At 37.7% G+C, this 118,655-nt stretch overlaps 1 protein-coding gene across 1 annotated transcript; it reads right to left on the bottom strand.

Moving 5' to 3' along the window:
- Positions 1-17,841: 17,841 nt before the first annotated feature.
- Positions 17,842-64,674, bottom strand: TMC1 (transmembrane channel like 1). The gene is made up of 20 exons (XM_042877318.1): positions 64,578-64,674; positions 61,205-61,270; positions 60,721-61,093; positions 55,467-55,607; positions 47,298-47,388; positions 45,948-46,029; positions 42,463-42,569; positions 41,460-41,558; positions 38,201-38,343; positions 35,511-35,655; positions 34,032-34,226; positions 29,806-29,985; positions 29,484-29,636; positions 28,042-28,170; positions 27,070-27,137; positions 23,483-23,722; positions 22,074-22,199; positions 20,346-20,424; positions 20,115-20,250; positions 17,842-18,748 (listed from the first exon to the last, which is right to left on the bottom strand). The coding sequence occupies exons 1-20, from the start codon at positions 64,672-64,674 to the stop codon at positions 18,483-18,485; spliced, it is 2,916 nt and encodes a 971-aa protein (XP_042733252.1). The 3' UTR covers positions 17,842-18,482.
- Positions 64,675-118,655: the final 53,981 nt, after the last annotated feature.

The raw sequence follows: 118,655 nt of genomic DNA, 5'->3' as shown, positions 1-118,655 counted from the left end.
AAGAAAGGAATGAAACAATAGCAGAATTAGGAGTGCAAGAAAGAGTTAGAGCAAAGCTGAGGGTTACCTTGAGGTTCTGTAAGATCTCACTATAATTCTGTAAAAGTTAATGTGAAGATCTTTAACAGAATAAGAGCCCCCACTCACCCTGCTCCCACTACCACCATGTTTACTGTCTGATCATGTTTTCACTGCCTGATTCTTCTGTTCTCCTCATCCGAGTTTTCTTGGTGTTAAAATTGCCTTTCATTTATCCTTCTACTGAAAACTCATATTTAAAAAAATCCTTATTAGGAAAGGTTCCACTTAAAGAAGCAAAGAAGAGTCTCCAAAAATTTGGGAATAATAGTTCCTTGTTAACTTTGTGGGAGGCCTCCCTGAGATTTTAGACTCTTCTCAAGGGCTGAATTATAACCTCTGCTACACTGAGAGAAAAACAGTGGCTTGACAAATATACTGCTCTGGAAACAGAAGTTAAAGATCTGGAAGCAAAACATAAACTGACTCAGTCAAATAAAATGCTCTGTAGTCTTGCAGGAAGGACATAAATCAACTGTTGCATGAAAAAAATTGGATGGGTATGAGGACCCAGTAAACATAATTGTTATCAAATGATTTGACTGTTGAAACTCTGACTTGTGAAATTTGGTCCAAGGGCAGTAACGAAGATGATTAATAAACAGTATAATAAAGTGGCCACAGCCACTTCTGCATATTGCTAGTAGACAGTGAAGAAAGATTTGAGTTAGCCAAGGTGTTTGGTAAGTAAGTATTAACCAAAATACATGAAGGTTGCCCTGGATGGGAGCAGAATAGAAGTAGCAAACTCTTTCAAGAAGAAAATTATTAGAGTAAGAGGTATTGAGAACCAAATAATGGAGAAGGGAGAAGAAGGGAGAGCAAATGGAAAAGGATAGTTCTTTGCTGTTTGTTTCTGAATACATTATTTTATATACCTCACATTTCTTATTGTTCTATGTGGAGTATAACGCTATGACTAAGTAATGTCAAGCTTAATATGCTCCTTGTCAATTTGACATCTTCTGGTTAACTTTTCAATTAAACCACTGTAACAGAGCACCATACTCTCACTATCACTGCAGAAAAATTCTTTAACTATAAGTACTTCTGTCATAGAATATTAAGAAATTTTGATGACATAGTATGAACCATATAGCTGACATCTAGCTTTAGCAACCAAAATGGCATGTTGATGTTATCATACCTGCCAGACAGTGCAAAATATCAACGGTTTAAGTATTAGCTCCTTAGAAGATTGCTGGTGATTCCAGATGCTACACTCTTTCTGAATAAAGCTCGTTATTAGATATAGTGAATATGCTGAGGACTGAGCTGAACATGTGGTGACAGTACAATGAGACTGGAAAAATTTGAGCAAGATTAGAGATTTATTGCCATTGGAAATTAAGAATGTCTGACAGGCAGTGAATCAAGTGAGAACAATGTTATCCATAACCACCTCTATTAAAAAAAAAAAAAAAAAAAAAAAAAAAAAAAAAAAAAAAAAAAAAAACCAAGAAAGTCTTCAAAAGAATGTGAAAGAAGAAATGTGTTAGTGAATATTGTCTAATTAGATCTAGTGTACAGATAGATAGACAAAAACTATCAGACACTGGCTATGAACAGACAATTCACAGTACTAAAATGCATCCTTAGTAGAGAGAAGTTTGTAACACAAAGCATCATCGACACTGCTTATCTGCAGTCTCGATGCTTTTTAAAACAAATAAGATCTTATGAACTCCACTGTCTCCAGGAATCCTCAGAGAAGAGAATTAACACAAGTTATCTCACATAAATCTTCACTGGTAATCCACAGAGCACTTATTTTTTGCACAATTTTTGGGCTTTCACTTAGTACCCTGGTCAAGGCTTAACTACAAGAAAAAATTGCCAGTGTTTGCATTTGGGTATTAAAGGAACACAAGAAAATCAGAATCTGTCTACAGAGATTTCTTTACCAGATGATAATGATGAATAAACACTCAACACAAGTTACTCAATATTAATATACTCAGTATTCAACATTCTTTACCTGTTGTTTTCTCTACGTGGGGAATTTCAAGAGTAAATATTTCTTTCTATGTATTAAGTCAAAATTGTCTAAAATAAAATTAAGTACTTATTTCTGAATGTTCTGACCAATAAACATTTTGTGTTTTGGGGTTGGGATTCAGTTTGAAAGAGAAAGAAGATACAGTCACTCGCTATTAATGCTGATGTGTTTGTAGGTATCTACAGGGGGAACAAAAAAAAGAAAAAAAAAAAAAGAGTAGGAAGAGAGAAAATGTTTCACAAGACCAAGTTAAACAACTGAACAACAAAGAACTACAAGGAACTTTTGAGTGCAAAGTCTCTTCTATATGTCAGCTACTGCTGCCTGTTCTCAGATGACTACAAATCATGAGAGCCAATAAAGTTCAAACAGCAGTAGGAGGGTGGAGAGAGAAGCACTGTGAGCTCACATACCTGAATTACATCCCTTCAGAAAAACACATATAGCTTCTTCATTAGTCTCTCACCAAAAGTGCAGAGGGAAAAGCACTTAGATTTCTCCTACTTCAACCTCCTTTTCTTAATGCAACTCTTCTCCCATGCAGCATGATTACTTTCTCTGTTAACACTACTGTAAAGGAGATGTGAAATGAAATTAGCTTTCCAAATTGAATGCCGTGAGAAATAACTTTAATAAGATTGAGAAATGCAGTACTAGAGTTATTTATGTGGATAATTTGTGTGGTGTTATACAAATGAGCAAAACAACCAGTCCTCTCTATAGATATAAAAAAACATCAGAGTGTAACATACAGCACTTATATCTTGCATTTTGCTGATATATATAGATGGGAAACTTAGGGTATCTTATGCTTTTCTCTAGACGTCAGCAAACAATCATAAGCAAACAACTGGTGACATTAGCCATAAGGAGAGTTAATCAGAAGGAAGCATCCTAGAAATCTAAACCTTATGATCAACAAAGTAAGGTGTCCTCAGGTTGTGTGTCACGCTCACAGTATGTTCTCTCAGTTTGCATTGTGTCACTGTACTCCACTTCAGAGAATTCTCAATTACTTTAACAAAATGTAAAATGCCTATACATTAGTCTGTTCACTTTTGTAAAGTAGATCATAGCGTATAAGCCTTTATTTCAGGAATCGCTTTTTAGTGCTTTTTTTACCATACGTGACGTACAAAACTTCACTAAAGAAAGAGATCTTGCAAAAACTTTAGTATATTATCTGTCACTTTTATCCACCTTTACGTCTGTACAGTCTGAATTGTTAACTTCTACCGGTTTATTCGTGGCAAGTTTTATTCACTTACATATGTAAGTTCATTGAGTTCAATTTTTTAACCTTATTTAGTCAAATTACATCTTTTTATAAGGTTTATTCATTGACACTTTTAGTACCTGTTTTACTTTGTTTCCTTCTTGTTTTCCACATAAATACATGGGAAATATCCATATAATTCAGGTAAACATCTTCTGTGAATATCACTATCCTCTGAACAGAAGAATGAGTTATTCCTTGTAGTCTGTTGCTTTACTGCCCCAGGACTGTTTGCATGACACTACTGCTTTGACTTCCAAAAGTATGTTCTATCTGTAAGGTGCATTTTATCTCTTTAATTTTTAAGCAAATCAAATGGACAACTTCAATAATAATCTTTCTCTTGAATGCTGCATAGAATAAATTATTTTGAAGGTGAGAGTTTTAATAATGACATTCAGCCAGGGAAATGTATAACAAATCTGAGGACAGAAAAAAGAGCACACCAGTTGAGAGAATCCAGAAACAAGTTAAATATTTAAAACTGAAATTCTTATGGTATAAATAAGACATTAAATGATTAAACAGAAAATATCTGTTTACTTTTTAGTCATTGTGTTCTCTATGAGAAAACTTGCTTCTCTGAAGTACTGATGCACAAATCTGCAAGTGTGTATGTCAGTGCATATTTGCACATAGACTACAATTACCTAGCAAATACACATCAAGATCAAATCTTGTTCGTAGTAATCAAAGAAAGGGATTTTGTGAGTAAGTAAGGTGGTAAAGATTTTATTTCCCAAAATATTTAAGGGCCTAAGAGGTGAATTTGAAGGAAGCAATGATATAAAATATATTTCATGAAAAGGAAAATATGTTAGCAGAAAATACATGAAAGGTAATAGATTTGAGGCAGGAAAATATACTGAACTTTTTAAAGAGGTAGAAAAAAATAACCCAAATTGTGCAAAATACTGGGAAATAAATTGATTTAGAATATTATGCCCAATTCCTAAATTCTACAGCTCCTCTTTATATGTTTACTTAAGGAATATAGTACCAAAATGCTAGAGACCTGCATACACAGTAATTTAAAATTCAGAATAAAAATTGCTTAGAACAAACTCAGCAAAATGGACAGATAATTCATAGTTAAATCTTAGTTTAAGAGAAATGCAAGTACATAGTGCAGAAAAGACAGAGTATGATTCTTAAACTTCTGTAATATTTACAGCAATCTTCTCTACTAAGCAAAGAAGAATGAAGTATTTGAGAACTTCTATAGCCTGGCTAGAGAAGTTAATTTATTGTCATTTAAATTATTTTTCAGAATCTTGTATTTTCTTCCTTTTTGTTAATTAAGGAACAGTTCTGTAGAAAAGCAGTCATTCACAGATACCCTGCTTATCAGTAGTGTGCCATCTAGCTGAGTCTTTGATGTAGGTATTAATGAGGATTTCAGGAAAGCATTGAACAATTGCTTACATATGGAATATGACTCTATTGTTATGACATTTGTCATAAAGTTTTCACAGTAAATATATATATTTCCATTGCTACAATGCAATACAAACACTTCCTCAACAAATATATATGTATGCATATATGAAGAAAAATCAAAGTCAAAAGGATATCTGCAGAAGGATTTATGTAAGGGAAATGTTCATAGCCCTAAGGAGGTGTGGGCAAAATTTTGCTTTAACTTGCCTCACCTGCCAGAGAAGTAAGAAACGTATGATGGAACAATGATATCGTTATTCTAGAACTGTGAAGGATCGTTTTTTGTTTGTTTGTTTGTTTGTTTGTTTTTAATACAGGACTTTCTTTAATTTACTCATTTGCCTGACAAAAAATCATTATTTTTATGCCACAATATCATAGAAATTACGTGTAAAATTGAATTTAAAAAGTAAACAGTATATTTTTTTCATTTACTCTTCACTGTAATTTTTCCACAAACACAACCGTGAAATCCCAGGAGACTGGCAAAATAGCATAGAAGTCATCCTAATCAGAGCTGCTGCTCTTGACTGAAAGATGCAATTCTGCATGTGAACACTTTCAGAAGGTAGCCTGAGATCTGAGTATCCCATAAGGCATAAGAACACTGAAAATGAATCTAGACATGAAAAATTAATAAAAATCAAGCACCTAGTCAACAATTACAGAATAGCCAGGAGCAGTATTGCAATTAAACCTGGCACAGACTTGGGATCAGCTTCCCACAGTTACAGGGAGAAGGCCCTATAGCCACTGGGATCTGGAGTCATCCTGTCTCACACATGACATAAGGACAGTTCTATTACAGTAGAAGAACTAGAGAAATGGGAAAAGTGCCATCTACTGAGAAAACTGCTATATCAGCATTTCTTGCAGAGAGGAAAACACTGGGAAGAATCTGGTACTAAATATTTGTCACTCATCTCAATCATATCTGAGTCAGGTCTGCACATATACCAGAGTAACTTCCTAGTGAAAAGATGCTTTCACAGAAACTTCAGATACTCCTGAGGAGGCAAGAAGAAAAAGATTTTTTTTTATTCTGAGATTCTTTCTACAATCAGTGAAAGTAGAAGTGAAATTTCTGCCTCTGTGAATACAGATCCCTAACTTGCATCTCTCCTCTAGGTGTGATATAGAAGTATCACTTATTCCTTGGCTGTGCTGCAGAGAGATCTCAACTGAAGCATTTTAATTGGTCATATATTCATTTGGGTGAACCCAAAAAAGAGATACCAGACTACAATGACGATTTCACACAGCAGTCTTCTGAATTTTGGTTGGAGTATAAGTAAAGTTCACCTCATGTGCAGGGACAGTGCCATCACTTCACATGTAAAATGGAGGATTCTACTATATTTCTTTGGCATATCATAAAACACCACAGAGAAATAGCCCCACATGAATAAAATAAATATTTGCAGCAATGGATACAGTGAAGAAAATTACTCTGATAATGCTCTTTCATATTTCACTGGAGTTGGCTTTACGTTTTTTTCCCTGCTTTTGGATTACTGGATTCCCACACTATTTCAGTTTTCTGTGATTCTTAGAAGACAAGAGAACTTTTTCCACACTGTGCTGTGGTAGCTGGAATTAAGGTAATATTTGTCTTTTATAAAATCACAAAAGCACAGAAATCTTTGAGTTAGAAGGAACTGTAAAGATTGACTAGTTCAGGCAATGCAGCCCACTCTCTCCCTTGGCATGTGCCCACTGCTCAGCAATAGCTGAACCATCAGTGCACTATTAATGCTGTGTCAACTGAAAGCAGGGCACAGGGAGGGCAGTGCTGGGCAGTGCTGACTGAAGTGGCAAATATTGCATGCATTTTGATACGCTGGCTAAACACAGGGCTTTGACCAGCTAAGAATACATAGTCCTATTTTCCATTTTGAGGTAGGAATTTCAAAACAGAATCGCAGAATCTTAGAAAGAGTTGAAAGAGACCTTTAAAGAATGACTAGTCCAACTTCCTTCAATGAACAGGGACATCTATTGCTAGATCAGACTGCTCAGAGCTCAACTTTAAGTTAGAAACCAATTCTCCTTGTCCTTTCACAACAAATCCTGAATGAGAGTTTGTCCAGTTCTTTCTTATAGACCCTCTTTAGATACTGAAAGGCTATTATCAGGTCAACTCAGAATCTTTTCTTCTCCAGACTGAATAGCACCAGCTCCCTCAGTCTGTCCTCATAGAAGAGGTGTTCCATCCTTGGGATCTTTTTTATGATCTTCCTCTGCATGCACTCCAACAGGTCCATGTCTCTTTTGTACTGAGGACTCTACATCTGGACAGACATGGCCTCACCAATGCAGAGTAGATGGGCAGAATCACCTTCCTCGACCTGCCAGTTGCACTGCTTTGGATGCAGTCCTGGATACAGTTGGCTTTCTGGTCTCTTTAGGGCACATTGCTGGCTCATGTTCATCTGCCATTCACTAGTATCCACAAGTCCTTTTCACTAGGGCTGTGCTCAATCCTTTCATCCCCTGGATTGTATTGGTAGTGGGAGCTGCCTCAAGCCAGGTGCAAGACCTTGCTCTTCAGTATGTTGAACCTTGTGACATTCTCCTGAGCTCACTACTCAAGCTTGTCTAGGTCCCTCTGGGTAGCACCGTGTCTCTTGGGTTTGTCAACTGCACCCCTCAGCTTGGGATTTCAAGATTGCCCTCCCAAAAAATCAACAGTTTACATTTGTGCACTATTTTCAGTTGATATAAATACATGACCTGCACATTTTCAAATTGAATGTACAGATAAGATATTTAACTTAAAAATCTGATCATGTCCATTTGCCAAACTTTCATAATCTCTAACTTCCCAGAGAAAAATATCCTTAGCTTCCAATCACACCTTATTCATGTCATCACTTTTTGGCAGTACACAAATTTTGGATAGTTATTGTCAAGGATGAAATACAGGAAGAGTAAAATTTCATCAAAAAGTCTCTGATGAACATCTTGAGACCTCATTAAGAACTACAGTCACCGCTATCAAAACTGGTTTGTCAGTTTCACAAAAGCGAGGTCAAATATTCCACTAGTTTTATGTTTTCATTTCTGTCCCTTTTTTTTTTTTTTTTTTTTTTCTCTTTAATATTTAGAGAAAAATATTTAAAATTAAAATGTTTTGTTATATATTATTACTTATATAATAATGATATTGTGCACTTTGAAAAGGCTGTTCTGGAAGTAATTCCTTCTACTTTATTGTGCTGACCCATAGCATCAGAATCAGATGATGGCACAGCAGTAGAGGTTGAACCTTCCTGCCAATACTTTGTAACATTCTGTTGCTGTGTAACAAATGGCAGCAGAGGGGCACTCTGACAAAATGGCATCTGATACGAAGTGCTCATGAAGCAAAGGTGTGATGTTGAATTCCTCCATGTGGAAAAAGCTGCAGCCATTGACATTCACTGATGCTTTCTTAGTTGTTATTGAGATTTGTATTGTAGTGAATACAAGCACAGTGAGGTGATGGGTGGTGTGTTTCAGCAGTGATGCCAGTGGGTAAGATTGTTATGAGTGTGGCATGCATACTTTTGCTCACCACTGGTGAAAATACAAAAGTAGTGGTGGTGACTAGGTTGAAAAATAGTGTTTTGTACTTGAGAATTTGCTCTATCAAATAGTTTTGTTGTGACCTATGTAACTATTGCCATTTCCATGGGAATATATAGCAGGCATTACTTTTGGAGTGACCTACATATATGCAGAGCAGGACAATTTCTATTCACTAAGTATAGCCCAGGAAAGCCAAAAGTTGTGACATACATGATCTAGCTCAATCTATCTGCCATTGCCACTAGGTCCTGTTGCCCAGAGTCCCATCCTACCTGGCCTTGAATGCCTCCAGGAATGGGGCATCCATTGCTTCTTTGGCAGCCTATGACAGTGATTTATCATGGCAAAGAATTTCTTCCTTATATCCATTCTAACTTTACTCTCTTGCAGTTTAGAATTGTTGCCTCTTGCCCATTTAAATGTCCTAGTAAAAAGTCTTCTTCAATTTTTCTTATAAGCTGTTTTTATATATTAAAAGGCCACAGTAATGTTTCCATGGAGACTTCTCTCCTCCAAGCTTAACAACCCCAACTGACTTAATCTTTCTTTATAAATAGGGTGCTCCAGTCATCAGATCATTTCCTAGTGCAAAGATAAACGTTGTGTATGGGAAATACTATTTGTCAATGCGTTTTTTTGTGGTTAAGTTAAATACAAAGTAAGGAGTAGATATGTCACTACTCTGCATGAAACATAGCTGCACTTCTGCCTTGCTAGGTACTGGAAGTAAGACATTTCCTCTCACATTTTGTGTTTGAAGAGGGAAGGACACTGGAGAACAGCAATGTATTCCTGACTCCTGTTCACTCGTGATATAGGAAAGGAGTAGATACCTGCAACAGATTTCTCAGCCTGAGAGCTGTGTTTGACTTGCATTCACTGGGAACTTGTGTGAAGCTCAATCACCCTTTCCTCCACTGCATTCTTTTAATAGTTTAAAAAACAATGGCTTTCTCTTCTGTTACATATCTGCCTGTGATCTCACTTTATTGTGATATTTTGTCTATTACACCTGGTCCATAAGACAGAATAATGCTGAACTCTTCACATTTGCTATCTTCACTGGGGGAGTAACAACAGTTTGCAGTTTGAATCTTTGCTTTGAAAAAGTATTTTGAAAATTATTTGGGATAATAAATTGTTAACTGAAAATTGCAATTATAAAATCTGAAAAACTGAAAATTATTTACACATTATATAAGCAAAACATGAAATTGCTGGTCAGTCATTTTTCACATAACATGTAAGTCAGAGGGTATTATTTTTCTTTTCCAGTAAGAGCTTTCTGACTTGAAAGATCAGAGGAAGTTTGACTTCTATACATATCTATAAACAGTACTTGTAGCTGTCCCCCTGGCTGAGCATTACATGTTGTCAAGACAGAATATTTTGGCCTGTGAACGTATAGTTCAGAGTATATGATTCAATAGTGTTTTTTTAAAACCAGAAATTGATAAAATTATTTGAAAGCAATAATACAACCAGTATCTGCAAATAATGGATTTTTTTACCTATTTCGGATTGCCAATTAAATTATTTGTTTCAGTTTCTTTCAAACAAACTCCAGCACAGAAAAGATTATGCTACTGGCATTAGTCCAAATATTTCACCAGCAAATTTCTGGCCTTCCCGCGAATTTACAATTGACCTGAAACTCCACCAGCATCCTTATTTCTGTCAGCTCCTACAGGTACAAATAGTAGGCAAATCTTTTCCTAATACAGGAGCTCACATGGATGTAGAGCAATATGTTATACTGTTCTGACCTCTGCTGGAGAAAGATCAAGTTACATAAGATTTTGTTTCATTTTGTTTATAGGCAACTGTAAATTAAAAGGCAAGTCAAAGGATCCTACAGAAAGTTTTATAAGGAGAACGAACAAATGTCTACATACTCCCACATCTAAGATGTCTGCCTTAATAGGATTCAAATATCCCAGTATGCTTTGCAGTGTCTCTCCTGTGGGAGTTGTACAAATCGCTCAGAAGGGAACAGAGAGGCAAATACAACAGATAGTAATAAAATTGCCTTTTTTTTTTTTTTTTTTAATAAGTTCACATTAACTTCAATTCTGCAATTATTAAAGTTAGTAAAAAATGCTAAGACATCTTTCTGCAGTTATTGAAAGTATTTAATAAATTCATACCTATGGGATAGATTATGATTTATGCAGTCACATACTGTAGCAACAGAGAGAATAGTACAGAAACTAAACTTCAAGTGAGTCCACAGCTAGCAAGAAGGAACAGGAAAGAGCAAGATTTCAGGAGAGGGTTGACAGTAAGACAAGGAATCATTCCATGTTACAAATTCATTAAGTTCAGATATTGACAATAAAAATGTAGCATACTTATCTCTCTCTGGAAGTTCCCTGTCCTTCTTGAAGTAGGGAACCCAGAGCTAGACTCAGTATTCCAGATGTGGCCTGACCAGGGCAGAGTGGAGGGGGAGGATCACCTCCCTTGACCTGCTGGCCATGCTCTCTTCAACGCACTCCAGCATATCATTGTCCTTCTTGGCCACAAGACACACTGTTGGCTCATGGCCTACTTGTTGCCCACCAGGACACCCAGGTGTCTCTCTGCAGAGCTCCTTTCCAGCAGGTCAAACCCTAACCTGTAGTGATGTGAGGTTATCCCTTTCCAGAAGTAGAACTCCACAACTGATCTTGTTGAATCTTCTTTCTCTCACTCAGCTTTTCAGCCTGTCCAGTTCTTACTGAATGGCAGCACCATCCTCTGGTGTGTCAGCCACTTCTCCCAGCTTTGTATAATCAGCCAAACAGGCTGTGTGTGCATTCTATCCTTCATCCAAATCATCGATGAGGATGCTGAACAAGATTGGACCCAGTGTCAACCTCTGGGGAATACCGCTAGTTACAGGCCTCTAAACAGGCTCTGCACCAATGATCATAACCCTCTGAGCTCAGCCAGTCAGAATTCTCAGTCCAACTCACAGTCTGTTTATCTGTCACACACTGTCTAATTTTACCTATGAGGATGTTATAGTAGACAGTGTCAAAAGGCTTGCTGAGATTAGACAACAACTTATTATCCAGCCAGGTCTTTATCTGCTGAATAGCCAACTCACATCTCTTCAATTTAGAGATGAGAATGTGATGTGGGACTGTAACAAAAGTTTTGAAGATTTCAATTTTCTAAGCCATCACAGAACTCTGTAAGATTGTTAAAAGGAAGCCGGGGTGGTGAGGAAGGAATTTTATCTTTTATATTGTCTTTTGATTACAGTAACCCTATTCAAGCATTCATTTTCTCTGAAAACTGTGATTTACAAGCCCAGAGTATCTCACTTCCTAAATGATACATCACTTTCCCGTGTGTATGGAAGAGTATACTTGCTTTCCACTGTGCAGCAGATGTCCCTTGGGGACAGTAGACAGTAAGTACTAAGGAGTACTTAGAAGACAAAATTATTGAGAGCACAGCTTATGATCTGAGGATATCTATCCACATGAGATTAATCCGGCACATGAGAGCAGCAGCAGCCCAGACAAAGCTGTCAGTCTCCTTTGCTGTTTTAGCCTGGACTGAGGCTTATTTTGACAAAAGCACGCTTCTTATTTAAAAACAAAACAAAAAAAAAAACCAAAACACTTCTTTACGTAGTTTTAATCTAGTTACAGCTGAAGCTTAAGATCATTTAAGAAGCTGTATAGTTTTTTTTGTACTAGCTGTCTGCAAGGAAAAACAAGACTTACAAGGCATTTTAAAAATTTTCCTGAATGTTTTAAATATGATTCCTTTAAACAAATGTAGCATGCAGATTTTCTAAACACATCATTTACTGACTGTATCTGAATTCAGACTCTGTAGAACACTTGTTCAGTGATTTGTTTTTTAAAGAAACCAGAAATTAGTGTTTTTCACAAAAAGAGAACACCAAAAATATATTTGCTTCATCCATTGGGCAAAAGGGAAGGCAGAAAGAAAGGTAAAGGTTTTGAAATACCTCATTTACTTTTAGCTAATAGGAAAATAATCTCTTGCTGATTATTACAAAACTACTCTGCGTATTCTAAGAGAATAAGCACTGAAGTGCTAAGTTTTATAAAGCAGATGTTTGAGGCCTGTATTTAGCGGTGTTCTTTGGGGGTCAGTGCTGGCTCCGGTCTTGTTCAGTTTCATCAGTGACCTTGATGTGTCCGTCCTCAACAAGTTGATGATATGTAAGAGATTATTATTCTTTTTGTCTCTTTTTGAGAAAATTTTAATCATTGCCTCAAAGCTTGCTGGGAACACAGATGAACAAGTCCAAGCAAGCCCTGGCCAAGGGTTGAGAAATCCTTTTTCTGAGGGACACAGATGGACAAGGCCAGGCGCATCACAAAAAAGAGATAAGCCACAGATTAATGGCCAGGAAACAGTCATTCGTGTGGGCTTATCTCAAGGAAGATGGTCATCTCAGGAGGTGCTGCACACGACTTTTACCCAAGCGCCCAGGAATGCCATGATGGCAGAAGAAGAAGGATAAAAAGGGGACCTACAATCATGAGATTGGTTTTCTGGCAACAGATTCCTCATGAAGAAGACCTTGCTGCCCAAGGCCGGCCATGCTGCTGCTGCTCTCCCCCTGCTGCTTTTGCCTTGGACCTTTGAAACATCGTGCAACGGGACCGCTGCTGGATCCTGGTGGTGACTATCCCGGATTTATGCAATTCTTGCTTCTTTCCCATCTTTTCTATCGCTCTCCTTCCCTTCTCCATCTCCCTGATTAGGATTTATAATAAACTGGTTGGACCAACATCTGAGCTGTTGTTTCTTAATCTCACACCAGGTATGTTATATTAAAAGAACCTCCTCTCCCTCCTATAAATTGGAGCGAGACATGATACAAAGCTGAAAGGAATGGCCAACAAATCAGAAGGCTGTGTTGCCTTTCAGTGAGTTCTGAATAGGCTGGAGAGTTGGACAGAGAGGAACTAGATAAGGTTTAACAAGAGCAAGCATATAGTCTTGCACCTGGGGAGGAATAACTGCATGCACCAGTATGGATTGAGAGATGACCTGCTGGAGATGAGCTCTGTGGAGGTGGACCTAGGCCTCCTGGTGGACAACAGATTGGCCATGAACCAATGGTTGCCAAGGAGGTCGATGGGTGCATGAAAAGGAGTGTTGCCAACAGATCAAGGGAGGAGATCCTCCAAATCTATTCTGCCCTCACCATGCCTCACCAGTGCTGGGCTTCACAGTACAAAAAAGACAGGGATCTCCTGGAAAGAGTCCAGTGAAAATACACAAAGGTGATCAAGGGTCTGGAGCATCTCCCTTATGAGGAAAGGCTGAGCAACCTGTGTCTGTTCACCCTTGAGATAGGAAAACTGAGAAGGGATCTGATCAATGGTCGTAAATATCTAAGGTGTGGGAGGCAGAGACATGGCCAGACTCTTTTCATTGTTGTGTGGCAATAGTACAAGTGGAAATAGCCACAAACTGAAGCATAGTAAGTGTACAAATGTGATGAGATCTTCTTCACAGTGAATGTGATGGAGCACTGGAACAGGCTGTCCAGAAATGTTGTGAATTCTCCTTCTCTGAGATGTTCAAGACCCTGCCTACCTATGCAACCTGCTGTAGGGAGCCTGCTTTGCAGGGGAGTTGGACCCAATAATCTCTAGAGGTCCCTTCCAATTGCAATAGTTCCATGATTCTGTGATATTAGCTTGATAGCATCCTCACAGTGGGTTACACTGTTTTATTGAAGGTTTAGCCCCCATGCCTTGAGAATCTCTGAAAGGACTTTAAAAGTGTTTCCTTAAACTTACTAAATTTTCTCTCTTTTTTTGTTTTTTTTACATTTTTTACATTTACTTCTTTCTTCTTTTGAAGAGTTTATCTAGTCAAGATTTATCTAGATTTTTAAAAAGGCTTTATCTAGTAAACAAAAACAAACAAACAAAAAAACAAAAAAACAACCAAGAGACTCATTCCTTATTTGAGATTTAAAATATGGTTTGGTGTTTTGTTACACATCTAACTCTCTTTTGGTTAATTGATTGCATAAGAATAGCTTTATTTTTGCAGAGATGATGACTTCTAAGGAGCACAGGTGCAATTTTGTAGTGAGAAAAAAAAAATGATTAACAGCTTTAGTGAAGAGAGTTTACATTGACTGCAAACTGTTTGGTCTAAGATTTAGTAATTTAAATTTGTCCAATTAAAATATTTCTATTCCTGTTCTAGTGATATGAGATTATTGACTACAGATTACATATTGGATTATTTTTTCTAATCTAATTCCAGGCAAGAGAGGGAGAGAATGCTATGGTTACTCACAATGATTTTAAATTTTGAAGTATTGAAAGTTCTGCCTGCAGCCATGAAGAGTTGGAAAGGGGCGGACAAAAAAAAGACAAAAGATAAATGATAAATAGAATTTATTGCAAATATCATTAGTTACTGCATGATGTAAATGTACTCATGATAATGAAGACCTAAAGGTCTTTTATTTATTAAAATTAACCACAAGGTTTGGAAATTCTTGCCCGTACAACTTCCAAATAAAATAGTCAATATTTTTTTTAGTATGCGTACTTGTGATATTATCCAACCAAAGACGTGAAATATCTTCCAACAGCCAAGAACAACAAAAAAGCTTCAGATAAGCTGTTATGTTCAATGTACAATTTATTTTTTGCTGTTGTTGTTGTGGCTAACATTTCAGCAAGATGTGACTCACAGCTTTCTGTGACTCTGCATTGCAGCTGAAATACTCTTTTTTAAATCTAATGCTAAACACGATAAATTACTCAGATCATTGAACTACAAGACAGAGATGTTCAGATGCTCCCTGGGCATTTAGGGATCTGATATTTATTTTTTCCTTGAATTATTACTGCTAAAGCCAGACATCTTTTGGCTCTCTAAATGAACTTAAAATCTAATAATGTAAATACAAGTAAATACTCAACAGTGAATGCTTTTACTCAAATATGATACAAGTTGCCATTAGAATCTACGTAATCTATGATACAGTCTTATCAGTCAGCCTTTAGGTAATAAGAAAAAAACTTATTGTCATACAAAAAATATCTTTTTCATAGTTTTGTTAACCAAGATGCATGATTTTCCTGTGTATCATTGCAATTTAGGCATATGTCTCTCCTGTTTTAATTTACAATCATTATCCCCTGTTCTATTATTATTATTATCCCCTGTTCTATTATTATTAGAGCATGTAATAAGTTGATCTCCATCTTGTTTATAAGTTCCCCTTAGATGCTGAAAGGCTGCAACAAAGCCTTCCAGAAACTTTATTATCTCCAAGCTGAACATGCTCAGCTTTAAAAAAAAAAAAAAAAAAAAAAAAAAAAAAAAAAAAAGTGGAGGTGAAGTAATTGAATCAAAGACTCAAAATATAGAAGGGTTGGAGAAAGGATTTACAGAAAGGAAATGAACTTTAAAACACTTTCAGGTTACTTTTAAAAAATAACCAACATCTTTTCCTAAATGTGGATTTAATATTGAATATTGAAAGGTATAATATCAGATCTTGTCTGTTAAATCCATCTTATTTTATTAATAAGACGTCAATCAACTAAATAGAACTAAGCTAGAAAACACTGAAAGCAAAGCTTCATAAAACAGTGAGTAAAGGTCTTCACTTAGGTACATTAAGGAACAAGAATAAATATTTTATTTACAGTCACTGCATCTTGATGCTGATCACAAGACATAAGAAACATCCATCCTTGTTACTGTTATTCATGTTAGCTATTTCACGGTAATCCCTGCCTTTTCAGATGCACACTGAGAAGACATTTGTTGTTGAAAATATTGTTGAAAAATATGTATCACTGTAACAGAATAATTTTAGCATGTGGACTCTCTTTTTCCATTCATAATGCAAAACAATTCCGCAGACTTAAAGACTAAGCAAAAGACATGCAGAAATTTTTCGCTCCTGAAGGAACTAGACATCCTTATTAAGGCCTGTGTGTTTCATGGAACCAGCCTGCTTCATAACAAGTTTATTACTCTAACTTATTTCAGCAACCTTGAAAACCTCTTCTATCTTTTCTCCTTTGTATGGATCACCATGTCACAAAGAATATTTAAAATTCTCCACCTTTTCTAAAACAAGGATGTAATGTATGGCCTTGATTGCAGATAGCATCTTCTTTTTTGTAGGGAAAACTCAGTGTTTTCCTATATGAATGTCTGTGGCAGGTGTAAAATTCTCAAACTAACATCTCATGACAAACATTTCCTTGTTTTTTGAAAAAGCTTGTTTTAAACCCATGGATGAGACAAAACCCTAGAGTACTGAGGCTTATTTTTAGCTTACAATCTAATGTATTTCTGGACTGAAAGTGTGTTCAGATTTAATATTTGAATATTTCACATTTTTAAAACTTTGAATTTCTATACTTTCTGAAAATAGATTAAAAATCTTGTCTTCCAAAGATGAAATGAAATGAAATGCTGTACTTTATGTAATTTAAATTACCAGAATCACTGTAGCCCAGATGCATACCTTCCTTTGGATCCACTCTTAACCCATTTATCCACTCAGTTAGTAGCAATGCAATTCCAGTTTGTCTTCTAGGAAAGACCTTCTTATGTGCTTATTGCAATGCAGTTATCTCTTGATTCAATTAGCACTGTTTTGTGTTTGTACACAAGGCAGCCATGCTGACGCTGGCTAAAGATCTGATTGATCTAATGTCCTATCACTAGCTGATAACAGATGCTTACAAAATCAGTGCAAGAATTAAGTATAGAATGAACTTTTTTTTAGTTTATCCTTCTAGCTTCTGGCAATTGATTTATAGACTGCTTGAGCTGGAATGTGCATTTGGCTGACCATGTTTTATGGCGATATGCAGACCCTATAGTTTTATGTAAATCTTTTTTTGATAGGTTCCACAACCTGATTAAATTGACTTTTTTTTTTTTTCTTTTTCTTTTTCTTTTGGGGTGGGGGGAGATGAGGGGGGTGGATACCACAGACTTGCGGTATTCTGATAAACTTTTTTCTATGGTACAAAATGGACCCATTTTATACAGAAAATCCCCAGTAGAATTGCATTTATTTTTCAGAAGACAGTCTATTGACTGTATAGTTGTTATTTATCTTCTGAGTATTAAAATAAGTATCAAAGCCCAAAGTCTGGACAGCTTAATAAAATCAGAACATAAAAACACAACTGTCTCTTTGGAATAAGTAACAACAGTTTACAAATGAACATGCATCTATCCTGTGTTTCTACCACCCCATCACACTAAGGATCTAGATGTCAATACACATTTACACTAATAAATTCACTGATCAGATCGATAGCATATATTCTTATACAGTAATAAATGTCTCTGTGCAATAACAAAATCCTGGTAAGTATCAGGAGAAAAATATGGAGTAACAGTCTTACCTATATTCCTCAAATTCATATTTGCATATATGTGCATAGGAAATACTTCTTCACCACTTTATTATTTTAATTCATATTTAGTCTTTCAGAATATGATAAAACTCATTATTGCTGTATTAGCTAAAAGTGGTACTGCAATAGGAGTTAAATTTTATTCATAGCAAAATATTGCTTTTCTTTTACCTCTGCAATAATTTCCCAAAGTCTTTAGAGATAATAACCAAACTTCTCAAACGATCAGAGTTTCATCATGCAAAATCAGAACTCTTTGAGTAAGCATAACTCAACTGCAGAGGTCAAGCCATATGCAGTTTTTAAATATAGCTGACTCCAATACATTAAGAAGTTATGTTCTCAGCAAACATGTTTGAGGAAAAGAAAATGGTATAAGAGACGCTCTTGCAAGCTTTTAAGAAAACAACCAACAAAATACAAAATATTTTTTATTTTCCCAATAATATTTTCCAATACATACCTTAAGTTTTGCGACATTTTGACACAGCTAACACATTTTTTGCAATATCTTTAAAAGCAAGTAGACAGATGCATTTTTTTTCTGCTGGAAAGTTCCATCCCACAAAAAATGAAGCACATGAATATGCAGATGAAGATTTATAATAAACAGAACAGAGTTCTGTACTTCAAGGAGTATTTTTGCAAGTCAAGATCACTCCTATCTCCCTTGGTGTCCTGTATCTTATAACATACCAGAAAAGGACAGACAGCTTCCTTATCTGTAGTGGGGAGGTCCCCTGGGCATTCCTGGCTGTACCCCTGGAAAGCGTGGGTGCCCAGGTAGATAGCCTGGTGCTGCATACCCTCGTGGCCCTGGTGGCCGAGTCACAGCAATGGGTGGGGGAAGAAAGTTTCCTCTGCCCTGTGGTGGATTGTGGCCATTTGGGGCAGTGCCTGGATGCTGTGGTGCCTGAGAGGAACTTCCTTCCTGTTGCTGACCTGTTTTTTTTGCTTCATTGCCACTCTGTTCTTTCTTGTTATCTGAAATGTGTTAGGAGAACAGAGTTAAGGAATGAAAATATAGAGCAGAAAATCTCTCTGAGGGAAAATCTGTAGCATATTATCTATTCCAGAATATGATGGAAAGTCTAGGGCCCAAAGCTCCAACAGCTGTGTGAGCTATAAGTAGATCTGCTCTGCCTTGTGCCCAGGCTGCAAGATGAAATATATAGATTAAAAGGTGTCATGGGGGACAAACAGAAGGAACAGGGAAACCACTATTTACCCATGCAGCACAGACAGGTTATTTGAAGGAAAAAACACAAAACCCAAGGCAGCCTGTTATCACATCAGGCTGTGGAAAAAAATTGAAAGGCTGGGGGCAAGAATACAAATGGAAGGAGAGGATGGAAGCAAATCTGCTATTGAAGTTGCAAATTAAAATCATCCTTGCCTGCTCCACCCCCACTGGTGCCTCTTTACCACAGGTCTGAGATACTTGATGTGCTTGATATATAATGTTCATTTTATTTCAAGAATCTAAGGAATAGAATGTGAAGAGCTGTCTCTAAAGAATAGTCACAAGCAAGTTGAAAGCTATGGGTGACAGAGACTGATGCAACAAAGGGACCCTTGCATCAGTGTCTACTACAAGCCACCCAACCAAGCAGAGCCTGTTGATGAGGTCCTACCTCCAGCTACAGCAGGCACTGTGATCACAAGCTCTTGTCCTCCTGGGGGACTTTAACTACCCCGACATCTGGAAAAATAGCATGGTGAGCTGCAGGCAATCCAGGAGTCTCCTGGAATGCATTGAGGATAACTCCCTAAGTCAAGTAATTGAACCAAGGGTAATGCAATACTGCACCTGTGGTTTGCTCACCAGTGCAAATGAACTGACTGGTGACATCAGGATTGGAGGTTGCTTGAGCTGTAGTGAACAGGCAATGGCTGAGTTCATGCTCTGGAGGGACATGAGACAGGAAAAGAGTAGAAACAGGACAGTCTCTGTACCTCAGTCAGGAAAGGAAAATCCAGGAGTGTGTATCCCCCCTCTTGAGTGATAAAAGCAAGCTGTTAATAACAGACAAAGAGAAGGCTGGGCTTCTCTTAACAATTATTTTTTGCCTCGCTCTTCTCTGATAACTGCTTGCCTCACAGCCCTCAAACTTTTGGTTTGGCAGGAGGGGACTGAAAAAGCAGAATCCCTCCCACTGCAACTGAACTTGATATTATGATATTTCTTAAATGATCCAAAGAAAGAAAAATGGACTGGCTAACACTTGTCATGCAGTATGGTGAATATTTTTTATCGATATTATGGCAAAGGAGTAGTTAAGGTAGAGAAGAAGCCTATGATCCAGTGTGCAAGTATTCCTCATCTTGAGAAATTTAAATCTGTATTTACCTTGATTTGCAGCAGATTCATCTTGCTTGCCTTCTTTTTGCTTTGACTGTGGTGGCTCTGTCTCAAATGGATTTTCCTCTTGTTCATTTGATTTTTGCGCCTTTTGTTTATTTCTTCTTTTATTTTCTTCTGCTTGCTAATGATGGAGAGATAGAGAGGGCATCTTTCAGTAACCTGAATGTATTCTCTAACAACTGTAATAAAAAGAAATAACAATTCCCAATTCCTTACACTTTGTAGTTTCTTTTTAAGTTCCAGGTTAGCTTCCTTGTAGGACTTGGATGTAGCATTAAGATAATAAATACTCAGGCTAAATTTAAAGAAAAAGAATATATCTTGTTAGATAATAGTTTAAATAGAAAGATTCTTGCAAAATTCCTACACCAATAACTGTAGTTGTGCTAATACCAAAACTGTATTTTTCCTCATTTATTAGGCCTAATCAGAACAAGTATTTTGGCATTGAACAATGGAATATGAAGAAGGCATGCTTATCTCAAGGGAAATAATAATAATAATAATGTTTTAAAAAACAGAAATAAATATGGCAGCTAAGGTAAATTCTGCATCAGGCTATGCCTCACTATGAGGCATGTTCCAGTGACTAAAGTTAAATAAGTTATTCAATGAAATTTAATTACCTTATATGACATACTCTAAAAACGAGTAAACCATATTTAGAAGAGTCTTTAAACTAATACAACAGACAAGCTCAAGTACTGGCAGAAAAATAGCCAAAATCATAACTTTTAATTTTTGATCTAAATCACAACCTCATTCTATTAAACAATAATACCACTACATAGTGAATTTTCACTTTTTAATGAATTGTATTCCTTTCATAATGACTCTATGAGATCATTATTTTTTACTATCTTAATTAACGGATTTCTGATAGGAAATCTTTTATTGAAGTAAGAAGCAAAATAATCTTCATGTCTTATTTTCACCACTTTTCCTGATTTTGCTTAATATATTATTTATTCACTCCCCTTCTTTCCCCCAACCCCCTAAATTTTATTTTTATTTTCACCTTGTCCCATAGCAAGATAGGAATTGCACTCAGAATAATTCAATGGGAACAAACAGTATAGTTCAGAGGACAATTTAGTCCCTTTGCTTTTCTAGCTAAGAGTTAAACAGGTTGAAGCACTAAGAGAATCTTCCTAAACTTTCATCTCATAATCTCATTTGTTTCATGTAAAAGCCTTGTGCAATTTCTGTTCCATTCTGTAGTCTCATTGTGTTCCTGGCAGTTCCACAGTGTAGGGTAAGCCCCTGTCCATTTGTACCTAGAATTTGCTTTTAGTTCAGTATGCTAAAAAGATTTTTATACACGTGCATTAGTTTAAAATGCCTTTATCAAGGACTCAATACAGTCTTTGAGAAACACTATTCAGGTTCATTATTCTTTATCTGCTACAGACCTATTAAAAATCCATAACAAGAAATTGAACATAAGAGAATTTTAGAAATATACTTGTGACTGGAACATCTCTATTGTATATCTCTCTAACTCTCTCTCTCCCTTCAATTCCATCTCAAAGAGTACAATTTTTATCAAGGAAGGGCTCTGGCACTCAAGATCAGACACACAATGTTAATGAGAAATAGTTCAGCTTCTTGGTAACCAGCATTCTAATAACTTTGTACTGAACTTGTTAAGGATTTATGAGATGTAGTTCTACCTCCTGGACAAGCTGATCAAGGTCACAACACTTCAAATTCCATAGCCCTTTGCATTTTGATTAGGATTTTTCCATTTAAAAAAAAAAAAAAAAAAAAAAAAAAAAGCAAGCTGAAGCTGAAGAGATCATCGTCTGTGGAAAAGTACATTAATTATGACCAAATAGAAGACTTGAATTCTTCTGCTTAAGCAATAAAAACTCAGAGTAAAAGAAAATGAACAGACTTTTCATTAAGTATTAAGCAAGATGTCAGTTAATATTCTATACGTACACCATCAGTAATATAAAAGGTAGGATGAGTCCAGGGTTAGAGGCATAACCAAATACCTTCCCAAACCAAGAAGGGAAGTCATGCTCCAGAGTTTCTGATATGACTTCAAACATTCTTGTTTTCCCACTATTAAACAGAAAATGTGAAAATATGTGAAAAATAAAAATATTTTGGCAATGTTAATACAGGAGCACGCATATATAAATAAAACATATCACGCCAAATCTGGGCAAAAGGACAAAAAAACCCTGTATTTGGCCCTATTTAAAACTTAAAATTCTGTAAGCATCTTTCACACTAGAACCCATAATAATCTCCAAAACTTTCCCATATAATGCAGTTGAAGTAGCAGGTCCATATTTTCCTGGGTTTTCTCTCATATACTTCATGTGTATAACACTGTTCAGCTTCCAGCAGGCAGGCACCTCTCTAATCTTCCAAGATCATTGCTAAATCATTGATAAAAACATCCACTAACTGCTTCAGTACTTGGATGAATGCTGCCAGGCTCTACGCTGTGACTCAAATAATAAGAAACCTCACTTTGCACCATTTGCTTTGTTATCATCACTTCTGTAAAATTTAAGCAAGATTATGCCTCAATAAATCATCAGAATGTCACACTATTATCCCTTTAGGTCACTGTGACAAATGCAAGTGGCTAAATGAATATACCAAAATAAACCAAAATCAGAATTTCACATATTGTGTGCTCACTAAAATCATATGTCATGCTAAGTACCAATTAAAGATGCTGAAAATGGTCCTGAACTTTCCAATTGAAAGTATGGCTATATTTAAACTAGCTTGAATAGAAAGCACACGTTTGCACTCATGAAGCAGACCTAACTATTTAGAAAAGACTAGTGAATACAGAAGTCTTGAGAACTCAGAGAGCATATTCAGGACCCCAGTGGAAATAAACGAGCATGAAATATAGTGTCAGCTAGAGATGTCATAGCACTCAAATACTGTACCACCACCTTGAGCTGCAGCACCAGTATACATTCTATCATGTCACTATTACAAGGGATACATAGACATTTACTGAAAATCACCATGCTCAAGCCAGAAGACCACAGTGGCGTAACTGGCAACTGCTCTACTCCTCAAGAATAATTTCTGGCTTAATTAGAGCAAGAACCACAAATGTTTACATTACAGCTAACTAAAAGAAAAGATTTTCTGTTCTACACTCAAAAAAAAAAAAAAAAAATCTTTTAAATCATTAACCAGTTTTCTTGGATTCCAGCTTCAAGAATCATTACACTAAGAAATGCCACACAATAAATATTCAGCATATCAGGTGCTAACACTTATTAAGGAAGCTTATTTTCATTACTGCATCATTCACTGATGAGGCAGTACATCATATCATTAGCAAAAGACGTATATAAAACGCAAAAGACCTGAAAGGGCCACAGTCAAAAGATGGTGGAATGGAGACAATGGTGTACACAGCAGGCAGTGTAGAAAGAAAGAGAATGAAAAGCAACATGGCCATGTAGAAGTTGTTTGATCTGGAGGCTTTGAAGACTCTCTCCTGGGGAACATTGCAGCACATCACTGCCCAGCATTGCAGGTACATTGAAGTATGGAGTCGGAACACATTGATTGCTGGGAGACATGGAGCATAAAAAGATCCCATCCTAGAAAAAAAAAAAGCAAAAAACCCACAATCTTAGAACATTTTCTGCTAGAACTTCTGCCAGGATATACCGCCTGTTCCCTACTTCATTCTGCTTTGCATTCATGCACAATGCATTATTTCATACAACCTCGTTGACACTTTTTATTTTATTTTTTTTGTAATGGTCTTGTCTCTCCTTGCTTTAAGAAATACCGGAGGCACACGGACAGAATTCTCCATATGCAGTTTTTGTTTCAAAATTCCAAAATCATCTTTCTCTGCAAATGAGATCACTTAATGAAATGTTACTCACTTACCTTGTACGGTTAGTTTAGGTAGTATTAGGTCAGTTTAGGTTGTATTATATAAACATGCACAGCACAAAAGCTAAGTATTACCATAATAATGATCTAGTTTATTCCTTATATATTTCTTAATATACTGGCATCACTTTAGGACGGAATTATTTTTGCTACATTGACTACGTCTAGACTACAGAGATGTCATTTCAGAATACATGATATTAACATTTCCCTTTTCTTTCATGTATATTCAGTGAAAAGGAAAGATAAAGGCTTTACAGCTACGATTGAAGACACAGAGTACCTCATGGCCCGCCCTACTCCTTACCCACATGGAAATCAATTGCAATATACTCTTCAATATCAAGAAGATTCTCAGTAATCTACATTTTTAGTAATATATAGTTTTAGTTTTTAGGTATGACACTTCTTATAGGTAGACAAAAACTTGCCAGTAGCTTTTTGATATAGAGAAGACTTGCAAATGTTTTGCATCCCAATCACTTTGTGAATACACAGAGAAAGAGAATAAAGGAGCTTTTCATGGTCTATCTCATCTACAGAAATAATGCACACATACATCTCTCATCCCTTCTATCTTAGTGGCAGTTATAACTGCACCTGAGGCTTTTTTTATTATGTTTCAGATGAGCATGAATTTGTGAAAACTGAATTTGTGACACCAGGACAAAACAGAAATGAATGTTGATACTGTCCCCCACGACATCCTTATAACAAAGCTGAGGAAGTGTGGGATAGATGACTGGACAGTGAGGTGGGTTGAGAACTGGCTGACTGGCAGAGCACAGAGGGTCGTTGTTGGTGGTGCAGAGTTTGGCTGGAGACCTGTAACCAGCAGTGTCCCCCAGGGGTCTGTGCTGGGTCCGGTCTTGTTCAACATCTTCATCAATGACCTTGATGAGGGGATAATGGCCACCCTCAGCAAGTTTGCTGATGATACAAAGTTGGGAGGATTGGCTGACACGCCTGAAGGCTGTGTTGCCATTCAGCAAGACCTGGATAGGCTGGAGAGCTGGGCAGAAAAAAAACGAATGAGGTTTAACAAAAGCAAGTGTAGAGTCTTGCATCTGGAGAGGAATAATTGCATGCACCAGTACAGGCTGGGGGATGACCTGCTGGAGGGGAGCTCTGCGGAGAGGGACCTGGGTGTCCTGGTGGATGACAGGTTGGCCATGAGCCAGCAGTGTGCCCTTGTGGCCAAAAAGGCCAATGGCTTACTGGGGTGCATTAAAAAGAGCGTGGCCAGCAGGTCGAGGGAGGTGATCCTCCCCCTCTACTCTGCCCTGGTAAGACCTCATCTGGAGTACTGCGTCCAGTTCTGGGCTCCCCAGTACAAAAAGACAGGGATCTCTTGGAAAGAGTCCAGCGGAGGGCCACAAAGATGGTGAAGGGCCTGGAGCATCTCTCCTATGAGGAAAGGCTGAGTGAACTGGGTCTGTTCAGCCTTGAGAAAAGAAGACTGAGAGGGGACCTGATCCAGGTCTATAAATATCTAAGGTGTGGGGGGCAGAATGGCGAGGCCAGACTGTTTTCAGTGGTGAGTGGAGACAGGACAAGGGGAAATGGCCGGAAACTGCAGCATAGGAAGTTCCGCACAAATGTGCGCAAGAACTTCTTTACAGTGAGGTGACGGAGCACTGGAACAGGCTGCCCAGGGAGGTGGTGGAGTCTCCTTCTCTGGAGATGTTCAAGACCTGCTTGGATGCCTACCTGTGTGACCTACTGTAGGGAACCTGCTTTGGCAGGGGGTTGGACTCGATGATCTCTGGAGGTCCCTTCCAACCCCTACAATTCTGTGATTCTGTGATTCTGTGATTCTGTATCCTATGTATGTATTAATGGTAAATATCATTTTGGCAGTGAATGTTCATTACTGTTTGGTCAAATGTTTTTGCTGTTTTGATGTATTCAGTTCGTCAATCTGCAAGAATCAGTAAGCAGGAAGAAAGATTCTATATCAAAATGACATCAGAAACACACAAGTCACAGATTCTGTGAAGCCCCCATTCTACTGAAAGTAAGGACAGAGCCATTATAATGCTCCAGGTCCAGCTCAGCCCAGAGAGCTGCCTTCAGCTGCACAGCTGTACTCAGCCCTTCCTCTGCCACCACATCCATGCTGGAACCAGCCTAAATCCAGGGACCATGTGAACCACCAAGGACGTATTCAGGTTGCTCAAGAGCGATAAGCTTCTGTGGTGCTGTGGCTGGACCCTGGGATGAGGAGCCTGAGGAGAGGTGTAGTGGGAGTGCATGGTGCCAGCAAAAACTCACTTCCTCAGAAGCTGGAAACGGAGCACTCTCCTCATTTCTAGCGGTGTCCAAGGCAGGACTAAGTCTGTGCATGCACAGGAAGGAGGTATGTACAGCTCTGTTCATTCTGTACAGGCCAAAAATAAATTAATAAAACAACCCCATGGGAATTACAGAAGTGAGTTTTACTCAAGCAAAAACTGTAATCCACAGAGTACTGTTAAAGGCAAAAAGCAAGGCCCTAGCAAGAATTAAGAAGTCAGTGATGCTTGAGGAGGGCAGTTCTGAAGAAGGCACAGCATCTAATATGAGGATAGATGTTCTTTACCCCTCAGCTACATTCCAAGAATGGAATGAAATTTAGATCTTTCCTCGAGGACTACTCACTACTATTGTAGCAGGAACATTTGACACACACTCACATTCATATAGTACTATGTATATTTAAGGCACTTTTGCACATGATGCATTGAAATAAACTGGAGGATATTTCAGTTTCAAAGCATTCAAATGACTGGAAAACAATCAACAGTAAGACAGGATTTCACCCAGCCTTTTACTGCAAAACTCTACAAAAGTCTGATTCATCTAGACTCAGAATATCAGCACAGAACTACTTTAGAAATACACCCACTTACTTCCCTGTACTGGAGTACTGCATTACACTAGCATCAAATTAAATCAATGAGACAGATTGGCATTTCACACATGCTGCTAATTCCTGCAGTACTGCAGCGAGTGCTAATGCACAGAGGCACATTACAGACATAGCACACATTGCCACACTTACCAGATCATGCCTTGATTAAATATCAGTCCGAGCACATTCCCACTTATATCAAATTCTGAATATGATGGCTGAAAGAAATAACAAATGCCTTCATCAAATTTGCGCAGAAGCTTCTGAAATGGTTTATCTAGATTAAAACTGTCATTTCCAACAGCAGTGTAATACTTGCATTGTGTTGTAAAGATGTTCATTGCATATTATCAGTGAATAATGAGACAAATGAGGATGGCTGAAGGCCAACAGACAGATTTTAATACTGGTTGCAGAATTTTATTGATGTTTGTTTTTCTTTCTTTGCTTAGAAGATGCTAATGGAAAATTAGATCTCTGGGTACTGGATAAATTTTAAAACAATAATCCCTATTTTATCCACTGGAGTGAAATCAAGATTTGGTAGTACCCTATCCATCCCCTGCCCTCTCCTGCCCCCCACCCCAAAAAAGGGGCTGCTCAGATTTCATTCCTTTTCAAATGATAGAACTATATTTATATTTTAAATTTAGAAATTGCACTGTTGAAGAATTAATTAATTAATTAAATGCCTTGTGAGAATTCAACAAAATACGCTCATAGTACTATATTTTAATATGCATAGCAATTTTAGGAATAGGAGGGTACTTCACAGAAATAGTGTGAATATTCACATGCTAAAATGTATTAAATCTATGTGTTTTAGCACTGGAGTGTGCATACTAGGAGCAGTGATTCACCATGGACCCAATACAGCGAAAATGTAATGTTGGCTTCCTAACTTGTTATTCATATTAGCAAGTGTCATTCACAGATTTCAGTGACATTTCCATGTCTTCACTCACCCCATTTACCAGTCTCTTTTTAATTCATGAATATTTTCTAGCTGCAAGCACTGAGTATACTGAATATGAGCAACAAATTAAGTACACACTTATCAGTATTTATGCATGTGAGTGACGATCTGACAAGGACAGTTAAAATAGCAAATCAGATACTTACAAATCCATATTCCAAGTCCCAGCACCAGCAGTAATTGAAAAACCTAACAAAGACAGCTCTCAAGAAATCACCAATTAGAATTGTGATGTATGTTGTCATCGTGTCAGAGACTGTCAGCCGTACAAACTCCTGTTAAAGCAATATTTTCTTTTAAGAATACATGTATGCAATAATAATTACAATAATGATAAAACACTGGACCAGTGTGTGACTAAATGTGCTTCCTGTGCTACAATTTGGTAAAGACTGTCTTCTCCCAGTTCAACAACTGAGAAATCCAGGAGAAAGACTGCCCTACATTTTTTACAGATATCCTCCACTTCTTCTTATGCTCATAACAAATTACATGATTAGTCTGAAAAATGTTTCCAGACAATACTGCTGCTATAGAAAAACTCTAAAACCCCTTCTGATTACTACAACTCTGAGGAGATTCAAAAAAAGAAGAAAACTCTACAATACTTATTCCTCTTATTTCAGTAAGTTCCACTAAACTCTACTGTATCAGGGCTTACCCTAATTGCCAAAAAAAAAAACTATTATTGTTCTCTCTGATCTGAAAATACAGAGAAAATCAGCAGAGTAATGAGACCTGGGAGTTCTTAGCTAATCATTCCATATCAGTGAAAAGAGTTCAGTGTTTGTTTTCTTCCTGCCTTTCTGTTCCCTGCTGCCACTTGAGAGTATTGATAATAAGTGAGGAGACTGTCACAGTGAGGGAGCAATACCATAAGTTGTGATTCAGTGGTGAATTCAGTCTCATGGGCAGGAAAAAAAAAAAAAAAAAAAAAAAAAAAAAAAAAAAAAAAAAAAAAAAAGAGAGAGAGATGATCAATGAGAGAAAAGAAACATGTTGGGAAATTCTTTGTAAGCATCATATCATATAATACAAATAATTATGAATGCTTAACTGAATCAAACAAAATGAGTAGATTTACTAAACTGATGTTCTTTATTTTACATGGTATTACTTGGCTTCTCAAATATACACTGCTAACAAGAGCTAATCTCACATATTTCCTTGTTGAGATATTCATCAGTCTGTTCTAAGTCTGTTGTCTTCAGAATCTGATCTTGTTCGATACAAACTTTGATCAGAATTACTACATTAATTGTTACTACTGATCCAACTTTTCATAGTTGCAGGCTTTGCAAGACAGAGATGAGACAAAGAAGATGAAAAAAAAAGAAGAAGAAAAAATAGAAATCCTTTTATGCTGTTAACTATGCAGAGGGATCTCCCTACCAGATAAAATTCAAATAAATTAAAATAGCTGTTTCTGAGCTTTGCAGCTTGGGAAAAAAATAAGTCTTACATCTTCATTTCCTCATGTTTTCACAACTTAATTTAACTTGTCAGCAGGAATAAACAGAAATTTAATATGATTTCTTGTAACAGACTATGTTTTATTTTCAAATATGAACTCAAAAAGTTACATTACCTGGCCTACCATTGTTTCCCAACATGGTCCTCTAGGAACGTCTGCAGGGTCCACCTGTATTGGAGGAGCAGTTGAATTTTCTGGAATAGTGCCATTGTACAGACTGGCTTCCCATATTGTCATGTTATACTTGACTATTTTTTCTTCTTCCAACTAAATATTTAAATTAATGAGGAAAAAAAATAGATTATAAGGTTATACTACCAAAATCCTTTCTAATCCAAGACTCCCTCATCTTTCACTGATACGTCTGTGACAGTCTTAAACAGATATCTTTGACCTGGTGTATATTAAAAATAGTGAAGAGAGTTAAATAGCTTGCCTTGAGATTGATTTCATCCATTAGGGCAATAATGAAAGTGTAGAGATTGCCAAGAAAAAGAGCAAATATGCGTCCAAGCTGCCATCTTAGAGCTATTCGAGGGTGGTAGTTTTCCAGAGAACTGATTACATCAAATAAGGTTGGACAGAACATTCCCAAAAGTGACATGACCATGTTTACCTAGGGAGGTGGGAGACGAAAAGATAAAAAAGTTTACAGTGAAATGTTAGAGGCAGGATCTATTATTATTACTAATTGTAGTGGTGAGTGCATTTTCAGTGCTACTTTTCATTTGGTATTTAGTTGAAATGAGTGAAGAGCAGAATACACACTGAGAGTTACAAGATGCTTTTGCAAAGAACAAAGTGAAAACTTATGATCTACTGTAGACAGATATATGGAAGTGTGGAGTTTTTTTTTAATTTTATATTTTCCTTCAATCTCAGAAAAAAAGTCAAATACTAGATTTTTACTTACAATCTACATTTTAAGCAAAATTCTATCAGAGAATTTAGCATAAATTATTAGCTATGTGAAACATTTCTCTAAAAGTACAATGTTAAATTAAATGGCTGAGACATCACCTATATCCTCACTGAATAAGCAAACACAAATTAGTCTTGATGCTTTCTGCATATATTTTTTTTTATGCCTCTAACAAGATTAATTCATCATCACATATGTATGGGAATTGAACAAGTTCACTGAAAGCAAACTGAGAAAAATAAGCTTTCATAGGAAATTTGAAATTCAGCATAGATTGTGTATTCTACTGACAAGGGAGGCATTCCAAGCATCTAACATTCTGAAGTGATTGATAAAATGTATTGCAAATGTGCTTGAGTCTTTTGGTGAAATAACACAAAATCTAATTGACTGTGTCAGCCAAAAATGAAAATTGAAGAAGTTTAGAACTTCATTTTTAAATTTCAATTTCAAATAACATTTCCTTACCAAAATTTCTTCCTTAAGGGGCCATAAACAACCAAGTAACTGAAAACATTATCTCAAGTTAAATCACAAATCTCTATGGAATAGATAGATATCTATAGATATCAGTATAGATGACTCATATTAAAGGCATTGAGTAAAAAGGAATTTATTTAGTCACAAAAAAAAAACCCTTAAATACTTAAATGTCTTCCAGTTGCTCTGAAAATAACATCTCTTAAATATCCTGGAATCCATTTTTCTAGAACAATTGTAATTTTTAATATGTTCTTACTTTCCTGATATCAAGAGACATAAGATTGGTTTTTGTTCTCATAAAAAATACGGCAACAGAAAAGCACTATTTAACAAATAAATTTACTCTCTTTTTGTATATTCACACTCTTACAAATTCTAATCTGCTGAACTGGGCTTCTTAATTAAAATAAGTAAATGGTTTGCTGTATTTCTTTTGGTTTTTTTGTTGGTTTTTAACGTTCAAGAGGTAATTTCTGGATTTTTATATTTCTATTTCATATTCATAGGAAATCGGTAGCGTACTCCACACACTTCTTGTGGCACCACAGAAGAATTAGATTTTTTTATTACAGTAATCTAATCTTTCATGTGTATTTAGTGCTATTTCTGATACTTGGTTTGGGATGGTGGAGTTTATCTTATTTATGTTTTTAAATCTAAAATTTCACAAAGTATCTGTTTCTAACACATGCACTCTCAATCATCATTAAACAAAAGACATCATAAACTGTATGGCACGACATGGCAAAGCTGCTGGAGACAACTACATCCAACACTGCAAATCATTAATTATTAAGACACAAAATCATTATAACTGGCTGAGTATCAAAGTCGTTATTAGACACGTTACGTCCACTTGTAATGCTCTTAACTTTAAATCAGATTCCTCTTGCTGGAGAGTGGAAATGTAAGCATATGTAAGCCCTCGGCCACACTTGACCTAGCCTAGTCCTTGGGGCTAGCCCAGTTGTGAATGAGGAAGAACAAGAAAAATGTCTATGAGTCCCAGACTCCAACTATTTTCACTTAAAATACTGCTTTAGTCAGTACTTTTTTTTATCTTTAGTAGCTCCCAGAAAATCTGTCTTATCTTAGAACAGTCTTCCTTCAGACAGACATAAATTTCAATACTTATACTATTGGCATCCATCACCCATGCATTCCTTTTCTTTCGCTTTTTTGAATCTTGGTTCTACTTGACTCATTTGTTATCCCCTAGTTCCTTGATTTTGGGTGATAGAAGAAAATGTATGGTCTTCAAGTAGTTTTAAATATAGTACTTGTTAACTTAATTGAAAATTAAGAAGTTTCCTTGTTGCTGCACTGTTGGAAAGGCAGGATACAAATCACTGATTTTCTTTATCATTAAATTTGTACATTTTTATTATGTTCTGCCTTTCTTCTTATTTATAAGAAGTAAGAATATTATTTCTCATTTTCTTTTTATCTGCATTTTCCCATGCTTTGACTTCCCATCTCAAAAATATTTCAAGTTCTGGGAGAAAGATATTAAGGTAAGAGGTGAAACAATGCACAAAAACTTGTAAACCTGAGAAGTGTGAAATGAAATGATTACATGCAAGTGCTTACTGAAACAAAATATGGAATACTGAGCTTTCAAAATTAAAAAAAAAAACAAAACTATAAAAACTATAAAAACTAATGGATTCCACAATGTAAAAGTTTAAAACTTCCTAATTTAGTTTCACAGAGTGTTATTATTATATTTTGCAGTTACTTATAGAATTTTTCTGAGTAGAAGGAAACATGTCATTCATTGAATTTTATCACTTCAGTTTGATTTCAGAAGGGAATGGACTTATGTTCTGAACTTCTTGTCAACTACAAGTTGAAGTGCTGGAGCAGATTTTCTTCCACTGTTCATATCATTGACAGTTCCACTGTGAATGCTGTTTTCTGTGATCTGGAAACCACAAGCTGGATGAGTGAATGGTGAGGTGGATTGAGAACTGTGTGAACTGCAGGACTCTGAGGGCTGTGATCAGTGACCCAGTGTCAAGTATCTGGCTGTGTCCACCAGAGGTCAATACAGGATCCAGTATTGTTTAACTTACTCATTAGAGACCCAGATGTGGCGTATTTCTTTAAGGAACACAGTTTTGTACATGACTTTTCCAAAAAGAGTAAAATAAAGTAATTTTTTTGTCAACTGACTAAATCCAATTTAAGCAGGCCCATTTCTCTACATTCTAAAGGCAGATTGCTGAAGTTTGTATGTCAATTTCTGTGTGAAGTTTTGGTGCTCTAAGTTAGGGAACGACATTCTTCATAACATCATTATCCATTCCCATCTGCTTTGTGAGGATGGCATTTTTTTGCTTTGCTGTAAATCAGAATTCAACTTCACACTCTTGCTCAGAGCTTTAAATAACAAACATCTAGTTTTACAACATACAGAATAATATGTTTGTTAAGAAAGCAAAGTCTAACCAGGCTTTTATACAGCATTGCTAACTTTAGGTGCTTACTGTGTTCTGATTGCAAACACAATCATTTTCATTATTTCTCTAACAAGCAAAGCTCCATTTGCTCAAGAGGAAAGTGGATTGAACAGAAGAAAAGAAAGACAGTGGACTCCTAGACTGGCAGGTGAAGCTAGAAGGCATGTTTTGTTACACTGCATACTCGTATCTTAGAAGCCTCAGCTAACTTTGGACATGGTCACATACAAGTCACTTTCCTTGGACCAGTCTCAAGAGAAAAGCACCAGGAGAGCATGCTTCTTGAAGAGATACTGTGAGACCATAGAGTGGCAAGAAAAACAGTTTTAAGAGCCCCCCCAGAAATAAAGATTAAGCCCATAAAGGAAAACTGAACATGAAAGAGCACTTGAAAGAGCAAACCAAAGAATATTCTTTTTAATGAATTGGGAAGCAGAGAGACGCTCTTCAAGACCACTCAGAGAGTAGTCAGGCACTGGAATGGCTGCCCAGAGAGGTGGTGGAGTCCCTGGCAGTGTTCAAGAGGCGTCTGGATGACGTGCTGCGTGATATGGTTTAGTGCTTGTGGTGGCAATGGTGGTGAGGAGACGGTTGGATTGGATGATCTTACAGGTTGTTTCCATCCTTGTGATTCTATGATTCTATGACTAGAAGAGTTCTTTTGTTACACATTTAGCACCCCTGTTACAAGTACTTAAGTTATCAAGAGGGGAAAGAAAAAAAAAAAAAAAGCAACATGCAGAGTAAAGGAACAGTTTCAAACCACATCTATTTCAGAAATGTGCTAGCACGAACTTCATTTCTTTCCCACCACCCGTAGTTCTCCAGACCTTCCAGGGCAAATTTCTGGGATCTTCTCACAACAAAAAATATGAGGTAGCCACTCCCAGCAAGTGTGCACATGGCTAAGAAGTTAGCAAGCACCCTCAGGAACCGAGTCAAGTGAATATTTTCCTCCTTTCGGCTCTCCTGCTCCTCCACGATAGCTTCCTGCGCTTGTTAGAAACAAAAGATTATCAGTACTTTAATGGTCAAGACTCTACATTGCTTATCCTGTTAGAATTCAGTTAAATAAGTTGTGACAAAGCAAATGCACACCTGGGCATCATGTTTTCAGGCAAACACATATTGTATCAGAAAATCCGTTTTGGACCTTTATGGACTCTGGGGTTTGGGATCCCCAGAATTCACTTTGCTTTGATTTAGTGTATCCCCACTAATTCTCATTACACCTTCTCTCATGCTTCAGTATGAAATCAGCACTGCCTGCTTATGAGGTGCTGTGAGACTGAGTCACCAGCAATACACATACAGTTCACTGCCAGAAAAGGAACTGTCACACTAAAAAAAATGCACATTTGTGATAAAACAGCAATACATATTGAGAATCAGAAATTGAGGGGGGATGAAAAAACTGTTTACACTTAGAATTACAGGAAAACAAACAAACATTACACAGCTTCAGACTGTAATATGAAATGTTTGCCTAGTATTTACCCTTGGCCATGACTCTGCTGTAAATGAAGTCTCAAGCTTCCTGCTTTTGCCAGCAGAAAGATTTTTCTCTCTGTAATGTCTTCATGAAAAAGAAGTTTGTTTACAGCTTCTTGTTTTGATATAGACATCAGTTGTGCAGAAGGGAAGCTCGATTCCTGAATTGTAATTTTATTTATTTGTTTATTTTTTAATCTTGATTTCACTTTTCCTACTGCATGTGTTCATTATGTAAAGGAAAGGAGACTGCAGCAGCTTTTAAGCAAAACCTCGAGAACATCAGCCAAGCTAAGGCTTCACACTTTCCTTGTTGGCAAAAATTACAGTAAATGTTCATGAGTGTATTTCTCAAAAATAAGTCTCCATCTCAGCTGATTTATGTTCTTCTCCAAATGTCATTCAATAGCTGACTTTCACAGGCAGGCATGGAAGTTTCAAAGACATTCAATGCTTAGTATTTTGTGTCTGTTTTCCTAAGACCTTTTCTTTCCATTTATCTTACATGCAGATAAATTTTAGGCCTATAGTTGGAAAGGTGGGCAGTATGTAGAAACAAACTGGTTATATCACTAGTGCAGAAAGAAACAGCGTGGTGCGTGATAGGACAGTATAGCTAATGCTTGGTCCTCCAGTTCCTATTGCTGTTTAACATCATGACTGCAAATCCAGTTGGTTAAGCATCTAGGTTCCAGACAGTTTATACTTGGCTTTAGTTCCATCTGATTCACAATAATGTGAAAGATAAATCAAATTACATCTCGCTAGTGATCTTTGTTTTACCTTAAAGCTGGTAGTGATGGAAGCAAACTTATTATCTGCTGTCTCAGGATTGCCAATCAGGTAGTCCCAGCTTGTGAACATTTTCCAGCTGAAATTAAAGCTAGTATCATCCCCACCACCATCATCATTTGCATTCCTTGCCATTCTACAAAAATTGAAAAGATGCAGAAAGGCTCAATTAGAGCTAGTTTTGCTCTGAATGTTTTTAAAATTCTACTTAAAGTTCTAACTCTATTCTGAAATATATTTATTATAATCACTCATGAAAAAAATCTACTTCAAACAAGGGAAAACAATGGAGATTTTGATATTTTTAGAGAATTTATCAGATAATAATACTCATTTTCATGAGAAAAAAATCAATGTATCTCGTGAACATCTCAGAGGAATTCTGCTGAATAAGAAACTCAAACACAATGTTAGGTAGATATCTCAAAGAAGTTGCAGTAGATTTTGATTAGAGACTTCATTAAGAAGAAGAGAATAATTCTAAAATAACCAGCCAAAACAAAATAAAAAATCACTAAATAAAGCTCTCAGGCTTGCCTCCCATCACACATGTATTTTTAAGTGAGATTTGTAACGGTACCCACAAACATCAAATTCCTTCTTAATTGTTTTGATCTCATCTTGACTACTAAATTTACTTATTTAATCTTGGACATTGCATTGATTTTTTTTGGTCAGGAAAATGCAATCCTTTTTTTTTTTTTTTTTTTGAAGCTGTAGATTCATTTTATTAATATCAATACATGGTATATAACATATTTCTAACTGTCCAGTGAAATTCATACACTCAAATGGAGAAGCAGAATTATAAGTCAGGGACACAGCAAACGCTCTGGAGCTGGCATAATCTAATTATTTGTTTAGTTTGTTGTTGTTGTTACTGTTTATTTACAGAAGGGCATATTATGAAACACTCTTGATAGGATCTGCCCTGCTGCTGATTTTAGACTAAGGTAATTTTAGACTAAGGTAAGAGCCTAAAATTCTAAAATGTTCCTAACAAAATAGAGAACAATCCTGTGCTCAGAATGTCATTTATTTGAGACCAGAAATGTTTCCATATTGTTTCCATAGGATGAGGTGTAGAGTGAAGCTGTAATTCTAGTTATTTTCCCTAAATACAATAATACTACTTATACTCTTCACCAACTCTTTCATGCATGCATGCATTCTCTTTCCAGATGAAAATTAACAGGACGTGTTGCACTACTTTCTGGAAAAACAGCAATAATCAGTAGACTGCAAGAGCTGCTCTTAAGATCACCTAGTAACAGACCAGCAGTAATGTCACATGGCCAGGTGAGATGGAAGATACTACATACAGCATGATTTCCCATCTGTTTTGCACTCAGGAATTCTGTTAGAATAATTTTTAGTTTTAGTTTTTATTTGTCTGTGTGACTATCAAATATTACTCTCTTTTTAATCTTCACAAATACATAAATAACTATTATAAAGGATGTTTTCAACCTAAATTAATGACTTTTATTATTGAATGAGTGTTTTGTTCTCCAAAATACAAATGTGTAATTGAAGGTTTTTTTGTTTTGTTTTTTCCCCTTCTGGAATGCTTTTTTCCTATGCAGGAAACCATGTAACAGTTGAAAAACTGAATATGATTTAATCTAGTGCTTTTGAAAGTGGAAAATGTTGCCTACATCACAAAATACTGGAATATTTTAACTGTGATTTTCTTTAAATTCACAAATGTCTTTGCATCCTGACCTACAGTGTTCCAATTATTCCAAACTAAGAAACTTCTAAACCTGTATTTCTAGCTAAGGGCATTTGTTGAGGTAGGTGATCACTGTACTTGAATCAAGGTTATTAAACACTATGTTCACTAGCAGTATATCTCCTCTGAAACTATTAGAATCATCATTGTTTATACAAATAATATAAAATAATAGTGAATGAATATTCATCTAATTCTGCTAGTAAGACAAAATTCAAACCCAGAATTTGAGAGCCAAAAGCCTAAGACCTCACTAATTGTACTGCCTAGGCCCAGTTTCACTTACACCTATGTTTCCTACTGATTTAACTTTATGTTTACTACATTTTATTAAGCACAGTTTTCCTGGATAAAACACTGCCGGAGATAATTATTTTCGGGACATTAAATCTTCACTGTGATCAATATTATTCTTTGATACTACCATGTAAACATGACTTAACCACTATAGACTTGTGGACAGTCATTTACTGCTGGCTATGAATTACATAGAGAATTATTTGCCATATGTTTCTTTCTTTTTTGCCTTCTTTCTTCTTAATTCAATTCACATAAGGTATCACTGAAAGAAGAACAGTTGAATTTCCAGAATGTTAACTGCCATTATGCTAGATGCAGAGCATTATGAAAATATGGTCTGACGGTTCTGTTCCTTACTTCATGCATTCATTTCACAGTTTGAAGTTGCAGGAGGGAAGTACTGGTATTTCTGTAAGGATTTTTCCCAGCGACAAAACACTGAAAGACAGCTGCTGCAAAAGTAAATAAGAACAGGCCCAAGCAATTATATACAACTTTAACAGAATTCAGCTTTTCCTTGCATTTTCACTTCACTGATGTTGCATTTGTCCTGCTCTTAAGATTGCTACATTCCAAAGTGTATTTTCTGAAAGAAAATCCAAGTGACTAACATTGATATTACTTGTTTTTATAAGTGTGAACTTACGTTCGAATGACAATCATAAAGCTGTAGCCAATAGTCCCAACGCCAACAAGGAAATAGGAAAGAGGCATCCTGAACTTGAGCCATCCAATTGTCCTCTGATTATTGTAATAACCATAAAAAAGCACAGAATACTGTGCAAAGCCCTGAAAATTTAACAAGAAGATGTAACATCACAAATCTGTTAGAAATGCACAGAATCAGAATCCTACCAGTTTCGACATGATGAAGCGTTATTTTCAAGTGTGTTCAAAATGGTCATAAGCATTACGGTAATAAAGCTCACAGGAAGGAGGAAAATCATTTTTGTAATATTAAAAAAATAGAATACTTAATGTAAATTTTCAAATCTTTTTCCTTTAAAACTTTTCATGGCAACTCTATCTACAAAAAAAAAAAAAAAAAAAAAAAAATCATCTTCATATTTTGTTTTATAAATTACTTGCAACAGAAATGAAATATTTTTTGCTTCATTTCCACATTCTGGCATAACTTATTTGACATAAAATTCTCATGTAACTTTTTTGTCTAATAGCCCTTTTCTGTTCACTGGGTGATCATTTAATATGTTAGTCATTACATAACTACATTTTTTTGGATGATTATTCACTATGTAGGTGTTTTAAAAACATTTAGACTCCAAGGCTATACAGAGTGTGAGGTAGGCATATGTTTCTTTTCAGCAGTTTGGACATTTTTTTTATTTTTCTAAAAGCAACAAGAATCCCCTTCTCTTCTACAGATCAGTTTGACGATTTTTCAGGGTAATTTACTAGTACATGGTTAACTATCAACAATTGCTGGTGTCTAAAATGATCCAAATAAATGAGGCTTTCTGATAATCCCCAGGTTACAGCTAGAAGACTGTATGCAGAAACTTTCTGACAGCAGCTCACCATGGCTACAGCTCCAGTTGAATGCAATGAATTCAAGTCAAATACAGTGTTCTGTCAAAATGCAATTGGTGGATAGATCATTTTGACACTGATACAGTAATATGAGGTTTCTGTTAGTTGAAAAGAGCCATTTACTTCCCTTTTGGTGTTCAGTATCTCATATTATTTAAAAGACATTTCTCATTGCAACATGCGCTTTGTCTATAGTAGCTGTCACTACAACTGAAATGAATCATAGTATAAACTAAAAGAAAATAGATTTAGCAATTATTAGCTGAAAATGAAGTATATGCCATAAATAATTATTAAATAAATAAATTATATAAAATAAATAAATAAATACTCTTAACTTACTTTGTAGCATTCCATAACTGCTACCAAATAAAAGACTGCTTAATTGAAGATATCACTGTTTTCAGGCAATATTTTTCAATCTGACATTCCTCAAGAAAATTCTTTTTTATCCTCAATATTTTAGAGGATTCATTCCTTTCACTGCCCTCTTCTATTTTAATTTCCATTGCATCTGCTCCCTGTATTAACTGCTGCTTTTATTTACTAACCTTTCTACATAGCTGTCAAATGCTGTTTCTCTCTGTTGTTATAACTTCCTCCTCCTTCTACCTTCTGACTACATTCTTCATTTCTCAGCTCTATTTATTTTAAAAACTTTATTCCTATTTGCTGCATAAGCCTCTTTTAGTCTGTATTCTCTTTATAAAGGCTTCAATTCACTACACAATTCATATTCCTCCAATAGCTCCCTGACGCTTTAATATCTGTTTAAAATGTCATCATTATCTAAATTCCCAGCTACATGTCTAGACATATTCTTCCTGTCATTCAAGTATGTAACTCCTGATGAGCTCAACATTTTATGCAGCAGTCCTTGGAAAATATTATACAGATGTTTTCTTAGAAAAGTAATGTTCACTTCTATCCATATCTATACAAGAAGGGACCATGAATTGTGGAATTAGTAAAGCAGAAGTCATCTGACCACTTTATATATATTTGCAGTCAAAAGAGAGACAATCAATGTGTTTTCTACATATTACTACATTAGTTTAACATACAGCGTTTTGCAGTTAACAAGCCTGAAAGACTTTGCTCATAAACGAGAAAATGAATTTATGAAATTAAGTATTTTCCTGTGTTCAGTGGTCTGATTACCAGATTCTTCTTGCACTGTTGGCTGAATATTTAAAATAAAGACAAAAAGGAGCCAAAATGTGAAGGCATTTCAGGCAGTACATAAGAGTACTGAGCTACAAAGAACCCTGAGATCTAGATATTAGAAGATTAAGAATCTCTATACACCCGAACCAGAGTCAAAAATGCTAATATTAAGGAGAGGCATAATCATTCTACATTACTATATCTTTTTTAGGGAAGATCACAGATGGGTTTAATGCTGGATACATACAAAAATTTTCCTGTGCCCTGATGAAAATGCTCAAGCAGAGCTTAGCATCCAGCACTGTTCCATGCCACCAGCACAGGTGGAGCAGGATCTCAAAGACACCAAAACCACACAGAGAGGCTGTTTCTAAACATAAGTCAGTATGCTAATGATTGGATGCACTGAGCTCTAAGTTGGAGGAATTTGCACTTGAGTTTATTTCCCAAAGAAATTAGTTTGGTTGCAACAATCATATTTGTGTTTTCTACAGCTGCAAAAACTCAAGTGCTAGAAGATACATCTTTACAGTATTGGTGCTCCTTAGAGAAAAGGAGTGCAGCAGACTGAGAGGTAGATTACTCACTATTATCTCAATAGATGCTGCTTCTATCAATATGAAGGAAAATCTTAACTAGACTCACACCATTTCACAGATGAAAAATACCTTTTTTTGACCACTGTCTATAAAGAACTTCTAACTAATGTGCTGCAATACAAAATTTATCCCCAGCTGACTTTATACCAAGTTGGATCATCCTTATACAAAGAGGAGAACAGCAGAAACATGTCACATGCAAAATTAGACTAGCTGTTTTCAGGATGAAAAAGGAGAATGACACCTTTCAGAATAAACTGCTAACCTGCTAAATACAGATGATCAAATTCATCCTTAATACACCCTCAATATATAGAGATGTGGATCCAGTACAGAAAATTTTTCCAGTGAGTCTTTGTATTGCTTAAAATCCTGAAATGTATATGTGGACTCTGAGATTTGTCATAAATTTTACCTCTGTGAAAAATCTATGCTCAGAATTTGGGTAAAAATGAAATAAATTACTTCTACTTCAATTTTCTCCTGAAATATTCCACATTAAATCTTCAAATATTAAATAATGAATCCAAAGTTCTTAATAATCAAAAAGTCATGTGAAAATGCATCATTGCAAGATTATGCACTTACACTAAAATCCCAAAGGGTAGCAAAGTTCATAGCTGTAGCTTCTTCAGCTCTTGGAACAGTTTTTCTAGGTAAAGAGCCATATGGCTTTCCCATCAATGCCTAGAAACAAGAAATGATAGCAATTTACATTTTAAAGCAAAATACTAACAAAGGGAAGGGATAGTGATCTGTCAGTTCTTAGGAAGACTCTCCTTGTGCTCCTTAGCGCCTTAATGAGAATGACCTACTTCCCCACCTTCTCACATTAATATTTGAAACTATGCCTAAAGTATGCATTAATGATATTTTCTACATTTAAAGTGACATTTCACTAGCATCAGTGTGTTATCATGTCACAATCAAAGGCAATAAAGCTCAAATTCATCAGAAGAGCTTGTTTTAAAGACATAACCAAAAGATTAGTTTCTCTTGTAAAATGGGATTTCACTGGTTATTTAACTGAAATACGTGGGAAGATGGAAGGGATACCATTTTTGGATTCTCAATCCCAGTGTTCTGGCAAGATGCCATGAATATACATCCTCATGGGATACTTCCCAGGCCTTTCCCTGTGAATAGCTGGGCATATTCTCTTGTGGAAATGGATCACACAATTGAAATGTTATATTAAGAAACAATTGGAAATTCCCAATTTACAATTTCTGATTTGGTCACTAGAGAATAAAGTGAGAGATTGAGAAAGACTGAAAGAGAGTAGATGAAAGAACAATTTCAATTTCATACAAGCCCTCTTTTTTGAAAAGTTTAGCACTATTTTAGGCCATGCAAGACCATTTTGGGGACAGAATCTTAACATACATTTTTCTGTTAAGACTAATTCAAGATAACTCTCTAAAGACAGCCTTCAATGAAGAAAATATGCCTTCATGACTTTTGTACATCTTAAGAGTTTTTAATGGCACATAAAGAGATTATAAAATTTGAAGGTCAGGTCCTATGAAATGTCACAGCAAAGACAGAAATTCACACACCAATCTTCAATGAAAATTTAAAAAAATCACACCTCAGGCACCATTACAAGTCCAAACGTCAGCCCAAAGAGAATCATGTTTATTCCATACATCCAGCGTAAGAATATGAAATAAGACGCTACCGATGACCCAAAGTGACCTATGAAAACGTAAGATGTAAAAAAAAGGGAGTATCAGTTAGTCTTTATATGATCCTGTGGCCCAGACAAGCTAAAATGTTGGACTCTCGTGGTCTAGAGCTATGCCTGTTTCATGGGTTCTTTTGGATCAATCTTAATATCCTCATTCTTTTGGGAATGATTTCAGGAAGCAGAAAGCAACATGGAAAATGGTGAGAACAAGGTTTTTAGTCACTACTGTGGACAGCATAAAACTAAGCAGAGTTTAAAATGAAGTTTTATTTTCTAGGGCTTATAAACTGCAATTACCTTTTTCTTCCTCTTCCTTACTCTGTTTCCTTATTATTCATTTCTTAATACTGAATGATATTGGTGATTATCACAGAAAGGACTCTTTCAAGAATTTTTGTGTCTGAACAATGGTGGTCCACCTATTGCTGGTCCACAGAGTGAGAAGAAGAAAGGTCTCTATAACTTTTAAATGTGTAGTTAATGCCAGTCTGCATTCATTTGAGTGCTGCTCTGAAAGTAATGCCTCCTATTTTATTATGCTGGCCAACAATGTCAGAGACAAACAATGGTGGTATGGAAGTAGAGGTTGAACCAGGGGAGGTTCAAGTTGCATAGTAGGAAAAATTTCTTCTCCAGAACAGTCATCAAGTGCTGGAATGGGCTGCTCAGGAAAGTGGTTGAATCAACGTCCCTGGAGGTGTTCAAGAAATGTTTAGATGTTCCACTAAAGGACATAGTTCAGTGAGAAAATATTGGTGGTAGGTGGACAGTTGGACTGGATGATCTTGGAAGTCTTTTCCAACTTTGGTAATTCTATGACTCTATGATTCCATGATTTCCATCAATACCCTGTTACTTTTTGTTGCCATGAGACAGATGGCAGCAGAGGGACAGTGACAAAACAGTGTCTGACATGGAAGTGAATATGAAGCAAAGGTTTTTCACTGAATGATGCCCACTGACATTCACTGATGCTTGATGAACACTTATGGAGACCAAATAGCGGATGTGAGCATGGTGAGGCAGTGGGTGGTGTGTTTCAGCAGTAGTGACAGTGATGTGACAGGCAAGCCACAGTCTAGATGACCATGCACAGATGTCACACCACAAAATGAAAAGTGTCTCAATAAGTTAATCCATGCAAATCAGCAGATTAAGACCAGGGAACTGTACGGAGTTCAATATCACCTTCAGTGTACTGAAAACAATTGTGGCAATGTTGGTACATCGGGTGGGTCCTACAGATCCTCAAACAAGAACAGAAAGAATATTTTATGCAAGTTAATCAGGGCCTATATATGAGTGCAGTATGCAGACTCCTGTTCATCATGGGAGAACATGTGTAGTTAATGGTGGTGGCTATGTTGAAAAACAATGTCCTGTTATTGTGCTCCCTGTATGCCTTGTAGGAGGCTTTACTTTCAGAGCAATCATTATATTCCTGCATTAATTCTAATCTATAAGGCAAAGATTGATTTGACACAAGTCATACTTTCTTATTCAGCTGCAAGTGAAGGACTGAGGAATAAAGATGAGTGTTTCCCAGTGGTAAGAATATTCTACTTACTGCCTACTGTTAACACTTACAGCCTCACCTGCTTGGAATTCTTCTATAAACAACTCATTTTGAGACCAGAAAATGAAAATCATCTTCATGTAAGAGTACAGAAATGACTTATGCTTAAAAATAACTGGTTAGAAGCTAACAGCTAAGGAGGTTTGCTGAGTGTTAACCGCTTCCTCACACAAATGTATTCAGACAGATAAGGAAGTCTCCTATAAAGAGTATTCTGCACATAGATGACAGGCTTTTATTTCATTCATAAGCTTTCTACTTACACTTTCTATTAGTTAGGATCAACACTCAAATAGAATTTGAAGTTTCATAAATTTTAACTCTTTCAGCTGCTGCTGACATCACCTACTGCATTTGTTGGTATTTATACCTCTGTGCTTAATGGCCACTTTTGTGTTCAAAGAAAATAGCTCCTAGCATAATATTAGCATTTACCCTAGAGTATTACTAGAGTATTACTTTAAAATGTTGCCTCTGGTTTCTTTGGAATAAGAAGCTGTTTGTCTATTTATAATCCCTTGGTCCTTCTGTTGCATAGAGCAGGTGCTACTTAGAAACATTCATTTTCAGGTATGTTGATCTAGTGAATAAAATACACCAGATGGTATATTTCTTCTGATGGTAAAAAATAATCACAAAATAAATTCTAGTGTGAACTTGCACTACTGTGTAGTAATATGGAAAGCAATTGTACAGACACAGTTTTAAAGAAATGAACTGTGTCAGTGCATTTTATATTCATTTTATATAGTGCATCAGGTTTCTAAGACTGGTTCAAGCAATCTATTTTGCCTGTCACAATCTGATATTTGCTGCATATTTTACTGTACTGTCTCCTTCAGAAATGAGCAGTTGAGTAGACGGTGGTTGATTTCTTCAATGCAACTACATTTTGCCGCAAAACTACAACCCATCACAGACACAGTGGTGTCTGATGATGATATCTGTATGCTAAGTATTGATCCTGGAGTACAATCCTAGTGTTTGACAGCTTTCTTTCACCTCTCCTCATGCTTCTGTGCATTCTGAGGGATCCAGTGTTCAAGTGTGAGGTAACTTCTGCCAACAGGATTCTCTGAATTGTTCAATGTGTTTCCTTTAGCAAGACCTATTATGTGCTTAAGTCAGTAGTGTTATTGTTGTTACACAAGTAATTAAACTTAGTCTGGAAAGAGAAAGCCACTGGCATTGTGACATAGGAGTCAAAGGGCAACCAAGTCTTTGTTCGGTTTGTAGCCATCTAGAAGTCCATTTCCTCCTGCAAAGTTGCTTCTGCTGCGTCTTTAACACAACTGCACTGCTGCAGACATCAACAATTAAGAAAATTTAATTTTGTGGAGTTCACACATACCAGCTTGAAGCTGTGTGGAATATATTCTGTATTTGATTTCTAATTAAATCTGGAGGTTTTGACCAGAGTTTGATAATAAAATAAGGTTTTTTAAAAGTGATCTCATACTAGCTCTGCTAACTTTGCAACACCTCTTAAATAAGTCTAAAGATTATGAAAAAAATGTCATAGAAATAATTATGATATACAGACAAAATAAAGTGGAGGTAGACAACAACTAAATCCCAATATCTCTTTTCCAAGTTTATCTCTGATACTGTCTTATTATCTGTAAGGTGCCTAACATTGAACAGGTTACAAAATCAATTTTAATATTAATGGAAGAAGAAATATTCATGTGTTTTATACCTGTATGTATGAACAAGGAGGTACTTCTAAAGTACTGTAATTTAGAATTTTGGCATGCATTAGAGATACAATACTAGATAGTACTCTTTATTATCATTCACAAGTACTTACTTTCAATCTCTTTAATTTTCATTTCCCAGGGTATGCAGGCTGTCTTAAAATTCTCAAAATCTCTTTGGAATTTCATCCATTTCTGAAACATTCATGGAGTTTAAAAAAATCATTTCTGACACCCGATGTTCAATTTCTCTTTGAGCTAACTAATATAACCCCGTAGTCATACACACAGTTCTTTGGCAGAACACACTGCGGCAGAAGCACTAGCTTATGAAGAGTCATCTCTTTTTCGTTTGCTCTGAATATGTCTCCCACTGCCTTTATGTGAAGTTCCCATTTCTTCCACAAGAAAAGTGATCAAATAATCCCCTCCTTTCATGACATTCAGTTTTTGGAATTGTTTCTGAGAATTTAATTTGTTCTTTCCTTTGCTATACATAATTCAGATTTGGAGCTCAAGCTGCGTCATTTAATTGCAATTACTCTACTTACTATTTTATCTATTGGATAAGTGGAACTTCCATAATTGAGCTTCTTGTGCACAGCTCAGTTTTAAAGCCTAATACCTTTTTTGTGAATATTAATGTTAATAAGATGTGACTACACAGCTGCCTGCAGAAAAGCCAATTTACCTAAGGATAAACCTGGATAGAATAAGTAGTCCTGTCAAACATTTGTAGTATCATTCCACAACAGCATTTTATTTTGAGTAGGAGTGTACTTTTGAAATGAATCTCCCAAACCAGCCTATTTACCACATTCACTTTAAAGATCTACCAAAGTATAAAACTCATATGAAAAACATACTTTAGAAGTGTACTAATCCATATCCACTGCTGTGTATTTAGTTCATGGAATCACTCAGGACTTGGATCAAAGTAAAACTGACCAGAACACATATAATGTGGACATGGAGTACTCAGCAACAACTTTTCAGCCTCTCAATCACACTCTTGCAGCAGCATGTAGTTTCCTAGAATATATCTGAGATATTGCTTATGTTTTGACTCAATAGAGGTGCCTCTGGTATCTTTACAGTGGGCAAAAAGGCACTTTCTGATTCTCAGGATCAACGGAAAGACTAGGCTTAAGATCCAGACTGTAGAGAAACATCTACACCAATAGAAATTTTTTCAAGGGATGTGTTCAGATATGAGTCTTTACAACTCTAGCAAAACAGTTAATTTTTCTATTGATAGAGTCTCAATCAAACACGTGATAAGCAGATGATAAGTCCCAATCAAACTGTGAGCTTAATTAGAAATTGTTTCATGTGCAAACAGAGGAAACAAAAGCATTAATAACCAGATAAAGACAAGAAAATTTGTTCTGGAAAATGAGTACATATAGCAACCCAAGACTCCACTTTTGTGTAACATGAAGTTAGTAAAGTAATACACTTACCTTGGTCATCATCACTTTGTACGCATAGAACTTTTTTCCCTTTCCTTTTCCAAGAGCACCTTCAAATTTTTCAACAAAAAGCTGCGCTTCTCTGGAAAATAAGGGCAAAAGAAAGGCACAGATGATTACATTCTTTTGTTTCTGTGCTTCCCAAGATTATGCAAACTACTGAATTCATCTTTCCCTCTTTGAGTCCCATCTGAGCACTCTCTTTCCAAATGCTCACGCCTAAATCCAGCTGATGAGGTATCAGGACTAGTGCCAATTCTTCCGATATCCTCAGGATTACAGCAGGCTTTTTCCTAGCAATTTTCCCTTTTTTTTTTTTTTTTCCTTCAAAGATTTGGGTTGGTAGAAGGAAAAACTGTTATACATTTAGACATGAACCCCAAGACAGTAACTTTTCCTCCCTACCCCCCCCTTTTTTGTCCCTGAGGCAAAACACATTGACAGACTCAGAGAAAAATAAAATAAAATAGCCAACCACCACCTCAGATACACAGCCACACATGCCATCTCTTCACCACTTCAAAGTGTTCCTCAGGATCCTTTTAAGACTCTAGAGATCTCTTACTCTGGGCTGCTGCATCACATTTATATTCTGAATCTTGGCATCTGACTTTTTTTTTACTTTAGCTGATTTTTGACATCAAATCGAGCCCTTTGCATTTTCTAAATCACCCAAGTTCTTTTCAGGTATTCTGGCTCACATCTCATTCTTTCCTTTTGACTCTCAAAAGAGTTATGCCCTTACTACTACGACCTATCTCAAACAAATGAGAGAAAACAGGTTTCTCATCTTCAGGAAAAGTGGACAAGAGTCTCATTTAAACGCACATGTTCAGGATTTAAAATCTTACTGCACCGTCTGGAAAGATACAAGCCACTGTTAACGACAGGTGGCAGCATCCTCACAAATGCTGCACTTGCAGAATCAATTTGGGCACATAACTACCGATCCCCTAAGTCACCATACCATATTTCTCACTTAAGAGAAATACCTTTTACCATCACTTCTATCATCAAATAACCCAAACAGTGGGCTATTTCATGAAAAATTGCTGAAATTGAAGCCTACAGAAACTGTGGAAAGCCTATGCTTTTGGTCAAAAACTACATGGAGTTATGATGCAGAACTCAAAGATTTCAAAACATAGGCATTGGGGAACATTTTATTCGTTTGTTTTGTGTCGTTGTTGTAGTTTGTTTTTTTAATGAAGCATTAAATTAGAAATTTAAAGGGGAAAACAACCACTAACACTTTGAAAATCCTCCACATTGGACAGTTTGTATCTGTATCTGGAAAAGGTACTCCACAAAAAAAAAAAATCTACAATGAAATTAAGCCAGAACAAGAATGAATTTTACACAGTGTAAATCATATAAAGATTTACCTTTAATCTCAATCTATGCCTTGTGTTTGCTTGTTTTATATGTCTTATTGAAATTTTTCTTTAAGATTAAAACAAACAAACAAACAAACAAACAAAAAAAAATAAACATCAAAAAGAAGCTGTCTCTGCTTCCTGGACCTTCTATCAAGCAATTTTTCAAGAGCTTTGATATTATTTAAGCTTTTACTCAATTTCTGACTTTCTACAACAAACCAAAACTAATTTTTGACATGATGATCCAAATCTTCAGGGCTGACATTGCTGACATCTCTGAGCATATTCTTTGATTTCACTTTGCTGGTGGCTGAGATCTCTCCCTTCTCTAACACTGCCCTATGCCCATTTGAACAAAAAGAGGTCCAGCAAGGCCAAGTGGAAGGTGCTGCACTTGGGCTGGGGTAATCCCAGGTGTTTATAGAGACTGGGTGAAGAACTGCTTGAGAGCAATCCTGCAGAGAAGGACTTGGAGGTCCTGGTGGAAGAGAAACTGGACATGAGACAGTAGAGTGCCCTTGCAGCCTGGAAGGCCAAGTGTGTTCTGGCTGCATTAAAAGAGGAGTGGACAGCAGGCAGAGAGAGGTGATTGTCCCCCTCTACTCAGCTCTTGTGAGGCCCCATCAGGAATGCTGCATCCAGGCCTGGGGCCTCCAGCACAGGAAAGACACAGAGCTCTCGGAGCAGATCCAGAGGAAGGCCAATAAGATGATCAGAGGGCTGGAGCACTACTTTTATGAAAAAAGGTTGAGGGAACTGGTCTTGTTTAGCTTGGAGAAGAGAAGCCTCCATGGAGACCTTACTGTGGCCTTCCAGTACTTGAGGGGAGTGTATAAACAAGAGGGGGAGCAGCCATTTACGATGGTGGATAGTGATAGGACAAGGGGAAATGGCTTTAAACTGAGACAGGGGAGGTTTAGGTTAGGTGTCAGGAGGAAATTTTTCACACAGGGTGGTGAGGCACTGGAACAGGTTGCCCAAGGAGGTTGTGGATGCCCCATCCCTGGAGGCATTCAAGGCCAGGCTGGATGTGGCTCTGGGCAGCCTGGTCTGCTGGTTGGTGACCCTGCACATAGCAGGGGGGTTGAAACTCAATGATCTTTGAGGCGCTTTTCAACCCATGTCATTCTATGATTCTATGAAAGATGATTGGAATAACTTTTTCTGGATGTCATCTCCAAGCAATTGGAAGAGAAGATGGTTATCAGGAGTAATCAATATGGACTCACCAAGGAAAAATCATGCTTGACCAACCTAGTAGCTTCTGTGATGTCATCATTGGCTGGGTACATGGAGGGAGAGCAGTGGATAATATGTTTCTTGACGTGTTTTAAACACAAGGCATTTAACAACATGTCCCACAACATTCTACAATGAAGTTGAGATAGATGAATGGACAGTGAGGTGGGTTAATAACTAGGGTTGGCATCAGTAGTGCAGAGTCTGGTTGAAGGAACACCTGGAACCCTTCACCCTGGAGAAGACTGAGAGGGTACCTCATCACCTTTTATAAGTATCTGAAGCGCAGGAGCCAAGCGTGTGAGATCAGGCTCTTTTCAGTTGTGTGCAAAGACAGAACAAGGGGCAGTAGTAACAAACTAGTAACAAACTGAAACACAGGAGGTTTCATAAAACACAAGGAAAAATGTATTTACTGTTGAACTAGCAGAGTGCCGAAACAAGTTGCCAAGATAGGTTGCGAAGTCTCATTCTGTGGTGATACTCAAGACCCATCTGGATGCCCACCTGTGCTGCCTGCTGAAAAGAGCCTACTTTAGAACGGGGTTGGACTTGATGACCTCTGGAGATACCTTCCAAACCCTTCTGTGATTCTGTCATTATGCAATTGAAATAAATGAAATTCTTCTGTAAAAATCTTCCTAGCTTTGAAAGCTCAGCAACAACACGACAACATTCAGTCAGGGAACAGACTTTCAGTGTATTTTCCATGTCTGTGCTACATGTTTTTTTTTTGTTAAGTATAAACCAATATGTTATTTAATTCAGCTTTCTACCTTGATATTTAATCCTCCTCACTTAAAAGGCCTCCATTTAAACATCCTAGTAGACTTTCGCAACACTTTGTCCTTTTCATTTTTTCTTTTATTCTAAGAGTAGAATGTGAAGAAACATGGAATAATCAAGCAGTATAAATTAGTCTTAATCTCATAGAATTCTTTTAGAAACCTCAACAATTACCAAAAACACACACATACGCACGCACACCCCCTTGGAAGTAGTGCAACTTTACTAACATGAGGACGTGTCAAAAGCAACACAGGGCAACAAAACTGAGCTTTGTAATAGCTGGTATCATGTGTTATAGGTAAATTATCTATATCACAAGATAGGCCAAAGTGTGCCCTGTTTGCTAACTGTGAATTTAAAGAAGCTTGAGAGCAACCTTATTAATTGAATTACAGACACAAGGAACTTATAAATGTTGCATGGAGTCCAGCATTATTGTCCCGGAGAAGCCTGAGCTAATTATTAATAAGAGGTGTGGAGTTACGGCTCCCAAAGTGCTAGGTGTACAGTACTTCAAGCACTTCAGTGTTGCATAGAGAGGATAAATTACAGCACTCAGAGGTTGCTGCTAATGAACAGGATTCAAGCAGATTGCTCACATTTTTCAGTAACAGTTCAGGAAGGTCTAAAAACTCATTAAAAACAAATGTTGTATAAATATTGATCACCCAGGACTTTTCCAAGTCTAAAAAGACTGGGTTAAAACTGAATGCCAAACAGCTGTTGCCGGGTCCATCTCACTTGAAAACAGTTCAGCAGTAATAATGAGCAAATTATAGTGTTATTCAATACCCAGCTGGCCTTCAGGACAGCCAGGCTGTCCTCCAAGACTGCCAACATGTTCATAGTAAGAGACATGAAATACAGATTCATTGGACTGCAAATAGCCCATCCAAAGATACATATAGTGCAACTTTATTTATAAGTTTGTATATGTAGATACACATATATAAGGAGGTGCATGGATATACATATGTATATCCTTGGGTTTTCTATGCTTAAAAAATATTCTATTTTCACTTTATCCGTGTTGATGTGTTCTTCCAGGATAAAATAAACAATGCTTCAAAAAGAAGGAAGGAAGGAAGGAAGGAAGGAAGGAAGGAAGGAAGGAAGGAAGGAAGGAAGGAAGGAAGGAAGGAAGGAAGGAAGGAAGGAAGGAAGGAAGGAAGGAAGGAAAAATTATCATCATAGTATAACCTGTCCCCAGTATATAAAAATAAGAATGCTTTTCATTTTAAAAAACTAAGTTATCATAGTTCTCTGTATAGTCTGTATTTAACTGGAATTTCTTTGAGAGGCCAAAACCTTTCGAAAGCTGGTTGTAATTTTTCTTATTTTGTTGTTTTGTTAATTTTTTTTTGGTATAGTTCTAAACTGGTGTCACTGATCACACATTTCTGGATTCTTGTGTGCAATTCTCTGTCCATATTATAAGCATCTTAATAAACTTCTATACATAAGCTGCATAACTATTAATAATGTTTACTATTTACATCACAAACATTTGTCTACACAAAGTGCAATGTGCTTTAAGGAGGGGAGTGAGTACTCCAGTTCCTAACATAGTAGCTCAGCTTTTGAACATTCCATTTCTTCCAGGCCAAACAATACCCAACAGGGAGAATGCATAGATAGATGATTAAGTTCCCAAAATCAAAACCTCAGCTGTAAATTGGGATAGCCTTCCCTTACTCATTGCAACAGTAGAAGCTATGGCCCATTGGTTCTATCTTTCGTACCTTTTACTAATTCAAAATCTTTCTAATAGTTTAACACCCTCTGTCTAAATCTCAGCATCATAAATAACAGCTGATGGTTGTTAAAATCTAATTGCTCTTCAGCTAATTTTCTTCTGTCCTGAATAGCCAATGTTGAGAGGAATGATGTATGGATTCATGAATCTCCTATAGAAAAGGCTCAATAGCAGCGTAGTTCATAGTCAATCTAAACAAAGGAAGATGAGAAAGACTCTTTTGAAAGACAAAATCTGTCTATAAAATAAGAAAAAAGCTTGGGCTCCAGCTGCATGAAGGCTGTCAACAGCAAGGACTACTACATCATCTGCTCTCAGCCATGCCTACTGGTTTGGCAAGAGAAGCAATGCCATTTGCCACATAGCATCCTTTCATTCCTCTCCATATCTTCTCTCTTCTATTCTCATCATCAGACTTACTGAGACCTAAACATGATATTTGAAGATCCAGCTAGAGTCAGAATGTGCTGGTACAACTCAACTCCAAACCTTAGAGGGACACTTTTCTGTAGAGAGCTATCATCAGTCACATTTCTTCAGAGAACAGACAGGGGCGGTTGAAATTCGTCTTTCCAGGCTGAGTGATACAAATTAGAAATTAGAGCTGTCTAATTGTGTACTGCATCCCAATTACGAATGCCATTTCAATAGTGAGTGTAACAGTCAGGTTTTGACTGAAGGCAACAAAGCTAACAGTTTTACTTCTATGTTCTAAAATTAATTCCCCACTCACACAATTCTAGAAAAAAGAGTGAAGAAAAAAATTAATGTAGCCTTCATGTGTGTCACCCTTATGGAAAACACTGAACATTTAATTCCAGTGCTTATTTCTTTAAAAAAAAACAAAAAACTTTTTTTTTTTTTTTTTTTTTTACATTTGAAAAATAAACTGGGATTTGAATCAGAAAACTGAGCAAGTTGTTCAGTCTTCAGTCTTGGAAATACTTAAACAAAATGTTTTGACAATTTTTATTTTCTATCACTTTTTAAAAGGAGGCAAATTAATAGAAATTGAACCATTCCCCCCAAAAGTTGTTTTTTTTTTTTAAATTAACTTTTCTTAAATATATATATATTTAAAGAACAAAAATTCATATGTAACCTTCATAATTCTTTCAAAATACTTCGAAAAGTATTTTCTTGTTTTATATTCTCGTAAATATCATTCTAAGCAAGCATTGTTTTTTCATTCTTTGAAAACAATGGCTACTAAAAAAAATGCAAGCAGGAAGTATTTTTTGGCTGACAATAAGGACTTTTCCCTTAATGTTGAGAAGAAACCTGAGTTTCTTTACTGTGGAAGCTGAAAGACAAAGAATCAGGAATTCTGTTCTTCTACCATTACGTAGATAGGACATTTTTTTTTCCTGTGCATCCCATAGTACTCAAAAATCTACACAGGGAGAGAACAAGGTGACAGCCCCAAATGCTAGCTAAAAATATTTCTTTATCGAAAGTTTCTACGGATAGAATAGGAGTATACAAAACTCATTTAAGGTACTTAGAGAGTCAGTTTTTGTCTATTTTCCATACATATAAGAATAATGTCAATATATCAGGGTATTGATGATGGGACTACAGATCTGAAACAAATGTATCAATATACTAAAATATGTTATTACATGTGCTCATAATTAATAAGATAATAAGAGTAGACTGAAAGAAGCTAATCTGAACAACTGACATTTTCTCTTGCAAAACATTCTCTTCTGGGGCAAACAAAATAAAGTGCCAATAATTTCTAAGCCTACGCCAGAGAGGGCTATAGCAAAATCCAGAAGAATAAAAACATTGTTTTACAGCTCCTGTAGAAGTTTGTTGATGAATAATTTTTATTAAAATAATCCTTCTGATGGTGACAAATAAAACTGAATGCGGACCTTGTCTCCCAGTCTAGATTTCATGAATATAATAATATAAAAGTTGATTAAAATGGTTGACATTTAGGTAGAATTACTGAACATGTTGAATGTACAAAGCCAAATTCACACTGAATATTAATAAAGAAATAATTCTCAATACATGGGCAGACAACAAGATTTTGAAAACTTGCTATTGGCGTAACGGGGAAAATCCACCTCATAATACTCTTAAGCTATATCAATTTTCAGTCACAGAGGGTGACTAGAATTACTCCTCCAACTAAAAACATTTCATAGTAAGACTAAGCAAAAAATAGTAACTGTTGTCTGATTATATAATCTGGTCACCTAATTCTCCTGAAATTCCCTGACTTTCATAGTGCTTCTACTTTACATCTCCTAGGCACTCGGTTCTTTTTCTTTGTTCCATGTATCCTTTTTTCACAATATGCCTTTAATATGTTCATTTGTTAATGTCTCCCCCCAGAATAATTTTACTTTATAGAAAGAAAAAGTCACAGACCTTCCACACCCCATCTCATATGCTCTCTCATCCGATTCATGTTTTCTCACCATCTCAAAAACCGCCTGGAGAAGAATATTCTGGTATTCTGTTACTTGTGCCTAATTCAACACAACCATGCATTTTGCTGATGTTTGGAGAGTACTGCAGTGAATGAGTTATTGAAAACAGAGGAGTACAGCAGCTTTGGCAAGAGAATAAAGTTCTATTTGTTAACCCAGTTTCTTGTGTTTGGTGAAAATATAACTGATTATTTAACTGAAATTTAACTGACATTTTTGCACTGATGAAAATGTAATGATATACTTGCTGGCAAACTTATAAGTGGCAAACTTGAAAATGCATGAGAAATCAAGTTCAATTTTCATTCATGTTTCCTCTTCTGTAACTCCAAAAAACGTATTCTTCTCTAGAGAAAGTTAGAATAAAAAGGAAATTCCTCTCTCCTCACTGCAATTACCCTGTGTTATTTCTTAAGTTGCATCATTTTTCCTTGAGAAGAGCTTAAACTTATCATTTGAAGCAATTGCCAACATAAACTTAGCAAATGTAGAGAACAAAAGATAATACAAAGAAGGATGACAGATAGATATTATGAAATTCAAACCATACTTTAGAACTGACAACTTCTTTTTCATCTTCCATGGCTTGTTTCGTAATGTGGCGATTAGCTTCTTTTTTTCTTCTACCTCTTCTTTCAGTTTGGCCAATTCCTCCTCAGTAATCGGCTCCTCCTCAGAGTCAGAATCAGAGCTTCAGCCAAAAATGGGAACAAAAAACATCACAAAAAATTAGGACGGACATAAGTTTTCATGGAGCATATACATGGTATAAATTCATAGAAATTCTAAGACCTAGAACAATGCTTTCTCTGTTGCACTGAAGAGAAAATAGACTCACTGTTTAGCATCAATGCAAAGGCTGCATTGTGCTTCACCAGCATTACTCCCCAAGCAGTCACACTACACACGAAAAGCAGCAGTCACTCTGGGGATGCGTCCTGCAGGAGTAACCAGCCTTTCTGGGAGTCCAAACCAACTCTGCAAATAAGGACTGGTGCCATAAAAAATGAACTTCCTCACCACACTTCTGTGTGCCTCAGAAGAGAGAAGACAGGTTTAAACACCAGTTGACAGCCCATCCACTAATCAAAGCAGTAATTTTTCAGAGATGGGAAAAATTCAGAAATCCACATGGGTCTGCTTTTCTGTGAGCAATCTTATCACACGCGGTGGCGTACAGCACATCTCTAGCAACAAATGTGACTTCTTATGTCATCAAACAGGAAATTAATAAGTAAGAAATCACCAGAATTTGATTTCCTGCCCACTGTGATGACTACCATAAACTGAGCTCTTAGAAAAAAAATTGATGCGTTTCTATTTTCTGTTGTCTTTGCTTTTCTTTAATGTTTTGAAAATTTTGAAATATAGTACTTTAAAAAAGAAGTTTTCTGTTTTGTCTTGTTAGCAGTAATTCAAACTTTATCAAGTCTCAGAATCAATCTTCTGTGACATTCAAAATCCAGTGTCAGAGCTGACTCACTATGTAAGCCAAATAACAGAATAGTTTTAAGTCCTCTGGAAACCTGAAGATCTTTTTCTTCTGCTCACACTGATGACAAAGACATAGTCAAACTTCATGTGATTTAAAGAAAGTATCTGAATGCATTCTCTCTCGTTAGCAGTGTTTGGCAGCAAGAATATTTATGGAGTTTCAAAACAAAAGCAAAAATATTTGGTAATGTGTACACGTGAATTTCTCATTATTCATCTACCTTAGGGTATTATGAAATAGACAACATTACATCAAAATCTGCAGGGAGATAATTTAAAAACTGCAGGCATACAAAAGTAAATCAACGGAGGTGAGAGACTCTCAGAGTAATCAGATGAAGCAACATTAATGACTCAAATGTCATTTACCGAACATTAAGAAGTTGAATTAATTGGCCTTCAAATTTCAGGATTCATGGTATGAAAAACAGCTCAATGGAAAATATAAATCTGGAGATATCAAGATGCTTCTAAAGAATTTTGAGAACAGCCATATATATGGCTGTTCTAACGATGTGATGAAAAAGTGAATAGGCCAAACGGATAAAGTCAGTAAAAGTATACATACATACAATTATACAATTCTAGTGCATTTTAAAGAAAAAAAAAAGAAAAGAAAAAACAAGTGATTTGAGAAAAAATAAAGAAAAAAAGGCTCCTTTAGGAAAAGTTTTAAATCCTTATTTTTTACAATCAGCTGTTTAGCATTATACAATGCTCAGTACTGAGAACTTCTTTTGACAGAAGAAGAAAATAGTAGAATTATGCAAAACTGAAATATACAGATGTACAAGGCTGCAGTGAGAGTAGAGGGAAATACGGTGGGCAGGTGTTAATATAGTTACCTTACTGAAGAGAGAAAGCCATGCAGAACACAAGCATAGTTATTAATGGTTCTTTTGCCAATTGCTCACTACTGCTTTATTTGTTTTCCATTTTTAACGTTCCTTTAGAGCCAGAAAAACATTCAGAATTCAATTTTTTTTAACCCATCTTTAAGAAATCTAATTGGTTTTATTTACTTGGGTTTTTCAAGAGTCTTTACAAAACACAACCAAACTTTGTGCAATCGCAACTCATTCAGTGGTTGAACACTGTAAGATTCAACCGAGGAAATCAGAATTATGCCTTCAGCAAGCAAAAGTCTCAGTCTTTCAAGAAAGACAGTGTTTCATACATTTAAAGGGTAGAAGAGATCACCATGACCTTCAGGCTAACACAGAGAAGAAAGGATTGCTCAATAATTCCAAAATAATCTTTGTTTTCCTTGACTTCAATTCAATATACACAGTGCATCTTTTCTTAAGTCTTTAAAGCTCTTGAAATCAATGACACTGACTTAAATTATATACTTGATGAACCTGTCAGTAATATTCATCTGTGTTCTGGTTTTAGTCTTATCTCTTTTATACAGATTTAAATTATATTTATTATGCTGGCTGTAAACGCTATTTTATAGAAGTGAAAATATCTTCTAGGAGCTTGGGTATTTTCAGGGAAAAGAGCAGTAGGACTCTGGAGTGGTAACTGAATAAATTTGACTACTTTTTTCTTTCTGTGTGTGTGAGAAAATTCTACTGCTCAATGATAATCCCCATAACACCCCCTGGCACTTCCTAGCATAAAGAAGATGCCGTGCCAGTACTGCCTTAAAATTCTATGTACCTCTGGACTCCTGAAAAAGCTCTGTATCTTCCAATAATTCAACTAAACTCTGATTGATTTGCTCAGAGTAAAAAAAGAAATGCACAGACTAAGAAGAATATAATATTCCTTTTCTACTTGTAGCTTCAACAGATGGTTACTACCAGGTGCACTAGCTATTGTAGACAATTAAACAAGTCAGTAAGGAACAAAAATCTAGCTTTTGAACCAAGGTGTATGACAGAAATCAAGAAATATCACAGATCCTCACAAGGAGTAATCCTCATATGGAGTAATTTGTCAAAATATTTTGGGGATGATATAGAGAGGTCCTTCTCACACCCCACTAAGAGATACCAATCACTAAAGTAATCAAGAAACAGCTTCCATAGAATTGCCACAGAATTACCTTATGAAACTCACTATAGGACGATCAAAACTTCAAGCAGGTTGAAAAAAAAGAAAAAAAGATTTAGAAGATGTATGAGCACAGAGTTCATCTAGGATTTCTTTAAGCAGAATGATTAGTTTATAAAGAGTTATTTCTAGTTAAGGTGAAAAGTAGGATGTAGGAAAATAGTAAGCAAAGCAGAATCTACTGACTTCTGATATCTAGCCAAAAAGTAACTGTTAATTGTTTGTGGACAACAAAATCCACAGAAACATTAACAAATACAATATTCCCCTGTGCGATTATACCACATCTTCTCTATTCTCTATATTCATTTTACTTTTTATTTGTTTCGTTTTGTCTCTACTTTTGGCTATTAAAAAAGGTACATTAGTAAGAGTGGTGAGGCACTGAAATAGTTTGCTCAGAGAGGTGGTGGCTGCCATATACTGGAGAAATTCAAGGTCAGGCTGGACAGAGCTCTGAGCACTCTTCAGATTTTGTTCATTGAAAGGTAATTGAACTAGCTGACCTTTAAAGGTCCCTTCCAACTCAAATTTATATGAGTCTATGAGATACTTTCAAAGAATATTTAGCTTTTACTACGGTAGGTCCTCACAGACTTGTTAGATGGGCTACACTTCTGTGCTCACATCACTCTCTCCTGTTCTAAGATATGCAAATCATTCACATAAACAATAGTTGAACAGATCACCATCATTTTTCCCTTTGCTGTTTTTTTTTTCCTGTTGAAAATCCTTTTAAATATTCTTGTATTTACTATCACATAATCTTGTTGGATGGTGCTCTAAATGTCTAAGAATATAATGTTCTTCAAGTATCTTCCAGAGCATCATCAGATTTTCTTCAAATGTGCTGTCAACTTTCAGAAACAACATGCTGATCTGGATAGAAACTGAATTTCTTCAGACTAAACATGTGTATTTTAATGTTCAGAGTTTTGTAATACAATTAAAAACATTATGCCTTCATTTAAATTTATATTTTAAGTGGCTTTTTTTAAAAATTAACACTCAAATGCTTGCAAGGGATGACAACAGCAATAAGCAAAGGAACAAGGGTTGGCAGATTCAGGCCTGTTGCTTATATGAGTATAGGAAATTGCACAGTGGGGAACAATTGGCACCACAGAAATAAGCCAGCACAAAGGAAGATTTTAGATATTCTTGTAGGGAAAGGAAGTGAACTAGAAGTGTACTGAAATGGGATCATGAACAAATTAATGCAGCAGCATATCTCATTGTATTTTCTTTTCCTTCTGACTCCTGCTGTGCTGCGTAGTGCTGCCTTTGGGAACATAAACAGCTGTAGCAAGTGCTGAATGGAGGAAAGAAGATTCCTGTTCCTCTCCACCGAGATGAGCATGCTGAGCTCCATTAGCTCTTTCGTACACTGTTCTCAGGGACTGTTTCCTTAAAATATCATGAAAACGGGTATGCTGCCTGGGAAAACCAGGATGACAGAAGAAGAATAAAAAGAGTTTTCAGAAGTGTTCTATGTCAGAGCAATTTTCCAAAGACCCCAGGTTGCACTAAATGCTCTGGAAAAGGAAATTTTCAGTGGGAGTTAAGTAATAGACAAACTTTGGAGAATTTTGTCTCCGTGCTTGATTCTGAACTCTTAAAGTTTTCATCTGTTACAAAAAAAAGCTGGTTCAAGGCTGGATAGGAAATAAGAACTTGAACTTTTGGAAAGTGTCAAGAATTTGATTCTGCACTGGAAACAGAACTAGATCCTGGGATTCTGGACAGCGATTGGTTCTGGCTTTTTATTTGGTTTTGGTTGTTTGACTGCTTAGGAAAAAAGTAGGAGACCTCACTCACTGTCATTCTGTCACTTGTTCCTTCCTCTGTCACTCCAGAGAACAGCTCAAGAATGTGAGACACTTAACTACAGTAAGGGAGACCCCAGCTGAAGTTTCTGTTCAGATTTATGAGATTTGTCTCTAATGTCAGAATATTGGTGGTGTCAGAAATGTTTGTACAGTCATTTTCAAAAGTTCCATCCTGGACACATGACAGCCCTTGACCACATTTCACTGTAGTGGATTTTGCTTTATGGACAGTTTCCACTTCACTCAGAATCTCCTCATTCCAGAAGAAAATAAAAGAAAATAAAACCTCCTGTTCAGCTTTGGCAAGGAGCCATGCCAACTCTTGGCATTTCACAGCTATAAATGAAAACAGGTTTTACATAAGGCAACAATTGTTTTATATTTATATATATATATATATATATGTATATATAAAATTACCCAGATCCTGATTTCTTTTTGTCCTTTTTCTTCTTGTTGGCCTTTTCTTTCTTCCCTTTCTTATCAGCCTTTTTGTCCTGTTTCTTCTCATTTTTGCCTTTCCCACTCTTACCCCCTTTTTCATCTTCCTCTTCTTCACCATCTTCCTTTGATTTTTGATTTGCCTGGTTCTTCCTGGCTTTTGTAGGATCCCCCTCAGAATCACTGCCCTCATTTCCACCTGCTCGGCTCCGTCCTCTCCGGTTTCTTTGCCTGCGTTGCCCAGCTCTCCTTGTTCCATCTTCATCATCTCCATCCTCCTCACCACCATGCCTGGCTCTTCCTCTTCCATGTCCTCTTCTGGTTCTTGGTTTTGCTCTCTTCCTCTCTTTATCTGTGACAGAAATGAAGATATGAGAGAAGGCAGGATGTTAGAGAGAGACCTTCCTTCCTTGTTTCATTTATGTAACTGAACGTGGCCTCAAAGTTATCCACACCTACTGACCTGCACCTCTGTCATTTTCTTGATTCTCAGCTGCACTGTCTTCTTCATTGTCAACCTCACTGGCATCTGTAATTAGAAAACAAAAGCCAGTGCATGTGAAGTGTGGATTAGTCAATAGGAACGCAGGGTGTTTAAGAAATTTACCACATTGTGCTCTCTTACATCATTCCACAAATCCAGCTTTTTGAACAAGGAGAACAGCTTTCAAGAAATCAGATGAAAACAGAAATAAAAAAAGTTTTATCTTCTTTGAGCACTAAAGTAAGTAAAATTGAAAGTGATGGCACAGAGATCTTAATCTTACAGAGCAAATAAGTAGGACAGAAGGACCCTAAAAAAGGAACACTGTAAGCAGCAGCACCCTGTAACTGAAGGAATAAATAAAGGAAGATGAAGACGATTCTCAAGCAATTCTCAGATTTTCTTAGATGTGTGAAAGATAAGCACTGGCTGAGATTAAAGATTAAAAGAGTCATTAAATGATTTGACAGATGGGAGAGCATGAAATTTTATAGCTGTAGCACTGCTGAAGAACACAATCCCAGAGGAAAGAAGAAAGTTGCTCTCAGATCTTCAGTTTCAGCAACCACATCTCTAAGCACATGATAAAAGCTGACACAGCTCTGTTCTATTCTGTACAATGGTCCTCTTCTGTCCCTCAGGAGATGACAGAAACCTTGCAGACTTTGGAGGGAGAGCCCATTTACAGAAGCCAGTAGTATTTCTGCCTAGAGACATCCTTGTTTTGGAGTGGATCCATTGTTTATGTTTGTTGGTCTCAGTAAGTTTAACAAGAGAGATTGCTTCTGCTGTTTATCAGTATCCAAGACAGTATCCAGTTCATCTTTATTCTACATTCTGAGACCAGGATCATATATTTACGGAGAAAAAAAAGACTATTCTCTATCATGTCCATTATATCCATCATTATACTGCATATTCATATCATAACACTACATATTACTTATCATGTCACTACTAAAACTGGTAGTTCACTGGCAATGTACCTTCAGAAACAGTCTAACTAATACCTGAAAAAACAGGAGCTGAAAGGTTTTCTTCAGGTATCCTTGTTTGAGTTTGTAGATGTGGAACGACATGCCAGTGGAATATGTAGAGGTACATGGCAGTGACTAAGAAATAGTGCCTTGAGTTGAAGTAGACTGCTGTCATTAGGCTCCAACACAGCATGTATGTTCAGATGTATATGCTTGATATATATAAGTATGCCATCCCTCCTACAGACAGGATATGTGGCGTGTTGTGATCTCTGTGTTACAGTTTTCAGACCAGAGCAAAGTACAATTATTTTCCTTCTTCACTCACGCATAAATCTTTTGGACTCTTCTTTACATTCTGTCTTTCTCCACCCATTCTCTAGTTACTTTCATAGATTTTATTAAGCCACAGAGACTAACTGAAAAATTATGAACAAACATTTATCTAGGAATTGTTACAGCTGTCAGGATCAACTTCTTAGTTCTATCTAGTATCAAAGAAAATATTAAAATATGCAAGACTGAAAACAAGAAAGAATCCAGGGTATTGTTTTACTCTGTACAGTAACATGCAAAGTATTACCACACAGAATTTGACTGGCATTTTAAAACTAGGACTGATGAAGAGAGCTTAAGTTCCCTTCACAAAACATATTATTGTAATTACAATTGCTATCAAGTCAACAGCACCTGCACAATATTTTTTTTAAGACAATGCAAAAAATGTTATCATAATATCATCAGTGGAATGTGAAAATAAGTGCTCCTTTGTTCTCTCTGGACATATGCCTTCTGTTGCTGACAGTAACTAGATCTCCATTAGACAAAGATCATTACATTGCTATTGAAAGTCTGCAAAGATGACAACAGGCACTTCTAAAGATGTACTCTGCATGCCACAATAGGGCATGGTTTTTTATTTGCAGCTAATGCTTTCACTGATCTTCACTAGCCAAAAAGAGATTCCCAGGGAAGCACTTAAAGATACAAGACTGGCCTCACTGGAGATTCCCCAGAGTACGTACAACAAGCAGTCAGATGGAGATTTATCATGCACACTGAAATGTGCATTACTGGTGAAAGTGTGTCAGGATGCAATTAACATAATATTGAAATTAACTATGAACTATGTAATACAGGATTAAATACAGCCCAGTATAGATGTTGAACTTCAATTAATTTTTAAATCTTTAATTAATTTTCTTCAATTAATTTTATCATAAGGGTAAAAAATGTGATAGTCTGAATCAAGTATTTCAGGAAAAATTAAATGTGAAACTAATCGATTCTTGAAGAAAGTACCAAGCATGCTGTTGGAAGGGAGTGTATGTGAATAGTGAGGCCTGTGTGCTTAAATCTTTTTTTCATAAAAGTTCACAGACACACAAATAATAACAAGTTTTCACAGAATTATGAAAAAAAAAAAAAAAAAGAAAGAAAAAAGAACAAAACATGAAATCAAATGAGAGTGGCTGTTTCCACAAAATGAGTCTAGAAAAAAACAACCAATGATAATAGAGAATCATGTGGCTAAAAGAGTAGAGAGTGCTACAGGCATCCAAAGAAGCATCCAAAGTCCATTTTAAAAAATGATTTCTGCAAAAAATTATTTTATCTCCAAACTTCAGAACATTCCTGTCTCCACAGATCCATGCTCACCTACAGATACAAAACATACTCAATTTGTTTCTGAGCTTACACTGAAAACAAAACAAAACATAACAAAAGAGCCTCCTATTCCTTTTATGATAAGCAGACAACTATTGTCAGTTCTCCTGAGACTCAGTGGTATGCACATTGCTATGATTCACACAGAAAGCACTTAAATGTTCCTTGTGCTGCACTCAGCTACAAAGATTTTGGTGAAATGTTCAGATATCACTCTCTTTCTGCTGTATGTACAGAATGAGAGCTCTCTACCAGGTTGTGGGGTGTGATGCCTGAAGCATTGCACAGAATTTATTTTTAAAAGGCAGAATTCAGACAAAACTCTGTATTGCACTGTACATCATGAACTGTGACAAGAAAAGCTGAAGCTCAGAGTAGAACTAGAAGTTCAAGAGAACAGAACTCATTAAGGAAAGGGGCAAAGATTCTTTGCTATCCCTCAGGTCTGTCTTGAATAGCATGTATGCACGCATTCATATAAGCTGCATAGCTATCCAACCCTGCACTCATATTGCAGCAATCTCTGAAAACCTGCAATTCAGTATAGTATTACCATTCTGTAGGAAAAACAAAGAGCATCAAAAATGCTCTAATTAAAGTAGGAATGTAGAGTCTTAGATGCAGAAACAAAATCATCACTGTGTAGGATCCTTCTAGGTGTACAGCTTGTCTTCTACCTTTTTAAACGTATCCACATGGCATCTTACTTATCAAAAGTTCATCAAAGTGTTGACAGACAGCAAGCTGCCTACATGCTACAGCAATATCTGGAATTACACGAGGTTCCAGAAAAGTGGACCTCATTTCTTCACAGTTGTAGCTCTCATAAAGCTCATTTCAGGTAACTGCGGTTTGAGTCAGATAACTTGAATTTATAAGAAATCGCAGCAAACTATTGCTCAGCTGTCAAATCTTCTAGGATACTGCATCCAACCCTGATTAAATAGGTTTAATATCAGGCATATTTGAATTTATATTCCATAACTTCCTATGCTCAAGGAAAGCCAATTGCTTACGGATTTCTTTTACTTACTAGTCTGAGAGAAAGTTTGTCTTTATTCTAGACTAAGGGCAACAGAAGTCTGATTTGAGTAAGTTATCACATCTCTTCAAGTCTTATTTATGTTTTGAACTATAGCTGGATATGAGACAGCTAGAGAGTGTACTGAATCTCAATTCAAAATAATATACATGTCAGAGACAGAACGTTAATCTCAGAAGAGAGTTTAGGGGAGAGCATAGAGTGCTGGCTGGCAAGGAAATTAAGGGCAGAATATAATCTATAAAACCATAGGAGTCTTTGTTGTGAAGTGGCCAACTAGCATAGTGAGGAAATGTTTTATTCTTATCTTCTCAATCCTTTGCATTTCATTACCAGAGGACATCTGCCAGATTTCATGCTTTTCTATTAACCTTTTTTTTATGCCACAAGGTTGCCTTAATTTCTCATTATGGAAGTGATAATGATTCTTGGAACTACTCCATAAAACACTGCCTGCTATTGTAATATTACTGCTTAACATGGTACTGTGTAAAACCGACTGCTGCTAAGCAATTCTGGAGTATCCATGCCTTGAAAAAACATCAGTGGAGACCTGTATATGAACCTAAAAATGCTATCAGATTCTTTGCCTATTTTTTAAGTCATAAAATAGGTGTATATTTAATTATTAATTGTTAAGCCATTTAAATGGATCATATGCAGATAGTGTCTTGCAAGCAATTATTATTGTATCTTCCTCTCAGCAAAACCAAGCTGGACTTTTTCCAGTGACAGAAAGATAGACAGCTAATAAACTGGGTGACCAAAAAGCAGAAATAGAAGCCATGAGGGACAACAAACTCTTGTGAAATTTCAAACAAAAAGAATGGGCACATCTGTATAAAATTCAATTCTTAGAATTTACATAATTTCCATAATATTATTTCATGTAAATAATGCAGTTCCTCACAATACTTCTGTGAGGAAAAATATCACTAGAAGTAACAGCTCTAAAACATACCAGAAATAATAAAGAACTCAAGGAAAATCAAGAACTCAAGGAAAGTCTACAGAAGAGTGAACTGGTGCACTTATCTAAGATTTGAGGTATTCATATTAGAGAGCTCTTGCTCTCAGTGTAATTCCAAAATGCAAGAAACAGACTTTGGTTGAAGTACAAGGCACTATAAAGCCTGACATAAAGTCTTACTCCATGTCCCAGTAAAGGATGTCCCCATCAGTGAACTGTAGAATACCCCTGGCTAAACATCATAAACTTCGGCCAAAAATCCAGTTCCATTTCTAGCATTTAAAAACATAGTAAAAAGAGACTGAATGTATTTGTTTCATCCTTTTATTCCACACCTCACGTCATCACATAAGTTTTTCATACATCCCCAAGTACACCTTTCAGCAAAAGTTTAGACCCCTGGAAGCTTCATATTTTCATAAAAGTCCAGTCCCACACTTGAAACATCAGGTAGATAAAAGTTGCACAGCCAACTGGAGTTAAGGAAGACCAACAAATTTCTACTGTGATTTGGATAAAAAGTTACTGACGAGAGAGCTGAGGTTCGACAACAATGAACTGATTGCCTGGGAATACAGGGCCCAAGTCTCTCAGTATGTCCAAGGCTGATAATATGCAATTTTTTTTATTTTTTTTTTTAGCATCTGTGTATCTCTTGTGCCATATTTAAAAAAAAAAAAAAGAAAGAAAGAAAGAAAAAAAAAGTATTTGACTAATCTGATAAATGTTCTTGAAAATACTTTTTTTTTCTTTTTTTTTTTTTTAATACTACAACATCTTATCAAAGGCTAAAACAAGATTCAGATTTGATGGAGTAACAGAACTTGGAAATGATGAATTTTAACAAATTACAACAGCACCAATACTGAAAACCTAACAGTTAGCATGTGAAACTTTTCTCTGGAGCAATCTAGAAAGACTGGGAGAAACAGAGGAGTTTTGTAAGTATCAATCAATGTATTCCAAATTCAATTACATATAATTTATATCTGTCATTGTCCGCGTCACAGATACGGAAGCACAGCATGTTATTGTGTACAAAAAAAAAAAACAAACAACCCAAAACAGAACAAAACAAAAAGAAAAAAAAAAAAAAAAAAGAGTACATGTCAAAGCCCAAAAGCATACATCAGATTATTTATTTCTTGTGTAACTAATATCATGAATATCATGCTTCTTCTACTTTATTTTCGGATTTGTACCAGGCATCTGATGTACAGTTAACATCACAGTCTTATTTCCAGACTTATGGCTTCTTTGAACCTGATCGATAGTTCAGAATTGCTCTCTGCTCAGTTCTACAGCAAATAAACACACTGTAGAGACAGCCAAGTACCTTATTTGCATCTTTCCAAAATGGCTTAACCTTAGGTCTTTTTAATGACTTTCTATTTCCTGCAATTAGATTCTGACAACTAGATGAAACAATGTTTCTCTCTCCAATCTCTATCCCCAACAAGATAACTTCCATGTTTTATAACTAAAAGCATTTTTGTATTATCTAGATTCAGAATGTTATTATGAGGAATTCTCATGAGCTAAACAAATTACAAAAAGCAAACATAAAGAATCTGCTTGGAACTTGATAGGTTGCATATATTCATATTCCTCTTGTCTTCTTCATTACATTTCATTAAATAACAGAATCAACAGAGTTGCCACTAGAAGATGCAAAATTATTTAGAGATTCAAACATCTTTGCCAAAGCTCAAAGACTTCCATTTATATTTTAATTCTTGGAGGCAAATGAGATAATAAATATACGCCACATATTGGTAAGTGCTAAGTTTAAAATCTGAGAATGGATTCAGAAACACAGGAGAGAGAATCCTATTCTGAACTCCACTAATAGCAAGCCAGCTTTACATCTTGTATGAAGTGTCCTATATAAGCAGAAGCCAAAACCTATTGTTGAAATTTTTTCTGACCTTTAGTGTTTCAGAATTCATTTACCTCTTAGCTTTCCAGCAACTCTGTTTAAGAAGGAAAGATAATTTCATAGTCATAGCAATGAAAAGCAAACCTTCATAGAATACTACCTTTCAAGGTATCCCAGATTTTTTTAAAACTAAAATATGAATTGAAACACAGACCTTACAAATAAGAATTGCAATTCTAGAATTACTAGAACACTTAATACTGAGACCATGCCTGAATTTTTATGCTTTTCACATATAGAGTTATGCATTTTCTTCCTATGGATTAAAATAAAAGTTACTGTCTGAAAAAATATCCTGTCGGCAGTAGCTCTGAATTTATTAAGTAAAACAGTAATTCATATTCAGTCACACAAGCAAATATACTGTTTATTTTTCTGCATCTAAACTACCAATGATATAGATCAGAATGGCAGATATAAATATACATATAGATATATATATAGATATAAAGTAGACAGAATATTTGTAGTACCAAGTGAGTAAGACACCAGTAGTCTGGTAAAGCTGGCTACAACTAGTTTTAGCCCAGTCAACGTCTGAAAATTACAGATGGGAACTGTAGGAAACAAATCATTTTATTTTGATTTACATCCATGAATTGCTTGTTGATTTTCCACTGGTAAGGAAAAATGATGAATGTCTTCTATATGTTCTGCTAAAACAACAGAATGAGGTAGCATAGATTAAATGGGAATGGAAGGCTGGCAGTAGATAGTCCATCTGACTACGGTCTGCTTTTCCATTTTCTTTTTGAGCTGTACTTAAGTACTTCAGAGTGTTAGAATTGTTTCTCGCAGAAGGCAGGGGAAGTAGATAATTCAAAGAACTCCTCAGAAAATCACCCCCTTCATGAGAGCACAGATAAAGTTTTCCAAGCCACCATCTCTGCGGATTCACTTCCGTTTCCCTCCTTGGATTGACTCTGGGCAAGTTTTCATTATTTTCACTGAAGACTTTACTTCAAGTACTGGGATAAGAATATTAAATGTACAGTGCCTCGTACATGTGAAATGACAGTAAATGATACTGATCTGAACTCTTTAGGTTCTGAAATGTGATTTACTTAACTTATTAATTGCATTGTTATCACGAGTCTATATAAAACATGAATTTATATGAAAAATACAGCCTATGTTCAAGCAAGAAGAAAAATTTTACTTAGGCTGATAAATATTTTGCCTATATTACACTAAATTCTGTTTTTCTTCCTTGTTAAAATGAGCTCAGTTAGCAAGTACTGCTTAGAAAATGTCAGTATCAGTATTTGTGAAAAAAAAAAAGGGAAAAAAAAATGAAGATGCTCATATAGGAGGAAAAATAATATTATCACCACTAACTGTACTATGGGTTATATTCTGATAAAATTCTAAGTCCTTTCTGAATTTTTCTACAGAAGCATATCTTATTTTACTACTGTTTCATATTATGAGTGTAGATTAAAAAGAAGAAAAAAAAAAAGCACTTTTACATAGCGTCAGCCCTGGTATTTAGCAAGACCTAGCAAGAATGAATTCATTCATGTTCTGCCATTCTGAAGGTCATGCCAACCTTATATTTAAAAAAGATCAATATTCTTGATCCTTTCTTTAAATGAATGTTGTTGTCCATGAAAATTAAAACACTTCCCACATTAACAAGATGCTTTGCAATTTGTCAGAAAAAAATCACACCATTGTAATCGAACAAAAATGTTTCTTGTATCCAGATCATTCCAGTATCAGTACAGAATTATTGTTAATGTTTTATCTTACTATAAAGTATGTGCTTGATTTTAACACTAAATGTTGGAAGGAATGAACAAAAGGGCCATTACACTTACGTATCTTACAGAAGCCACACAATACCCTAATTTCCTCAATCTTTCCATCCAACTGCATATAGATGTATAACAAGTAACTGGACTGTGGTTGAATCTTCATTTACTAACTAGTGGAGAGCGACTCTGACTTCCCACAGCTAACCAACTTGCAAAACTGTCTTCAAAGGGGAAGTAAAGCACACATTTGAACAAAAGATGAAGAATTATGATAAAAGCAAATTTGCATCAAAAGAAACAAGAAGAAAACAAAATTTTCACATTGTTGAGCTACATGCAGAAAAAGAGTATACACTTAATATATATAATTATAGTTGTAATTACCATTTCCTTCATTGGTGGCTGGCTTTTCATTTTTAGGCATTGTGACTGTATTTCACAGGGCTGCTCCAGATGCCACCAGTATAGGAGATTGTCTGAAGGTTGAGCGGTCTGTTATAAAGTGTTATCCACATCAACTTTGTCCCGTCTGTCACTGCACAGTTGGTGCTGAAGTTTCACCGACTGAAATATAAGAAGATACTAATTTCCTAAGTAATTAATCTTTCATGAATGTTTAGTTTACTACTTAGGTTTTGCATGCTAGGGTCAAAAGAATGGAAGAAATTGTTCATCTTCTTATTACAGGAAAAAAAAAAATTAAAAATCCTGCAATGTACTCATCTATGACTAACAGCAAATGTTAAACTGCACTGGTAGACACAGATGTTGCGTGGTGTTCACATGGAGAAACTCTGACACTGTATGCAGGTCTACACTTTAACAGTGTTGCATATGGAAGACTGCATACGAATGGTTATTTCTTATGAAAAACAACCTTTGTCGTAGATACATATTTAGATTGCATAACTTTACAAAAAAAAAAAAAAAAAGCATCCTAAAACACATTTAAAATACAGCAAATGGAACTTGACACTGATATATCTGTTGGTTTATGTTTGCATCACTGGATGTAGAAATTCCCGTAAGATTTTTTGCTTCTCTCAGTATGCATATACCATACCAAGTATGCAGTAACAGACTTACCCTGAGTCACCATGGACTTACAACACTAGGCAGCTTTTATGATTAGACAAAGCAAACATTTTATTAATGAGACACAAGTCAGGCTTGGAAATAAAAATTAGAAATAATGTATTACAAGTATCATCTTTGGAAGAAAGGACAGGCAACTTCGAGATAGTACAAAGATGTTGCAAAGAGGAAATTAGAAGGCAAAAACCCAGCTAGAACATAATCTGGCTACTGTTGTGAAAAATAACAAAAAATGTTTTCACAAATATGAAAGCTGCTCTGAAAGTAATGCCTACTATTCTATTATGTTGATCAACAATGTCAGAGGTAAATATTGGTGTATGGCAGTAGAGGCTGAACCTTCCGACCAATATTTTCTTACATTTTGTTGCCGTGTAGTTTCCACAGAAATAAATGGGAGGAATTACTTTTGGAGCAACCTACACACATAAACAACAAAAGAAGGCCAAGAAGAATCTCCATTCTTTATTGCATGTGGCAGAGAACATTACCACAAAGGATGAGGAAAAGGCTGAGGTACTCAATGCCTTTTTTTGCTTCTGCCTTTAATAGTCAGATCAGTTACCCTCAGAGTACTCAGATCCCTGACATGGAAGACAGAGATGGGGAACAGAATAAACCTCCATAATTCAGGAGGAAACAGTGACCTGCTATTCCACCTATCACAAGCATCTGGGACTCAATTAAATCTACTCACGAGTACATATGGAGCAAGCAGAAGTGCTCGCCAAGTCACTTTCCATCATTTATCAGCAGTCCTCGTCAACTGAGAAGGTCCCAGAGGACTGGAGACTCGCTAGTGTGACGCCTGTGTACAAGAAGGATGATGCAGGAAATGACAGGCCCATCAGCCTGACCTCAGTATTAGGGAATGTTATGGAGTAGATCATTTTGAGTGCAATCACATAGCATTGTGGGACAATTAGGGCATCAGGTCTAGCCAGCATGGACTCATGAAAGGTAGGTCCTGCTTGACAAACCTCCTCTCCTTCTTTGACCATGAGACCTGCCTGGCAGATAAGGGAAAGGCTGTGGACATTCTCTGCCTCAACTTCAGCAAAGACTCTGGCACTGTCTCCCACAGTACTCTCCTGGAGAAACTGGCAGCTCATGGCTTAGATCGTGGAACAGATCCTCCTGCATAACATGCTTAATCACATGAGGATAGGGCATGTGATCCGAAACCGCCAGCATGGCTTCACCAGGGGAAGGTCATGCTTGACCAATCTGGTGCTCTTCTATGATGGAGTGACGGCATCAGTGGACAAGGGAAAGGCGACCGATGTCATTTACCTGGACTTGAGCAAGGCCTTTGACATGGTCCCCCACCACATCCTTATCTCCAAATTGGATAAGAAACTGGTTGAAAGGCCGCAGACAGAGGGTGGTCATCAATGGCTCTATGTCCAGGTAGAGGCTGGTAATGAGCAGCGTCCCCCAGGGGTCTGTCCTGGGACCAGTGCTCTTCAACATCTTTATCAATGACATCGATGATGGAATCGAGTGCACCCTCAGCAAGTTTGCTGAGGACACCAAGCTGAGTGGTGCAGTCGACACGGTGGAAAGAAGGGATGGCATTCAGAGGGACCTCAACAGGCTTGAAAGGTGGGCCCGGCTGAACCTGATGAGATTCAACACAGCAAAGTGCAGAGTTTTGCATTTGGGCCAGAGGAATCCCAGGCAGCCATACAGACTGGAAGGAGCGGTGCTTGAGAGCAGCTCTGCAGAGAAGGACCTGGGGGTCTTGATGGATGAAAAGCTTAACATGAGCCAGCAGTGTGCTCTTGCAACTCTGAGGTTCTGGAACAGGTGCCCAGAAAGGCTGTGGATGCCCCGTCGCTGGAGGTGTTCAAGGCCAGATTGGATGAGGCCCTGGGCAGCCTGGTCTAGCATTAAATGTGGAGGTTAGTGGCCCTGCATGTGGCAGGGGTGTTGGAGATTCATGATCCTTGAGGGCCCTTCCAACTGGCCATTCTGTGATTCTGTGATTCTGTAGACAGGTGTTGAATTTTCTGGGTAAAAAAATGGCTGAGGAGCTGGGCCCAGAGAGTGGTGATAAATGGATTTAAATCCAGATGGGGAATAATCAAAGAATCAAAGAATCACAGAATCATAGTCATATGTTCTGTAGGGGTCAGTACTGGGGCTTTATTGATCTGGATGAGAGTATTGAGTGCATCCTCAGTAAGAATGTAAGTGACGCCAAGCTGGGAGGAAGTGTCAATCTGCTTGGGAGAAGGAAGGCCCTATAGAGCAATCTGGACAGGCTAGATAGATGGGCTGAGACCAATGGGATGAAGGTCAATAAGACTAAGCCCCAGATCCTGCACTTTGGCCACAGGAACCCCAGGAAATGCTACAGGCTTAGGGCAGAGTGGTTGGAAAGCTGCACAGAAGGAAGGATCTCAGGACGCGGGTCAGCAGCCAGCTGAATATGAGCCAGCAGTGTGACTAGGTAGCCAAGAAGGCCAAGCATCCTGGCTTGCATCAAAAACAGCAGAGTCAGGGAAGTGATTGTCCCCCTGTACTAGCATTTGAGACTACACCTCAAGTACTGTGTTCAGTACAAGAAAGACAGTGTGGCCCTGGAGCATGTTCAGAGGAAAGCAATGAAGCTGGTGAGCAGTCTGGAGCACAGGTCTTACAAGGAGCAGCTGAGAGAATTGAGATTGCCTAGTCTTGAGAAGAGGAGGCTCAGGGGAGACATTATCACATTCTTTAACTCCCTGACAGGAGGTTATGGTGAGGTGGCTGTCAGTTTCTTCTCCCACATAACTAGCAATAAGAGGTAATGGTTTCAAGTTGTGCTAGGAAGATTCATGTTGGATATTAGGAACAAATTCATCTCTGAAAGTGGTAAGGCATTGGATATTCAGGGAGGTGGTTGAGTCACCATACCTGGAGGTGTTCAAGAAAGGTGCAGATGTTGCCATTAGGGACATGGTTTAGCAGGCATGATCAGTTTTCATCCTCTTTGCAGCACATCAGTTGTGCAGAAAAATAAATAAATAAATACCCTACATTTAATTTATCTCTACGTGACGGCAATCAGAACAACACAGAGTTACTGAATTCCATAACAAATGATAGAAAAAAAATAAAAAATGGAGACAGGTCAAAGGAACCTGGGCTCATTCCTTAATGACTTCATTGAACAACATTTTTTTTCTTTTAGCAAATATGTCACACTTTTATTTGTTCAAATCTGTACCTCCTCATCAGAGACAATTTCTACACAATAAAAATTCAGAAGTATGCACAGTACACAAAGGCTGAAGATCAAAACAAATAATTACCCCTTTACCATAACCAAAACTGATAAAACACCCTGCAATGAAGGAAGAGTAAACTATTTGTTCACATATTCTTCCTAATGTCATTAAATGATAACTAGTTTGATAGCCAAAGGAGATAAAGTTGACATCAAATAATGACAACATAACTGTGGTTGGTACAAATATTTGAGTTTCGGTAAATTTCTCAGGCTCAATTTTGCTTGTAGTCAGCATTTAAGTTATAGTGACATAACCTACTAACAGTAAAATAACTGTCATGGTGTCCTTCTAGTAAGATGAAACATTCTGCTTGTTGACTTTCTGCGATTCAAGATGTATTTTCCATTGGTTTCCATATACATTGTTAAACCTAAGGCAATAATTTTCTAGACCTTTTCTACCGAGATTGCTTTTCAGGATGGAATTTTAAAATGCTGTTTTGCTTTGGGTGCACAAAATGCATATTCTGATCTGTTGAATCAGATGGTAAAATCAGGCAGTTCTAGATGTGGATATGAAAGCAGAAGTCACTGCACTGCTACTGAAAAGGGCTTTTTTTACTATGTAAGGTAATACCTGCATTGATCCTTCCCTAACCTACTGCATCCGAATGAGTCAGACAAGCCTGAACAGCATTAATGGTAAGTCTGCACCTAACATCCTCATTATCCCACATCGTTTCACAGCTCAGTGGATGGTTACACAGATCATGTCTGGGAGCAAAAGGAGGCTACAATGGGAGGGCCAGGGCAGGATGCTGGTGACCCCAGGAGGGTCAAAACATACTCAAGGGACACAACCCTGCCGTATGTCAAAAGCAGGGTAGTGGTGGAAGCACCAGGAGTCCCTGTTGAGGCTGAGCAGACACCGTATCAGATGACAAATCCCATTAATTACAAATCCCATTAATTAATTTCATGGAAGAAACATAAAAGGTGGCTTGCATCAATATTGACTCCCAAATTAGCTTTTCAGCTCCTGAACACTGATCAGGCACTATTGTGTAACAGAAACACTGGTAACCTTGCTCTGAAGCCACACTGGTATTCATAGAAAAAGCAAAATACACAGCTACTTCATAAATTGACATGCAAACAAAATTTGTGTGGGTAGAGGTCTCTGAACATCAAATGAAAAGGCAAATCTAACACCCAAGCCAGATGTCTATATGAAATTTAAATCAAGTTTAGCATGTATTGTTTCTGGAACCAATTGAGGCTTCTCTAACATTTCTGAAACAATGTATTACAAATATCTTTGAAAATCTGGAAGCTGAACCAAAAGAAAAGCAGCTATATTTTTAATTGTATTTAGGTACTCTATCTCTACTTGTAGACACAAAAATTGGGTTCAAGGGAAAAGCATTAGAATCATAGAATCACTCAGGTTGGAAAAGACCTTAAAGATCATTGAGTCCAACCATGACCTAACCATATTATCCTAACGACTCTTTGTTAAATCATGTCCCTGAGCACCACATCCAAATGGATTTTAAACACATCCAAGGATGGTGACTCAACCACCTTCCTGGGGAGCCTATTCCAGTGCTTAAGCAGCTTTTCTGTAAAGAAGTTTTTCCTGATATCCAACCTAAACTTACTCTGGCGCAACTTGAGGCCATTTCCCCTCATCCTGTCACCTGTCACCAGTGAGAAGAGACCAACCCCGCTCACACTGTAAGCTCCTTTCAGATACTGGAAGAGAGCACTAAGTCTCCCCTCAGCCCCCTTTTCCCTAGACTGAACCGTCCCAGTTCCTTCAGTCTCTCCTCGTAGGGCATATTCTGCAAGCCCCAGAAGTCTTATGAAAAAAAGAAACAACACATTTTTAAGATTTTCTAAGTGGATCACAAGAAATCAGGGTGGAATGCATGGTTTAAAGGAATTCATCCAAACTGCTATTGATCACTAAATCTGTGTCACTACTATCAGTTAATTAGAATCGAAAACAGCTTTAAAATCAGGAGGAAAAAAATGCTAAATGAATTTGTTTTTACAAAGAAAAATATTTATTAAAGTTTCCACGTATCTATGTTCTGTTTTTTAGTATTTTGTATGAAAATGTGTACATAAGTTTCCTCCAGTGATAATGCTTCTTTTTACTTCAAATTCTACTCTTGTTCTTATCCTAACCAAAATACATGTCTGGCTGCACAGTCATGAATACAGCTGCTTTCTTCAATAATAACATCTGATATGACACACTGCTACTCTGCTCATAGCACCTGCTACACTGATGAAAAGGCACATTGCTCAGATAATTGTTTTTGCTGCTTAGCTTTGGCTTCAATAAGAGGAGGATGGAATAATTCACTGTAGATTTACACCTTGGTGCAACTATTTACTGCTTATTTGTTATGAGATTTGGAACCACTGCTTCTTACCTAATTGTTACATGTCTTGAAGTACTTATTATTAGTATCCTAAGCACAGCTGGAGCAGTCTAAAAAGGGAGAACAGAATTTCCAGCCTGCACAGATTGCTTTAGACAGGATGCATTCAGGGGCATTAAAATCCTCAGACTTCATGACTCTGCAATCCTCAATGCCATGTTCAAATGACAGATCAAGACCTGCTAAATAATACACCCACTCAAACTACAACGAGCATCCTACAACAGACAAAATTTACTCAGAGATACTGTCAGAAACTCCAGAAAGTGAAGTGCCTTAAAAAGCTGCAGTTTTAGCTCCTACCAGCAGATGGCAATACATTTGATTTAGTCATATGTTAACGCAAGAGACCCATTCACCACGAAACCTGCGAAATATTATGGTCTCACTACTTCAGAAAGCTGATTACCCAAGCAGTTTTTGATTACTCAAAAACCATGGAGAGTGGCAGATTCACCAGAAGTTCACATTAGCATGAGGGACCTCTGCTGGCTGGAGAGATGGGTTGACAAGAGCTTCATGAAGGTCAACAAGTAGCCTAGAGTCCTGCTTTTAAAGAGGAACAACCCCAGCCACCAGGACATGCTCAGGGATACCCAATTCAAAGGCAGCATTGCAGAAGGGTACCTGGTGGTCTTGAGAGATATCAAGTTGAGCATGAGTAAGCAATTTGACCTCACCACTATGAAGGCCAATCGTATGCTAAGCTGCATGAGGCAAACTATTGCAGGCAGATCAGGAGAGGTGATTCTTCCACCCTAATCATATTAGTCAGGCCATACCCGGAGTTCTGTGTTCAATTCTGAGGTCTCCAGTAGAAGACAGATATTGCAATACCAGAGAGAGTGTGACTCAGGGCCACTAAGATGATGAAGAACTAAAGCATTTCTTCATGGGAATAGGCTGAAAAGTCTGGGACTCCTTAGCCTGGAAAAGAGAAGTCTCAGAGAAGATTTCACCAAATGTCCATAAATACCTGAAGGAAGAATTAGGCTGGAATCAGACTCCTTCCAGCAGTGACCACTGACATGATAAGATGTAATGGACATAAACTGGAACACAGGAGGACAAGTCTAAACATCCACAAGCATTTGTTTAGTGGGCAAGTGACTGAGCATTGGCATAGGTTGCAGAGAGGAAAAAACATTCCACAATTCTGTGAAAAGAGGTAGCATGAAATTAAACCATGTTAGTCTTGTGCCATGTCTTTTCATGACTTGTTCAGATTTCAACTGATCTGTCAATTGGAAGGCAGAGATTAAATGTGATTCTTAGCTGATATGACAGTGATATAAATAACATCCTCACCATTTTCAGTATGTTTGTATGCTTAAAATGAAACAAATATCAGAACAACACCCAGACTGCAGTTAAGTGCAGGAGATAAAGACTCTGAAGATAGTCAAATTCTGGTGCTTCTTGCAAATTGCATTTCTTTGGTAGGTGTTTCTAAGACTAAATGGTCACCAATGAGTAGAAAGTACACTACTTGCAGACGTAAACTAGAAACATAAGCAAGAAAGATGCATACACTGGAGATCAAGTATTCTTCCATCAAAGAAAAAAAGCAGATTTTGAATGACAAAGTCCAGTTTTCCTTTGGAATCAGTCACATTAAATTACTTAACTGAATCATCCTTCAATATCTATGACTATTATTCTAATCATCACCATCATCTTTGAAAATTTCTATTTGAGTATATAGAGGTATTAGCTGTTTTCCAGTAGCTATGTGTACATTGTTTATATGCTTCAGTAGAGACACTTGAACTTCTATCCCAAGATACCTGCAAAAGGCAGCAGAAGAGCAGAGATAAAATGATTATAACAAGCAAGGAAGATGGATGAAGAGAAAGGTTTGGTGTTTGAAGCCTGGTTTGATGGCTTTGTAGAGCAATGAGCTGGGTGTGGGCTTCTATTCTAGGTATAATGGGAGATAAGGGGATCCTCCATGGAGAGTACAGTGAAGAATCTACCCTGCAGTCTTGGGTAAAGGAATCTGCACCGCCAAACTGAAAGTTGTTGTGAAGAAGCTGATGTGAAAGTATATGTGAGAAAATTAATTAATTAATTATGTGGTACAGCTGTAAGTTTGATATATGAGAAGTGTCAATAAGTGGCACTCCAGAGTACATAGCATCAATACATCTTCCTGAAGTTTTCAAGGACAGCTAAAACTTGCAACTGTACATATCTACTGAGAGTTGTGCACTGCTCTTTACGCACAGGAGAAGTCTGAATCTTTAGGGATGTTGCAAATGCAAGTGAAGGAACTGAGCATCTCCATACCAGTACATATCAGGAGCCCAGAGATGTCTAATCTGCACAGGTAGCCCCCAGGACTTACCATTCCTGGAGGTCAGCTTTCTCCCACAGGCACTGGAAGAACCTTGTTGCCTTTATTCTTAACGCCCTGGGGAAGCTGCAAAAGTCAGTCAGTCAACAGGGAAGTCATGCAGGCCATTCAGGTGCTAATACAGGAAAGTGGTTTACAAAAACAATCAGCAGATGATAGCTGTTGTCTGAATACACAGACCCTTACTGGTCTTCTGACAGGATTCAACTTTTCTAAGATTTCTTCATTAAAGAGTTATTTTACCAATTCTGTGGATTTAAAACTACAGCTGACCATGTTTTTGATTTTGTTTCCCATGGGTTGAGATGTATCAAAATGGTTCAAGGGGCAGTGATGCAATAAGGATGCAACTTGCAGTGCCTGGCCATTGTACAAACCTGGAGGTGGGGAGACAGCACTGGAAAAGTCAGAAGATGCAGTAAAACTTTTCAGTGAACCAGTGAACTTCTTCACTGAAGAAATGAGCACCGAAAAATTCATGAAATCCAAATATTTCCTTAATGTTATGACTCACATAGTAGCTAAATCCTAAACTTGAGGGATGACTTTTTCAATCATGTTTGACCATAGACTATTTTATAAAATTGTTTTGCATCTCAGCCTTTTTTTTGTTTTGATGGGGATTTTTTTGGTGGGATTCTGGGGTTGGTTTTTGGTTTTTTTTTTTGTGTTTGTTTTGTTTTGTTTTGTTTTGTTTTGTTTTGTTTGAAGGGAGAGGGACATTTGTCTTGTAATGATGAGGTTTTTTTAGAACTTAAAATTTTCATGTTCTTCTAATTATGAAGAATAGTTTTCATTGTCTTCAATGTATGTAAATACAGTACATGAATTTAAGAAGCACAGCGGAGGTATGGAGAAGAAGCATTTATCTGGAGCCTTTCAGAAAAGTTCTGCAAATAAGGTATGATTAAACTATTCTTTCTTCTAGCACAGAGTGGAATAAAAGTTGTTTACATTACTCACTATTTGAAACATCGCTTTCAGAGATACAAGGTATTTGATGAAGGGAACTTAACTGCACTTTCACTGGTGTAAACCAGTGCCTTAAAGAATATATTCCACCAAATTAGGCAAATGAGATCAGACTTCTGTCATGGGAAGGAAAGAATGAAGTTCAAGAGCCTCCAAGCCTCTAGTAACATTTTCATGATATTCAGGACTTTCAATTAAGTCTGCCTTGTATTCATATTTACGGACTCAATCCCATCATCTGGATCATCAATAAAGATACTGAAGAGGACAGGCCCGAGCACCAGCCCCTGAGGAGCACCACTCGTGACCAGTCACCAGCTGGATTTAGCTCCATTCACCACCGATCTCTGGGTCTGGCCATCCAGCCAGTTCTTTACCCAGCAAAGCTTGTAGCTGTCCAAGTCACGGGCTGCCAGCTTCTACAGGAGAACACTGTGAGAGACAGCGTCAAAGGCTTTGCTGAAGTCTAGGTAGACTACATCAACAGCCTTTCTCTCATCCACCAGATGGGTCACATCACCATAGAAGAAGATCAGGATGAACAAGCAGGTCCTGCCTTTCATGAATCCATGCTGGCTAGGCCTGATTTCCTGGTTATTTCACAAACCAGGGAATCATCCCTCAAAATGATCTGCTCCATAACCTTCCCTGGCACAGAACTCAAGCTGACAAGCTTCCCAGATCCTCCTTATGACCCTTCTTGTCAATGGGAGTCACACTGGCAAGTTTCCAATCCTCTGGGACCTCTCCAGTTGACCAGGAATGCTGATGGATGATGGAAAGTGGCTGGGTTACCACTCTGCCAGCTCCCTCAGCATCCTCAGGTAAATCCCATCTGGTCCCATGGACTTGTGACAGTTCAGGTGAAGTTGTAGGGCTCTGAGAGTTTCCACCTGAACTTGGGGGGTTAATTCTGCTCCCCATCCAAGACTTCCAAATTAGAGGCTAGAGAACCCTGAGGATAATTGGTCTGACTTTTAATGACAGTCATGAAGAAGGCATTGAGAACCTCAGCCTCTTCCTCAGTGTTCATGGTCCCCTATGCATCCCGTAAAGGATGGAGATTCTCCTTAGTTCTCCTCTTACTGTCAATATATTCACAAAATGCTTTTTATTCTCTTTTATCGCAACAGCCAAGTTGAGTTCAAGATGGGCTTTTGCCTTTCTAATTCTCTCCCTGCACATCCTAACAAATTCCTTGTACTCGACTTGTCCTTCCCTTCTTCCACTGGAGGTAAATTCTCTTCTTCTCCTGAAACCTCAGGAAAAGCTCCGTGTTCATCTACGCCAGTCTTCTTCCTCACTGGTCCATCTTACAGCACAGGTGTACAGCCTGTTCCTGTGCCTTTATGACTTCCTTCTTGAGGAGCATCCAGCCTTCCTGGACCCCTTTACCCCTCAGGACTGAATCCCAAGGGACTCTCCCTACCAGAGTTCTGAACAGTTCTAATCCACCCTCTGGAAGTCCAAGACAGTGGTTTTGCTGCCTCCCCTACTGACTTCATCAAGAATTGAGAATTCTACCATTTCAGGATCACTCTGTCCAAGATAGATCCTGACACCACATCTCCCACCAGTCCTTCTGTGTGTGCGAACAGCAGGTCTAGCGGGGTACCTCCCTTGGTAGGCTCTCTTACCAGCTGAGTCAGGCATACACTCTAGAAACCTTCTAGACTAATTCTGTGCTGCACTGTTTTTCCAACAGGAAAGTTGAAGTTCCCCATGAGAACAAGGACTAGTGATCATGCAGCTTCTGCCAGCTGTTCATTTTAGGCACTTCAAACTCACTTAGTGCTTACTATGTATCAGATTTTCCTGGTAAATCACAAATGATCTTTCCATTGCAGGATTTCAGCACATCTCTGTTTCTGATAGATCACTGTCAGTCTTTTTAGAAGTTATTATGAAACTTTTGAAAGATACAAGTTTCACTTGTCTCTTTTGTAGAACAGTACAGGAAACTGAGCAGAGCTAAAAACCAAGGCTCTGCCTCAACCGTATTCAAACTCTCTATTCAAATTCAGCAATAAAATATAGGACAAAAATCTTGAAATAGTGCTTTTTTTTTGAGCTATACAAAACCCTGACATCAGCAAAGAAACCTTAGCTATCATAAGAGCAGATTAATTTATGGGATCTCCAGTTCTACAAGCCAGGGCAGAAAAACTGTGGTCTTACTTCTACTATACTAATATTCTGATCAGACCAGATAAGGAATGCAAATAAAACCAAATAGCAGTGATGTATTTTCAGTATACAAGCTTTTTTCAATTTGGATATAGACATTGCAAAAAATTTTGCATTGCTCATACTTCTTCCACCCCCACTTTTTGTTAGTAGCCAACAATAACACTGCTACTCTAGAAATTTATTTTGAAGTTTTGCCATACCCATACTCTTAAAATAGTTTATCTACAATCATTCGACATTATCTTAGATAGTCCTCATCAGTACTTATAAAGACATTCTTTAAACTTTAAATGCTAAAAAGCATATAAAAGCATTTTGTATTTTGGAATTTAGACTCAGCATTTCTGAACAATTGTGGCTGGAACATATTAATGAAATGATGAAGGAGGCTTTTTTGTTGTTCTTGGTTTTTTGTTTTGGTTTGGTTTTTGTTTTTTTTTGGTTTTGTTTTTTGTTTTGTTTTGTTTTGTTTTAATTTATTCCAAATTCTATATATGAATTGCTGCTTCTTACCTTTCTTAATTCAGAATTAGCACAGCAAGATTGGGCTATGCCTAGGAAATGGCTGCAATTAATGTGTTTTTTGCCTTCACCTTCAGTCAGAAAAAGAAGTTCAAAGACAAGCTGAAGTGAAAAAAATCACAAAGAAGAAGTTAGATTTATAGGAACGATTCATAGGAATAGACAGAAAAACTGAAGTGACCTCAAGTGTTTCAGTCTTTTGAGAAATCCTGCTAGTTTTTATCTACTGATCTTTTACAGTCCCCTGAATGATCTGATAGTATGCTGGACTTCTTCATGGAGAAGGAGCTTCTATTGCATATGAGACTTGAGACTACTACTATCAGTGTACTGGGTGATTTTAGGTTGTACATCTCAACTTTGTGCTCTTGCTTCCTCACTACTTACACGGAATTACCACTGCCCTGAGACCTATTGATAGAAAACTACATAGAAGCAAGCTGGGTTGTAGCACATGTGCTACAGCAAGCATTTCTCCTTCAAAAAATTAGCAGCCTTGTTATGCTGGTGCAGACTAAGCATGAGAATTTTATAGTCCTTTTGTTTCTTCTATTTCTACTTGTGAATTCTATTGCTACCTCCTATTGGGTTTTAGGAATTCATTGAAGCATCCAATACAGTCATATTGCAGGGGTTACTTACTGTTAGCAGTTTTATGTGTTGTTTTCTTTTTTATGAGCTTCTTTGTGTGCTGAATTAAGCTTTCAGAAATTATAGTCACTTCCTGTGGGCTACAAAGAGACACTGATGAACAGAGCCAGAAAACTGCAGCAGTCTGCCCAGATGACCAACAGAAGCCCTGGATCAGGTGATTATCAAAGCACATGCTTGCTCTTAAGCACGGAAGCAGCCTTATCCATCAAAACACTTAGATGCCTAAATGACTAATCTTACTCCCGCTTAACAAACGGCATAAACATGAGGTGTTTCATTTTCAGCAAAGGTAATGCTAAACCTCTCATGAAGAACAGATCATGTCAAGCCCAACCAAATGCTCCAGAGTCCCCAGTTCAGACATTGGAGATTCATGGGAGCCTTCCCACAGATGATCAGGCACAGTTGTTGCAATTCACTATTTCACTACTCTGGTTTCACATATGTAACTTCCCTGAAAACTGTTTTCACACCTGTAAAAGTAATGCAGCATTGAGCAAATTTCATCTCTTCTGTGAGTTTTTTTTATCTTAACATTGTACTTGGTTAAAATCAATAATAAACCTAACATAAATTTATCTCTTCAGCTTATTCTCTTGTAATAGTTTTTTTCCTTTTGTCTTTTTTCTCTATTTCTTGCCCTGATAATCTAATTAAAAACAAAATAAAACAAATGGATTATATGTTCTCAACAATATATTTTGATAAGATTGAATATTAACAGATTTCGTTATTGAAAGATCTGAAGAAGTTGCTTAATTAATAGGGCCTGTTCAATCATAAATTGCACCTTCAAAGGAACCTTGCAAATTTTAATTGTTATATTTTACGTGTAAGGCCTAGTGCAGTTGCTCAGGTAGAATGATGGGTTTGAACAGACAAATAACCAAGAAAAAAGTATATCAGCTGATTTTCACAGCTAGAATTTTAAACTAAGGTAGACTAGTTCTCTTCTGAAAAGTTACTTTTGAATTAATCTGCTTTTTCTTTTTATTTAATTTGTAAAGTCAAATGTCATTCACATACTTATGTAATACAAAAAAAAAAAAGAAATGGAAAATCACCTACTATGTGCTGTAGGTATATTTCTGATTAAATTTTTACTAGCTATATTATGTTACACAATCATTAATCTCTCTAGCTTTTTTTCTGAATGAAATGGTTCTCCATAAACACAATATTAATCAGTGTATTTTGACTTGGTCAGATTTAGTATTATTATTGGGAATTGTGTTATTTTGTTTTGCGCTTACCATCAAAAGGCAACTCATTCTTATAAAATACCATGTGCGAGGCTCCCAGGGAAATTAAATTGCTATTGTCAGTAAATTCAAATGGGTGCAAGATACACAGTGTAGTATTGCCAGTGATGGACTTCTGTAAGGCTTTTAATACCTTCCCACACAACGTTCTTGCCTGTAGAATGCAGATACATGTATCTGATGGATGGACTACTCAGTGGATAAAGAAATGGGTGGATATATCTAAAGTTATCCATACACAAAGAACAGCAATCAATGGCTTACTGTCCAAATGGAAACTAGTAGTGAGTGGTGAGCCCTTCAGGAGCATTTTGTTGATGAAGATGGGCCAAGTGCACTCTTAGCAAATTTGTAGGTGACTCCAAGCTGAGTGATGCAGATGACATCAAACTGAGTGGTGCAGGTGATAAAACAGCAGGAAGAGATGTCATCCAGAGGGATCTGGACAAGCTGGAGAAGTGGGCTGATGATCACCTAATGAGGTTCAAGAAGGCCAAGAGCAAAACACTGGCACCTGACCTGGCGCAATCCCCAGTATCAGTTTAGTATGGGCCATCAACTGACTGACAACAGAGAAAGACTGACTGACAGCACAGAAATACTGATTCAGTGTATCTGTGGTTGAAAAACTCAACGTGAGTCGGCAGTGTGCTGTATCAGAAATGTGATGAGCTGGATTCTGATTCTCCCCTCTATTCTTGCAAGACAACATCCAGCACAAGACAGGCTTGGAACTGTTGGAGTGAGTCCATGAGGCCAAGAAGATGGCTGGAGCACCTCTCCTAAAAGAAATTATAACCAGGATTTACATTGTGCTATGCCTCCAGTTTCTTATGGAGTGAACAATCTAATACGTGAGGTTTGTTAAAACTTCACATCTCCCATTATTTGTGTGCTTTTATCGTAAGCCAACATAAAGAGCACTACCACTGTAAAATGTACTTCAGACCAATTATCAACTTGGGACAATATGCCAGTTACAGTAATTAACTGCATTGATCAGTGCTAGTTATAAAAATTAACATGTGCTATTGCTTACACAACACCCAGTGATTTAAGAATTGAAGCTGTCCTTCCTGTTTTTAACCTCACTGCTCTGTTCTATGAGAGTTGTGCTATTCTTGTAGAGAATGCCAAGTCTACCTAGGTTATTCACTGCCTCATGATCTAAGAAAAGATTGCAATAGACCATCAGTACCCCCCCAAACATTTTAGATTAATCCATTTTTGGTGACCAAGGGCCATGTAAGAACAGTTTCCAGAGAAACAGCATATATAAGGGCAAAAAAAAAAGTCCTCCAGACACCGTTTTTAGTCTTTTGGAGAGGGCATACAGCATAAAGGAAGATATTTCCTAAAATGCAGAAGAATAGCTGGTGAGTTTCAGAAAGGATGTTTATGCGTTTAGGCACTTAATCCTCACTGAAGTTAGAGGATCTTAGTCAGTTAGAGGCAGTTTCCGATGACATCTTTCTTTGAGCACCCAAACACTGAGCCACTTTAAATCAGTGTGTACTTACGAAAGCATTGGCACCAGCAATTAATATCAGCCTCCACAATGAGTCACAGCTGCTGAAATGTGTGTGGGAAAGCTTGCTGCAAAGGCAGAGACTGCCTCTGGAAACCATTCCACCTACATTTTTTATTTTAATTTCCTCTAATTCCATAGAATTCCAAATACATATACATATACCACTAACCATTTGAAACTCTATGCCAAAGGTCTATGCAGAATTTCTGAGTTAAAATAATTTTACATTACAAAGGCCAGTACCAAACTGACAATAGTCCCACCAGCAATGTTATTATTCATTATCTACAGGCTAACACTTTGGAAAGTCTGCTCCACTTTCCTCCTCAGTTTTTTGTTCCCTTTGTGATTTTTGTGATTTGTCTCACTCAGCCAGAATTGGACTGCAACTATATAACACTGGATAGAGCCATGCTTGTTCTACATCTGCAGCTGCAACCAGCATAGCTGGACAGCTCAACAGGCTTTTACTTTGTAGATGTTTCAACAGATGACCAATAAGTGAGGAGGAGAGTTATCAAAAGAGAAATATTTTATTAAAAATATCTTCACGATCTGGCACAAATTTTCCTTTTGACTCCATTATTGCCTTGATTTCACTTTTCAAATCACAAAGCCTTTTTAGAATTTTACCCAGACATAGACACCTTCCTTCGGAAAAGCAAGTGATGACCCCATAATCAGCATCCATACTTCTAAGGAACTCCTAGAATTGGTGATGATTTGGTCCTCTGGACCTTGTGAAATTCACAGCTTTGAAAACAATTTGCATGAACTTATCCACATTTAAAGCTTTTGCACATAAATTTTCTTGATGTCTGATGCAGTGAAATTTAATCAAATGGGAATTACCTGCAGAAATGGTATCATCTCCTATTAATTTTATAAGTCCCTTTTTTTTCTACCATGCACCAGGGCACCATCAGTAGCTATACCAGATTTGTTGACAATGGTTAAAGAAAATTGCTTTAATGTAATTTCTAGTGACACATACAGATCAAGAGTTTAGCTGTGCCTTTCAGTGGCACCACAGAAGCTGTTTCTTCAGTGATATTCTATTCATAATCAATACCTCTACTGAAAATGGCAAGTTGAGCTGTATCTGTACCATGAGTGCTTTTGTCTATCACCAAAACATAAAATTTGAAATTTCGCCAAATTTTTTTTGATAGATTTTCCTGTTTCTTCAGTTCACCTGGTTATAGTCTCATGAGGCAGACTGATTCTAGAAAAATCCTTTTTTTTTTTTTTTTTTTTTTAACCAGGACACTGTATATTGGTCATGGTTTCTATATACTGTTTAACAAATTCACCATCAGGAAACAGTTTTGATTCTTCTTGTGATCAGATCACCTAATTAGCCCTTATAACAAAGTCCATTTAAGTTTTATTTCTTATTTTTTTTTAATGTTTTATTGAAATGGCAGATTATTTTACAGTTCTGTTGTCTTTAGAAAGCATTCCTTTATATGCATTGAATTTGGCAGCACGTTTCTGTATTTAGCGTCTTTTCAAATTGCAATCTTCGAAAACTGACACAATTTCCTTGCAAATTAAGCACAGTGCCATATTATTTGTCAGCCCTCCATTGTTCCTTCCCCATGTCCCAGGGCCAGGGTGGGCCACTTGGTGGGCAGAGTTGCTGCCATGATGATGCAGTAGTAAGGCCGCAGGCCGCACTGTGAGCAGTGCTGGGCCGCATGCGGTTGTGGGTAGGTTGGCTGCCTTAGGGCATGAGCCTCATCCCCTTCAGGGATCCTCTTTTGTCAACCACAGTTTCCTTCATCCATCCGGAGCAGCCTCAGTCCAGCAGGACAAAGTAAGCCCAGCATGTTTAGCAACAGAGCAAAGCGCTGTTGTGTTCTTAGCTGTCACAAACACCTGTCTTCGCTTTAATCCCCTTTCCTGGGCTGCTGGTACTTGCTGCTGAGCACTGAAAGCACGAGGGTGGCAGCTGGACCCCTCTTTGGGAGCACATGGTAGCACGTGTCAGGTGCCGGGCAGCTGCAGGATCAGAGTGGGACAAGTCAGCTGCCAATCTCCTGTGATTTTGAATCCGTCATCTAGTGTCACCTGCTTATAGCGCAAGCAGGGGAGAGTGAAGGGAAGTAATCCAATACAGAGCACAGAGAAAGCTGTCCTGATCTGCAGACCTCCAAACCACCTCTTGCTAAGCACAGCTCCACCTTGATCGCAGTCTTTGTGCACAGTTGGTTGAAGTCTGCTCCTTTCCTGCTACACAAAAGGGAGGTGGGTTACCCTGAGGATTTGGAATTTGAAACTTTGCAAGGCTTCCAAAATCACTTGCTGATACTTAACTATTTTAAGAAAGCATTTGTTGCAACAGCTCAAATAGGCTATGCACAAAAACAAGTCTCCTGACTATTTGTTTGTGTGCACTGATTTTGAAGCCCTGCATGCATCAAGGCCTCATAGTTCTTCTGAGAGTATAGCCTGAGTCCTCCTCCAGCTTGGTGCACTGAACATATAAATCTTCAAGCTGTCACAGAGATCAAGTCTATGCCCAAACAGACCCATCTACCTGGTGAAACTTCTCAAGACAAGTGTTCAATCAATCTGTATTTGTTTTTACAGCTAAGTCATTGTGGAAGTAGGAGTAGCCCAGTTCTCAGGTCTGCCTCAGAATTTCAAAACAAATAGTGAGCAATGTGTGACATGACTCATTCATGTTATTGCAGGGTTTTTTTCACTGGCACAGATGGGTATAGAGAATGAAAATAGAAAAAGCAGCACCAGCTGCTTTTGCAGGACTTCTTAAACCCAGTGACCACAGGAGCTTCTGCTGAGTCACCTTGCAGTATCTCCCAGCTAGCACTAAGCAGCCCTCTCCCACCAGACGCTTCCTCACACTGTTCCCTATTACTTGAGAAATTAATCAGACATTTACAGCACAGCAGCAGCAAAGCCTGAAAGTCATTTATTCTGAGGAGAAACCTGTAAATGACTTCAGCAGAGTCGGGACTCCCAGCTGCTTTGCCAGAATTTCATTTCTCATTCCCAGCAGGTATTCTGAGTAAGGCTGCCTGGACTAGTGAATATAGCAGGCAAGTAGGCAAGGAAATGCCAGGTTTCCTCCTGACCTATTTTTGAGCAAAGAAAGCATCTTTCCCCAGAGCTGATACCAGATGATGCTCCCAGTTAGCTGCATATTAAGTAAACAAGGCGGGGGTGGAGGGTGGGGTATGTGTGTGCAGGGAGTGGTTGTGGAAGTAAAAAGTTTCTGCTTTCCATTCTGCTACGACTTGTTAACTTCATGTTTCAGCCAAAGCTGAGCAACTGCAAAAGCAATATGCTAGTGCTCCTTAGCAAAGCAGCTGTACAAAATGGGCCCCCTTTCCACCACACCAGCTTTACACCTCTGTCATTCCACTGACTTTAGTCAAGGTAACAGTAGGATTTTTGGTTTCAGCATGAAAAGCAACTCTGTAGTTTGGAAAGATCCATAAAGAAAAACAGAAAATCTCAGTGAAAAAATGTGCCTGAAGAAGCCTTCTCATAATGTTTTTAAAATACTTCCTGCTTTCATTGAGATAAAGCTGACAAATACAGCAAAATGGCATAAGGTGCTCAGGCACAGACGTAAGGGGCTTACAGATATGTACCACAGTACTCCGTAGTTCGGAGTCCACCCTATCCTTCAGACAGTTCCAGCCGTCTCTCATCAGCAATGCAAGAAAGTTGACAGTGAGTAGTTGGCATTACTGACTGTGCAGAAAAAGAACATCAAGAGGTTTATCTCACAATGTCTTCCAACCTCCCTTTCAATAAATGCAAGAAAATGTGGAAATCAGCAAACCATACTACTTTGCAGTGTCAAATAAGTAGAGTTTCCAGTAGTAAGTGGAGTTAGGTTTCTGCTTTCTTTTTACTCACTCACATCATTCTCCTGAGAAGACCTTACAACTACTAGTCCGAAACACTTTGCATTTTTCTGTATAATGTCCTATCTACCTATAAAAAAATTGAACCACACAATTCTGTATCTTCCTGTTATAGTTTTTATCAAGTCTCAGTTATGCAGGTGGAATTGCCCCAGAAATGCAACGTAGTGTTAAGGCTTTTTATATTGGAAATCATGGAAGTTTCCAGTGTTCATACAAGCAACTTGTCACCATCTGACAAAATGGTGTGACCCTCAGATAGCAGTTCAAAACAGCTTGTCATACCCCTTCCAGACATTCTCTGGAAGTCAGAATGATTTCTGATTATAATGGCCAGAATTATTAAGCAATCTCATTTATTAAAAACACAGGCATGGATTTGTGCCTCTCTCCAGCAAAATGAGTAAAAGCTTTTCTCTAGGACTTGTACTACTTCTACTACTCTAAGACTTGTGTCTTATGATGTGCAACGATCACACAATCAAATCTGAATAAAACAAGCAATGCTTTATGACATCATATGTCTGACAAAACAGACATTAATCATGAAACAGAAGAATTCTTGGCAAGCTTTCAAAGCTACTTCAGAAATTGTTAGAACCCAGTGTTGAGTCATGAAAGGGAGAAAAAGTCAGAGACAATAGAAGCACTGCTCAGCTATGTTAATCATTCCTTTAGCATGCTATGTGGTGGACCAAACCAGCAAAGAAGAGCAGGTAAAATTAACGTGGTACATGACTGCTAGCAGATCAGCTCTCATTTTATAGTTTGCTAAGAATATATTGCAGAGATGGCAATTTTTTTTTTTTTTGTCTTTATTTTTCCTTTAAAAGGAGAAGAAGTTACAGAGATGAATTACAGGTTGTTAAGTTTTACACGGCACCAATAGTCTTCATGATTACTACATTTTCTCTATATTTCTTGAGGATCTTCCATTCCTGTGATCACAAAACATAAGAAATTTAATGTATTGATACATTTAATTGTATTTATTGAAGTGCATCGTGTTAATTTGGCATTTGCCCATGCTTGTGTCAGTGGCATGTAATACCATTTTCCTAGGCCTCCCTTGAAGAGAGAGAAGAGAGATTATTTCCCAGGCAGGTGGAACTCTGTCCTTTTTCTTTCTGCTCACATAGATAATGGAGAGCTCTGGCCTCTGTGAAGACACCCGTCTTCCAAAGATAGCACAGAGACAGTGGGGCACACAACCACAGTGTTGGAAAAATCCTGTTCACTCCTGCTCACACTGGAATATGTCTGTTGCAGTCTTGTGAAGTCTGTATTATCTATTGCCTTCACCATACATACAGACAAAAAGCATGCAAGGAAATGACACAACCATGTATGTCAAAACATTTGAGTTGGATACTCTCAGTTGATAGTGATGGGTAGTTGCAGTCATTCAGGCATACTGGGATAAGAATATATGTAATAAGAGCCTCTAACAACAATACTGGTGCTAAAATAAATGCTCATCAGGTTGCAGTATAAATTTCCTTATAAATATGGCTTTCACTAACTGATTCGTCTTCATTCTCTAGATCTATTCATGAAAAAAATTTGGTATGCAAATGTATTGATGATCAACTGGCTAAAGGACTACGTTATTTTTTATATTGTTTACTTGAGTTTTATAATGAGTGATATAAAATCAATCCAACAATTCAAATGTAATATGAGTATATACAAGACAGCTGCAGTAACAATGAGCTGTGATCTCCTATTCTGACCCTGCTCATTAGTCAGCACATTTGCTGAAAACATGTACATGTTTCTCCAATTGGTAAAGCTGAGTGTCCTCAATAATTTCAAGTAAGTGATAGCCTGAAATGTCATACATGTATATTTTTTAAGTTGAAGTGTTAAATTATTTGCAGTGTAGGTCTCCTTTAAATATATACAGGACAGGGAGAGAAGCATAACCTCCTGATAGGGTGTTATTTATTTACTCTGCAGGAAAGAGAACTTTTTAAGAAAAATGGTCATGAAAAAAAAAAAGAAGAAACATTTGAGAGAAAGCTTCTTCATCCTCCATGAAGCAATAATACAAGTTAACACATCTTGATGTGGTTCTGAATTGCAACAGACATAACTGCAGGGCTGTTCTGTCCTGGTTTTTTGTTTTGTTTTGTTTTGCTTTTTACATTTTAAGGAATATTTTAAACAACAAACAACAAAATTGTGCAGCAAAACAAAACATAGTGTCAAGCTGACACAGAATGAAAAAGGTTAATACTAGCAAAAAAAGTCCATGCACTGCCCATAGCTGTAACAATCACCAACCACATTACGCTTCCTATTTGAGACGAATCATTTATATCCACCTTGTCTTTATAAATACTTTCGAATATAACCTCCTTTTGATTGCAGATGGCTTACCAGGTCTGCTGAACAATGCATCTCCTTATAAATACTGACAAGAAAATCTGTATTAATAGAAAGAGGCCCAAGACTGAACTCCTGGTTATTACCCTGCATTTAATTTATAAGCTGTTGTGTTAGCATGAGCCACTTGAGCCACTCACATTTCATTCTCAGCTTGGCTGACTATAGCAAGTACAATTAAATATGGCATGAGGACTGCAGGAAATTCATATCATAAGGAGATGGTTTATAAATTATAGAATCATAGATAGAAGGGACCTTAAAGGTTATCTAGTTGACCTGCCTGACCACAGGCAGAGTTGCTACTCACTAGAAGGAAGGTTCTATATGATATGGTAATAAATACATACATATGGAAGGTTCTTATTTGGTTATCTGACTCACAGATTCACAGAAAGATAAAAACTTACATAAATTAAATATTCTGGAGTTCGGTGGACTTCTCGGCTAGAATACTGATATTCTCTTTGAAGAGACTTCCCTGCAGAGCATTCCCTAGTTCATTTCAAAATTGGCTTAGCCAGCAGAGTGACCTAACTTTTCCCAATATGGATACTTCACAGCTCATGTGATCTCTTCTGCTGGAGCAAGCCCTGGGGTGGTAACTTTTGCTGGGCAGATGATAGCAAAAAAAAAAGCTGCTAATGATAATCTCATCAGATTATCATTCAGAAGTGGTCAATCCCCACTATAGCTGTATAGTTCAGTGTTTAAGAGGCATTTGATCAACATCCTCATTATTATGCTTTATCTCTTGAAGTGGTCAGGCAGTCGGACTTCATGATCTTTGAAGGTCCCCTCCAACTGAGCTATTCTATTCAGGTTTTCTAAAGAATGATGGAGCCGGAAGCTGCTGGATGTGAATGTCATGAGAAAAAACAGTCTCCCTGATCATACCAGCTCATTTCCTTTAGACGCTTATAGATTAGCCACATTCTTAAACAGATCATGGAATCATAGAATCATAGAACCCTTAGAGTTGGAACTGACCTTTTAGGGTCATCTATTCCCACTTCTCTGAATCATAGAATCACAGAATTGCTTGGTTGGAAAAGACCTTAAAGATCATCAAGTCCAACTGCAACCAAACCATAGTACCCTAACAATCCACTGCTAAATCATGTCCCTGAGCACCACATCCAAACAGTTTTTAAACACATTCAGGGATGATGACTCAATTGCCTCCCTGGGGAGCCTATTCCAGTGCTTAAAAACCTTTTCTATAAAGAGGTTTTTCCTGATATCCAACCTAAACCTCCTCTGCAATGAACTGAGACATCAGCTAGATCAGTAGCCCAATACCTGGTCCAGCTTCACATTCACCTGTCTACAGAACCACAGAATGGTCAGGGTTGGAAGGGACCTAAAGGATCATGAATCTCCAATCCCCTGCTACATGCAGGGCCACCAGCCTCCACATTTAATACTATACCAGGCTGCCCAGGACTCCATCCAATCTGCCCTTGAACACCTCTAGCGACGGGGCATCCACAACCTCTCTGGGCACCTGTTCCAGAACCTCAACACTCTCTCTGTAAAGAATTTCCCCTGACATCCAACCTAAGTCTTCCCTCCCTCAACTTAAAATCATTTCCCTTTGTCCTGCAGTTATCCACCCTTTCAAAGAGTTGATTCCCTTCCTGTTTGTAAACTCCCTTTAGGTATTGCAATGAGGTCACCCCGCAGCCTTCTTTTCTCCAGGTTGAACAAGCCCAGCTCCCTCAGCCTGTCCTCACATGGGAGGTGCTTCAGACCCCTGATCATCTTCATAGCCCTCCCCTGGACCCTCTCCAACAGCTCCCTGTCTTTCTTGTACCGGGGGCTCCACACCTGGACACAGTTCTCCAGATGGGGCTTCGCAAGAGCAGAGTAGAAGGGGACAATCACCTCCCTGTCCCTGCTGGCCACCCCTCTTCTGATGGAGCCCAGGATACCATTTGCCTTCCGGGTTGCAAGGGTACACTGCTGGCTCATGTTAAGTTTTTCATCTATCAGGACCCCCAGGTCCTTCTCTGCAGGGCTGCTCTCAAGCACCGCTCCTTCCAGTCTGTATGGATGCCTGGGATTCCTCTGGCCCAAGTGCAAAACTCTGCACTTTGCTGTGTTGAACTTCATCAGGTTCATGCAGGCCCACCTTTCAGGCCTCTCAAGGTCCCTCTGAATGGCATCCCTTCCTTCCACTGTGTCAACCGCACCACTCAGCTTGGTGTCCTCAGCAAACTTGCTGAGGGTGCACTCAATTCCGTCATCGATGTCATTGATAAAGATGTTGAAGAGCACCGGTCCCAGGACAGACCCCTGTGGGACACTGCTCATTACCAGCCTCTACCTGGACACAGAGCCATTGATGACCACCCTCTGTCTGCGGCCTTTCAACCAGTTTCTTATCCATCAAGTGGCCCACCCATCAGATCCACATTCCTCTAATTTGGAGATAAGAATGTGGTGGGGGACCATGTCAAAGGCCTTGCTCAAGTCCAGGTAAATAACATCAGTAGCCTTTCCCTTGTCCATCAATGCCATCACTCCATCATAGAAGAGCACCAGATTGGTCAAGCATGACCTTCCCCTGGTGAAGCCATGCTGGAGGTCTCAGATCACGCACTCATTCCTCATGTGATCAAGCATTTCATCCAGGAGGATCTGTTCCATGATCTTCCCAGGCACAGATGTGAGAGTCATCAGCCTATAGTTCCCCAGGTCCACCTTGTTCCCTTTCTTGTAAATGGGAGTGATGTGAACCTTCCTCCAGTCATCCGGGACCTCACCTGACAGCCATGACTTTTCAAATATGAGGGAGAGCGGCTCAGCAACCACCTCAGCCAGCTCCTTCAGACCTTGAAAGTCTCTTAAAAGAGTGAGGCAAAAAAAATTGCCTTCTGTTTTTACCAGCTTGCCTATGTCACTCATTTCCTTAGTATCTTCACCTGTCTGTGTGTTTTCATCTTGCTGTTCAGTTCAACCAGCAGGTCCCGGTTCAGCCACACCATTCTTTTCATTTCTTTTTCTGACTTGCTGTACCTGGAGATGGAGAGCTCTGCATGCTGAAGAAACCTTCCTTAAAGACCTGCCAGCTCTGCTCTGCACCCTAACCCATGAGAACAGTTTCCCTGGGTGTTCTGTTTACTAACTTCCTGAAGAGCTGGAATTTAGATTTCTTGAAATTTAGCATCCTGTTTCTACTCTTTTCCTGTCTCATGTCCCTCCAGAGCATGAACTCAGCCATTGCCTGTTCACTACAGCTCAAGCAACCTCCAATCCTGATGTCACCAATCAGTTCACTTGCACTGGTGAGCAAACCACAGGTGCAGTATTGCATTACCCTTGGTTCAATTACTTGACTTAGGGAGTTATCCTCAATGCATTCCAGGAGACTCCTGGATTGCCTGCAGCTCACCATGCTATTTTTCCAGATGTCGGGGTAGTTAAAGTCCCCCAGGAGGACAAGAGCTTGTGATCACAGTGCCTGCTGTAGCTGGAGGTAGGACCTCATCAACAGGCTCTGCTTGGTTGGCTGGCCTGTAGTAGACACTGATGCAAGGGTCCCTTTGCTGCATCAATCTTTGTCACCCACAGCTTTCAGCTTGTTCGTGACTATTCTTTAGAGACAGCTCTTCATATTCTATTCCTTAGATTCTTGAAATAAATTGAACATTATATATCAAACATATCAAGTACCTTTGAAGTATCTCTCATTATCATGAGAGAAGAGCCTTCATGCAATCATGAAGGCTGTGAGTCCTGAGGATTGATTCCACTACAGAAAGAAAAAAAACTATCAGCAGAATAGATTATATTTATAAGCTAATTCAGTTATCAAGAGATGATAATTTATAATTATTTTAACACTACAAGTGAACTAGATCCTTTCCTAAAGCTTCTCAAGGCAAGCATAGCACAAGTTACAAAATCCCTAACTTGAGGAGGCTGCAGACTCCTTAATTCTGGAAAACACTACTGTGATTTACACAGCTTAAAAGTATGCATATCTTGCTAACCATAATCAATAAAGAGCTGACTGGGAATCCCTTCCTGTCATGAAAGAATGTGGCTGGTCATTAGTGTATAGAGTTTAGTGATACAGTGGAATGCACAGAACGGACTACTAAGTATTTAACTCAAGTGTGAGACTTATTAGGGTTGCATTGGTTAGCAACAATCTTATTTTTATTCTTTCCATTTTGCTCTGTCCAACAACTGCACAATTATTTGTCCAAAAAGAATTGTTCAATTTAGCACACATTTGAGAGAATATGTTGACTCTCCTACCAGAATCCATGACAAAAAATCACAACATGAGTCATAAATGAAATCAGTTAATCCAGCATCTTTTTCTAAAGTACTTCTGAACTAACTCTAGCAACCCTATCAAGTCTAATCGAAAGACTACAAAGAAACACCAACAGTTCTACAGGGTTATGTCTTAATCTTTCATTTTTAATGTAATAAAGGTCTATATCCAAATAAGATCCAAGAAAGAGTGACTGTTTCTTCACCGGAAACAGGGTTACATGCCTGTCAGTCATAGTCATGTGTCACATCTGGTATGAACAGCCCCTATTGTTACCAACAGTAACATCCCCACACCCTACTCCCTCAGTCCTCAATAGTCTTTAAATGGATGCTCTTTAAAGAAAAAAAGTCATTACAAAAATCATCTTTTTTTTCAAGAGTTTGTGTGTCCGAGTAAATCTTCCCAAGTCCAAGCTTCTCAATCTTACAAGAGAGAACGTGAAAGATTAGGAAAGACTTTCCCACTTTCTAAATTTGGATTTCTGGCTAATTATCACGTCTGCTTAGCTGGCACACCTGTGAAATAAACTTTTCCTTTGGGGAATGAAACCAGACATGAATTCTCTCCGATCTGTCAAAACTTTAGTAGTTTAATGTGGAGAGACAAAAGTGAAACCCGAAATAATAAAAATACTGCATTTGTCTGTTTTCATCTAAAACCCTAACAGTGGCCTTGCATGAGCAGGAGTGGAAGGTCAAGTAAAGGTTGATTTAACTGGATTTAACTGTAATTTGAGAGATCTGTGGTTCAAATCCAGATGCCCTTGCCAGAGTTTACCATTATTTCACCATATCGACACTCTCTAAAACCCATTCAAGCTTCTTAAGAAACCCAACAATAGTTCATCTCACACATTCTGACTTGTCCGTAATCATATGTAAGGCTATCTGGGAATTAAATGCAGGAAGAAAAGTTCATTTTTTCCATGTGCAAGTGTATGCTAATCAGGGGAAGATTGTTCTGGAAAAGGATGAGTACTCTAGCAGATGAAAAATGTAATCCACTGTGGGCAGATCTTACTGTCACAAATGTAATAAGCCAACACAAATAATTAAGACTCTTAAAAATACATAAAATATATAATATATAAATATGTTATATATTAAATATATATATGTATATATATATAATATCTTGTAAAAGAAAATATATATGAATATTGGAATATATAAATTTAGGAAGTCTTATGGGAAAAAATGAAATATTTTAACAAATGTTGAAACACACAAACAGGCAGCAGAAGTCTTTCCTCTGACAAGGGAAAAAGTAGGAAAAAACTACATCCAAATCGAAATAGAAGAGCATCAAAAGCAGTAGACAACTCTGAAAATATCTGGGTAGTGGCTTTAGATTACAAAATGTCATTTAATTGATACCAAGCAAAGAACTTAATTTAGTTTTGTTTTTTAATAAAAGTGTTATAATACTGCTGTTGTCATCTGAGGTACAAGCTAGGTTAGGTGTGGCAAAAGACTTTTCTATGATTCCTTTTTTTGTGAACAGTATTTGATTTTGAAATGGTTTCTTTTTGAAAAAGTAGCTGATTCTTACCATTACCGGCATTTTTTACTTATCAATTCTATGCAAAGTAACAACTTCCATGTTTAGCTTATAAGTGCTTCTCAATTGCAATGTAAAAAAATGGAATGAATTTACCTGCTTATATCTGGAAATGACAACTGATAAAATAGCAGCTGCAATAGGGCAGGAAGAATGGTAAATAGTTTTGTAATTGTCTTCAGACTTTTGGCTCTCAGCAGGAGGAGAAAGGAGGTGCTTTTTGTTAATTACATAGATTACTCTAGTCTTCAAAAAATTAAAAATTATGAGACTATAAAAAGTGCTCTTGCATGATACTGTATCTCTCTGTATTAAAGAGAAGCAAGGTGCAATCCAGTAAGAGTGCCCACCTGCTTTTTCAGCTGGTTAAATAACTATCAGAACATTACTATCTATTGCAGCTTTTTCCACAGATTTCTGGTCTGACCACATTGTCAGCAATATCTTGATCGTGTTCTTCTGGACAGCCATGCAGTATCTTTATAAAAAGCTGAGCAAGGTCTCAAAGACTTTAGGGGTGTCAGGATGCATAAAGAATAGAAATACTGATGCACTGGGGAATTATTCTCACTTTAATCAGTACAAGATAGGAGTACAAGATGTGTCCCAGTGACCTTTCCAATCCCTGAACTCCAACTTGGATCATGCTCAGAGTTATACCCATCACTCCATAACCACAGGAACTTCTCTAAGTATTACAGAAGGCTTTGGGGCTATTCTTCACGTCAGCTGATTATCCCTGCCAGATCCCAACATGATCTTTCTATTGGGAGCAGATGAGACAAATAACCACTCTCCAGCATTTGTTTGTGTCTCTTTATGACAGCTTTCCCATGCTTTCTATCACTCAATTTGCCCAACAGGATTTCAACCAGTATTGATTTGATTAAATAACATTATTTCACCTACATTCTAAAGTTAGAGTCTCACTGAAATGAAGCAGGGATAGATCTCTTGATACACACTGGCCCAGACAAGTCTTAATGAAACAACAGAAAGTGTTTGTAACTCTTCCGACTACTTTTTGCATTCATTGGCAAAAATAAACCTATGTTCTTTCACTTTAAACCTTACCACCACCATTCTTTAATCTTGTTCACTGTTTATGTAGTTGAGTTCTTATCTTGATGCTCAACACCAAAGCATCTGATGTCTCACAAGGATTAAGTTAACAATAATAAATCTCTCATCTTTCCCATCAGGTAGAAGTTAGAACTTGATTAGGAATAATTTAAGCCATTGTTACTCTTGCATTCCCCTAGGCAGCAAACAACTCCTGTTGAATGAAACATCAGTAAACAGGAACATGATGAAACAAATCATCAAAGTGAAAGAACCTGGCTGTGAAGCATAAAGCATTTATAGAAATGGATTAGTCATATCTTGGAAATACATCAAGAATTTGGGGAGAGCGGGGCAGAAACCTAGAGAGGCCAAGAGGTAGTCAGATCTAGCTATAAATAACTTCCCTGAAGACAGCTGAGTAATATATAGTGCATAAGTTGAAACTTCTCTGTTTGTTTGAACCCTGCGAACCCGGTATGGGTTTTTCCTGGTCAAATGTCTTGGTGATGGAGGAAGGTGTAAGTGACAGCAGTTATCCTCCAGTTACCACACGTCCTCCTGCAATTTTCCACCGGGGCTGGTGTAGCAATGGCCAAGTGACCTGTCCCTTCACTTCAGGGAAACACATAGGTGGCACTCCTATTTTCTTTCTTTCCTCACATTTCTGTATTGCCTCATCACTATTTTCTTCACTGATGTAAATAAGTACTTCCTTGTGTAGATGTGAAGAATTCTAAAACTTCTTAGAAGGAATGTTTTAAGCAGTTTTTAGAAGCATACTATCTAATTACTGTACCAGTATTTTTACCAGCATACCACTGGGTGGTGGGGGTTCAAATGTCTCATCAGTGCAATTCATTCTTCTGCAGATACTATCTTTCTTTTAACTTGCCTCTATTATGAACAGTAAGGAGATAAACGTTAGAACTGGGCACTAGCATAGAAGTATTTCATAGCATTAATACGTCTCTCACATCCTTGTACTAAGGGTCAACTCTAACCGATATAACAAATTATTCAAAACTCCTGTTATAAGTTTTGTCTTCTGCTGTAGCACCGGTTACCTAGGACCAGTCTACTGATTTCTGACTCACTTCACAACTGAACTAAGAAGGAATTCAAGTTAAATGCTGTATGAATTTCATTCCAGCTACCTAAAGCATATCTCTGCTTCCTAAGGCCAGAACATCTCAAGATACATTCCTCTGCTACAGAGGATGCATATTTATTCATGCAGGAAAATATCATGACATAATTTTAATGGGAAGGGGATGAAGGCTATACATAATTGCCTGCTGAAGTGAGAATTCTCTGAGTTCAGTGTACAGCAGGATAAATGCAAAACCTCTTTTTCATACAAACTCATCACTTCGGTAGTGACTACTTTGCTTGACTCTTGTACTTACAAGTATCAGTAAAAAGAAGTAAACGCTCACTAATGCCCATTTCTTATTGGAAGAAAAAGAGGAGAATACAAAATTTGATATTTTTACAGCTGATCCACATTTCCTGCTGAAAAATTCTCAAAGTATTCATTTACAATGGCATTTTCTCCAAATGAAAGTATCAATGTCTGACTTTTTTCCATAAGAAATTATGAAATGACATTTTTCTGTTTGGACTACTGTTTTGTCATGAAATTTCATTTGAACATTTCTTGTCATGAAATTTCATTTGAACAGCAACTCACAGGATTTCCAGCCTAGAAAAGCAATAAAGCCATCTCTGAAAAAAAAAATGCTATTTTGGACAGCGAACAGGCTCTTCAATAACATCAATTACAAATTAACATTCATCACAAGACTGGAACTTTGTTATTGCAATTTCAAGGGATGGTATCAGTATTAGAAAAATACCAGCTTGATTTGCATAAAGCAGGCTAATTCAATGGGCTGCTCCAGAAGGAATATGATATGGCACAAACAGGTTTTGACTACTGATTAACTAAGTTAACATGACATACTGTGTGTGCGTGCGTTGGATGGGGATATTACTCTTTATGAGGTGTTATGAATGCGTCATATCTGCAGTAGTGATTATTCATCTCTGCTTGCAGACAGTCTGAAAGTACTTGCTGTTAAGTGTATGCATCGATTTAGTCAGCACACCCTAATGGAGTAAGAAGAAAACATTATCATACAGTGCGCTGGTGACTCAAATATTGCAGTTCAGTGAATGAATTCTGATTTATTTATTTTTTAGTCATCTTCTGTTCCCTTGTGTTACAATAACTTCAACTTCTCAAGAAACTGGAGCATGAGCTGGAAAACTGTTTGCATGATGTGGCTAGTGTTAGCCCTGCATCTAAATCACAGGAGTTCTGAGATTCTCTCCAATGCTTTTTGTGTGCAATTCATAGAATAAATGGATTTGACAGCAATCTGAGACCACAACATCACATTCATTAGTATTTTCTGTTTTTTATCCCACAAAAGTCAAGCACTGTCATCTGGATGCTGCTTTTTACGTATCAGTCTGCAGTCACTGAACTGAACTGAAGTGCTGGCAACCCTTTGCTACATACCACACTTGGAAGGGTAGAAGGCAAGAACTACACCTCTTGCCTCACATCATCGTCAGTCTTATTCTACAACCAGAGATAAATCACAACACTGACAATTTTAAGAATACTTTTCACTTCCACTAACAGTATAGAGAAACATCACAGAATCAGATTAGTAGAATGTTTCTATTTCCCGTGGCAGGGAAAAAACCCACATTTCTATAATACTGTTTCAAAGCTACAGAAAAATTTTGTATAGAATAATTCTACACAAAGTCAAGGCCAGGACCCTATAGATCCTAACAGATGTATTCTTTTTCTTCCTAACAGCCATATGTGAATAAAAAAATATTGGGTCCTTACAAAGACTGGTAGCTGAGGGCGAATTAGTATCTTGAAGTTTTAAGACCCTCAAAATCATACCTGCAGATACAGAATTTGAGACATCAGCTAGAAATGCTACTCTTCCACTTCTTCTGCAGAGAGATCCTTCAAATTAGTTAGGCTTCAGAAAAAGCACTTTCCTTCTTCTTGCTGAAGCAAGCTAAGGCCAGAAGCTGAGATGTCTCTGTTCTGGAGCAGCATTCCAAGGGAAGGCATTCCAGCACCATGGAGTCCTTGGCCCCAGCGCCACCTGCATACAGGTTTATCAGCAGCCTCTCATGATAGTTTGAAATTTATTAGATATTTTTGCAATGGATCTTGATGGGATTCATATGGTTTTCTGAAACAGTTTTGAGATTCAATAAAATGAGCTTTTTTTTTTTTTTTAAAACAAAGCTCATATTCTCAGGCGTTTTTCCTGAACAGTTTATCTCCCCATTTTCCTGACAATCTGCAGAGATGAAGGTTAACTGAAGACTAAGATAAAGGCATTTTTAAATTTTATCTCAGTATTTTCTTGCTGTTCAGTTTCTCTGTTTGAGGCTATTTTACCTAGTATTTCTCCTAAGCATGAAGGATTAGGACTGCTTAGTGTCCATAGCTGGACAGCTTTACATTGCAGTCTAGAGCGTCACTTTCACTAAATCTTTTTAAATAGTTAAACTGCTACTATAGCTAATTGAAAATGGCAAGTAATTTCTATCAAAGGGTGAGCTCTGTTGATGGTTCAGAAGGGTGTTTTAAGGGTAAGACCTTGCTTTTATATTTAGCAGAAAAGCTCTGGATTTCAGCAGACTTCCAGAATATTCTGGACTGAAGGACTACTTACACTGGCTGAAAATGACCTCATAAATCCCAGTTCTGTTGTGGATGAATTGTAAAAGAAGTGTTCCAATTATAGAAGTGGAAATATATGACTGAAGAGGTTTTCTTGTAAATTTCATAATGCTTTTCAATACAAGCAAGATGCTGCCAAAAATGTCTTCTTACCTAATGTTTTAGTTCTCATGTACTCTATTGCATTAGGGACTACTAAAGACCAGTAAAAATTAAAACAAAACCAATAAAACTCTGTTCAAACCTCAAAAGAATATAACTGTATTTTTATCAAGATTGCATTGGCTTTTGCTGCATTCTAACCAGAGCTTCCTCAGAGCAGGACTTAAGTCAGAACATCTGCAAAAACGGTGCCCTAGAGAACAGCCTGTGAATGTCTCTATCATGAGCCTACTTTATTCTCACAAGTTATCCCATTAAAATACAACAGCACTCATTTCCAACAATGATCTATGTTCAAAAATGTTTTGGGGAGATTGTGTTAAAATATCAAGGCAGAAGTAAATTATTAGTATATAAAAAGCCTCAATATGCCTTCAGTATTCCACAAGATGACCTGAGTTTTAAGATGTAGCCTTCCACTTTGCTTAAGTAAATCATTTCCAAGTCTGCAGTATGTAGAGGGACACACATAGATCCACAAAGGAATATAGTCAGAGCGGAAGAATAAATACTTCCTTGCAAAAATAAGGGAGATATCACATTTAATTTTTTTAGCACAGATCTTAGCTAAATATTTATTGATGTTTTGTCCCTTGTATAGGAGGTTTCTTTGCCTGGTTATTTCTCATCATTCCTTGCTTAGTCATTTCTCATCAGATGAATTTGATGGAGATACTAACTGTAAATGCCTGGAAGGTAGTATTTACTATTCAGGCTTGGAATCAGTAAGCATAGAAAACCCATGAAATTTGACATTTGTATCTGTTGTGAAATGAATAGAACAAGGAATCTATGGACATTAGGGCTTACAGAACACTCATTAAACTAATTTCATTCCCAACCAGAAAAGCTGGCAGCTTGATGGAAGGGTAGGACAGGAGTCACCTCCACCTTGGTGACCCAGCTAGCTTCTTTTACTTCCTTACCTGCTCTTTATCTACTCAAACACCACATGATAGCAGAATTGTATGAGCAGCAGAGAAACCCTGGAACTACAAAAACACTCTTCAAGCATACACATTTTCTTAATATCAGCAGACCAGAATTTCTGAAAGTGAAAGAGAAGCATCACATGGGAGATACTGAATTATTACTATATCAAACTTACCCTTGTCTTCCTTTGTCTCAAACGATGCAACACTACCCGTCTATCTGGTATCTTGTGTTAACAGACTAAGAAGTGTACTGTTGATGCCAGTCCACAGATTCAGTGTATCCACCCAGGGAAACATGACTGGAGTTATGCTGCACAGTACCTATGGCATCACATCCCACACTGAGCCTTAGGGGCTTTTCTAACAGGTGGTTAGGGAACTGTGGATGGACTTGCAGACCAACAAGGTATCTTGTAGATGAACATTGGGTGGCAATGACTTCTCTTCTTTGAACTCCGTGCCTTCCGTACAAATGGCAAGTAATTGCACACTCTCACAGATTCTTATCCCATGATATGACTTAATCCTTTCTTCCTTATTCCCGGATCGCTTCAGTGATCCAAAAGATTGCTGTTCCTTGCTGTCATTATGTCTTAAAATATATGGACTGGTAGAGCAGTCCATGCTCCAAATTACAGCTTTTATTCTGAATTTCTGAACCACGTAAGTGCCTACATCTCTACCAAGTTTGGCCTCTGTGTAACAGTTTGTGCAGTTTGTGATGTACCCAAGATGTACATCCAGAATCATGTCTCATTTTACAATAAATCTGTAATTCCTAGTGTATGCATTTAGCATGAGAACCTTTGGTATTTTTTACACGTTTTACAGCTGCTCACACAATCCAAGCAATTTTGTAACTGCTTAGAGATTTCTGAATTAATGAGAATAATACAACAGAGCTGGTACAGCCACTTGGCTTCCAAAGTACATCGCCATCCTTCAGGAGGGAGAACAAGTTCTTAAAAAGGTGAGTTGTTTTCTCCCTGGTATCAATTAGGCCCTGCATGTTGAAAGGTGCCAGTGATCTAATGAGTTAACAGCATCATGCAAGTGGTTCTTAGCAACTGAAAACTATTTACTGAAAACAGTCCATTTGTAAAGCTGCACCTGGCTGGCAAGAAGTTTCCTCTCCCTATACTGAGTGCTGACTGATAGAATATGAATCATAAAAGTTAAAGACAGAAAAAATCTATTTTCTCATCTGTTCTTCTCCTTCCAGGACAGACTTATTCTCTGTAATATATTTGGCAGTGCTTTCAAGTTCTTTTATAAAATCTTCACACAGCCTCCCACCATATCTTTGGCATTCAACATACGTAATGGATATCAAATTAGAAAACATTTGCTAGTGTATAACTTTTGCCTAATTTCATGGCATTGCTTCCACTGCATGCCTGGCAACTTCTCAGTATGTTTGTCTTTTTCCACTCATTTTCAGTCCTGCCACATCATTCTTGTGTCAAGTACCACAGCAAAAAAACACATTTGCAAAACTGGCAGTTTTTAGCATCAACAATTTTCAAAGCAGCTCTGAACAATACTCTAGCTGCTGATGTAAATGGAGAACAGCTATTAGAAAGAAAGGCAGAATTCCACTAAAGTATAGGAACAGACCTGTTAGTGGAGGCACAGCTGAGTGAACAATGAAATGCTAAGCAGCAGCTAACTGTAATAAAAACTGAAAGACTTCTCTGACTGGGCAACTCTAATGAGTTCTTAACATGTCATATTCATCACTGGGCATTTGTATATGCTGTTTACAAGATCGTAAGTAGGTTCCAAACATAGCCTTTCTGTATAAGGCACATACTATTATTATTTCTACTTATTCTTCAGACTGAATTTGAAGGTCCTGCATTAATACCTCATTTCAGAGCATGACAGTTGCTTAAAATGCTAAAAGCCTGAGTTACATGACTAGAACTTAGAAGTTGTGTGCTTGTATTCACTATATTCCTTCCTTCACTCCATTTCTTCCATTACAAAGGTACCAGAGAAATTACATTTGTGACAGTTATCATCTGCTCTGAGATGATTCAGCTTTGATTTAACTGATATGTTAGGATGTCTCCATCTTGACAATAACTGTCCTACCTGACACATAGGAAAGTAAGAAAAGAAAAAACAAACCAAGCCTAATTACTCCAGGAGCTAGTTCCTACACTACATGGTAATCTTCAGGAGAGCCTCAGAATGTTAGCTCTTCACCTTCTGATAGTGCCAGATACAGCCCTGAATGGAAGAAGCATCCCTCTTCCATTCACAGCCCTGTCAAAGGACAGGACCTTTGAAAATGTGTTCAGAGTTAAATAAATAAAAACTTTCAGGATTAGGGCTGACATCAAATATGTCAGATATGTCTGATTTTTAGGTGATGTATTTCTCTTACCTTCTTGAGCAGAGCTACTCATTACTGCAAGATCGTAATTATTATACGTGCTCTCATTTCCCCAAGGAACCACAGAAGGAAGATACATGCCATCTATAAGTTGTGCAAAACTTAATAACAAGGCAACAACATATATCCCAGCCTAAATAGCTTTGTGTGAAGACATTGTAGTGAGAAGTTATTATATAGCTTTGTCCTCCGAGCTTTGCCATTACAGTCTGCACACATGCCCTACACACATGTAACATCTGCATTACATTTTAATATTTCTATCTGTATTCTGGTAATGATAACAATATGCTTGGCATTCTCTCACTGCAAACAAGGAAAAGACATTTTTAACAGACACATACATGCGCGCACACACATAGTCTTTCATACAGTTTAGGAAAGGATTGAAACTGCAGCCTAATGTAATGTACAAGTGACTAAGTAGCAGTGAACTGTAAGACAAAATGTAATTCTATCTTGCAAAAGACAAACAATGTGGCTTGTCCTTATTAAATTTTGGATTTCACTAAAAAAGTGGGAAAGACAATGAAATAAAGACAGAAAACTGCAAGCAGAAGAATGGAGCTTTTAATCCTAGTTTGAAATCACATCAGCACCTCAGCATTGGTTCTACCAGTGTTCAGAATGGCAGCCTTGTTTTACTCTCAAGCACTTAAATTATCAGAGCTGCTGCAGGAAAAGAATTCTGACATTTGCACAGCAACAATGAAGCTGTGAGATAAATGTCCTTCATTACCCAGCCATTTGCCAACAAACTTTCTGAATTGGTGTTGAAGGAAATAGCAGCCCCATGACTGTGCTCAGCAGGCTGTGCTGCCTGGCTTCCATGCCCCGACAACTTTGTGACTCTGGCCTTTAGCATTGAATGGCTGCACACAAATCTTGCCTGCCCACAGTTAGGCATAAATTGGAACAGAACGAGAAAGACAATGCAGATTTTATTTGACATAATTAGATGGTGAATGGTAGATGATTCAAAGTATTTTTTTCCTTACCTCTGTGGTAATGTTGCTAGACTTCACTATCAGCTTACAGCTGGGGTGTCAGTGCAAAAAAAAAAAAAAAAAAAAAAAAAAAAAGGGTTCCCAGACTGTTAAATGTTAGTTAGTTCTAGTGTCATTCTGGCTTTTGGATCATGTCTATCAAGTCAACACCTCTCTAAAAGGTGGTCTAAAGCACATGTTTCAGTGACATCAACTGAAGTCAGATCAATGTACAAAAAGATTTGGAGCCTGTCTGCGGTCAGGTTGTGTGAAGATGTTTAGGTATACCACCTAAGCAAGCAAAAATCCCAATGGCTTTCATTTTACAGTGAGTTAATGCTTTCAGACAAGGAAGGTTTCCTCTTATGGCTTCATTTGTTTGTAACACTGCTGATCACCATTCACTGTGGCATTCTTCTGGCAGACCACAGATGTGGGTAAGGAAGCAACCAAGGACTGCAGTTCACCACCACCATGCATCACATTGAGAAATCCTCAGCTCTCCTGTCTCCTCTTATAATCTTACTATTTGGAATAGCCAGCATCAGTGAATAGCCATGACCACTAGAGGCAACTTGTGTTTCAGTCTGATACTCAGTCAGACACACAACACACAAGGCATGTGTATTTGTGTATTTGTATATGATGCTGATCCCTGCAAGCTGGCTGCAGGCCAAGCACTGTGCTAGTCAACATCTATGAGTGGTTTTAGTGGCCAGTCACATTCCTCTGTCTCATATGCAGCTGCTCAGGAAGGAGAACAAGAAAAAGGCCAAGAAAGAGCAGAAGCAAGAACAATGCTTAGAATAGCTTTCTTTAGTGTATTGTTGTTATGCGAGTGATAAAGAGGCACTGTCAGTGAGAAGCACTTGGTGCTGCAGGATCAGAGTAAGTCATGGCTATGCCATAATGGAGACCCATGTACTTCAGCAACAGAAACATACGCACAGGAGACCTCCTTCAAGTACCCAGAGTACCTGGAAGTTCATGATGCTGAGTTGCTGCCTGCAAACACAAACCAGCACAGTGCTGACAGCCCCACAAGCAGAGCTGCTGTGATGAATGTTGGCACAACTCCTAAATACAGATATTGCCAGTGACTAACCCCTCACAGTCTTCAGTGGTTACTTGGATGTGTGGACATCACAGTCTGGTTTTTCGTTTGTTTGTTTTTTAATCTCTTTTTTTCTTTTAATCTTCTGAGTCTTCCTCTTTTCTCTTTTACCATAGCTAGCAAAGACTTTTGCATACACCAGGCACAGTCTGTCACCAAAGCTGTTGCACAGTAAAAGCAAAACACGGCTTTAGGAAACAGTGATCCCTGGTGTTCAATATCAACCTCAGAATCCAATTTTGATGTGCTGGCTGCAGCATCGTCCACAGCAGCATAGGAAGCATTGCAGAGAGACAAAGCTATCAATTTTCCAGGCAGTCTGAGAGTACTAAGAGATGCCCCCACCTACAGGAGAATTGCCAGGGACACAGTATCAGGCATGCCTCCTTCATGAAAGAGGCCTGTCTGTAGGACGCAGGCTTTGATTAATGTATTTGACCACCTGTCCTACGTAATGGGATGTGGTAGCATTAGCCAAGACCCATGCACTCCTGGGATCACTTCTCTGCTGCAGCTGCACTGTGCCTTATTGAGAGCACTATGGTATAAAAATGCACTTATTGACCAGAAGGTGGTAAGCGTACCACTACTGTGGCCCACCATCTTAAATTAACATTGGCTGTTCTTGTAAGGAGTACCATCTCAAATGTTTTGTAAAAATGTGCTTGTTTGTTTGTTTTTAATGTAAGGAGAGATGAGTCTTTTGCTGGCAGCATTTGTTTGGTGGTCAAAAGGAGAAAATCGAACTCCATTTAAACAATATCTCTCTCTTGCCTAAACTGCAACATGCTGTGCAAACAATGGGGGATTGACTTCCAGAACCAGAGACATCTCAGCCTGGAAATTTTAAGTTAGACTCATAGTCACTCATCGCCTCTTCCAGCCCTCTTGAGAAACCCAGACACTGAAGTAGTTCAGCATCAGCTTTATGTTCAGAGGAATCAAAGCGACTCAGCTTCTGTGGGTCACTGATTTCACTGTGGAAGAAATCACCAGCACCAGTTGAACAGTTAAGACACTTCCAGGTATTTTTCTTGGAGGAGACAAAATCATTCATAGAACTGTAGAATTGTCGAATCATAGAACTGTGGGATGGAAGGAGCCTTAAAGACCATCCCGTTCCAACCCCATTGCAGTAGTCTAACATCTAGATCACAGAGTCAGGATTTGGAAAGTAAAACCCCAAGAACATTTGCTCTGCAATAAATACATGATCTGAGTTACACTTGCCTCCTGTGTTGTACACTCAACTCAGAATGGTACGCTGTCCACACAGGCTGTCCATCCTGTATGTATCTAGATGGGATATTCAAGACACTTCTCATAAATATTGTGCATTATACATACAACTATGAGTTTGTGTGTACTGATGTAGTACCAGTTCCCTTCCGGGGTCACATGTAATACATAAGAAGAAAAATATACACTGTGAAAAAAAAAGAAGAAGAAAAAAAAAAAAAGACAGAAAACCACCAAAACAGTGACAGGAAAAAAAGCTTCCTTCTTTTTCCCAACTATTACTGGAACTTATTTGGCATAGATGGTTTTGGGTAGCTGTTCCTCACACAGGGGCTTTTCAGAGTTTGTTGCTGATGGAATTTCAGGCAGTCCCACACAGTACCTAGTATAGATAGTCAGACACCAAAGATGAAGAGGTAGAAAAAAAGCAACAAGAAAGCACACTTTGTTAGTTTACACACTTTGTTTGTTTACACCTTCTTCTGTAACTACGTTCCAGTTCTGTGATTACAGCAACTCTCCTTCTTCAGCAATTCTTTGGTTTTGCCTTGTTGCCCTGCTGCTTTTAGATTGTCCCCTTAGCCTAATCCTCTCTCCTTCTTTTCACTGTATTCACACAGGTTACCAAAAATTTGTTAGCAGATGTTGCACAGTGTTTAGCAGCAGTCTTCCTAGAAAGCTTTAAGGTCCTTTTAATATAGATTTTCTACAAGCAGATAAAAATAACGTCATAATAATGATAGCAAAACTAAACACAAAACCCAGTAACTGCTAGTTAGGTTAAATTAAGAGAATGTGCATTCATGCAGATTCTATCCTGGCTGTGTGCATATCCTGGGTTGCACCAAGAGAAGCATGACCAGCAGGTTAAGAGAGGTGATTTTGCCCCTCTATTCTTCTCTGTTGAGATTCCACCTGGAGTACTGCGTCCCATTCTGGGGCCCTCAACACAAAACGGACATGGAGTTGTTGGAGTGGTCCAGAGGAGGGCCACAAGATTAATAATAAGAGGGCTGGAGCACCTCCACAGTGAGGACTGGCTCAGAGTTGGGGCTCTTCAGCCTGGAGAAGATAAGGTCCCAGACCTTATAGCAGCCTTTCAGAACCTACAGGGGCATAGGAAAGCTGGGGAGGGACTTTTTATAAGGACATGTAGCAATGGGACAAGGAGAAATGGCTTCAAAATGGAAAAATGTAGGTTTAGACTAGATCCTAGGAAGAAATTCTTTACTGTGAGAGTGGTGAGACAATGGAACAGGTTGTCCAGAGAGGCTGTGGATGCCCCCCCTCCCTGTAAGTATTCAAAGCCAGGGTGGATGGGGCTTTGAGAACCTGGTCTAGTGGGAGGTGTACCTGCCTACTGCAGAGGGGGGTGGAACTTAAAGATCCCTTCCAACCCATTCTAGGATTGTATGATTCTATGACCCTTTTATACCAATGTAGCTTGAATTACTACCAAATAAATACAACATATACAGAAGTCACCAGGTATAATCAATATTAATCAAAAAAGTTAATCTCTCCTTGTGTTGTTCATGCAGTGGATATCTGATTCACACTGAAATGAACAAAAGGCATTTATTAGAGTTAATGAGTAAAATTCTGTCAGAAAACACTTCATGTGAAATTTGAGAAATGCACTGAGAAGTGAACAGGAAGTCAAACCTAAGTGTGAGCTTACAAACCCAATTAAAACTAATCACGACATTGCACATAAATCAGTCAGCAGGTTATTTTCGCCTACTGTCACAGTAAGTATATTTCTTACAGCAGCATCACCCACAGATTTTCAACCAGTTTACATCAAATACATATTGTCATGTCACTGTGAATGTCCCTGTTCGACAAACGTCCCTGAAAATTCAACCCCTCTCCTCCAGACCAAAATTAGCTGCACATGCCTCCCAATTTGCTTTTGCTCATTGAATGCCAAATATAAGGAGAAAAAAACACACGGTATTTGGCTAAACATCATGAAGTATCTCTAATGCTTCACTGAGGAAGAGTTTTCCAGGATGATGCTGATTTAATGTTTAAAGCTCTGCAGAACTGATACAGAAGTGGAACAAAAAGGTGGGTAGTTGAGCTGCTCTCAAGCACCTCACTGTAGGTAGTTCAAAGGCTTGTTATGTATTGGCTGTGGGTGACTGAATTAGGCATTTGTACTAAGGGTTTTATCTAGAAATTTATAGGTCAACCAATGCAGGTATAATTATCTCCAGGGAGTTAAAACTGCATAGATCTTTACACAAATACTCTTCTTCCTAAGACTACTCACACGGGAATTTAGTCAAGCACTAACTACTGCATTATAATTAGATCAATATAGTTCTACTGGTATAAATTCTAATCTAGAAAGTCCTATCAAAACTGCTACAAGAAACAATACTTATTCGCCTTGATTTGTTTTGCCACATATCTTCACTTCCATTTTTGTATACAGGAAAAGGAAAATGCATGTATTCTCTGGATAGTGCAGAACAGACATTTTTTAAAATTCTCTGGTGGAGTATATCTTTCTTGTGTCAATAGTAATTGCTATAAAACTTCATATCAATCATATGGTAGCACAACGAAGCCAGAAAATCAAAATTCAAAACAGAGTTTGTTGTTGTTTTTTAATTCCTCAAAAGACTTGACAGAAACCAGTGAGCTACAACTAAGGGGGAAAATGGCAAATTTCCCACTCGCACTAATTAAATATAATCACAGCTGAAAAGTCACTGTTTCCCCTGAGGGGCTCACCAAAAATCGGTTTGAAAGCATTTAATCTTATTCAAGATTAAATCAAAGTACAAGCAGTTCCAAAAGGCATCGGAGATAACACAGTCACTACTGGGATATTAAACTATAACATCAACTCTCTGACATGAATCAATTGATTTCTTATCTGTCTAGTTCTCACTGCGATGATAATTCCTGTTCATCCCAGTTCAACACCATTCTTCTCTTCTGTCTGCGTGCAGTAATTTACTCCTTTTTCCACAGCCAGCAACAAACAGCGGAGGTTAAACAGTGAACTTTTTCTTGGAAATAAAGAGAAGAAAATGAAGTGCCTTTCACTGAATGTTTTTCGCTCTTGGTTTCTTTTCCTTATTTATACAATGTCAGCATTAAAAGACTAGACCTAGATCAGTTGTAGACTGGTACTCATTTATAAGCCCCGGAGAATTTCTGCAGGTAAATGCAGAGATTTGACTCCATTTCTTCACACATGGTAGCAGGCCTTCACACTGCAAGTCTCTGCACGGGACAGCTGTCCAGGCCTCTGAGTCCTACTACTGATGTTGGCCATGCTCACACAGCTCCAGAACTCCCCTGGCCTGGAACGGCGGATGAAACCAGTGTGATTCCCAAAGCCTGTCCTTCTGGCCACATGGTGACCTCTGGGCTTCGACTCCTGGTTCAGGCCCACTCCTCACTTCCACACACACATGAGAAAGCCAACATGGCCCCACTACATGTGCAGCATGTGTTGTTAGGTGGATGGGTGCACTGATCAGACACAGCACCATGGGCATCAGGCTGGGCACAGCTCCTCCTCTTACCTCAGAGCTGCCTGCTGGCCTGCACGGCTGCACCCATACTAGTGATGTTGGTATCATAAACAACCCCCAGTCGAACTAGGTAAAACCATAAAGAAGAGATCTAGGCAAGTCCTGAGCTTCCCCAACACTGCCAGGTCTCTCCCTTCAGGAAGCTACTCTACTAATTAGTAAAATCAATGGAGCTTGCGACTCGTAAACAAATCTCCTCACATGGAGCAGTTTGTGACACTGGGGCTGTCTTTTTTTTCTTTCAGTGGTGCACCAAGAGGTCAAATAATAATTTCCATAAGGATTACTGGATTTTTTTAATAGGATCCCAACAGAACTTTATGGTATTAATTAAAGCTGGTAGAACTGAAATCTGTATTCCATCCACTCAACCCCAAAGATCTTTCTTTCATGAAATTTTGATTTAAAAAAAATGTTCTTATTGTTCCTCTGAGTCTTTTAATATGCCTGCCCCTCTGTAAGAAGAGAGTCTTAGGCTGTCTCCAGGGCTTTGTTTAAATATTATTTTCTCCTCCAACATATTTTTTTCATTAGAAAAATAGTTTGTCATTTACTGCATGGTCTCTTCCTCTGAGAGGTTCAGCAGCTCCTGAAAAGTGGGAGTGATTAGCTTCTCACAGGGGAAGCATCCCTTGGGGAGCACTGACAGGGAACTGGGAAAAGACTGAATGCAATTTCCATTCAACTGAAAAGCAGATGAATAGCTGCCCAGAGAACAAAGGCTGTATTAGCTGACAGAGTGAACTGACACTAATCCAGTAATTATGAGCCTGGAACTTGGACTCCACTTGGAGCATCTTCACATTTGTATTCAACCTCTCCAGCTGGAAGAGGATAGGATAGGAGAGAGCATTATGCTGTATACCATGAAGGAAGAGAGATCTATGGCCCTGGCTGATTTACACATTTCTTGTTTTACTGTTAAGCATTTTAGGAAACTTAAGTCACCTGAGCTGCTACACCTATCAGTTACTCTCTTAGTTCAAATATGTGAGAACAGTGTTATAACTCCTTATCGCTCCCTGGAACTCATATGAAAGGTGGTCAGCAGAGTTCATGACAGGAAATTTCAGGAAATTATATCCCCATATTTCCTCCATACCACAAGAAAAGCCAGATGCTAGATAAAAGTTAACAATGCAAAGTGTGATGCTGAAAAGTTCACAAATGTCAGCATTAAGGAATGCAAGATTTTGAGAAGAAACGGATGCAACAAGTAATTAAAGCCTGTAGTGTAATGCACAACCTCAATGAGCCTGAACTAAGTCTGCCCCAGCAACCTTGGCTTTTAAATGCTATGTTCACTACATTCAGGTTTCTTTCTCAGAGGTTTCTAGAGTTTGCTTGAGGCTGAATGGACAGCATCATTTCTTTAAAAGCCTGTTTTAAAAGACTATTTGAAAAACGTGCATTAATTTGAAATGCTTCAAATTTAATGAAGTTTGCCTGTTCCTAGAATCAAGCAAAATACTGTGATCACAGTGACCATGAGAAGACACATTCATTAGCACTTGGTTTGGAATTTCATAAAACAACACCACCTTCTTCCTAGAAACATGTGTCTGTACTCTCAGCTCTTACACTGAAAATGAAATCTAGTTGCTGGTACTCTGCTACTTATTTAGTAGATCCACATAATAATAACAATATCAGGGACACTGGAAACTGAAAACAAACAGCACAAAAATGAGAAAGCGATAGCAGCATTGCTGAGCTAGGAGAAACCCTGATGAAGATGGTGCACAGATCATTTTCAGAAAAATAAAAATTTGTTAAGAAAGGATGCTAATATTCTCCAGTGAGTGATAAGCACTAGCAAATATACAGTTCCTGTCCATCTCCCCAAGTAAGAATGAATTTACATGTGGATTAATCATGTCATGACCCCAGAGTTAGAATAAACTGTACAGTTTTATCACAGTTTTTCATTTCAGTAGTATAAATAGCAGTCTTTGCTGAACATTCCAAATAAGTATATATACATACTAATATACTTTTAAAAATAAGGGTTGGCCTTTTTGGAGATATAGATGAAAAACAACAACATTAAAATCTGCAGATTTAGATACTCCAAAATTTAATCTGGGTTAGTAAATTTGCATTGCACATTGAACACACACTGACTCACAGTAATTACTGATGTACTTAGAAACAGACACTATTTGCAAATAGTCTGCACATCAAAGATGAATTTTGCAGCTGATTTGTTCTTAGCACTTTACAGATTTTGATAAATGCATATTTCAATCATATCATGATTTCTAGAAAGACGGTCCACGGGATTATCTCTGCACCAGCTCCTGTGAGGTGTCAGATAACTTCTTCCATATGCAGCGTGTGACCAAAAACCCAAACAGCCCTTTTGTCATCCTTGTATCACCATGAAATACACTGGCTTCTCCTGTTTTGTACCTGCACACTCTGATTCCTTGTTAACGTGATGTAATTCAGAACACTTCTGAGCTCAAAATAGAAGAGAGGCATTTTACACTCTGTAGTGAATAGAAGAAATAGTTAGATAAAGGAGTGGAGCTTGATGTCCAGACCTGAAAGCAGGGAAAGAGTGTAGCATGACAAAAGTTCCCAAAAAGCGTTACAGATGTGAGAGTACTAAGTTGTATCTTTTTTTCCAAAATACCACAGCAGGTAAAAGGAAGGTAAAATCAAGCAACATATCATACAACATCTACTGTCCACACTGTGAGAATTCATTTGAATTTTAGGGGAGGGACAGTGTCCAGACAGTGGCACCAAACCAGAAGTTGCCCAAAGGCAAAGAAACACAGCCAAGTGCCCTCTGCATATCCTTTCTCAGCAGCTCTGAGCCTACAAGCAGCCAGCAAACTTTTAGTCTCATTTAACAAAGGCCATCGTTTGTGACTACAACCTCTTCAAAGTCACCAGCCCACTGACTTGGCACCCGACTTACAAGCATGACTAATTTTAGAGTTGAAACAACCACAATCTTTGCACAAAGGGGTGATGGGAGCCTGAAGCATGGAAAGGCTTCCATCACGCTTCTGCCCAAAGACAAACATGAGAAAAGGCAGTGGCACAGAGACAAGCACAGCCCTCGTCTGCTTTTGTTCCCACAGCACACACCATCATCACCTGCGAGCTGGAGAAGGACTTGCACATTAAGATTGCTCCACCAGGCATCAGACATATAACGCTAATTCCTGGACATTTAAGTGCAGCGCTGTGGCTGTCAGAGAAAGCTGAAAACCAGTGGTACACTTGAGTATGGGCTGGCTCTGTCTTCACAGAGGGAATGGTAAAGTAAATCAGTAGTTGATTTTCCATACAAGTTTTCAGGCCATAAGCTGTAACATTTTCATGCGATATGGCTAATATTTAATTTCACTGTATTTCTGCTAAAGGCTGCAAAGTCACTGTCAAGTTCAAGTAGAGATCCTTCATACTAACATAAATGAAAGCAGACATTAAATATCTGTGTAAAGTGGCAGACTTGAGGTATCTGTACTGTGGGAGGGAGACCAGACTGGATTCATCAAGACCTACTCCCAACTACTGCACTATAGAAAGAAAAAATGGGTAAGAAATGTTCCAGCTACCTACACAAGGGAAGCAAACTCCCTCGCAGGCCATGGTCCGTGCGAGGAGGCAGATGCCAGAGCCAAATCTCTGCCTTCCCACGTTCATATTTTCAGTAAGGATGTACAGGAGAGCCATCTTAGGAAACTTCCATATAGCATCAATACAAATCAAACCCTCTGTTGCAATCCTGAATACAGAGGTTTCATTTGACCTGAGACATTTTCTTTACAGAAATATTTATAGTATGATAATTGAAACTTTTCCCTACTTACTCCTATTCCTGTTTATATATGTGATACCATACCACGCACAACTGTATGCCTCTATTGGAGTAATCTTTATTATTTAACATCAGTTATACAACTGCAAACTGCTCTGCAGCCGTCATACAGATAATCTTTAATGAGATCACATAGCACGTGTGGGACAGCAAAGGCTCAGGCCCAGCTGGTACGGCTTCATGAAAGGCAAGTCCTGCTTAACCAGCTTCATCTTATTCAATGATCGAGTGACCCGTCTGATGGATAGGGAAAGGTGATGTCTATGTAGACTTCAGCAAAACCTTTGACACTGTCTTCCCCAGCACTCTTCAAGACCCATGGCTTGGATGGGTGCACTCTGTACTGGGTACAGGAAATGGTTGGAGGGCCAGGCACACTGAGCGGTGCTGAATGGAGTTATATCCAACTGGCATCCAATCGTGAGCGGTTTTTCACAGAGGTCTGTATTGGGGCCCATCCTGTCTGATATCGTTACTGATTACCTGGATGAGAGGATTGAGTCCATCCTCACTACGTTTGCAGGCGACACCAAGTTGGGAGGAAGTATTGATCTGCCTGAAGGTAGGAGGACCATACGGACAGACAGGATCAATGGACTAAAGTCAACGGGATGAAGTACAACAAAACCAAGTGCCAGGTCCTGCAGTCATTGCCTCTGGAGGCATTCAATAAATGTTTACATGCTGTACTAAGGGGGCTTCAATACTGCTTTCATCATTACAGCTTGGATATTAGTAAGTATGCCAGTCAGATAACTGAGCTGTGCACTTCTGAGTTTCCAGTGAAGTGCATCCTCAGACTAAATTCTGGATATCAGCATATAGTCCCCACTTGTACCTGATAAGTTGCCTCAGGGAAGAAACAACAAGCCAAATATGATCTGTTAGCTGGCAAATGCAAATGTTTAATTAGTGGGTTTACTGGTAAAAGTCCCAGTGTCTGCCTCCATCCAGTGCCCTGCCTCAGCAGCACACAGGGGCCTGGATCTTCTGTCTGAGTTCTTGTGACCCTTGTGTGCCCATCCCAAATGGCAGCACTTCAACTTTTAATTTTGGTTTCGATGAAAGACCATGCCATTCCACTAACATTAGGAAAGTACTTTTGATCTCAAATAGTATCTCAATTCTCACAAGGTAGTCAAAGAAGATTAAGACTGCAAAGTTAAACTAAGGAAACTGCAGAATGTCAGTATTAATGTTAACATCTGCAAACTCATTAAAGTGAAAACACCATCGTCTAACAGAGCAAGATTCCCCTTACATAAAGCCTACGAAATTATACTGCCAAATCACTTTTATTCCAGAAAAGTATCTCAGGCACTAGTACAATAAAATCTACCCTTTTTCTCTTACAAGTAAAAGAAGCTAAGCTGATAAAAACACAGTTATTGTCATTATAAATGTTCTGGCACTTGGAGAGTCTGTAGCACAGTCAGTCTCAGATAGTAGCACCAAGACATATCTGTAGCATAAATTTGCCCCACAGGTATAAAATCCCAAATTTGATAGGAGGCAACTGAAAAGCAGTTGTACTTAAATATTCCCCTTTTGCTTGTCTCACTTTCTGTGGACTGCAGCAGTGAAAAATTTGTGAAAAATCCCAAGTATAAAGCTGCCAGTCACGAAAAATTTAGTATACACATAGTTTCTTTTTAAGCTAACA

This window comes from Lagopus leucura, unplaced genomic scaffold (genome assembly GCF_019238085.1).
Source record: "Lagopus leucura isolate 7727_CA_CO unplaced genomic scaffold, USGS_WTPT01 Super-Scaffold_100018, whole genome shotgun sequence".
Lineage (NCBI taxonomy): Eukaryota > Metazoa > Chordata > Aves > Galliformes > Phasianidae > Lagopus > Lagopus leucura.
The sequence above is the reverse complement of the archived record's forward strand: the minus strand, read 5'-3'. Positions and strand labels throughout refer to the sequence as shown.

Bases quoted from the DNA above. Each gene is read 5' to 3' on its own strand.
- TMC1 (XM_042877318.1), bottom strand. From the start codon at position 64,674: ATGAGGTCCACTTTTCTGGAACCTCGTGTAATTCCAGATATTGCTGTA. The intron at 20,251-20,345 runs GTAAGGAATTGG...CTCCATCATTAG, and splicing joins TTAAAAAGAAACTACAAAGT to CAAGCAGAAGAAAATAAAAG. The intron at 18,749-20,114 runs GTAAATACAGAT...AACACATTTCAG, and splicing joins TGAATCTGCTGCAAATCAAG to ATAACAAGAAAGAACAGAGT.